We start from the raw sequence: 144,179 nt of genomic DNA on the forward strand, positions 1-144,179 counted from the left end.
GAGTTACTGAGTTGCTGAAGTTACTGAGTTGCTGAAGTTACTGAGTTACCGGAGTTACTGGATTTACTGAGTTACTGGAGTTGCTGGAGTTACTGAGTTACTGGAGTTGCTGGAGTTGCTGGAGTTACTGAGTTACTGAGTTACTGAGTTGCTGGAGTTGCTGGAGTTACTGAGTTACTGAGTTGCTTGAGTTACTGAGTTGCCGGAGTTACTGAGTTACTGAGTTACTGAAGGTGCTGGAGTTGCTGGAGTTACTGAGTTACTGAGTTGCTCGAGTTGCTGGATTTGCTGGAGTTGCTGGAGTTACTGAGATACTGAGTTGCTGAAGTTACTGAGTTACTGAGTTACTGAGTTACTGGAGTTACTGAGTTACTGAGTTGCTGAAGTTACATAGTTACTGGAATTACTGGAGTTACTGAGTTACCGGAGATATTGGAGTTACTGAGTTGCTGAAATTACTGAGTTGCTGAAGTTACTGAGTTACCGGAGTTACTGGAGTTACGGGAGTTACTGGAGTTGCTGAGTTACCGGAGTTACTGAGTTGCTGGAGTTACTGAGTTACTGAGTTGCTGGAGTTACTGAGTTACTGGAGTTACTGGAGTTACTGGAGTTACTGAGTTACTGAGTTCCTGGAGTTACTGGAGTTGCTGGAGTTACTGAGTTGCTGGAGTTGCTGGAGTTGCTGGAGTTACAGGAGTTACTGAGTTACTGAGTTGCTGAAGTTACTGAGTTACTGGAGTTACTGAGTTACTGAGTTGCTGGAGTTACTGGAGTAGCTGGAGTTGCTGGAGTTACTGAGTTACTGAGTTACTGAGTTACTGAGTTGCTGGAGTTGCTGGAGTTACTGAGTTACTGAGTTACTGAGTTGCTGAAGTTACTGAGTTGCTGGAGTTGCTGGAGTTACTGAGTTGCTGGAGTTACTGGAGTAGCTGGAGTTGCTGGAGTTACTGAGTTACTGAGTTACTGAGTTGCTGGAGTTGCTGGAGTTACTGAGTTACTGAGTTACTGAGTTGCTGAAGTTACTGAGTTACTGGAGTTACTGAGTTACTGAGTTACCGGAGTTACTGAGTTGCTGGAGTTGCTGAGTTACTGAGATACTGAGTTACTGAGTTACTGGAGTTACTGAGTTACTGGAGTTGCTGGAGTTGCTAGAGTTACTGAGTTACTGAGTTACTGAGTTGCTGGAGTTGCTGGAGTTACTGAGTTACTGAGTTGCTTGAGTAACTGAGTTGCCGGATTTACTGAGTTACTGAGTTACTGAAGGTGCTGGGGTTGCTGGAGTTACTGAGTTACTGAGTTGCTGGAGTTGCTGGAGTTTCTGGAGTTACTGAGATACTGAGTTGCTGAAGTTACTGAGTTACTGAGTTACTCAGTTACTGGAGCTACTGAGTTACTGAGTTGCTGAAGTTACTGAGTTACTGGAATTACTGGAGTTACTGAGTTATCGGAGTTATTGGAGTTACTGAGTTGCTGAAATTACTGAGTTGCTGAAGTTACTGAGTTACCGGAGTTACTGGAGTTACTGTAGTTACTGGAGTTGCTGAGTTGATGAGTTACCGGAGTTACTGAGTTGCTGGAGTTACTGAGTTACTGAGTTGCTGGAGTTACTGAGTTACTGGAGTTACTGGAGTTACTGGAGTTACTGAGTTACTGAGTTCCTGGAGTTACTGGAGTTGCTGGAGTTACTGAGTTGCTGGAGTTGCTGGAGTTGCTGGAGTTACAGGAGTTACTGAGTTACTGAGTTGCTGAAGTTACTGAGTTACTGGAGTTACTGAGTTACTGAGTTGCTGGAGTTACTGGAGTAGCTGGAGTTACTGAGTTACTGAGTTACTGAGTTACTGAGTTGCTGGAGTTGCTGGAGTTACTGAGTTACTGAGTTACTGAGTTGCTGAAGTTACTGAGTTGCTGGAGTTGCTGGAGTTACTGAGTTGCTGGAGTTACTGGAGTAGCTGGAGTTGCTGGAGTTACTGAGTTACTGAGTTACTGAGTTACTGAGTTGCTGGAGTTGCTGGAGTTACTGAGTTACTGAGTTACTGAGTTGCTGAAGTTACTGAGTTACTGGAGTTACTGAGTTACTGAGTTACCGGAGTTACTGAGTTGCTGGAGTTGCTGAGTTACTGAGATACTGAGTTGCTGAAGTTACTGAGTTACTGAGTTACTGAGTTACTGAGTTACCAGAGTTACTGAGTTACTGGAGTTACTGAGTTACTGAGTTGCTGAAGTTACTGAGTTACTGGAATTACTGGAGTTACTGAGTTACCGGAGATATTGGAGTTACTGAGTTGCTGAAGTTACTGAGTTACCGGAGTTACTGGAGTTACTGAGTTACTGGAGTTGCTGGAGTTACTGAGTTACTGAGTTACTGGAGTTGCTGGAGTTGCTGGAGTTGCTGGAGTTACTGAGTTACTGAGTTGCTGGAGTTGCTGGAGATACTGAGTTACTGAGTTGCTGAGTTGCTGAGTTACCGGAGTTACTGAGTTGCTGGAGTTACTGAGTTACTGAGTTGCTGGAGTTACTGAGTTACTGGAGTTACTGGAGTTACTGGAGTTACTGAGTTCCTGGAGTTACTGGAGTTGCTGGAGTTACTGAGTTGCTGGAGTTGCTGGAATTGCTGGAGTTACAGGAGTTACTGAGTTACTGAGTTGCTGAAGTTACTGAGTTGCTGAAGTTGCTGAGTTACTGGAGTTACTGAGTTACTGAGTTGCTGGAGTTACTGGAGTAGCTGGAGTTGCTGGAGTTACTGAGTTACTGAGTTACTGAGTTACTGAGTTGCTGGAGTTGCTGGAGTTAATGAGTTGCTGAGTTACTGAGTTGCTGAAGTTACTGAGTTGCTGGAGTTGCTGGAGTTACTGAGTTGCTGGAGTTACTGGAGTAGCTGGAGTTGCTGGAATTACTGAGTTACTGAGTTACTGAGTTACTGAGTTGCTGGAGTTGCTGAGTTACCGGAGTTACTGAGTTACTGAGTTACCGGAGTTACTGAGTTGCTGGAGTTGCTGAGTTACTGAGATACTGAGTTGCTGAAGTTACTGAGTTACTGAGTTACTGAGTTACTGGAGTTACTGAGTTACTGAGTTACCAGAGTTACTGAGTTACTGGAGTTACTGAGTTACTGAGTTGCTGAAGTTACTGAGTTACTGGAATTACTGGAGTTACTGAGTTACCGGAGTTATTGGAGTTACTGAGTTGCTGAAGTTACTGAGTTACCGGAGTTACTGGAGTTACTGAGTTACTGGAGTTGCTGGAGTTACTGAGTTACTGGAGTTACTGGAGTTGCTGGAGTTGCTGGAGTTACTGAGTTACTGAGTTGCTGGAGTTGCTGGAGATACTGAGTTACTGAGTTGCTGAAGTTACTGAGTTACTGGAGTTACTGAGTTACTGAGTTACCGGAGTTACTGAGTTGCTGGAGTTGCTGAGTTACTGAGTTGCTGAAGTTACTGAGTTACTGAGTTACTGAGTTACTGGAGTTACTGAGTTATTGAGTTACCAGAGTTGCTGAGTTACTGGAGTTACTGAGTTGCTGAGTTGCTGAAGTTACTGAGTTACTGGAATTACTGGAGTTACTGAGTTACCGGAGTTATTGGAGTTACTGAGTTGCTGAAGTTACTGAGTTGCTGAAGTTACTGAGTTACCGGAGTTAGTGGAGTTACTGAGTTACTGGAGTTGCTGAGTTGCTGAGTTACCGGAGTTACTGAGTTACTGGAGTTGCTGGAGTTACTGAGTTACTGAGTTGCTGGAGTTACTGAGTTGCTGGAGTTACTGGAGTTACTGAGTTACTGGAGTTACTGAGTTCCTGGAGTTACTGGAGTTGCTGGAGTTACTGAGTTGCTGGAGTTGCTGGGGTTACTGAGTTACTGAGTTACTGGAGTTACTGGAGTTACTGAGTTGCTGGAGTTACTGAGTTACTGGAGTTACTGGAGTTACTGGAGTTGCTGGAGTTACTGGCTGAGTTAGTGAGTTACTGGAGTTACTGAGTTACTGAGTTACTGGAGTTACTGGAGTTGCTGAGTTACTGAGTTACTGAGTTACTGGAGTTACTGAGTTCGTGAGTTGCTGGAGTATCTGGAATTACTGGAGTTACTGATTTGCTGGAGTTACTGAGTTACTGAGTTACTGGAGTTACTGGAGTTGCTGAGTTACTGAGTTACTGAGTTACCGGAGTTACTGAGTTACTGGAGTTGCTGGAGTTACTGAGTTACTGACTTGCTTGAGTTACTGAGTTGCCGGAGTTACTGAGTTACTGAGTTGCTGGAGTTGCTGGAGTTGCTGGAGTTACTGAGTTACTGGAATTACTGGAGTTACTGAGTTACCGGAGTTATTGGAGCTACTGAGTTACTGAGTTGCTGAAGTTACTGAGTTACTGGAATTACTGGGAATTACTGAGTTACCGGAGTTATTGGAGTTACTGAGTTGCTGAAATTACTGAGTTGCTGAAGTTACTGAGTTACCGGAGTTACTGGAGTTACTGGAGTTGCTGAGTTGCTGAGTTACCGGAGTTACTGAGTTGCTGGAGTTACTGAGTTACTGAGTTGCTGGAGGTACTGAGTTACTGGAGTTACTGGAGTTACTGAGTTACTGAGTTCCTGGAGTTACTGGAGTTGCTGGAGTTACTGAGTTGCTGGAGTTGCTGGAGTTGCTGGAGTTACAGGAGTTACTGAGTTACTGAGTTGCTGAAGTTACTGAGTTACAGGAGTTACTGAGTTACTGAGTTGCTGGAGTTACTGGAGTAGCTGGAGTTGCTGGAGTTACTGAGTTATTGAGTTACTGAGTTACTGAGTTGCTGGAGTTGCTGGAGTTACTGAGTTACTGAGTTACTGAGTTGCTGAAGTTACTGAGTTGCTGGAGTTGCTGGAGTTACTGAGTTGCTGGAGTTACTGGAGTAGCTGGAGTTGCTGGAGTTACTGAGTTACTGAGTTCCTGAGTTACTGAGTTGCTGGAGTTGCTGGAGTTACTGAGTTACTGAGTTACTGAGTTGCTGAAGTTACTGAGTTACTGGAGTTACTGAGTTACTGAGTTAGTGAGTTGCTGGAGTTGCTGGAGTTACTGAGTTACTGAGTTACTGAGTTGCTGAAGTTACTGAGTTACTGGAGTTACTGAGTTGCTGAGTTACCGGAGTTACTGAGTTGCTGGAGTTGCTGAGTTACTGAGATACTGAGTTGCTGAAGTTACTGAGTTACTGAGTTACTGAGTTACTGGAGTTACTGAGTTACTGAGTTACCAGAGTTACTGAGTTACTGGAGTTACTGAGTTACTGAGTTGCTGAAGTTACTGAGTTACTGGAATTACTGGAGTTACTGAGTTGCCGGAGTTATTGGAGTTACAGAGTTGCTGAAGTTACTGAGTTACCGGAGTTACTGGAGTTACTGAGTTACTGGAATTGCTGGAGTTACTGAGTTACTGAGTTACTGGAGTTACTGGAGTTGCTGGAGTTGCTGGAGTTACTGAGTTACTGAGTTGCTGGAGTTGCTGGAGATACTGAGTTACTGAGTTGCTGAAGTTACTGAGTTACTGGAGTTACTGAGTTACTGAGTTACCGGAGTTACTGAGTTGCTGGAGTTGCTGAGTTACTGAGATACTGAGTTGCTGAAGTTACTGAGTTACTGAGTTACTGAGTTACTGGAGTTACTGAGTTATTGAGTTACCAGAGTTGCTGAGTTACTGGAGTTACTGAGTTACTGAGTTGCTGAAGTTACTGAGTTGCTGAAGTTACTGGAGTTACTGAGTTACTGGAGTTGCTGAGTTGCTGAGTTACCGGAGTTACTGAGTTACTGGAGTTGCTGGAGTTACTGAGTTACTGAGTTGCTGGAGTTACTGAGTTACTGAGTTACTGAGTTGCTGGAGTTACTGGAGTTACTGGAGTTACTGAGTTACTGGAGTTACTGAGTTCCTGGAGTTACTGGAGTTGCTGGAGTTACTGAGTTGCTGGAGTTGCTGGGGTTACTGAGTTACTAAGTTACTGGAGTTACTGGAGTTACTGAGTTGCTGGAGTTACTGAGTTACTGGAGTTACTGGAGTTACTGGAGTTGCTGGAGTTACTGAGTTACTGGAGTTACTGGCTGAGTTAGTGAGTTACTGGAGTTACTGAGTTACTGAGTTACTGGAGTTACTGGAGTTGCTGAGTTACTAAGTTACTGAGTTACTGGGGTTACTGAGTTCGTGAGTTGCTGGAGTATCTGGAGTTACTGGAGTTACTGAGTTGCTGGAGTTACTGAGTTACTGAGTTACTGAGTTACTGGAGTTGCTGGAGTTACTGGAGGTACTGAGTTACTGAGTTGCTGAAGTTACTGAGTTACTGGAGTTGCTGGAGTTGCTGAGTTACTGGAGTTGCTGGAGTTACTGGAGTTACTGAGTTACCGGAGTTACCGGAGTTACTGAGTTACTGAGTTGCTGGAGTTGCTGGAGTTCCTGAGTTACCGAGTTGCTGGAGTTACTGAGTTGCTAGAGTTGCTGAGTTACTGAGATACTGAGTTGCTGAAGTTACTGAGTTACTGAGTTACTGATTTACGGAGTTACTGAGTTGCTGGAGTTGCTGAGTTACTGAGTTGCTGAAATTACTGAGTTTCTGAGTTACTGGCGTTACCGGAGTTAGTGGAGTTACTGGAGTTACCGGAGTTACTGAGTTACTGAGTTGCTGGAATTATTGGAGTTACTGAGTTACTGAGTTACTGGAGTTACCGGAGTTGCTGAGTTACTGAGTTACTGGAATTATTGGAGTTACTGAGTTGCTGGAGTTATTGGAGTCGGCGGCAGTCGGGAGCAGCGTCGAGGAGGTCCGTGGAGAGGCCTATAAAAGGCGTGACTTGTGCAGCTACAGGGAGAAGGCAAAAAAGAAGTAGAAAGAAATCAAAAGGTGACGTCACAGCCAAGAGGGTAAGTGACTGGCTGGTGATTGGTGAGTAGTTTTTCTTTTTTCTCTTCTATATCAGTGAGTAACTTTTAACACTGTTGTTGCCAATTTAAGTGTATATAAGGGTTAAGTCATGGCAGGAGGGCTCGATCAAGGTGTTATGCTCCTCCTGTACCATGTGGGAACTCAGGGACACTTCCGGTGTCCCTGACGATTACGTGTGCAGGAAGTGTATCCGCCTCCAGCTCCTGACAGACCGCAATGCGGAGTTGGAGCTGAGGGTGGATTCACTCTGGAGCATCCACGATGCTGAGAATGACGTGAGTATCACGTGTAGCGAGTTGGTCGTACCACAGGGAAAGGGTCCACAGCCAGATACGGAATGGAAGACCAACAGGAAGAGCAGTGCAAGAAAGGTAGTGCAGGAGTCCCCTGTGGTAATCCCCCTGCAAAACAGATACACCGCTTTGGGTACTGTTGAGGGGGATGACTCATCAGGGCAGGGCAGCAGCAGCCAAGTTCATGGCACCGTGGCTGGCTCTGCTGCACAGGAGGGCAGGAAAAAGAGTGGGAGAGCGATAGTGATTGGGGATTCAATGGTGAGGGGAATAGATAGGCGTTTCTGCGGCCGCAACCGAGACTCCAGGATGGTATGTTGCCTCCCTGGTGCAAGGGTCAAGGATGTCTCGGAGCGGGTGCAGGACATTCTAAAAAGGGAGGGAGAACAGCCAGTTGTCGTGGTGCACATTGGTACCAACGACATAGGTAAAAAGAGGGATGAGGTCCTACGAAACGAATTTAAGGAGCTAGGAGCTAAATTAAAAAGTAGGACCTCAAAAGTAGTAATCTCTGGATTGCTACCAGTGCCACGTGATAGTCAGAGTAGGAATCGCAGGATAGCGCAGATGAATACGTGGCTTGAGCAGTGGTGCAACAGGGAGGGATTCAAATTCCTGGGGCATTGGAACCGGTTCTGGGGGAGGTGGGACCAGTACAAACCAGACGGTCTGCACCTGGGCAGGACCGGAACCAATGTCCTAGGGGGAGTGTTTGCTAGTGCTGTTGGGGAGGATTTAAACTGATATGGCAGGGGGATGGGAACCAATGCAGGGAGACAGAGGGAAACAAAAAGGAGGCAAAAGCAAAAGACAGAAAGGAGATGAGGAAAAGTGGAGGGCAGAGAAACCCAAGGCAAAGAACAAAAAGGGCCACTGTACAGCAAAATTCTAAAAGGACAAAGGGTGTTAAAAGAACAAGCCTGAAGGCTTTGTGTCTTAATGCAAGGAGTATCCGCAATAAAGTGGATGAATTAACTGTGCAAATAGATGTTAACAAATATGATGTGATTGGGATTACGGAGACGTGGCTCCAGGATGATCAGGGCTGGGAACTCAACATCCAGGGGTATTCAACATTCAGGAAGGATAGAATAAAAGGAAAAGGAGGTGGGGTAACATTGCTGGTTAAGGAGCAAATTAAGGCAATAGTTCGGAAGGACATTAGCTTGGATGATGTGGAATCTATATGGGTAGAGCTGCAGAATACCAAAGGACAAAAAACATTAGTGGGAGTTGTGTACAGACCTCCAAACAGTAGTAGTGATGTTGGGGAGGGTATCAAACATGAAATTAGGGGTGCGTGCAATAAAGGTGCAGCAGTTATAATGGATGACTTTAATATGCACATAGATTGGGTTAACCAAACTGGAAGCAATACGGTAGAGGAGGATTTCCTGGAGTGCATAAGGGATGGTTTTTTAGACCAATATGTCGAGGAACCAACTAGGGGGGAGGCCATCTTAGACTGGGTGTTGTGTAATGAGAGAGGATTAATTAGCAATCTCGTTGTTCGAGGCCCCTTGGGGAAGAGTGACCAGAATATGGTGGAATTCTGCATTAGGATGGAGAATGAAACAGTTAATTCAGAGACCATGGTCCAGAACTTAAAGAAGGGTAACTTTGAAGGTATGAGGCGTGAATTGGCTAGGATAGATTGGCGAATGATACTGAAGGGGTTGACTGTGGATGGGCAATGGCAGACATTTAGAGACCGCATGGATGAACTACAACAATTGTACATTCCTGTCTGGCGTAAAAATAAAAAAGGGAAGGTGGCTCAACCGTGGCTATCAAGGGAAATCAGGGATAGCATTAAAGCCAAGGAAGTGGCATACAAATTGGCCAGAAATAGCAGAGAACCCGGGGACTGGGAGAAATTTAGAACTCAGCAGAGGAGGACAAAGGGTTTGATTAGGGCAGGGAAAATGGAGTACGAGAAGAAGCTTGCAGGGAACATTAAGACGGATTGCAAAAGTTTCTATAGATATGTAAAGAGAAAAAGGTTAGTAAAGACAAACGTAGGTCCCCTGCAGTCAGAATCAGGGGAAGTCATAACGGGGAACAAAGAAATGGCGGACCAATTGAACAAGTACTTTGGTTCGGTATTCACTGAGGAGGACACAAACAACCTTCCGGATATAAAAGGGGTCGGAGGGTCTAGTAAGGAGGAGGAACTGAGGGAAATCCTTATTAGTCGGGAAATTGTGTTGGGGAAATTGATGGGATTGAAGGCCGATAAATCCCCAGGGCCTGATGGACTGCATCCCAGAGTACTTAAGGAGGTGGCCTTGGAAATAGCGGATGCATTGACAGTCATTTTCCAACATTCCATTGACTCTGGATCAGTTCCTATGGAGTGGAGGGTAGCCAATGTAACCCCACTTTTTAAAAAAGGAGGGAGAGAGAAAACAGGGAATTACAGACCGGTCAGCCTGACATCGGTAGTGGGTAAAATGATGGAATCAATTATTAGGGATGTCATCGCAGTGCATTTGGAAAGAGGTAATATGATAGGTCCAAGTCAGCATGGATTTGTGAAAGGGAAATCATGCTTGACAAATCTTCTGGAATTTTTTGAGGATGTTTCCAGTAGAGTGGACAAGGGAGAACCAGTTGATGTGGTATATTTGGACTTTCAGAAGGCTTTCGACAAGGTCCCACACAAGAGATTAATGTGCAAAGTTAAAGCACATGGGATTGGGGGTAGTGTGCTGACATGGATTGAGAACTGGTTGTCAGACAGGAAGCAAAGAGTAGGAGTAAATGGGTATTTTTCAGAATGGCAGGCAGTGACTAGTGGGGTACCGCAAGGTTCTGTGCTGGGGCACCAGCTGTTTACACTGTACATTAATGATTTAGACGAGGGGATTAAATGTAGTATCTCCAAATTTGAGGATGACACTAAGTTGGGTGGCAGTGTGAGCTGCAAGGAGGATTCTATGAGGCTGCAGAGCGACTTGGATAGATTAGGTGAGTGGGCAAATGCATAGCAGATGAAGTATAATGTGGATAAATGTGAGGTTATCCACTTTGGTGGTAAAAACAGAGAGACAGACTATTATCTGAATGGTGACAGATTAGGAAAAGGGCAGGTGCAAAGAGACCTGGGTGTCATGGTACATCAGTCATTGAAGGTTGGCATGCAGGTACAGCAGGCGGTTAAGAAAGCAAATGGCATGTTGGCCTTCATAGCGAGGGAATTTGAGTACAAGACCAGGGAGGTGTTGCTACAATTGTACAGGGCCTTGGTGAGGCCACACCTGTAGTATTGTGTACAGTTTTGGTCTCCTAACCTGAGGAAGGACATTCTTGCTATTGAGGGAGTGCAGCGAAGGTTCACCAGACTGATTCCCGGGATGGCGGGACTGACCTATCAAGAAAGACTGGATCAACTGGGATTGTATTCACTGGAGTTCAGAAGAATGAGAGGGGACCTCATAGAAACGTTTAAAATTCTGACGGGGTTAGACAGGTTAGATGCAGGAAGAATGTTCCCAATGTTGGGGAAGTCCAGAACCAGGGGACACAGTCTAAGGATAAGGGGGGAGCCATTTAGGACCGAGATGAGGAGGAATTTCTTCACCCAGAGAGTGGTGAACCTGTGGAATTCTCTACCACAGAAAGTTGTTGAGGCCAATTCACTAAATATATTCAAAAAGGAGTTAGATGAAGTCCTTACTACTAGGGGAATCAAGGGGTATGGTGAGAAAGCAGGAAGGGGGTACTGAAGTTGCATGTTCAGCCATGAACTCATTGAATGGCGGTGCAGGCTAGAAGGGCCGAATGGCCTACTCCTGCACCTATTTTCTATGTTTCTATGTTTCTATGTTTCTACTGAGTTACTGGAGTTTCCGGAATTACTGAGTTACTGGAGTTACTGGAGTTACCGGAGTTACTGGAGTTACTGGAGTTACCGGAGTTACTGAGTTACTGAGTTGCTGGAGTTACCGGAGTTACTGAGTTACTGAGTTGCTGGAGTTACCGGAGTTGCTGAGTTACTGAGTTACTGGAATTACTGGAGTTACTGAGTTGCTGGAGTTGCTGGATTTACCGGAGTTACTGAGTTACTGAGTTACCAGAGTTACTGAGTTACTGGAGTTACTGAGTTGCTGAAGTTACGGAGTTACTGGAGTTACTGAGTTACCGGAGTTATTGGATTTACTGAGTTGCTGAAGTTACTGAGTTGCTGAAGTTACTGAGTTACCGGAGTTACTGGAGTTACTGGAGTTACTGAGTTACTGAATTACTGGAGTTACTGGAGTTGCTGGAGTTACTGAGTTACTGGAGTTACTGGAGTTACCGGAGTTACTGAGTTACTGAGTTACTGGAGTTACCGGAGTTACTGAGTTACTGAGTTGCTGGAATTACTGGAGTTACTGAGTTGCTGGAGTTGCTGGATTTACCGGAGTTACTGAGTTACTGAGTTACCAGAGTTACTGAGTTACTGGAGTTACTGAGTTGCTGAAGTTACGGAGTTACTGGAGTTACTGAGTTACTGGAGTTATTGGATTTACTGAGTTGCTGAAGTTACTGAGTTGCTGAAGTTACTGAGTTACCGGAGTTACTGGAGTTACTGAGTTGCTGGAGTTACTGAGTTACTGAGTTACTGAGTTACTGGAGTTACTGGAGTTGCTGGAGTTACTGAGTTACTGGAGTTACTGAGTTGCTGGAGTTACTGGAGTTGTTGAGTTACTGAGTTACTGGAGTTACTGGAGTTACTGGAGTTGCTGAGTTACTGGAGTTACTGGAGTTGCTGGAGTTACTGAGTTACTGAGTTGCTGGAGTAACTGGAGTTACTGAGTTGCTGGAGTTACTGAGTTACTGAGTTACTGAGTTACTGGAATTACTGGAGTTACTGAGTTACCGGAGTTATTGGAGTTAGTGAGTTGCTGAAGTTAGTGAGTTGCTGAAGTTACTGAGTTACCGGAGTTACTGGAGTTACTGGAGTTACTGAGTTACTGGAGTTACTGAGTTACTGAGTTGCTGGAGTTACTGAGTTGCTGGAGTTACTGGAGTTACTGAGTTACTGAGTTACTGAGTTCCTGGAGTTACTGGAGTTGCTGGAGTTACTGAGTTTCTGGAGTTACTGGAGTTTCTGGAGTTACTGAGTTACTGAGTTGCTGGAGTTACTGAGTTGCTGGAGTTACTGGAGTTACTGGAGTTGCTGGAGTTACTGAGTTACTGGAGTTACTGGCTGAGTTAGTGAGTTACTGGAGTTACTGAGTTACTGGAGTTACTGGAGTTGCTGTGTTACTGAGTTACTGAGTTACTGGAGTTACTGAGTTCGTGAGTTGCTGGAGTTGCTGGAGTTACTGGAGTTGCTGAGTTGCTGGAGTTACTGAGTTACTGGAGTTACTGGAGTTGCTGAGTTACTGAGTTACTGAGTTACCGGAGTTACTGGAGTTACTGGAGTTACTGGAGTTACTGAGTTGCTGAAGTTACTGAGTTACTGGAGTTGCTGGAGTTGCTGAGTTACTGAGTTACCGGAGTTACCGGAGTTACTGAGTTACTGAGTTACTGGAGTTGCTAAGTTACTGAGTTGCTGAAGTTACTGAGTTACTGGAGTTGCTGGAGTTGCTGGAGTTACTGGAGTTACAGAGTTACCGGAGTTACCGGAGTTACTGAGTTACTGAGTTGCTGGAGTTGCTGGAGTTACTGAGTTACTGAGTTGCTGGGGTTACTGAGTTGCTGGAGTTGCTGAGTTACTGAGATACTGAGTTGCTGAAGTTACTGAGTTGCTGAGTTATGAGTTACGGAGTTACTGAGTTGCTGGAGTTGCTGAGTTACTGAGATACTGAGTTGCTGAAGTTACTGAGTTACTGAGTTACTGAGTTACTGGCGTTACCGGAGTTAGTGGAGTTACTGGAGTTACCGGAGTTACTGAGTTACTGAGTTGCTGGAGTTTCCGGAGTTGCTGAGTTACTGAGTTACTGGAATTATTGGAGTTGCTGGAGTTGCTGGAGTTGCTGGAGTTACTGGAGTTACTGAGTTACTGGAGTTTCCGGAATTACTGAGTTACTGGAGTTACTGGAGTTACTGGAGTTACCGGAGTTACTGAGTTACTGAGTTGCTGGAGTTACCGGAGTTACTGAGTTACTGAGTTGCTGGAGTTACCGGAGTTGCTGAGTTACTGAGTTACTGGAATTACTGGAGTTACTGAGTTGCTGGAGTTGCTGGATTTACCGGAGTTACTGAGTTACTGAGTTACCAGAGTTACTGAGTTACTGGAGTTACTGAGTTGCTGAAGTTACGGAGTTACTGGAGTTACTGGAGTTACTGAGTTGCTGGAGTTGCTGGATTTACCGGAGTTACTGAGTTACTGAGTTACCAGAGTTACTGAGTTACTGGAGTTACTGAGTTGCTGAAGTTACGGAGTTACTGGAGTTACTGGAGTTACTGAGTTACCGGAGTTATTGGATTTACTGAGTTGCTGAAGTTACTGAGTTACCGGAGTTACTGGAGTTACTGAGTTACTGGAGTTGCTGGAGTTGCTGAGTTACCGGAGTTACGAGTTACTGAAGTTACGGAGTTACTGAGTTGCTGGAGTTACTTGAGTTACTGAGTTGCTGGAGTTACTTGAGTTACTGAGTTGCTGGAGTTACTGAGTTACTGGAGTTACTGGAGTTACTGAGTTACTGAGTTACTGGAGTTACTGGAGTTGCTGGAGTTACTGAGTTACTGGAGTTACTGAGTTGCTGGAGTTACTGGAGTTGCTGAGTTACTGAGTTACTGGAGTTACTGGAGTTGCTGAGTTACTGGAGTTACTGGAGTTGCTGGAGTTACTGAGTTACTGAGTTGCTGGAGTTACTGGAGTTACTGAGTTGCTGGAGTTACTGAGTTACCAGAGTTACTGAGTTACTGGAGTTACTGAGTTACTGAGTTGCTGAAGTTACTGAGTTACTGGAATTACTGGAGTTACTGAGTTACCGGAGTTATTGGAGTTAGTGAGTTGCTGAAGTTAGTGAGTTGCTGAAGTTACTGAGTTACTGGAGTTACTGAGTTACTGGAGTTACTGAGTTACTGAGTTGCTGGAGGTACTGAGTTGCTGGAGTTACTGGAGTTACTGAGTTACTGAATTACTGAGTTCCTGGAGTTACTGGAGTTGCTGGAGTTACTGAGTTACTGAGTTGCTGGAGTTACTGAGTTGCTGGAGTTACTGGAGTTACTGAGTTACTGAGTTACTGAGTTACCAGAGTTACTGAGTTACTGGAGTTACTGAGTTGCTGAAGTTACGGAGTTACTGGAGTTACTGAGTTACCGGAGTTATTGGATTTACTGAGTTGCTGAAGTTACTGAGTTGCTGAAGTTACTGAGTTACCGGAGTTACTGGAGTTACTGAGTTGCTGGAGTTACTGAGTTACTGAGTTACTGAGTTACTGGAGTTACTGGAGTTGCTGGAGTTACTGAGTTACTGGAGTTACTGCGTTGCTGGAGTTACTGGAGTTGTTGAGTTACTGAGTTACTGGAGTTACTGGAGTTACTGGAGTTGCTGAGTTACTGGAGTTACTGGAGTTGCTGGAGTTACTGAGTTACTGAGTTGCTGGAGTAACTGGAGTTACTGAGTTGCTGGAGTTACTGAGTTACTGAGTTACTGAGTTACTGGAATTACTGGAGTTACTGAGTTACCGGAGTTATTGGAGTTAGTGAGTTGCTGAAGTTAGTGAGTTGCTGAAGTTACTGAGTTACCGGAGTTACTGGAGTTACTGGAGTTACTGAGTTACTGGAGTTACTGAGTTACTGAGTTGCTGGAGTTACTGGAGTTACTGAGTTACTGAGTTACTGAGTTCCTGGAGTTACTGGAGTTGCTGGAGTTACTGAGTTTCTGGAGTTACTGGAGTTGCTGGAGTTACTGAGTTACTGAGTTGCTGGAGTTACTGAGTTGCTGGAGTTACTGGAGTTACTGGAGTTGCTGGAGTTACTGAGTTACTGGAGTTACTGGCTGAGTTAGTGAGTTACTGGAGTTACTGAGTTACTGGAGTTACTGGAGTTGCTGTGTTACTGAGTTACTGAGTTACTGGAGTTACTGAGTTCGTGAGTTGCTGGAGTTGCTGGAGTTACTGGAGTTGCTGAGTTGCTGGAGTTACTGAGTTACTGGAGTTACTGGAGTTGCTGAGTTACTGAGTTACTGAGTTACCGGAGTTACTGGAGTTACTGGAGTTACTGGAGTTACTGAGTTGCTGAAGTTACTGAGTTACTGGAGTTGCTGGAGTTGCTGAGTTACTGAGTTACCGGAGTTACCGGAGTTACTGAGTTACTGAGTTACTGGAGTTGCTAAGTTACTGAGTTGCTGAAGTTACTGAGTTACTGGAGTTGCTGGAGTTGCTGGAGTTACTGGAGTTACAGAGTTACCGGAGTTACCGGAGTTACTGAGTTACTGAGTTGCTGGAGTTGCTGGAGTTACTGAGTTACTGAGTTGCTGGGGTTACTGAGTTGCTGGAGTTGCTGAGTTACTGAGATACTGAGTTGCTGAAGTTACTGAGTTGCTGAGTTATGAGTTACGGAGTTACTGAGTTGCTGGAGTTGCTGAGTTACTGAGATACTGAGTTGCTGAAGTTACTGAGTTACTGAGTTACTGAGTTACTGGCGTTACCGGAGTTAGTGGAGTTACTGGAGTTACCGGAGTTACTGAGTTACTGAGTTGCTGGAGTTTCCGGAGTTGCTGAGTTACTGAGTTACTGGAATTATTGGAGTTGCTGGAGTTGCTGGAGTTGCTGGAGTTACTGGAGTTACTGAGTTACTGGAGTTTCCGGAATTACTGAGTTACTGGAGTTACTGGAGTTACTGGAGTTACCGGAGTTACTGAGTTACTGAGTTGCTGGAGTTACCGGAGTTACTGAGTTACTGAGTTGCTGGAGTTACCGGAGTTGCTGAGTTACTGAGTTACTGGAATTACTGGAGTTACTGAGTTGCTGGAGTTGCTGGATTTACCGGAGTTACTGAGTTACTGAGTTACCAGAGTTACTGAGTTACTGGAGTTACTGAGTTGCTGAAGTTACGGAGTTACTGGAGTTACTGGAGTTACTGAGTTGCTGGAGTTGCTGGATTTACCGGAGTTACTGAGTTACTGAGTTACCAGAGTTACTGAGTTACTGTAGTTACTGAGTTGCTGAAGTTACGGAGTTACTGGAGTTACTGGAGTTACTGAGTTACCGGAGTTATTGGATTTACTGAGTTGCTGAAGTTACTGAGTTACCGGAGTTACTGGAGTTACTGAGTTACTGGAGTTGCTGGAGTTGCTGAGTTACCGGAGTTACGAGTTACTGAAGTTACGGAATTACTGAGTTGCTGGAGTTACTTGAGTTACTGAGTTGCTGGAGTTACTTGAGTTACTGAGTTGCTGGAGTTACTGAGTTACTGGAGTTACTGGAGTTACTGAGTTACTGAGTTACTGGAGTTACTGGAGTTGCTGGAGTTACTGAGTTACTGGAGTTACTGAGTTGCTGGAGTTACTGGAGTTACTGGAGTTGCTGAGTTACTGGAGTTACTGGAGTTGCTGGAGTTACTGAGTTACTGAGTTGCTGGAGTTACTGAGTTACTGAGTTGCTGGAGTTACTGAGTTACCAGAGTTACTGAATTACTGGAGTTACTGAGTTACTGAGTTGCTGAAGTTACTGAGTTACTGGAATTACTGGAGTTACTGAATTACCGGAGTTATTGGAGTTAGTGAGTTGCTGAAGTTAGTGAGTTGCTGAAGTTACTGAGTTACTGGAGTTACTGAGTTACTGGAGTTACTGAGTTACTGAGTTGCTGGAGTTACTGAGTTGCTGGAGTTACTGGAGTTACTGAGTTACTGAATTACTGAGTTCCTGGAGTTACTGGAGTTGCTGGAGTTACTGAGTTACTGAGTTGCTGGAGTTACTGAGTTGCTGGAGTTACTGGAGTTACTGAGTTACTGAGTTACTGAGTTCCTGGAGTTACTGGAGTTGCTGGAGTTACTGAGTTGCTGGAGTTGCTGGGGTTACTGAGTTACTGAGTTACTGGAGTTACTGGAGTTACTGAGTTGCTGGAGTTACTGAGTTACTGGAGTTACTGGCTGAGTTAGTGAGTTACTGGAGTTACTGAGTTACTGAGTTACTGGAGTTACTGGAGTTGCTGAGTTACTGAGTTACTGAGTTACTGGGGTTACTGAGTTCGTGAGTTGCTGGAGTTGCTGGAGTTACTGAGTTGCTGGAGTTACTGAGTTACTGAGTTACTGGAGTTACTGGAGTTGCTGAGTTAGAGTTACTGAGTTAGCGAAGTTACTGAGTTACTGGAGTTGCTGGAGTTACTGGAGTTACTGAGTTGCTGAAGTTACTGAGTTACTGGAGTTGCTGGAGTTGCTGAGTTACTGAGTTACCGGAGTTACCGGAGTTACTGAGTTACTGAGTTACTGGAGTTGCTAAGTTACTGAGTTGCTGAAGTTACTGAGTTACTGGAGTTGCTGGAGTTACTGGAGTTACTGAGTTACCAGAGTTACCGGAGTTACTGAGTTACTGAGTTGCTGGAGCTGCTGGAGTTACTGAGTTACTGAGTTGCTGGAGCTACTGAGTTGCTGGAGTTGCTGAGTTACTGAGATACTGAGTTACGGAGTTATTGAGTTGCTGGTGTTGCTGAGTTACTGAGATACTGAGTTGCTGAAGTTACTGAGTTACTGAGTTACTGAGTTACTGGCGTTACCGGAGTTCGTGGAGTTACTGGAGTTACCGGAGTTACTGAGTTACTGAGTTGCTGGAGTTACCGGAGTTGCTGAGTTACTGAGTTACTGGAATTATTGGAGTTACTGAGTTGCTGGAGTTGCTGGAGTTACTGGAGTTACTGAGTTACTGGAGTTTCCGGAATTACTGAGTTACTGGAGTTACCGGAGTTACTGGAGTTACTGGAGTTATCGGAGTTACTGGAGTTACTGAGTTGCTGGAGTTGCTGGATTTACCGGAGTTACTGAGTTACTGAGTTACCAGAGTTACTGAGTTACTGGAGTTACTGAGTTGCTGAAGTTACGGAGTTACTGGAGTTACTGGAGTTACTGAGTTACCGGAGTTATTGGATTTACTGAGTTGCTGAAGTTACTGAGTTGCTGAAGTTACTGAGTTACCGGAGTTACTGGAGTTACTGAGTTACTGGAGTTGCTGGAGTTGCTGAGTTACCGGAGTTACGAGTTACTGAAGTTACGGAGTTACTGAGTTGCTGGAGTTACTTGAGTTACTGAGTTGCTGGAGTTACTGAGTTACTGGAGTTACTGGAGTTACTGAGTTACTGAGTTACTGGAGTTACTGGAGTTGCTGGAGTTACTGAGTTACTGGAGTTACTGAGTTGCTGGAGTTACTGGAGTTGCTGAGTTACTGAGTTACTGGAGTTACTGGAGTTGCTGAGTTACTGGAGTTACTGGAGTTGCTGGAGTTACTGAGTTACTGAGTTGCTGGAGTTACTGGAGTTACTGAGTTGCTGGAGTTACTGAGTTACCAGAGTTACTGAGTTATTGGAGTTACTGAGTTACTGAGTTGCTGAAGTTACTGAGTTACTGGAATTACTGGAGTTACTGAGTTACTGGAGTTATTGGAGTTAGTGAGTTGCTGAAGTTAGTGAGTTGCTGAAGTTACTGAGTTACCGGAGTTACTGGAGTTACTGGAGTTACTGAGTTACTGGAGTTACTGAGTTACTGAGTTGCTGGAGTTACTGAGTTGCTGGAGTTACTGGAGTTACTGAGTTACTGAATTACTGAGTTCCTGGAGTTACTGGAGTTGCTGGAGTTACTGAGTTACTGGAGTTGCTGGAGTTACTGAGTTACTGAGTTGCTGGAGTTACTGAGTTGCTGGAGTTACTGGAGTTACTGAGTTACTGAGTTACTGAGTTCCTGGAGTTACTGGAGTTGCTGGAGTTACTGAGTTGCTGGAGTTCCTGGGGTTACTGAGTTACTGAGTTACTGGAGTTACTGGAGTTACTGAGTTGCTGGAGTTACTGAGTTACTGGAGTTACTGGAGTTACTGGAGTTGCTGGAGTTACTGAGTTACTGGAATTACTGGCTGAGTTAGTGAGTTACTGGAGTTACTGAGTTACTGAGTTACTGGAGTTACTGGAGTTGCTGAGTTACTGAGTTACTGAGGTTACTGAGTTCGTGAGTTGCTGGAGTTGCTGGAGTTACTGGAGTTACTGAGTTACTGGAGTGACTGAGTTATTGAGTTACCAGAGTTGCTGAGTTACTGGAGTTACTGAGTTACTGGAGTTGCTGGAGTTACTGAGTTGCTGGAGTCACTGAGTTCCGGAGTTGCTGGAGTTACTGAGTTACTGGAATTACTAGAGTTACTGAGTTACTGAGTTACTGAGTTCCTGGAGTTACTGGAGTTGCTGGAGTTACTGAGTTACTGGAGTAACTGAGTTCCTGGAGTTACTGGAGTTGCTGGAGTTACTGAGTTACTGGAGTTACTGAGTTACTGGAGTTATTGGAATTGCTGGAGTTACTGAGTTACTGGAGTTACTGGTTGAGTTACTGAGTTACTGGAGTTACTGGAGTTGCTGAGTTACTGAGTTACTGAGTTACTGGGGTTACTGAGTTTGTGAGTTGCTGGAGTTGCTGTAGTTACTGGAGTTACTGAGTTGCTGGAGTTACTGAGTTACTGAGTTACTGGAGTTACTGGAGTTGCTGAGTTACTGAGTTACTGAGTTACCGGAGTTACTGAGTTACTGGAGTTGCTGGACTTACTGGAATTACTGAGTTACTGAGTTACTGAGTTGCTGAAGTTACTGAGTTACTGGAGTTGCTGAAGTTGCTGAGTTACTGAGTTACCGGAGTTACCGGAGTTACTGAGTTACTGAGTTACTGGAGTTGCTAAGTTACTGAGTTGCTGAAGTTACTGAGTTACTGGAGTTGCTGGAGTTACTGGAGTTACTGAGTTACCAGAGTTACCGGAGTTACTGAGCTACTGAGTTGCTGGAGTTGCTGGAGTTGCTGGACTTACTGAGTTGCTGGAGTTGCTGAGTTACTGAGTTACTGAGTTACTGAGTTACTGGTGTTACCGGAGTTACTGAGTTACTGAGTTGCTGGAGTTACCGGAGTTGCTGAGTTACTGAGTTACTGGAATTATTGGAGATACTGAGTTGCTGGAGTTGCTGGAGTTGCTGGAGTTACTCGAGTTTCTGGAATTACTGAGTTACTGGAGTTACCGGAGTTACTGGAGTTACTGGAGTTACCGGAGTTACTGAGTTACTGAGTTGCTGGAGTTACTGGAGTTGCTGAGTTACTGAGTTACTGGAATTATTGGAGTTACTGAGTTGCTGTAGTCGCTGGAGTTACCGGAGTTACTGAGTTACTGAGTTACCAGAGTTACTGAGTTACTGGAGTTACTGAGTTGCTGAAGTTACGGAGTTATTGGAGTTACTGGAGTTACTGAATTACCGGAGTTATTGGATTTACTGAGATGCTGAAGTTACTGAGTTGCTGAAGTTACTGAGTTACCGGAGTTACTGGAGTTACTGATTTACCGGAGTTACCGGAGTTACTGAGTTACTGAGTTACTGAGTTGCTGAAGTTACTGAGTTACTGGAGTTGCTGCAGTTACTGAGTTACCGGAGTTACCGGAGTTACTGGAGTTACTGTAGTTGCTGGAGCTGCTGGAGTTACTGAGTTACTGAGTTACCGGAGTTACCGGAGTTACTGAGTTACTGGAATTGCTGGAGTTGCTGGAGTTACTGAGTTACTGAGTCACTGAGTTGCTAGAGTTGCTGGAGTTACTGAGTTACTGAGTTGCTGAAGTTACTGAGTTACTGGAGTTACTGAGTTTCTGAGTTACCGGAGTTACTGAGTTGCTGGAGTTGCTGAGTTACTGAGATACTGAGTTGCTGAAGTTACTGAGTTACTGAGTTACTGAAGTTACCGGAGCTACTGGAGTTACTGGAGTTACCGGAGTTGCTGAGTTACTGAGTTGCTGAGTTACTGAGTTAGTGGAATTACTGGAGTTACTGAGTTGCTGGAGTTGCTGTAGTTGCTGGAGTTACTGGAGTTACTGAGTTACTGGAGTTTCCGGAGTTACTGAGTTACTGGAGTTACCGGAGTTACTGGAGTTACTGGAGTTACCGGAGTTACTGAGTTACTGAGTTGCTGGAGTTGCTGGAGTTACCGGAGTTGCTGAGTTACTGAGTTACTGGAATTACTGTAGTTACTGAGTTGCTGGAGTTGCTGGAGTTACCGGAGTTACTGAGTTACTGAGTTACCAGTGTTACTGAGTTACTGGAGTTACTGGGTTACTGAGTTGCTGAAGTTACGGTGTTACTGGAGTTACTGGAGTTACTGAGTTACCGGAGTTATTGGATTTGCTGAGTTGCTGAAGTTACTGAGTTACCGGAGTTACTGGAGTTACTGAGTTACTGGAGTTGCTGAGTTGCTGAGTTACCGGAGTTACTGAGTTGCTGGAGTTACTGAGTTGCTGGAGTTACTTGAGTTACTGAGTTGCTGGAGTTACTGAGTTACTGGAGTTACTGGAGTTACTGAGTTACTGAGTTACTGAGTTACTGGAGTTGCTGGAGTTACCAGAGTTACTGAGTTACTGAGTTACTGGAGTTTCTGGAGTTGCTGGAGTTGCTGAGTTACTGAGTTACTGAGTTACTGGAGTTACTGAGTTACTGAGTTGCTGGAGTTGCTGGAGTTACCGGAGTTGCTGAGTTACTGAGTTACTGGAATTACTGGAGTTACTGAGTTGCTGGAGTTGCTGGAGTTACTGGAGTTACTGGAGTTTCCGGAGTTACTGAGTTACTGGAGTTACCGGAGTTACTGAGTTACTGAGTTGCTGGAGTTGCTGGGGTTACCGGAGTTACTAAGTTACTGAGTTGCTGGAGTTGCTGGAGTTAACGGAGTTACTGAGTTACTGAGTTGCTGAAGTTACGTAGTTACTGGAGTTACTGGAGTTACTGAGTTACCGGAGTTATTGGATTTACTGAGTTGCTGAAGTTACTGAGTTACTGGAGTTACTGGAGTTACTGAGTTACTGGAGTTGCTGAGTTGCTGAGTTACCGGAGTTACTGAGTTGCTGGAGTTACTGAGTTGCTGGAGTTACTTGAGTTACTGAGTTGCTGGAGTTACTGAGTTACTGGAGTTACTGGAGTTACTGAGTTACTGAGTTACTGAGTTACTGGAGTTACTGGAGTTGCTGAAGTTACCGGAGTTACTGAGTTACTGGAGTTACTGGAGTTACTGAGTTGCTAGAGTTGCTGAGTTACTGAGTTACTGAGTTACTGGAGTTACTGAGTTACTGAGTTGCTGGAGTTTCTGGAGTTACTGGAGTTACTGAGTTGCTGGAGTTACTAAGTTACTGAGTTACTGGAGTTACTGGAGTTGCTGAGTTAATGAATTACTGAGTTACCGGAGTTACTGAGTTACTGGAGTTGCTGGAGTTACTGGAGTTACTGGAGTTGCTGAGTTACTGAGTTGCTGAAGTTACTGAGTTACTGGAGTTGCTGGAGTTACTGGAGTTACTGAGTTACCGGAGTTACCGGAGTTACTGAGTTACTGGAGTTACCGGAGTTACTGGATTTACTGTAGTTACTGGAGTTACTGGAGTTACTGAGTTACTGAGTTGCTGGAGTTGCTGGAGTTACCGGAGTTACTGAGTTACTGAGTTACTGGAGTTACTGGAGTTACTGAGTTGCTGGAGTTGCTGGAGTTACCGGAGTTACTGAGTTACTGGAGTTACTGAGTTACTGAGTTACTGGCGTTGCTGAGTTGCTGGAGTTGCTGGAGTTACCAGAGTTACTGAGTTACTGAGTTACTGGAGTTACTGAGTTACTGAGTTACTGAGTTCCCGGAGTTACTGGAGTTACTGGAGTTACTGAGTTACTGAGTTGCCGAGTTACTGAGTTACCGGAGTTACTGGAGTTACTGGAGTTACTGAGTTACCGGAGTTACTGAGTTACTGGAGTTACTGGAGTTGCTGGAGTTACTGAGTTACCGGAGTTGCTGGAGTTACTGGAGTTACTGAGTTACTGGAGTTACTGAAGTTACTGAGTTACTGGAGTTACTGGAGTTACTGGAGTTGCTGGAGTTACTGGAGTTACCGGAGTTACTGAGTTACTGGAGTTACTGGAGTTGCTGGAGTTACTGAGTTACCGGAGTTGCTGGAGTTACTGAGTTACTGGAGTTGCTGGAGTTACTGGAGTTACTGAGTTACCGGAGTTACTGGAGTTACCGGAGTTACTGAGTTACTGGAGTTGCTGGAGTTACTGGAGTTACTGAGTTACTGGAGTTGCTGGAGTTACTGTGTTACCAGAGTTGCTGGAATTACTGATTTACTGAGTTACTGGAGTTACTGAGTTACTGGAGTTCCTGGAGTTGCTGGAGTTACTGAGTTACTGAGTTACCGGAGTTACTGAGTTACTGGAGTTGCTGGAGTTACCGAGTTACTGAATTACCGGAGTTACTGGAGTTGCTGGAGTTACTGAGTTACTGGAGTTACTGGAGTTACTGAGTTACTGGAGTTCCTGGAGTTGCTGGAGTTACTGAGTTACTGAGTTACCGGAGTTACTGGAGTTACTGAGTTACTGGAGTTGCTGGAGTTACCGAGTTACTGAATTACCGGAGTTACTGGAGTTGCCAAGCTTGCAGTGCGGCCTGCTGCACATTTCATCAATGCGGCACTCCTCATCAGCTCTGACATTGAATTTTGAGAAGAACAAGCAGCGTGCTTTAAACAGATCATTTCTAAATTATCCATGGAGATGTTAAACTTTCTCTATACCAAGGGGCTATAGAGTGGGGGGAGGAACTAAACACAATCACAATCACTCAGGAGATGATACTTTTCATGTATTTATGCTTGGGGTTACATAGAAACATAGAAACATAGAAAATAGGTGCAGGAGTAGGCCATTCGGCCCTTCGAGCCTGCACCGCCATTCAATAAGATTGTGGCTGATCATTCCCTCAGTACCCCTTTCCTACTTTCTCTCCATACCCCTTGATCCCTTTAGCTGTAAGGACCATATCTAACATGCTCTTGAATATATCCAATGAACTGACATCAACAACTCTCTGCGGCAGGTAATTCCACAGGTTAACAACTCTCTGAGTGAAGAAGTTTCTCCTCATCTCAGTCCTAAATGACCTACCCCTTATCCTAAGACTATGTACCCTGGTTCTGGACTTCCCCAACATCGGGAACATTCTACCCGCATCTAACCTGTCCCGTCCCATCAGAATCTTATATGTTTTGATGAGATCCCCTCTCATCCTTCTAAACTCCAATGTATAAAGGCCCAGTTGATCCAGTCTCTCCTCATATGTCAGTCCCGCCATCCCGGGAATCAGACTGGTGAACCTTCACTGCACTCCCTCAATAGCAAGAATGACCTTCCTCAGATTAGGAGACCAAAACTGAACACAATATTCCAGGTGAGGCCTCACTAAGGCCCTGTACAACTGCAGTAAGACCTCCCTGCTCCTATACTCAAATCCCCTAGCTATGAAGGCCAACATACCATTTGCCTTCTTCACCGCCTGCTGTACCTGCATGCCAACTTTCAATGACTGATGAACCATGACACCCAGATCTCGTTGCACCTTCCCTTTTCCTAATCTGCCACCGTTCAGATAATATTCTGTCTTCGCGTTTTTGCCCCAAAGTGGATAACCTCACATTTATCCACATTATACTGCATCTGCCATACATTTGCCCACTCACCTAACCTGTCCAAGTCACCCTGCAGCCTCTTAGCATCCTCCTCACAGCTCACACCACCACCCAGCTTAGTGTCATCTGCAAATTTAGAGATATTATACTCAATTCCTTCATCTAATTCATTGATGTATATTGTAAATAGCTGGGGTCCCAGCACTGAGCCCTGCGGCACTCCACTAGTCACTGCCTATCATTCTGAAAAAGACCCGTTTATCCCGACTCTCTGCTTCCTGTCTGCCAACCAGTTCTCTATCCACGTCAGTATATTACCCCCAATACCATGTGCTTTGATTTGCACACCAATCTCTTGCGTGGGACCTTGTCGAAAGCCTTTTGAAAGTCCAAATACACCACATCCACTGGTTCTCCCTTGTCCACTCTGCTAGTTACATCCTCAAAAAATTCCAGAAGTTTTGTCAAGCATGATTTCCCTTTCATAAATCCATGCTGACTTGGACCGATCCTGTCACTGCTTTTAAAATGCGCTGCTATTTCATCCTCAATAATTGATTCCAACATTTTCCCACTACTGATGTCAGGCTAACCAGTCTATAATTACCCGTTTTCTCTCTCATTCCCTTTTTAAAAAGTGGTGTTACATTAGCAACCCTCCAGTCCATAGGAACTGATCCAGAGTCGATAGACTGTTGGAAAATTATCACCAATGCATCCACTATTTCTCAGGCCACTTCCTTAAGTACTCTGGGGTGCAGACTATCAGGCCCCAGGGATTTATCGGTCTTCAATCCCACCAATTTCCCTAACACAATTTCCCGCCTAATAAGGATATCCTTCAGTTCCTTCTTCTCACTAGACCCTCGGTCCCCTAGTACTTCCGGAAGGTTATTTGTGTCTTCCTTCATGAAGACAGAACCAAAGTATTTGTTCAATTGGTCTGCCATTTCTTTGTTCCCCATCATAAATTCACCTGACTCCGACAGCAAGGGACCTACGTTTGTCTTCACTAATCTTTTTCTCTTCACCTATCTATAGAAGCTTTTGCAGTCAGTTTTTATGTTCCCAGCAAGCTACTTCTCGTACTCTGTTTTCCCCCTCTTAATTAAACCCTTTGTCCTCCTCTGCTGAATTCTAAATTTCTCCCAGTCCTCAGGTTTGCTGCTTTTTCTGGCCAATTTATATGCCTCTTCCTTGGATTTCCTTCCATTATCCTTAATTTCCCTTATTAGCCACGGTTGAGCCACCTTCCCCGTTTTATTTTTATTGCAGACAGGGATGTACAATTGTTGAAGTTCATCCATGTGATCTTTAAATTTTTACCATTGCCTATCCACCGTCAACCCTTTAAGTATCATTTGCCAGTCTACTCAAGCCAATTCACGCCTCAAACCATCGAAGTTACCTTTCCTTAAGTTCAGGACCCCAGTTTCTGAATTAACTGTGTCACTTTCCATCTTAATAAAGAATTCTACCATATTATGGTCACTCTTCCCCAAGGGGCCTCGCACAACAAGATTGCTAATTAGTCCTTTCTCATTACACATCACCCAGTCTAGGATGGCCAGCCCTCTAGTTGGTTCATCGACATATTGGTCGAGAAAACCATCCCTAATACACTCCAGGAAATTCTCCTCCACCATATTGCTACCAGTTTGGTTAGCCCAATCAATATGTAGATTAAATTAACCCATGATAACTGCTGTACCTTTCCTGCATGTATCCCTAATTTCTTGTTTAATGCTGTCCCCAACCTCACTACTACTGTTTGGTGGTCTGTACACAACTCCCACTAGCGTTTTAGAAACATAGAAAATAGGTGCAGGAGTAGGCCATTCGGCCCTTCTAGCCTGCACCGCCATTCAATGAGTTCATGGCTGAACATTCAACTTCAGTACCCCATTCCTGCTTTCTCGCCATACCCCTTGATCCCCTTGGTATTCCATAGCTCCACCAATACCGATTCCACATCATCCAAGCTAATGTCCTTTCTTACTATTGCATTAATTTCCTCTTTAACCAGCAATGCCACTCTGCCTCCTTTTCCTTTCTGTCTATCCTTCCTAAATGTTGAATACCCCTGGATGTTGAGTTCCCAGCCTTGGTCACCCTAGAGCCATGTCTCCGTAATGCCAATTACATCATATTCGTTAACTGTATTCTGCGCAGTTAATTCTTCCACCTTATCCGAATACTCCTCGCATTGAGGCACAGAACCTTGAGGCTTGTCTTTATACCACACTTTGCCCCTTTAGAATTTTTACTAGCCACCAGGTGGTGCTGAATTTGAGCAAGGCCATCACGATTGCCCAGGCATGCATGACGACGGACAAAAACTTAAAGCAAATATCATCGAAAAATCAGAACTCAGCAAATACTGTAAACACGATTGTATCATCGTTTGGCAGAGCTGCATATGGTAGGGCCTACTAGACTGCATATGCAAAACCTGTGGCTGCCCAAAGTCTGCCAACAGGAATGAATCTGATTTCACCCTGTTGGCATTGTGGGGGCAATCATCGGCTTCATCAGTGTCGGTTTAAACAGTTCATTTGTAAAGGCTGGGGCATCTCCAGCGCAACTGAGCAAGCGTGTTGCAACACACCACGTGGAGGATGATGACCAGTATAGCGCGGATCCGGATATGCAATCCGAGATACCAGAGGAGGAAGTGTATGGACTGTATTCGTTTCTAACAAAGAGCCAACCGATAATGATTAATGTGAAACTTAACGGTGTGTCGGTACCGATGGAATTGGACACGGGTGCGAGTCAATCAATAATGAGCCAGAGGACATTCGACAAGCTGTGGGATACTAAGGCTGTCCAGTCAATGCCAAGTCACATACGTACACTAAAGAACTCATAACGGTGATTGGCAGTGCAGTAGTCAAGGTGTCGTATGAGGGTGCGGTTCATGATTTACCATTATGGATTGTTCCAGGCAATGGTCCAATGCTGTTCGGCAGGAATTGGTAGAAAAAATCACATGGAATTGAACGATATCAAAGCGTTGTTGTCGGAGGAGGATACTCCATGTACTCAAGTGCTGAGCAAGTTCCCCTCGCTGTTTGAACCAGGCATCGGCGATTTCACAGGAGCCAAGGTGCAGATCCACGTGGACTCAGATGCAAGACCCGTCCTTCATAAAGTTCAGGCGGTTTTATATATGATGAGGGAGAAGGTCAAAATCGAACTGGACAGCCTCCAGCGTGAAGGGGTCATATCACCGGTCGAATTTAACGAATGGGCCAGCCCCATTGTTCCTGTGTTGAAGAGTGATGGAACTGTCAGGATTTGTGGAGACTACAAGGTTACAATCAACCAAAATTCGAAACCGGATCAATGCCCGTTACCGAAGGCTGATGACCTGTTTGCAATGCTAGCCGGGGGGGAAGTCGTTCACTAAACAGGATCTGACATCGGCCTACATGACGCAGGAGTTGGTCGAGACGTCTAAGAAACTTACGTGCATCAATACTCATAAAGGACTGTTTATCTACAACAGGTGTCCTTTCAGAATTCGCTCAGCTGCAGCCATATTTCAGAGGAACATGGAGAATCTACTGAAGTCCATCCCTTGAACCGTCATGTTCCAAGATGACATCCTGGTCACAGGTCGTGACACTGCCGAACATCTGAACAACCTGGAAGAAGTTTTACATCGTCTGGACAATGTGGGACTCAGACTGAAACGTTCGAAGTGCGTCTTCATGGCACCAGAAGTCGAATTCCTGGGAAGAAAGTTGCTGCTGACAGTATCAGGCCTACGGACTCGAAAACCATGGCCATCAAAAATGCACCCAAGCCTCAGAATGTGGCGGAGATACGTTCGTTCCTTGGTCTACTCAACTACTTCGGTAATTTCCTACCTAGATTGAGCATTTTACTAGAGCCACTGCACATGCTGCTCAGAAAAGGTGACAACTGGGTTTGGGGTGCGTCTCAAGATAGAGCTTTTGAGAAAGCTACTAATCTGCTTTGCTCTAACAAACTGCTGGTACATTATGATCCGTGTAAGCGTCTAGTATTGGCCTGTGATGCTTCGTCATATGGAGTTGTTTGCGTGCTCCAACAAGCTAATGAATTGGGTAAACTACAACCTGTTGCGTATGCTTCTAAAAGTTTGTCAAAGGCGGAAAGAGCCTACAGTATGGTAGAGAAAGAAGCACTAGCCTGTGTGTGTGGGATTAAAAAGATGCATCAGTACCTGTTTGGTCTTTGGTTTGAACTGGAAACAGATCACAAGCCACTTATTTCATTGTTTTCGGAAAACAAAGGCATCAACACCAATGCATCGCCCTGCATCCAGAGGTGGGCGCTGATATTATCCGCCTATGATTATGTCATTTGCCATAAACCTGGCACCGAGAATTGTGCCGATGCACTGAGCCATTTGCAGTTGCCCACACCGGAGGTGGAGATGCCACAACCTGCAGATCTACTGTTAGTTATGGATGCTTTTGAAAGTGAAGGAACCCCTGTCACGGCTCAACAAGTTAAGACCTGGACCAGCCAGGACCCAATATTATCGGTTGTGAAACATTGTGTCCTTAGTGGTGATTGGTCTGCCATACCCAAGCAAATGTGTGATGAGACCAAACCTTACAACCGTCGCAAAGACAAACTATCCATTCAGTCAGATTGCATACTGTGGGGTAATCGTGTTGTTATGCCTAAGAAAGGCAGAGAGAAATTTGTACATGATCTACATAGCACTCATCCCGGTATTGTCATGATGAAAGCCATTGTCAAGTCTCATGTATGGTGGCCTGGAATTGACTCTGGTCTGGAATCATGTGTGCATCAGTGCAACACTTGCATGCAGCTAAGTAAAGCACCAGCGGAATCTCCGCTGAGTCTGTGGTCATGGCCATCCAAACCATGGTCCAGGATCCACATCGACTTTGCGGGTCCCTTCCTGGGAAAGATGTTTTTAGTTGTGGTGGATACATATTCCAAGTGGATAGAGTGTATAATCATGTCATCCAGTACATCTACAGCTACCATTGAGAGCCTTCGTGTCATGTTTGACACTCATGGTCTGCCCAACATCGTTGTAAGAGACAACGGACCTTGTTTCACTAGTCTGGAGTTTCAAGAGTTCATGAAACTCAATGGTATTAAACATGTGAGGTCAGCCCCATTCAAACCTGCATCTAATGGTCAAGCAGAGCGTGCTGTCCAAACCATCAAGCAGAGTATGAAACGTGTAAGTCAAGGTTCACTGCGGACTCGCTTGTCGTGCATATTGCTTAGTTACAGGACAAGACCCCACAAGCTTACCGGGGTCCCCTCTGCTAAACTATTGATAAAGAGAGGTCTCAAGACCAAGCTCTCTCTTGTCCACCCTGACTTGAACGATCATGTTGAAAACAGACGTCAAAGTCACAGTGATCCTGATCGCGCTGCCGTGTCACGGGACATTTCTGTTAACGATCCTGTGTATGTACTGAATTATGGTCAAGTGGATCACCGGTACTGTTACGGCCAGGGAGTGTAACAGAGTGTTTATCGTCAAGCTCATGAATGGGCAAACATGCAGGAAACATGTTGATCAGATAAAGCTGCGGTACACGGATGAACCGAAACAGTCTGAGGAAGACACAATCAGTGACCAACCAACCTACCCTCTGGACTTTCAATCCCTGACATGGTCATTGCCACTCCCATCAGATCGGTTACCCAGCCCCCAGTCATAACAGACTCAGAACACTCGCCCAAGGCTGGAGTTGAACTGAGACGATCAACTCGGGAGCGCAAAGCCCCAGACCGTCTCAATTTGTAAAAAGATTGTTACTAATATCTTAAAGGGGGATATTGTCATGTATCTATGCTTGGGGTTACTAGCCACCAGGTGGCGCCACTGTCGGAGGCCATTGGGCTGTACGCACGTCACCATGGCAAGGACAAGCCATCATGTAATGTAATCACATTGGGCCCTAATAAAGCAGAGCCAGGTTTGTGCCTGTGTTAGTTTACAGTGTTCAGTCTATCGAGTTATTACAAACATAACAATACTCAGTAAGATAATGGGACTAAAGGCAGATAAATCCCCTGGACCTGATGGCTTGCATTCTAGGGTCTTAAGAGAAGTAGCGGCAGGGATTATGGATGCATTGGTTGTAATTTACCAAAATTCCCTGGATTCTGGGGAGGTCCCAGCAGATTGGAAAACTGCAAATGTAACGCCTCTATTTAAAAAAGGAGGCAGATAAAAAGCAGGAAACTATAGACCAGTTAGCCTAACGTCTGTGGTTGGGAAAATGTTGGAGTCTATGATTAAAGAAGCAGTAGCAGGACATTTGGAAAAGCAAAATTCGGTCAGGGAGAGTCAGCATGGATTATGAAGGGGAAGTCATGTTTGACAAATTTGCTGGAGTTCTTCGAGGATGTAACGAATAGGGTGGATAAAGGGGAACCAGTGGATGTGGTGTATTTGGATTTCCAGAAGGCATTTGACAAGGTGCCACATAAAAGGTTACTGCACACGATAAAAGTTCACGAGATTGGGGGTAATATATTAGCATGGATAGAGGATTGGCTAACTAACAGAAAATAGAGAGTCGAGATAAATGGTTCATTCTCTGGGTGGCAACCAGTAACTAGTGGGGTGCCGCAGGGATCAGTGCTGGGACCCCAACTATTTACAATCTGTAATAACGACTTGGAAGAAGGGACTGAGTGTAACGTAGCCAAGTTTGCTGACGATACAAAGATGGGAGGAACAGCAATGTGTGAGGAGGACACAAAAAATCTGCAAAAGGACAGAGACAGGCTAAGTGAGTGGGCAAAAATTTGGCAGATGGAGTATAATGTTGCAAAGTGTGAGGTCATGCACTTTGGCCAAAAAAAATCAAAGAGCAAGTTATTATTTAAATGGAGAAAGATTGCAAAGTGCTGCAGTACAGCGGGACCTGGGGGTACTTGTGCATGAAACACAAAAGGATAGTATGCAGGTACAGCAAGTGATCAGGAAGGCCAATGAAATCTTGGCCTTTATTGCAAAGGGGATGGAATATAAAAGCAGGGAAGTCTTGCTACAGCTGTACAGGGTATTGGTGAGGCCACACCTGGAGTACTGTGTGCAGTTTTGGTTTCCATATTCACGAAAGGATATACTTGCTTTGGAGGCAGTTCAGAGAAGGTTCACTAGGTTGATTCTGGAGATGAGGGGGTTGACTTATGAGGAAAGGTTGAGTAGGTTGGGCCTCTACTCAGTGGAATTAAGAAGAATGAGAGGTGATCTTATCGAAATATATAAGATTATGAGGGGGCTTGACAAGGTGGATGCAGAGAGGATGTTTCCACTGATGGGGGAGACTAGAACTAGGGGGCATAATCTTAGAATAAGGGGCCGCCCATTTAAAACAGAGATGAGGAGAAATTTCTTCTCTCAGAGGGTTGTAAATCTGTGGAATTCGCTGCCTCAGAGAGCTGTGGAAGCTGGGACATTAAATAAATTTAAGACTGAAATAGACAGTTTCTTAAACGATAAGGGGATAAAGGGTTATGGGGAGCAGGCGGGGAAGTGGAGCTGAGTCCATGATCAGATCAGTCATGATCTTAATGAATGGTGGAGCAGGCTCGAGGGGCTGTATGGCCGACTCCTGTTCCTATTTCTTATGTTCTTATGAATCTAGTATACACAGTGTCAGTTGTGCTCAGTAGGCAGCACCCTCACCTCGTGAGTCAGAAGGTTGTGGGTTCAAGTCCCACTTCAGAGACCTGAGCACAAAATCTAGGCTGATACTCCCAGTTCAATGCTGAGGGAGTGCTGCACTGTCGGAGGTGCCGTTTCTCAGATGAGATGTTAAACCGAGGCCCTGTCTGCTCTCTCAGGTGGATGTATTTCAAAGGAGAGCAAGGGAGTTATCCCCGGTGTCCTGGGGCCAATATTTATCCCTCAATCAATATCACTAAAACAGATTATCTGGTCATTATCACATTGCTGTGTGTGGGAGCTTGCTGTGCGCAAATTACCTGCCGCATTTCCCACATTACAACAGTGACTGCACTCCAAAAGTACTTCATTGGCTGTAAAGCGCTTTGGGATGTCTGGTGGTCATGAAAGGTGCTATATAAATGCAAGTCTTTCTATTTTCTTTTACTTGAGCATTTATTGTCCCCAATTATTAGAAAGAATTTGCATTGATATAGTGCCTTTTATGACTCAAATCACTTTACAGAAAATGAAGTACTATTGTTGAAGAACAGTCACTGTAATGTAGGAAATGCAGCATTGCACACAGCAAGGTCCCAAAGAACAAAGTGATAATGACCAGATAATCTGGGGTTTTTTTAAGTGATGTTGGTTGAGGGATAAATATTGGCCAGGACATCAGGCAGAATGTTGAAATGGCACCATGGAACATTTTAACATCCACCGAGAGAGCAGATGGAGCCTCGGTTTAACGTTTCATCTGAAAGACAGCACCTCCGACAGTGCAGCACTCCCTCAGCACTGCACTGGGAGTGTCAGCTTAGAGTTATATGTTCAGGTCCCTGGAGTGGGACTTGAACCCACGACCTTCTGACTCAGAGGCGAGAGTGCTGCCCACTGAGCCCCAGAGTTTGAAAACAAGAGCGCTTTACTTCACTTCCACCCGTGCCATGTAATTAGAGCGCATTTCTTCCGTCGTTGTCGTCAGTATACGTCGTGCTTGAGCCGAACGTTCCAACGCACCATCTCACCCAGCGCGCCTCACGCTGTCCAAACTGCGGCCCTGTGACATGCCGTGCCTGTGGCCTGGCAATCCGTGCCGTGAAGTGCAGGCAGCATGGCCCCTGTTTGCTGGTGTTTCCCCGGCAATGCTTCACCCTCTCGGAATCCTGTGGGCCGGCAGTTTGGAAAACACTGCTGGTCTCATTGGCGGATAAATCCTCGATCGGAACAAGATTGGCTAGCCTCAACTGCTCCCACCACCAACTCCGTTCCCCAGCCACTGATTCCATCCCCCTCCCTGGCCAACGTCTCAGGTGGAACCTCGGCAACCTCGCAAAGGCGCTATATAAATACAAGTTGCTGTTCTTGTGGGAATGTGGATTAAACTGGCCCCAAGACTCCATGTGACCCAAGAAGATTAAAGATTGGACATTGTATTGGACATAACGACAGTGACTGTATTTCAACAAAAGTTTTCCATTGGATTTGAAACCTGTTGGATCACCCTGCAGACATAAAAAGACGCACTATATAAAAGAAAGACTTGCATTTCTATAGCGCCTTTCACAATCTCAGGACGTCCCAAAGCATTTTACTGCCAGCAAAGTACTTTTTGGAGTGTAGTCACTGATGTAATGTAGCAAACACGGCAGCCATTTTGTGCACAGCAAGCTCCCACAGACAGCAATGACCAGATAATCTGTTGTTTTTTGTGATGTTGGTTGAGGGATAAATATTGGCCAGGAAAACCAGGTAGAACTTCGAAATATTGCCACGGGATCTTTTACATCCACTCAAGAGGGAAGACAGGGCCTCGGTTTAACGTCCTATCTGAAAGACGGCACCTCCGACAGTGCAGCACTCCCTCAGCACTGCACTGGGAGCGTCAGAGACGGAATAAATGGAAGTTCTTTCTTGTTGCATATCTGCTGAAATCTTGAAGTGGTTAAGTGACTCTCTCGGGGCATGCAAACATGATAAATGAACATTTTGTCTTGTTATTAACTACTGTGCAGGGTCCCTCAGGAAAATCCTTGGTCTCTGGCTCCCATGTTCATCAATGTCTGGTGAATATTATTAACAAGGATTTTATGCTCAATCATGCCATTATTTAAAGAACAATACATTCCTTATCCGAAAGGTAAGTGACAACCAAATCACTCCAGAACAGTATGGTGCACAGATAAGTGGAATGTTATCCTGAGTCAATAACTCACTTAAGAAAGACTGATTGATGATGCCAACAGCTAAAGGGTAGCTAATTCTCTTCACTTACATAACTCAGCTCTTTGACGCACTCGGATCTGATCCACGGTGGAGCAGGTAATGGCAATGATGGAGGTTGTGAAGCTCCGCCCTACTTGTCACCATCAGTCTGCACATGTCCAGTGGTGGGATCTTTGTTGGGTTAATAGGCAGAGCTCCAGAGAGAATCCAGCCCAGCCATTCCTGAGTTCAGTATATCCCAAAGATGGAAACTTCAGGGGGAAATGAGGAAGGAGAAATGTTTTCATGCAGAGGGCTGTTAAGATCTGGAATGCACGATCTGAAAGGGTGATGGAATCAGGTTCCAGAGGAGCTTTCAAAATCGCAATTGGACGTGTCCTTGTAGAGTAAAAATTTGCAGGGTAATGGGGAAAAGCTGAGGTGTGGAACTAATACTGGGCAGCTCTTTCAAAGAGCCGGCACAGGCTCGACGGGCCGAATAGCCTCCTTCTGAGCTGTAAGGCTCTCGGATTCTATCAATGGCCTTGTAATCGATAGGCTGCTCTGCACTGGCCCTTTACAACATGGACTGCTGGTCCTACACAAGACTGGGATTGGAACAGTGCCACGAGAACAGCAGTAACACCAGGATTGTCTCTTTATGCAGCAAATGTATCTCAGTGGATCATCGAAGATAAAGTTTGCCCAGAATGATCACCGCTGTAGCTGCCTGTCAATCCATCCCTCGGGCTGTGTGTCACCTGAAAATGTGCTGAATTGGGGCTGACTGGAGCCTGCAATGTCACAGCAGGAACCCTGCGACCTTTAGGAAAGATAAGAATAACACTTGCATTCTGTTGTGACACATTCTCAAACATGCTAGCCCGCAAGGTGCTACTTAAGAACATCAGAAATAGGAGCAGGAGTCGGCCATTCGGCCCCTCGAGCCTGCTCCGCCATTTAATAAGATCATGGCTGATCTGATCATAGACTCAGCTCCGCTTCCCCACCCGCTCCCCATAACCCTTTACTCCTTTATCGCTCAAAAATCTATCTATCTCCACCTTAAATATTTTCAATGACCCAGCCTCCACAGCTCTCTGGGGCAGAGAATTCCATAGATTTACAACCCTCTGAGAGAAGAAATTCCTCCTCATCTCAGTTTTAAATGGGCGACCCCTTATTCTGAGACTATGTCCCCTAGTGTTAATTTCCCCTATGAGTGGAAATATCCTCTCTGCATCTATCTTGTCAAGCCCCCTCAGTATATTTTTCTCTAAGATCACCACTCACTTAGCCTGTCTATATCCCTTTGCAGATTTTCTGTGTCCTCCTCACACATTGCTTTTCCTCCCATCTTTGTGACATCAGCAAACTTGGCTACATTACACTCGGTCCCTTCATCCAAGTCATTAATATAGATTGTAAATAGTTGGGGTCTCAGCACTGATCCCTGCGGCACCCCACTAGTTACTGATTACCAACCAGAGAATGAACCATTTATCCTGACTCTCTGTTTTCTGTTAGTGAGCCAATCCTCTATCCATGCTAATATATTACCCCAACCCCGTGAACTTTTATCTTGTGCAGTAACCTCTTATGTGGCACCTTATCAAGTGCCTTCTGGAAATCCAAATACACCACATCCACTGGTTCTGGATCCACTGGATCCACTGGATCTAATGATGCAAGTCACACAATTCATGAAAGCAGAAAGTTAGGGCCCAACATCCAGTTAGATATAACACTTTCTAAACAAATGTTAAAAATATATCATTATACTTTGCATTTCAGTGCAAAAACACTATTGTTTATCTCAAAGGGTTCGGCATTAGAATGTATTACACAGTATTTACAGCACAGAAACAGGCCATTGGGCCCACCGCTCCATGCCGGGGTTTATGCGCCACACCAGCCCCCTCCCACCCCTCTCCATCTCACCCCATCACCATATCCCTCTATTCCCTTTCTCCCTCATGTGTTTATCCAGCTTCCCCTTAAATGCATCGATACTATTCGCCTCAACCCCTCCCTGTGGCAGCGAGTTCCACATTCTCACCGCTCTCTGGGTAAAGAGGTTTCTCCTGAATTCCCCGTTGGATTTATTAGTGACGATCTTATGTTTCTGGCTCTTCGTTTTTGGATCCCCTACAAATGGAAACATCTTCTCTGTGCCTAGCCTACAGGTCAGTGTGAACTGTACAACCCAGCTGCATCCCAGATATATACAATCTACAAATACTATAGGCATCACAGATCAGAACAAACTAAAATTAACTTTTGTTGTTTTTTGTAATCCATAGATCACGTCTATTTTTTGTATTAAGTTGAAATGTCCAAAGTTGCTGATGTCTAATCAGACAACAGAGAAAAAAACATGATCAAAACCGTTGTTAGAATATAATTTGCTGTCTCATTTTAATGAAGATTTGTTTTGTTACAAAAGCACCATTTGTAATACGCAGGCAACGTGAAATTGCAATAACTTCCCCCCATCTCTCGGCAGCAAAGAAATCTAATTTCTCCATAGCAGAGAATGCATCAATGCATAATCAGGGATCTCAATGGAATACACCAAAAACTTCACTGGTGATGATAGAGCTATTTCTCTTGGCAGGGACAAAATGTTACATTTCAAAGAAATCAGTGAGTGATTTATAACATATCCCTGGCAGAGCTAAGTGCAACTTTTGGGTTTGAGCACAAATACATTCATGTGACACTTCCGTCAGAGTTTTCATTTTAAAGGAATTGTCATGTATTCAACTATCATTGTAACCCATGGATAAGCTGACCTAAGTTGTACACCTTGAGAACATTGACCACAAGGGGGCGAACTTGTGGGAGACACTCTTAACCTGGACTTTCAGGTATAAAAGGGGAAGCTCTACTCACCTTCATCACGTGAGGTCTTGGTAATAAAGGTAACTGGTCACAGAGTGACCTTCTCTCAAGTATGGGCCTCGTGTGTATTTATACTGTATAGTAAGGACATATCAGGGATGATTACTATTTAACGATTTTGAAACTGTGGAACGAAAGAGTTTGTTCCTTATATAGGCCTGGTAATTTAAGCAAAGGTTGCTGACGTCCTGTCCCAAGTTCATTGCTTTGCGGCACATGTAAAGACTGTTCAGTATTTATCATTTCAAGCACATTTACCTCTGCATATGAAGTAAGAGGTAACTGTTTCTTGTGAGCAAAAGAACATAAGAATTAGGAGCAGGAGTCGGCCATTCGGCCCCTCGAGCCTGCTCCGCCATTCAATAAGATCATGGCTGATCTTCGACCTCAACTCCACTTTCCTGCATTGTCCCCATATCCCTCGATTCCTTTAATATTCAAAAATCTATCGATCTCTGACTTGAATATACTCAAAGACTGAGCCTCCACAGCCCTCTGGGGCAGAGAATTCCAAAGATTCACCACCCTCTGAGTGAAGAAATTTCTCCTCATCTCAGTCCTAAATGGCCGACCCCTTATCCTGATACTGTGACCCCTGGTTCTAGACTCCCCAGCCCGGGGGAAACATCCTCCCTGGTTGTGGAAGGAGTGTTGCTAAGATACAGTTGTCTGTGAAGAATCTTATTGATAGAGCAAAAGTGGACATATTAGGAAGGTGTGGTTAGGGCTTTTAATGCAAATAAAATAATGTTAATAACAAATCATGAACTTTTGTTGCTTTTTGCAATCCATAGATCAGAGAACTGACTGAAAAGTTATTTCACGGACCTTTGCATATTCTGTAGTTAGAAAATTACTGCATAAGTTTGGAGTAAGGTCCATTTACAGCCATTTTAATTTTAGATCAGTTTCGGGCTTATTTGAAAAATCCTTCCCTTTCAGAAATGGACAAAGGTCAATTAATGGACAAAGGTTGGAGAGGCGAGCGGCCTACAAAAGGCCCATCAGTGAGCAGTCCGGGGAGTTCAAGGAGGTGGGAGTTCGGAGAGGTGGGAGTTTGGAGAGGCGGGAGTTCGGAGAGGAGAGCGGTCTACAAAAGGCCCGTCAGTGAGCAGTCTGGGGAGTTCGAGGAGGCGGGAGTTCGGAGGTCGGAGGTCGGAGGCGGGAGGTCGGAGGCGGAAGGTCGGAGGTCGGAGGTGAGGCGGAGCGGGAGTTCGAGGAGGCGGGAGGTCGGAGGTCGGAGGTGAGGCGAGCTGGTGCAGATGCAGCAGGGAGGCAAAAAGAAGTAGAAAGAAATCGAAAGGTGACGTCACAGCCAAGGGGGTAAGTGATTGGCTGGTGATTGGTAAGTAGTTTTTCTTTTTCTTTTCTTTATCAGTAAGTAACCTTTAGCTTTGTTGTTGCCAATTTAAGTTTATCTAGCGGTTAAGTCATGGCAGGAGCGCTCGGACACGTGTTATGCTCCTCCTGTACTATGTGGGAAGTCAGGGATGCCTCCGGTGTCCCTGACAACTACGTGTGCAGGAAGTGTATCCATCTGCAGCTCCTGACAGACCACATTGCAGCCCTGGAGCTGTGGGTGGATTCACTCTGGAGCATCCACGATGCTGAGAATGATGTGAATAACACGTTTAGCGAGTTGGTCTTACCGCAGGTAAAGGGTACACAGCCAGATAGTAAATGGGTGACCAGCAGGAAGAGCAGTGCAAGGAAGGTCCCCTGCGGTCATCCCCCTGCAAAACAGATACACTGCTTTGAGTACTGTTGAGGAGGATGACTCATCAGGGGAGAGCAGCAGCAGCCAAGTTCTGCTGGCTCTGCTGCACAGGAGGGCAGGAAAAAGAGTAGGAGAGCTATAGTGATAGGGGATTCAATTGTAAGGGGAATAGATAGGTGTTTCTGCGGCTGCAACCGAGCTCAAGGATGGTATCTTGCCTCCCTGGTGCAAGGGTTAAGGATGTCTCGGAGCGGGTGCAGGGTATTCTGAAAAGGGAGGGAGAACAGCCAGTTGTCGTGGTGCATATAGGTACCAACGATATAGGTAAAAAATGGGATGAGGTCCTACAAGACGAATTTAGGGAGCTAGGAGCTAAATGAAAAAGTAGGACCTCAAAAGTAGTAATCTCGGGATTGCTACCAGTGCCACGTGCTAGTCAGAGTAGGAATCGCAGGATAGCTCAGATGAATACGTGGCTTGAGGAGTGGTGCAGAAGGGAGGGATTCAAATTCCTGGGACATTGGAACCGGTTCTGGGGGAGGTGGGACCAGTACAAACCGGACGGTCTGCACCTGGGCAGGACCGGAACCAATGCCCTAGGGGGAGTGTTTGCTAGTGCTGTTGGGGAGGAGTTAAACTAATATGGCAAGGGAGATGGGAACCTCTGCAGGGAGAAAGAGGGAAATAAAATGGAGGCAGAAGCAAAAGATAGAAAGGAGAATAGTAAAAGTGGAGGGCAGAGAAACCCAATGCAAAAAAACAAAAAGGGCCACTGTACAGCAAAATTCTAAAGGGGCAAATTGTGTTAAAAAGACAAGCCTGAAGGCTCTGTGCCTCAATGCGAGGGGTATTCGGAATAAGGTGGACAAATTAACTGCACAGACAGGAGTTAACGGGTATGATGTAATTGGCATCACAGAGACATGGCTCCAGGGTGACCAAGGCTGGGAACTCAACATCCAGGGGTATTCAACATTTAGGAAGGATAGGAGAGCGTAAAAGGAGGCGGGGTGGCGTTGCTAGTTAAAGAGGAAATTAATGCAATAGTAAGGAGGGACATTAGCCTGGATGATGTGGAATCGGTTTGGGTGGAGCTGTGGAATACCAAAGGGCAGAAAACGCTGGTGGGAGTTGTGTACAGACCACCAAACAGTAGTAGTGAGGTTGGGGACAGCATCAAACAAGAAATAAGGGATGTGTGCAATAAAGGTACAGCAGTTATCATGGGCGACTTTAATCTACATATTGATTGGGCTAACCAAACTGGTAGCAATGCGGTGGAGGAGGATTTCCTGGAGTGTATTAGGGATGGTTTTCTAGACCAATATGTCGAGGAACCAACTAGACAGCGAGCCATCCTAGACTGGGTGATGTGTAATGAGAAGGGACTAATTAGCAATCTTGTTGTGCGAGGCCCCTTGGGGAAGAGTGACCATAATATGGTAGAATTCTTTATTAAGATGGAGAGTGACACAGTTAATTCGGAAACTAGGGTCCTGAGCTTAAGGAAAGGTAACTTCGCCGGTACGAGGCGTGAATTGGCTAGAATAGACTGGCAAATGATACTTAAAGGGTTGACGGTGGATAGGCAATGGCAAACATTTAAAGATCACATGGATGAACTTCAGCAATTGTACATCTCTGCCCAGAGTAAAAATAAAACGGGGAAGGTGGCTCAACCGTGGCTAACAAGGGAAATTAAGGATAGTGTTAAATCCAAGGAAGAGGCATATAAATTGGCCAGAAAAAGCAACAAACCTGAGGACTGGGAGAAATTTAGAATTCAACAGAGGAGGACTAAGGGTTTAATTAAGAGGGGGAAGATAGAGTATGAGAGGAAGTTTGAAGCGAACATAAAAACTGACTGCAAAAGCTTCTATAGATATGTGAAGAGAAAAAGATTAGTGAAGACAAACGTAGGTCCCTTGCAGTCGGATTCAGGTGAATTTATAATGGGGAATAAAGAAATGGCAGACCAATTGAACAAATACTTTGGTTCTGTCTTCAAGAGGGAAGACACAAATAACCTTCCGAATGTACGAGGGGACAGTGGGTCTAGTGAGAAAGAGGAACTGAAGGATATCCTTATTAGGCGAGAAATTGTGTTAGTGAAATTGGTGGGATTGAAGGTCGATAAATCCCCGGGGCCTGATAGTCTGCATCCCAGAGTACTTAAGGAAGTGGCCCTAGAAATAGTGGATGCATTGGTGATCATTTTGCAACAGTCGATCGACTCTGGATCAGTTCCTGTGGACTGGAGGGTAGCTAATGTAACACTACTTTTTAAAAAAGGAGCGAGAGATAAAATGGGTAATTATAGACCGGTTAGCCTGACATCAGTAGTGGGGAAAATGTTGGAATCAATCATTAAGGATGAAATAGCAGCGCATTTGGAAAGCAGTGACAGGATCGGTCCAAGTCAGCATGGATTTATGAAAGGGAAATCATGCTTGACAAATCTTCTGGAATTTTTTGAGGATGTAACTAGTAGAGTGGACAAGGGAGAACCAGTGGATGTGGTGTATTTGGACTTTCAAATGGCTTTTGACAAGGTCCCGCATAGAGATTGGTGTGCAAAATCAAAGCGCATGGTATTGGGGGTAATGTACTGACGTGGATAGAGAACTGGTTGGCAGACAGGAAGCAGAGAGTCAGGATAAACGGGTCCTTTTCAGAATGGCAGGCAGTGACTAGTGAAGTGCCGCAGGGCTCAGTGCTGGGACCACAGCTCTTTACAATATACATTAATGATTTAGATGAAGGAATTGAGTGTAATCGCTCCAAGAATGCAGATGACACTAAACTGGGTGGTGGTGTGAGCTGTGAGGAGGACGCTAAGAGGCTGCAGGGTGACTTGGACAGGATAGGTGAGTGGGCAAATGCATGACAGATGCAGTATAATGTAGATAAATGTGAAGTTATCCACTTTGGGGGCAAAAACACGAAGGCAGAATATTATCTGAATGGCGGCAGATTAGGAAAAGGGGAGGTGCAACGAGACCTGGGTGTCATGGTACATCAGGCATTGAAAGTTGGCATGCAGGTACAGCAGGTGGTGAAGAAGGCAAATGGTATATTGGCCTTCATAGCTAGGGGATTTGAGTATAGGAGCAGGGAGGTCTTACTGCAGTTGTACAGGGCCTTGGTAAGGCCTCACCTGGAATATTGTGTTCAGTTTTGGTCTCATAATCTGAGGAAGGACATTCTTGTTATTGAGGGAGTGCAGCAAAGGTTCACCAGACTGATTCCAGGGATGGCTGGACTGTCATTTGAGGAGAGACTGGATCGAAAGGGCCTTTATTCACTGGAGTTTCGAAGGATGAGAGGGGATCTCATAGAAAGGTATAAGATTCTGACGGGACTGGACAGGTTAGATGTGGGAAGAATGTTCCCGATGTTGGGGAAGTCCAGAACCAGGGGACACAGTCTAAGGATAAGGGGTAGGCTATTTCGGACTGAGATGAGGAGAAACTTCTTCACTCAGAGAGTTGTTAACCTGTGGAATTCCCTACCGCAGAGAGTTATTGATGCCAATTCATTGGATATATTCAAGAGGGAGTTAGATATGACCCTTACGGCTAAAGGGATCAAGGGGTATGGAGAGAAAGCAGGAAAAGGGTACTGAGGGAATGATCAGCCATGATCTTATTGAATGGTGGTGCAGGCTCGAAGGGCCGAATGGCCTACTCCTGCACCTATATCCTATGTTTCTATGTAATGGGCCAGAATTTGCTGGAGCGGGGTATCTTGGGGTAAGCGCCTTGGGACGTTTCACTTCGTTAAAGGCGCTATATAAATACAAGTTGTTGCTGTTGTTGAGTGCCTGAGTTGGGTTTTTTTCTTCACCCTCCAGCTCCAATGAATCTTTGCTGGAAATACGAGTGGATAGCAAGAGCACGGGAACCTTGGCGAACAATAAGACGAACAATGTATCTTCTTAACCAATGGCATTTGAAGATTTCATAGAATCATAGGGCTCAATTTTTCGCAATGCTGTGTTTTGGTGTATCGCCAGAGTTATGCCTGTTTTTTTTGGGCTCCGACTACTCAAAAGTAACTAGCAAGTTTCCCCGTTCTATTGTTTGAAATTGGCGCCGTGCAGCCCGTCCTTTGGCTTCAGGGGGTGGAGCCTAATGTCTGCACCGAACAAACGATGCCCCGCCCACCCCCCGCCAGCCTCTGCGAGTGCGCGAAAAATATACAAAGTTTTTGCCGTGACTGCTGTGGGCGGGCGTGCGCAGTACAGCTCCCGGTCTGCAGTCGGCCATTGTTAAAGAGCCAGTTGTGTGTGAGAACTTTAATTCTCAGTGGAAATGTCGGAGCTGCAATACAAGAGGAAACGCGGCTCAGGGACCAAGAATTTCTCCCAGGATGAAGTGGAGGCACCAGTTACTGTGATTGAGGCCAGGTGGCACGAGCTGGACACCAGCAGAGGTCACATAATAGTTCCACCTAAAGAAATGAAGAAATGCTGGAACCAACTTGCAGAAGATTACTGAGCAATGGTGACCACCCTGAGGTCTGGAGGCCAGGCAAAAAGAAGTGTCAGGACCTTGGTCAAGTAGTTAGTGTAAGTTATATTTTCATTTATTCATGGGTATTGCAATTGTAAATGTGACCAGCTGTATATGTCCCACCAGCAGAAAGACACCCTCTCTAAAAAGTTATACTTTCATCTTTGCAGAGAAAGGTGGCACATGACAAAAGGGAAAGAACTCGAACAGGAGGAGACCCGGCAAATCTGCACCCACTGACATCCTTGGAAGAGAGGGTCGCTGCTTTGATGTGTCCTGTCTGGAGAAAAGCAACCACCACTGCACAAGCTGGGCCCACACTCGAGGGAGAGGGTCAGTCCTGCAAATTCCACAGTCTGGCTTTGCTAAATGTTAAGTACTGCGCGAGCTAGCCATGCTTCAGTTCATGGGAATGTCTCCCTCAACTACACTTCAGTTGATGCAATGTGCTATCATTCATCGTGGTCCTTCAAATCAGCCCACTGCCTGCACTGTGTCAGCCTACTCATGCCACCCACCCTGGCCCCTCCTCTGATGCTAACCATTTGTCTGTTCCGTTATATTTTGCAGAACTTGAGGCCAACCCTGACGAGGCTGAAGCCAATGCAGAAGAAGATTCAGACGCGGATGAGCCTGAAATCTTCCAATCCCACCTTCCAGACCAAGAGCATAGGCGGGGAAGGGGAGGGGCAGGGGGAGTGGCAGGATGAAGCCCGCACTGTTATACTCACTCCGGAGAAGGTGCAGGTGCCGCCCATTGAGGTGCCAGCCCCTTTCCTGAGTGCTGGGACATTCCATGGATTCTCACGGTCCGAGGCTGCGGGTCCCAGTGGGGTACAACGAGGCACACCCAGGGCCCTACCGTCCGAGGCTGCGTGTCATAACAACATAAAACATAAGAATTAGGAACAGGAGTAGGCCATCGAGCCCCTCGTGCCTGCTCCGCCATTCAATAAGATCGTGACTGATCTGGCCGTGGACTCAGCTCCACTTACCCGCCCGCTCCTCGTAAACCTTAATTCCCTTATTGGTTAAAAATCTATCTATCTGTGACTTGAATACATTCAATGAGCTAGCCTCAACTGCTTCCTTGGGCAGAGAATTCCACAGATTCACAACCCTCTGGGAGAAGAAATTCCTTCTCAACTCGGTTTTAAATTGGCTCCCCCGTATTTTGAGGCTGTGCCCCCTAGTTCTAGTCTCCCCGACCAGTGGAAACAACCTCTCCGCCTCTATCTTGTCTATCCCTTTCATTATTTTAAATGTTTCTATAAGATCACCCCTCATCCTTCTGAACTCCAACGAATAAAGACCCAGTCTACTCAATCTATCATCATAAGGTAACCCCCTCATCTCCAGAATCAGCCTAGTGAATCGTCTCTGTACCCCCTCCAAAGCCAGTATATCTTTCCTTAAGTAAGGTGACCAAAACTGCACGCAGTACTCCAGGTGCGGCCTCACCAATACCCTATAGAGTTGCAGCAGGACCTCCCTGCTTTTGTACTCCATCCCTCTCGCAATGAAGGCCAACATTCCATTCGCCTTCCTGATTACCTGCTGCACCTGAAAACTAACTTTTTGGGATTCATGCACAAGGACCCCCAGGTCCCTCTGCACCGCAGCATGTTGTAATTTCTCCCCTTTCAAATAATATTCCCTTTTACTGTTTTTTTTCCCAAGGTGGATGACCTCACATTTTCCGACATTGTATTCCATCTGCCAAACCTTAGCCCATTCGCTTAACCTATCTAAATCTCTTTGCAGCCTTTCTGTGTCCGCTACACAACCCGCTTTCCCACTAATCTTTGTGTCATCTGCAAATTTTGTTATACTGCACTCTGTCCCCTCTTCCAGGTCATCTATGTATATTGTAAACAGTTGTGATCCCAGCACCGATCCCTGTGGCACACTACTAACCACCGATTTCCAACCTGAAAAGGACCCATTTATCCTGACTCTCTGCTTTCTGTTAGCCAACCATTTCTCGATCCATGCTAATACATTTCCTCTGACGCCGCGTACCTTTATCTTCTGCAGTAACCTTTTGTGTGGAACCTTATCGAATGCCTTTTGGAAATCTAAATACACCACATCCATCGGTACACCTCTATCCACCATGCTTGCTATATCCTCAAAGAATTACAGTAAATTAGTTAAACATGATTTCCCCTTCATGAATCCATGTTGCGTCTGCTTGATTGCACTATTCCTATCTAGATGTCCCGCTATTTCTTCCTTGATGATAGCTTCAAGCATTTTCCCCACTATAGATGTTAAACTAACTGGCCTATAGTTACCTGCCTTTTGTCTGCCCCCTTTTTTAAACAGAGGCATTACATTAGCTGCTCTCCAATCCGCTGGTACCTCCCCAGAGTCCAGAGAATTTTGGTAGATTATAACGAATGCATCTGCTATAACTTCCGCCATCTCTTTTAATACCCTGGGATGCATTTCATCAGGACCAGGGGACTTGTCTACCTTGAGTCCCATTAGCCTGTCCAGCACTACCTCCCTAGTGATAGTGATTGTCTCAAGGTCCTCCCTTCCAACATTCCCGTGACCAGCAATTTTTGGCATGGTTTTTGTGTCTTCCACTGTGAAGACCGAAGCAAAATAATTGTTTAAGGTCTCAGCCATTTCCACATTTCCCATTATTAAATCCCCTTTCTCATCTTCTAAAGGACCAACATTTACTTTAGTCACTCTTTTCTGTTTTATATATCGGTAAAAGCTTTTACCATCTGTTTTTATGTTTTACTTTCATAATCTATCTTTCCTTTCTTTATTGCTTTCTTAGTCATTCTTTGCTGTCGTTTAAAATTTTCCCAATCTTCTAGTTTCCCACTAACCTTGGCCACCTTATACGCATTGGTTTTTAATTTGATACTCTCCTTTATTTCCTTGGTTATCCATGGCTGGTTATCCCTTCTCTTACCGCCCTTCTTTTTCATTGGAATATATTTTTGTTGAGCACTATGAAAGAGCTCCTTAAAAGTCCTCCCCTGTTCCTCAATTGTGCCACCGTTTAGTCTGTGTTCCCAGTCTACTTTAGCCAACTCTGCCCTCATCCCACTGTAGTCCCCTTTGTTTAAGCATAGTACGCTCGTTTGAGACACTACTTCCTCAATCTCAATCTGTATTACAAATTCAACCATATTGTGATCACTCATTCCGAGAGGATCTTTTACTAGGAGATCGTTTATTATTCCTGTCTCATTACACAGGACCAGATCTAAGATAGCTTGCTCCCTTGTAGGTTCTGTAACATACTGTTCTAAGAAACAATCCCATATGCATTCTATGAATTCCTCCTCAAGGCTTCCCCGTGCGATTTGATTTGACCAATCGATATGTAGGTTAAAATCCCCCATGATTACTGCCGTTCCTTTTTCACATGCCTCCATTATTCCCTTGATTATTTTCCGCCCCACCATGAAGTTATTATTTGGGGTCCTATAAACTACGCCCACCAGTGACTTTTTCCCCTTACTATCTCTAATCTCCACCCACAATGATTCAACATTTTGTTCATTGGAGCCAATATCGTCTCTCACAACTGCCCTGATATCATCCTTTATTAATAGAGCTACCCCACCTCCTTTTCCGTCTTGTCTATCTTTCCGAATTGTCAGATACCCCTGTATGTTTAATTCCCAGTCTTGGCCACCCTGCAACCACGTTTCTGTAATGGCCACCAAATCATACCCATTTGTAATGATTTGTGCCATCAACTCATTTACTTTGTTTCGAATGCTGCGTGCATTTCGGTAGAGTGTTTTAATCCTAGTTTATTGGGTCCCAGTGGGATGCAGCGAAGCGCACCCTGAACCCCACCGTCTGAGGCTGCAGGTCCCAAGTGAGCAACTCCCAGGGTGAGGAGGGGAAGGAGAGCTCGATCGCGCTCTCCTGAGGTGCAGGATCTAACAGATGTGGTTCAGATGATGTCAATGAGTGCGGAGAGCATTGACCTTACCCGATCACTCCTGGACACCATCAGTGGCGTGGGTAATGAGGCATCGGGACTGTTGGGAGAAGTAACAACACTCTCACGAGAAATGGGAACACTGTCCGGGCACATGACGGGGGGAATGTCACAGGCAGCTGATACATTGTCAGTGAACATGAGGGAGGGAATGTTTCAGGTAATTGACACACTGTCGGTGAACATGAGGGAGGGTATGTTGCAGGTAGTTAACACATTGTTGGTGAACATGAGGGAGGGAATGTCGCAAGTAGTTGAGACACTGTCAGGGCACATGAGGGAGGGAATGTCAGAGTTATAAGTGAACACACCCAGACCCCTCGTCCATTGACAGAATCAACTGCCATTCCCACTCCAATCCCCAGACCAGCCTCTGAAGAGACCCAAGCCGGGCCTTCCACATTACCGCCTGCCACCCCCCCCCCCCCCCACACCCCCACCCCCCATCAAGAAGTGCGCATTACCCAAGATGCTCAAAAGAATAAGCTTGGTACCAACCCGAGAAACGCTGTGTCATTGCCTGCGGGCAGGGGTAGAGTCAACAAGACCAAGCGCAGCGGGCGGTCTTAGAATGTGGAGGAGAGATGGGTGCAGCCTTTCTTTGCTGCCGCTGTTGTTGTTATTGTTGTTACTGTTCTCAAATTAAACGTTTTTTGTAAGTTATGTAAATTTATAAGTTTAAAAGTTTGTAAGTGTTCTTAAAGTTTGTAAGTGATCTTAACTGAAAACTTTAAAGTTTGATACAAGAATATTTTTATTAAAGTTAAGTAAGTACAGTACAAACAAGTGTTAAACTTTTGAATAAAATATATTTTAAATTATAACTGAATCATGTCCATTATTTGTTCCATTAACACAATACAACATTACAGAACTATTCCAAACAGTAAACATTTGTAATAGTTGCCACTGAGCCTTCAGGCAGAAAACCGTTGACGGATGAGCTGCTGGCACAAGGTTCGAGCAATCATTAAAGGGGCACGACGGCCTGCCCTCCTCCGCTGTCGTGCTCCGGGTTCAGGTAGTTGCATGGCTTCCTCGTCCTCCTCCTCCTCATCATCTGCATCGTCCTCATCATTATCATCAGCCACTCTCACCTCAGGTGGGTCTTCCACTACCAGCTGCTGCTGCCTCATGATGGCTAAGTTATGCAGCATGCAGCACAAAACAGTGAACTGACCGACAATCTCAGGGGAGTATTACAAGTAGCCTCCGGAATGGTCCAGGCATCGGAAACACTGTTTCAAGATGCCAATGGTCCTCTCTATTATGCTGTACATCGCAATGTGTGACATGTTGTCTTCCAGTTATGAGTAGGGGCATCTGAAGCCAGGTGGTCAGGCCGTACCCTTTGTCTCCCAGCAGTCAGCTCTGCCCTTCTGGCTGCTGCTGAAACATGGCAGATATAACGCTGTCGCTTAGGATGAACGCATCATGGGTGCTCCCAGGGCATCTCGCATCAACTGCCATGATGCAATGCATGTCATCACAGACGAGCTGCACATTCCCCAGAGGGGGTGGTGAGTCTGTCAGCTTGCCTTCCTGACCAGAGCGGTTTCGAGTCACTCCCACTCCCTGGTTCTCGAGCCTGGATTTATTAATCAGGGTGTGATAAAGTGCAGCAGACAACTGTTTTGTACAAAGAAGGTTTGGGTTTTATTCAAGAAAGCAAATAACACAAATACACTCTAATAAAACTGTAAAATCTTACAAAAAAGTTCTATACAATGGAAATACTTTATTACAGGTAATAAATGCAACAGAAATACCTCCCACCTCCTACTCACTCTCTAACTAGGTCAAACTCTAGGGCTCCAGGGAGTCATGCTCATCAGATCCTTCCTTTGACAGCTCGGGCGGTTTCGCGGTTTTGGGGTTCCTTGGTTGTAGCCGGTTTGCCTTGCCGTACCCCGGATGTGGTAGAAGACCTCGGCTGCGTATTGAAGCCAGTTGGGTTGAGTCCACTGGTGCGGTTAGATGCGTTTTGGATTTTTCTCTGGTGAGTACCCAATTTCCTTTGTTAGCAACAGGGTTTTAAGTTCTTTAGGTAATTTTTACCCACTAGATAGTCTAGGCCTACCAAATCAGTTGGTATTGATGTTTCACTGATTGGTTTTTGACGTTCTTTTCTCCGAGGTCGTGATGTTTCTTCCTGTGGTTTCTCGTCATGTGCTCTCGATCTTGATCTTGTTGTTCCGAAGTGCTTGGTCAGAAAAGTTTTCCTGTGATGGTCAGAATAGAGATAGTTCTCTTGGTACGATAGGCCCTCAATTATACTCTGAGAGGCTGCTTAATCTTTGCACCAAATCTAACGTTTCTTTTAGAAACATAGAAACATAGAAAATAAGTGCAGGAGTAGGCCATTCGGCCCTTCTAGCCTGCACCACCATTAAATGAGTTCATGGCTGAACATGCAACTTCAGTACCCCATTCCTGCTTTCTCACCATACCCCTTGATCCCCCTAGTAGTAAGGACTTCATCTAACTCCTTTTTGAATATATTTAGTGAATTGTCCTCAACAACTTTCTGTGGTAGAGAATTCCACAGGTTCACCACTCTCTGGGTGAAGAAGTTTCTCCTCATCTCGGTCCTAAATGGCTTACCCCTTATCCTTAGACTGTGACCCCTGGTTCTGGACTTCCCCAACATTGGGAACATTCTTCCTGCATCTAACCTGTCTGAACCCATCAGAATTTTAAACGTTTCTATGAGGTCCCCTCTCATTCTTCTGAACTCCAGTGAATACAAGTCCAGTTGATCCAGTCTTTCTTGATAGGTCAGTCCCGCCATCCCGGGAATCAGTCCGGTGAACCTTCGCTGTACTCCCTCAATAGCAAGAATGTGCTTCCTCAAGTTAGAAGACCAAAACTGTACACAATACTCCAGGTGTGGCCTCACCAAGGCCCTGTACAACTGTAGCAACACCTCCCTGCCCCTGTACTCAAATCCCCTCGCTATGAAGGCCAACATGCCATTTGCTTTCTTAACCGCCTGCTGTACCTGCATGCCAACCTTCAATGACTGATGTACCATGACACCCAGGTCTCGTTGCACCTCCCCTTTTCCTAATCTGTCACCATTCAGATAATAGTCTGTCTCTCTGTTTTTACCACCAAAGTGGATAACCTCACATTTATCCACATTATACTTCATCTGCCATGCATTTGCCCACTCACCTAACCTATCCAAGTCACTCTGCAGCCTCATAGCATCCTCCTCGCAGCTCACATTGCCACCCAACTTAGTGTCATCCGCAAATTTGGAGATACTACATTTAATCCCCTTGTCTAAATCATTAATGTACAATGTAAACAGCTGGGGCCCCAGCACAGAACATTGCGGTACCCCACTAGTCACTGCCTGCCATTCTGAAAAGTACCCATTTACTCCTACTCTTTGCTTTGCTTTGTTTGAGTTTTGCTACCCAATTGATTTTAAGTGGTCTTCTTTGTATAAGTTTTGGCGGGCTAGCTAACTGAAACTTGATTAAATGTTTTAATCTGGCGTTGATAGACCTTGGGATTGCGATACCTCTTATTTATGAGCTGATGAACTCTTGTCCATTGTACTTTCACTGCTTTGGCTTCGGGAAGTCTGGGCTGAGCCAGATATTTCAATGCATGTTGAAAAAGGTGTTGGAATATGTGTGTGACATTTGGGTCCTGTGGGTGGGGTGGATAATGGTTTTTCCGTGGTCGATTGTTTAAATGCTAATGTTTTCTGGGAGCCTGACTACGGTTAAACAGCTCCTTCAGACAAACTGATTGGCTACAATATCCAAATTCTAAAGGTATAGGTTGATCCCGCCCCTCTGTCTCTGCAGCTTTCCCCACAGGCCCAAAAATGCCTTTTAAAATCCCAAACTTGGTTAAAACTTGTAGATTTCCTCCATATGCATTTTAGGATCCCAAACTTTCTGTTTAATAGGCCCAAATCGAATTTCCTTTTCAGTGAGTCCAAGCACTGGGGCGGTTTCCACGAATTTTAGAATCTTACATCATGGAGTGGAAGCCTTTTCAGTTCCTGTACATCTCGGAATCTTCCAAAGGTGCTCGCCAGGCGATGTGGGTACAATCAATGTAGCATTGGGAAGCCAGCAATCCTGGAGAAGCCCATAGCCCTATCATGGATTGCCTGGGCAGTCATGGGGATCTTTATGTAACTAGTAGAGTGGACAAGGGAGAACCAGTGGATGTGATGTATTTGGACTTTCAAAAGGTTTTCGACAAGGTCCCACATAAGAGATTGGTGTGCAAAATTAAAGCACATGTTATTTGGGGTAGTGTACTGACGTGGATAGAGAACTGGTTGGCAGACAGAAAGCAGAGAGTCGGGATAAATGGGTCCTTTTCAGAATGGCAGGCAGTGACTAGTGGGGTGCCGCAGGGCCCAGTGCTGGGACCCCAGCTATTTACAATATACATCAATGATTTGGATGAGGGAATTGAGTGTAATATCTCCAAGTTTGCAGATGACACTAAGCTGGGTGGCGGTGTGAGCTGTGAGGAGGATGCTAAGAGGCTGCAGGGTGACTTGGACAGGTTAGGTGAGTGGGCAAATACATGGCAGATGCAGTATAATGTGGATAAATGTGAGGTTATCCATTTTGGTGCCAAAAACACAAAGGCAGAATATTATCTGAATGGCAGCAGATTAGGAAAAGGGGAGGTGCAACGAGACCTGGGTGTCATGGTACATCAGTCATTGAAAGTTGGCATGCAGGTACAGCAGGCGGTGAAGAAGGAAAATGGCATGTTGGCCTTCATAACGAGGGGATTTGAGTATAGGAGCAGGGAGGTCTTACTGCAGTTGTACAGGGCCTTCGTGAGGCCTCATCTGGAATATTGTGTTCAGTTTTGGTCTCCTAATCTGAGGAAAGACGTTCTTGCTATTGAGGGAGTGCAGCGAAGGTTCACCAGACTGATTCCCGGGATGGCTGGACTGACATATGAGGAGAGACTGGATCAACTGGGCCTTTATTCACTGGAGTTTAGAAGGATGAGAGGGGATCCCATAGAAACATATAAAATTCTGACGGGACTGGACAGGTTAGATGCAGGAAGAATGTTCCCGATGTTGGGGAAGTCCAGAACCAGGGGACACAGTCTTAGGATAAGGGTAAGCCATTTAGGACTGAGATGAGGAGAAACTTTTTCACTCAGAGAGTTGTTAACCTGTGGAGTTCCCTGCCGCAGAGAGTTGTTGATGTCAGTTCATTGGATATATTCAAGTGGGAGTTACATATGGCCCTTATGGCTAAAGGGATCCAAGGGATAGGGAGAGAAAGCAGGAAAGGGGTACTGAGGTGAATGATCAGCCATGATCTTATTGAATGGCGGTGCAAGCTCGAAGGGCCGAATGGCCTACTCCTGCATCTATTTTTCTATGTTTCTATGTTTCCTCCGGGCATATAGTGCAGCAGTCACCTGCCGAATACAGACATGTGTTGCATGTTGAGAAATGGCGCACACATCCCAGTTGTGGCCTGGAATGATCAGATGCATAGAATGAAAGTGCAGCTGTAACCTTCACTTCAACTGAGAAAGCAGTCCTTCTGATGCTTCTAGGATGCAGGTCTGCTTTTATTAACTCACAGATATCTGTTACAACTTATTTGTGGAAACGCAGCCTTCTCACAGTCTGCATCACTTAGGTGCAGGTATGAACACCTGTCTTGATATACCCGATATGGGTAAGGCCTCCCACGGGCTCTGAGGTTCCTCAGGTGATGATGCCTAATCAATCGTCTCCTCCGCGGCACCATCATGCAGAAGGCTTACACAAGGCATGGCATTGTCAGTATTGCCCCCATAATTAAATTGTAGCTTTGCAAGAAGCTCAAAACAGTCAGACAAAGCACTTACACCTTCTTTCCCTTCCCTCTCTCCAAGGTGCACACCCTAGTATGGACCACATCCTGGTCTGCACATGCGCAATAGGCTTGCTTAGACCGGGAAGCTAAGCATTCAATGAAGAAACAAAGTCTAATTTTTGATGGTTTTCGAAGTGCCATGCCACCACCGAACGTCTCCTCAGTGGGCTCGAGGGTCGGAGTGTCAGCCGGCAGAATCGTTCCCTCGCCAGTCAACGCTCCGAGCCCGGTGAGGAGGCGCGGTACTTTGAAAAAAATCCAAAATTAAAGAATTGGATTAGACATCCATTTTCTCCCTTTTGACTTTGGAAAAATTAAGCTTTGTGATGAATATTCTTTGCCTTCGTGACTTCCTCCAAAACTTCGCCAAAAAACAATGGCGTCTTTCTGCGCCAAGTTTTTAATGTGCGCTGGTTTTTCTTAAATGCCCAGAAGGTTTTTTGGGAGTGGTTCTAGGAAAAATGTAAGTTGGCCAAAATTGCTTAAATGTGAAAAACTGACGCAGACATCAGGTTACACACGATGACGCAAAATTCGTAACCTAAAAAATTGTAGCTAACTGAGTTCCACTGGCGCAGAAACTTGGGGAAACTTGGAGATTTTAATTTACTCCAAAAAAAAGGGCACAGATAATTGGGGAAAATTGAGCCAATGGTTACAGAGCAGGAGGAGGCCATTGGGCCCATCGAGCCTGTGCCGGCTCTCTGCAAGAGCCCCTCAGCCAGTCCCACTCCCCCACCCTTTCCCCATAGTCCAGCAAATGTATTTTCTCAAGGTACTTATCCGATTCCCTTTTGAAAGCCTCGATTGAGTCTGCCTCCACCACCCTCTCAGGCAGCGCATTCCAGATCCTAACCACTCGCTGCGTAAAAATGTTTCTCCTCATGTCGCCTTTGGTTCTTCTGCCAATCGCCTTAAATCTGTGTCCTCTGGTTGTCGACCCTTCCACCAATGGGAACCGTTTCTCTCTATCTACTCTGTCCAGACCCCTTATGATTATGAACCTCGATCAAATCTCCTCTCAACCTTCTCTGCTCCAAGGAGAACAACCCCAGCTTCTCCAGTCTCTCCACGTCACTGAAGTCCCTCATCCCTGGAACCATTCTCGGAAATCTTTTCTGCACCCTCTCTAAGGCCTTCACATCCTTCCTAAAGTGTGGTGCCCAGAATTGGACACAATACTCCAGTTGAGGCCGAACCAGAGTTTTATGACGGTTCATCATAACCTCCTTGCTTTTGTACTCTATACCTCTATTTATGAAGCCCAGGATCCTGTAAGCTTTTTTAACCACTTTCTCAACCTGCCCTGCCACCTTCAACGATTTGTGTCCATATACCCCCAGGTCTCTCTGTTCATGCACCCCCTTTATGATTGTACCCTTTAGTTTATATTTCGCTCCTCATTCTTCCTACCAAAATGTATCACTTCACTTTTCTGCGTTAAACTGCATCTGCCTCGTGCCCGCCCATTCCACTAGCCTGTCTGTGTCTTCCTGAAGTCTATCCCTATCCTCCTCACTGCTCACTATACTTCCAGGTTTTGTGACATCTGCAAATTTTGAAATAGTGCCCTGTACACCCAAGTCCAAGTCATTAATATACATCAAGAAAAGCAGTGGTCCCAGTACCGGCCCCTGGGGAACATCACTGTATACCTTCCTCCAGTCCCAGAAACAACCGTTACCACTACTCTCTGTTTCCTGTCACTGAGCCAATTCCGTATCCATGCTGTCACCATACTTTTTATTCCATGGGCTTCAACTTTGCTGGAAAGCCTATTATGTGGCACTTTATCAAATGCTTTTGGAAGTCCATGGATACCACGTCAACCGCATTACCCTCATCAACCTGCTGTTACCTCATCAAAAAAAATCAATTAAGTTATTTAAACATGATTTGCCATTAACAAATCCGTGCTGGCTTCTCTTAATTAATCCACACTTGTTCAAGTGACTGTTAATTTTGTCCCGGAGTATTGTTTCTAAAAGCTTCCCCACGACGAGGTTAAACTGACTGGCCTGTAGTTGTTGCGTTTATCCTTACACCTTTTTTTGAACAAGGATTTAACATTTGCAATTCTCCAGTCCTCTGACACTCCCCCGTAGCTATGGAGGATTGGAAGATTATGACCAGTACCTCCGCGATTTCCTCCTTAACTTCCCTCAGTATCCTAGGATGCATCCCATCTGGTCCTGGTGACTTATCAACTTTAAATACAGCCAGCCTTTCTAGTACCTCCTCTATCCATTTTTATCCCATCCAGTATCTAACTATGTCCTTTCACTATGACTTTGGCAGCATCTTCTTCCTCGGTAAAGACAGATGCAAAGTACTCATTTAGTTCCTCAGCCATGCCCTCTGCCTCCATGTGTAGGTCTCCATTTTGGTCCCAATCGACCCCCCCCCTCTTCCATTTATTATTTATATGCCTGTAGAAGACTTTTGGATTCCTTTTTATGTTAGCTGCCAATCTATTCTCATATCCTCTCTTTGCCCGTCTTATTTCTTTTTTCACTTCCCCTCTGAACTTTCTATATTCAGCCTGGTTCTCAGTTGCCTTGTCAACCTGACACCATACCTTTATCTTACTCCCTATCTCTTTCGTCAAACAGGGAGCTCTGACCTGCCTTTCCCCCTCGACTATACCCCAACCAGCAACTCTTTAAAGGCAGCCCATTGTTCCATGACAGTTTTGCCTGCCAATCCTTGATTCAAGTTTACCCAGGCCAGATCCATTCTCAACCCACTGAAATTAGCCTTCCTCCAATTAAGTATTGGAGATTTTGAACGATTAGCAAAGTTCTGAAGTAGACTCTTGGACATATGATTATTTAAACGTATTTTGTTAAAACATCACAGAATTACAGGCAGAAAAATGTCTCGTTTTAGGTTTTTTACCTATAGAACATAATGTATAACCACATGAACAAGACCGCTTCCTGCCCAGGGTTTAGATTGTTTTTTAATTCATCAAATTCAGGAACCGAAGGCAGCTATTGCCGACACACAAAAGCTATATATTTTACAGCAATTCACAACAAAATCCAATTTGATGATAATTTTAAGATTATGCCTCCCTTGTTCGGGACGTCCCCATCAGAGAAAACAGTTTTTCTCTATCTACCCTATCATACCCTTTAATCATCTCAATTAAATCACCCCTTAACCTTCTACACTCGAGAGAACACAGCCCAGTCTGCAACTTGTCCTCGTCATTTAACCCCTTTAGTCCCAGTGACGTTCTTTGAGTGTACACCACTGGATGTTTCACAATACATTGGGGGTTAATGAGATAACCCCCGAAAACGGGCATAGGGATAAACCCGCGCCCGCTCATTGTGATGCAGGCAGCACGTTAAATTTGTGCTGCCTTTGGTTTTAAATGATTGCTGCATTCAAACAGTGTTGCTGATTGGCAGGGGGCCCGAAATCGTGAGTGGCTAAGCGCTACTTAAGGGAAGCCTGCGCCTCTTAAAGGGGAGGAGCATTGAGGCTGCAAGAAATGATGGGAGTTTTCTGAAAAATGAATCCGTGCTGTGATACTTTGAGGAGAGTGAACATCAGGGTTTGCTGACAAGGTACTGGAGGTCTTGGTGCCAGGTGTGGAGAGAAGGAGAGCTGTCCTGTATCTGTGTGGGGGAGGGGGGGAGGGGCTCCAGACATGCTCAAGAGGCAGTGGGAACACGAAGCGACAGAGGACAATGCCAGGAGTGTTGCTCCAAGAACATGGATGCAGTGCAGGAAGAAGTTTAATGACCCGACACGAGTTATCAAGGTGAGTAAATTTACTCTTTAAATGGCAGATCGTATCGACTGCACCACTAGCCACCCCACTTCTCAATTCACTATACCCCGTTACCCAGCAATCTCCATCAAGACTCAACCCTACAATTCATATGCTTTACCTCACCCTTACACACTTAGCACCTTTGAAAGCCTCACACCCACAGCTCACAGCCCGCAGACACTGGCAGCTATTCAACTTGGCAGCCAAACACATTGCAGGACACTCACTGATGCACCTCCCTCTTTCTTGCAGGTGAAGGTGGGGCGTATCAGTTGGCAGCAGCAAAGAACTGGAGGATGACAAGCGCGCCCGCATGGTTTAACTCCCATGAAGGGGATAGTGCTGGCCAACATGGGAAAGGGCATCACTGATCTCTGGCAAGAGGGAATGAGACGCAAGTGTTTCTCTCTGTGTATAGAGAGCCTCAGTGATCATCCTTGTGCACTGCAGACTACGAGATGTTGCTTATATCTCCAGCAGCAGCCTGCAAGGAGCCAGAGGTATAAAATATGCAGCAGTTGGCAGATTACAATCACAACCTCTTGTGTGAAGCGAAGACATCTCGAACATAGGTCCTTGCTGAAGTTGCGATAAGAGAATTGTTTGCTTCTTGAACCGCTGCAGTCTGTGTGGTGAAGGTGCTCCCACATTGCTGACTTTGTTGTAGTGGTTTGGCACAACTGAGTGTCTCGCTGGGCCAGTTCAGAGGGCAGTTAAGAGTCAACCACATTGCTGTGGGTCTGGAGTCACATATTGGCCAGACAGGGTAAGGGCGGCAGATTTCCTAAAAGGAAATTCTTACAACAATCCGGTAGTTTTGTGGTCATTATTACAGATACTGGCTTTTAATTTCCAGATTTATTTAATTAACTGAATTTAAATTCCCCAGCTGCTGTGGTGGGATTTTGAACTCACTATTAGTCTGAGCCTCTGGATCACTAGTGAAGTAACATAACCACGATACTACCATACCCAGTACTTCCTGAAGACCCTTGGCTGATATACCTCCTGCTGAGGGCCCTTCTCCCCCCTCCTTCTCTCTCTTCTAGCAGCTTGCCCTGCCCTGGGTGGCCTCTCTTCATTCTCCCAGTCACGCTCGATTCCCAGGGGAAGCTCTACCAGGCCATCCATGTCTGGAAGCAAATTGTTTCAGCACAGTATTTTAAATTACCAAAAAAGTACTTCCTGTAGAGTACTTAAACTTTAGCCAAGTACAGGAAGACTCCAAACATACGTGCAATTGCACCAGCAATCAGCAGAAATAATCCAGCTACTAACCTGTAAGCAGTTCATCATCCCTGTAAATAGCACTAGTTTGAAGTCCGTCATGCCATTTAATATCATGTTCCGCTGTGCGAGGTTAAGACAGAGCATTGGCTGGAGTGTGCGCTTCATAATTGGCATCAAACCTGCTCTCTACGCTGCTTTGTGTCATAATCCACCTGCTCTGCACGCTGCCGGCGGTCGCAAACCCCTTTACCAAGATGGCATCCACCACACTTTCCCGTTGGAAGCAACGTTCCATTTAAGCTGTGCGGCTGCGCAGGGCTCTGTCATCCCTGCTCTGTCGCTCATCGGCTGTTAAATTGGGAAAAATCTGCATATGGGGTATTCTGAAGGGGCGCGCAGCCCCTTAAAGGGACCACATCCCCCCCAAAATTAAAGGGAACACAGGAATTGTGGGTGCGCATCTTGAACCTCATTTTCAATCATAGAAACATAGAAAATAGATGCAGGAGTAGACCATTCGGCCCTTCGAGCCTGCACCACCATTCAATATGATCATGGCTGATCATGAAACTTTAGTACCCCACTCCTGCTTTCTCTCCATACCCCCTTGATCCCTTTAGCCGTAAGGGCCATATCTAACTCCCTCGAATATATCTAATGAACTGGCCTCAACAACTCTCCGTGGTAGAGAATTCCACAGGTTCACAATTCTCTGAGTGAAGAAGTTTCTCCTCATCTCGGTCCTAAATGGTTTACCCCTTATCCTTAGACTGTGACCCCTGGTTCTGGACTTCCCCAACATTGGGAACATTGTTCCTGCATCTAACCTGTCCAATCCTTCCAGAATTTTATGTTTCTATGAGATCCCCTCTCATTCTTCTAAATTCTAGTGAATATAAGCCTAGTCGATCCAGTCTTTCTTCATATGTCAGTCCTGTCATCCCGGGAATCAGTCTGGTGAACCTTCGCTGCACTCTCTCAATAGCAAGAACGCCCTTCCTCAGATTAAGAGACCAAAACTGAACACAATATTCAAGGTGTGGTCTCACCAAGACCCTGTGCAACTGCAGTAAGACCTCCCTGCTCCTATACTCAAATCCCCTCGCTATGAAGACCAACATACCATTTGCCTTCTTCACCGCCTGCTGTACCTGTATGCCAACTTTCAATGACTGATTAACCATGACACCCAGGTCTCTTTGCACCTCCCCTTTTCCTAATCTGTCACCATTCAAGGAATATTCTGCCTTCCTGTTTATGCCCCCAAAGTGGATAACCTCACATTTATCCACATTATACTGCATCTGCCATGCATTTGTCCACTCACCTAACCTGTCCAAGTCACCCTGCAGCCTCTTAGCATCCTCCTCACAGCTCACACTGCCATCCAGCTTAGTGTCATCTGCAAACTTGGAGATATTATATTCAATTCCTTCGTCTAAATCATTAATGTATATTGTAAAGAGCTGGGGACCCAGCACTGAACCTTGCGGTACCCCACTAATCACTGCCGGCCATTCTGAAAAGGACCCGTTTATCCCGACTCTCTGCTTCCTGTCTGCCAACCAGTTCTCTATCCACTTTAATACATCACCCCCAATACTATGTGCTTTAATTTTGCACACCAATCTCTTATGTGGGACCTTGTCAAAAGTCTTTTGAAAGTCCAAATACACCACATCCACTGGTTCTCCCTTGTCCACTCTACTAGTTACATCCTCAAAAAATTCTAGAAGATTTGTCAAGCAGGATTTCCCTTTCATAAATCCATGCTGACTGGGACCGATCCTGTCACTGCTTTCCAAATGTGCTGCTATTTCATCTTTAATAATTGATTCCAGCATTTACCCACTACTGATGTCAGGCTAACCGGTCTATAATTCCGTTTTCTCGCTCCCTCCTTTTTTAAAAAGTGGGGTTACATTAGCTACCCTCCAGTCCATAGGAACTGATCCAGAGTCCATGGAATGTTGGAAAATGACCATCAATGCATCCACTATTTCTAGGGCCACTTCCTTAAGTACTCTGGGATGCAGACTATCAGGCCCTGGGAATTTATCGGCCTTCAATTCCATCAATTTCCCAAACACAATTTCCCGCCTAATAAGGATTTCCTTCAGTTCCTCCTTCTCGCTAGACCCTCGATCCCCTAGTATTTCCGGAAGGTTATTTGTGTCTTCCTTCGTGAAGACAAAACCAAAGTATTTGTTCAATTTCTTTTATCCCCTATTATAAATTCACCTGTTTCTGACTGCAAGGGACCTACGTTTGTCTTCAACGTGGCCGCATAGCGCTTAAAAAGACAGGCACTATACAGCCCAATTTAGCCCCCATAGATTTCAATGTTGATGTGACAAATAATTACGCTGCAATACTTCTACACTGTGGTTCCTATTTTCAACAAATGCAACATTGAGCACTCGAGAGCTGAAATGGTCGCACTTCATTTGAAATCAGTGTATTTCTTCCTCCAATGATTGCGGCTTTGGGGCTGATTACTGAAGGCTGGCCTTTCGCATCCACTTCACATGGTGAAGCACAGTTCCAGGCGGAAAAACGAGAAGAGCCTAGGCTGCCTCATTATTGGCTTGCTGCTCCCGATGTAGTCTCCTCTACATTGGGGAGACCAAGAGTAGATTGGGTGAGCGCTTTGTGGAGCCCCTCCGTTCAGTCCCGTAAGTGTGACCCTGAGCTTCCCGTCGCCTGTCACTTTAATTTCCCGCTCCACTCCCACTCCGACCTCAGCCTCCTATACTGTTCCAATGAAGCTCAACGCAAGCTCGAGGAACAGCACCTCATCTTTCAATTAGGCACTTTACAGCCTTCGGCACTCAACATCGAGTTCAACAATTTCAGACTATAGCCGCTGCCAATCGCTCCCTTTCCCCACCTCTCTCTCTCTCTCTTCCCTCCCCGCTCCCTTTCACCACCTCTCTCTCTACCCACCCCCCACCCATAGCCTGTTTCTTTCTTTTTTTCTCTGTGTCTCTAATGGCAGCTGGTCATTATCCTGCCATTCACACCTGATCTTGACTAATGTTTTTCTAACTGCTGGCATTACCATTTGAATTTGGCCCATCATCCCTCTTGTCTCTCTAATCTCTCCTGTCTTCCACCCTATCACAGACCTTCCCCTCCCCCTTTCAGTGCTGGTTAAGAATCCGTTCTTTCCGAACACTCTCCAGTTCTGACAAAGGGTCATCGACCCGAAACGTTAACTCTGCTTCCTCTCCACAGACGCTGCCTGACCCGCTGAGATTTCCAGCATTTTCTGTTTTAATTCATTATTGGCTTGATTTGAATAGTGCTTACCTACTTAATGGAGCTCTTGAACATTCTGAGTAAGAGAGAGCGAGAGGCTATAAGATCAGGAATATTGCATGCTTGTTCCATAATTTACAGCCTTGGCTTATCGCAGTCTCCCCAATGAAAGCATTCGCTGTTTCTTTAAAGCCATGGCTTTTACTTTAACTTACACTTACCTGTCAGAAATAAAATGCATTGAGCATATGAAACTCAACACAATACGACAGTTCATTTTGCACTAATAATGTTCATATCTTTGGTCTTTTTTGAGGGGTAAGGGATGGGATATAAGAACCTTAGAACTAGGAGCAGGAGTCCACCATTCGGCCCCTCGAGCCTGCTCCGCTATGCAATAAGATCACGGCTGATCTTTGACTTCAACTCCACTTTCCCGCCCAATCCCCATATCCCTTAATATTCAAATATTTATCGATCTTGGTCTTGATATTTTCATTTGGCAAACTGCCACAAGGACATCAAATGCATGTCCAATTTCAATATATTAATTTATTGAAATATGCATGGCGTTTTCCATTCTGCTGCATTTACTCTATTCAAATACATTTTTCAATTGAGACTAATTCAATTATTATATAAATAAGCAAACTAAGTCTTTCTATTGCTTTTGATAACTATTCGCATAATCTTTCTTCATTTGTTAATATTCATAACTGAAGCACCTTTCCTTCAGTAATTCTTTCAGCTCAATGGACACAGTCATGTTTCTAAAATCAGCAGATGTCGAATGAGTAATCTTTGTTAACCTTGCTCACTAAATATTCAGTAGCTGTCTCAGCCTATTTTGGCCTCAGGTGCAGGAAGTTTTAGAATAAATGTGAAATCTTTATTGTTAAATTGGGCAACTGTGTCTAGGTACTGTATATTTATATTAATATATTGAAACTCTTGCATATAGCTCACACTTCTTGAAGATGTTGTATATGCAGAGATAAAAACTCACTGACCCTACTACTGACCCTCACTGGGGGTCTTACTCACCGACCCCAATACTGACCCTCATGGGGGGTCTCACTCACTGACCCCAGGGGAGAATGGGGGGGGTCTCACTCACTGATCCCAGGGGAGAATCTCACTCACTAACCCCAGGGGAGAATGGGGGGTCTCACTCACTGATCCCAGGGGAGAATAGGGGGATCTCACTCACTGATCCCAGGGGAGAATGGGGGTGGGTCTCACTCACTGATCCCAGGGGAGAATGGGGGGGTCTCACTCACTGATCCCAGGGGAGAATGGGGGGGGTCTCACTCACTGATCCCAGGGGAGAATGGGGGGAGGTCTCACTCACTGATCCCAGGGGAGAATGGGGGGGGTCTCACTCACTGATCCCAGGGGAGAAACTAATTTTGCAGAAAATGATGCACACTTAATTCCAGTCCATTGCTGATTGCACGTTACATTTGACATCTTTCTTCAGAACGTATGCACACAGCCTCCGGGAGGCTCAATGGCTGGTTCATGGCCTAGATATCGTCCACACCCTTGCAGCATCTCAGCATGGTGTATAAATCCAAAAACTCAACACACTGCCAACACAAGCATCATTATCTACATTTTACAAATGAAAGGACGGTTTCACTTTGGGATCCAGTGGATCCAGTTTGAGATTACTGGTCACTATCTGATAGATTTCCATTTCTCTCCACAGAAATGCACTCTGGGAGATACAAGTATTACTTTTTGCAGGAACATTTTCAAATGCATTAAATCAAAGCGCCTGAAAATGTCAATGCGGGGGTGGGGGAAGGACCATAATTTGGGGTGGAATCGGAATCTGTCGGGTTTGCAGGTAGGCTAAGGAACTATGTTTGTGACTTTCACAAATACAGATTATTTGGTCATTATCACATTGCTGTGTGTGGGAGCTTGCTGTGCACAAATTGGCTGCTGTGTTTCCCACATTACAACAGTGACTATACTCCAAAAAGTACTTCATTGGCTGTAAAGCGCTTTGAGACATCCAGTGGTCATGACAAGGCGCTATATAAATGCAAGTCTTTAATTAGGTCTTACTCTTTCAATGCACATGATAGGAAGATGGCTCTAACCATCTCTTTTCCTTGTTAAGCACCATTTAAAGATGAATGCGAAAAGTTATTTATGCCTTCCTTCAATCACACTCCAATGACATCCAATATAAAAGGAGGCATTTATGTAGGACAGCTGGCAGAGGAACAGCAGTGTGGAGCAAGAGAGATTGTATACAGCAACTGCGAGAAGAACTTGCATTTATATAGCACCTTTCACAATCTCAGGACGTCTCAGCGCTTTACAGCCAGTGAAGTACTTTTGAAAAGTGGTCACTGTTGTAATGTGGGAAACGCGGCAGGCAATTTACACACGGCAAGCTCCCACACACAGCGATGTGGTAATGAACAGATAATCTGTCTGGTGATGTTGGCCAGGGCCACTGGGAAGATCTCCTCTGCACATCTTCCAGCTGGTGTTATGAGACCTTTTACATCCATCCGAGACGGGATCTAGGTTTAAGGTTTCATCCGAAAGACTGCACTTTCAACAGTGCGGCGCTCCCTCAGTACCGCCCCTCCGACAGTGCGGCGCTCCCTCAGTATTGCCCCTCCGACAGTGCGGCACTCCCTCAGTACCGCCCCTCCGGCACTCCCTCAGTACCGTCCCTCCGACGCTCCCTCAGTACCGCCCCTCCGACAGTGCGGCGCTCCCTCAGTACCGCCCTGAAGTGCTCTGCTTGTATTGTGGACGACTGCTCACTGGAACATGTGGTGGGTGAAGTGGTTCTGCCAATCTCCTGGAAACACCCTGTTTCGGATATGGGAGTGTGCTTGTGGGGTTTTTTGGGAGTGGGAAAAGGAGTTTGCTGTAATTTGTTCAGAGAAAGCAGACAACTATTTAAAACCAAAGGCCCGAGATCAGTTTGAAATCTGGCACAGTAATACTGCGGGGTGTAAAATTTAACATCACCAGAGGCATAAAATAGACTGCAGCTGATTGGCTGCCCATTATACCCTCCCGCCGTCTCATTAATAAAATACGCACGTGCTTACATCACTGAGCTTTTAATATGAGAGACAATTACAGCATGAGGAACAATATATAGAAGATCGAGACACGTATAAAATAAACAAACCAATTCTTGAAGCAAAAAAAACAAATGCAATTTTCGACACGGACATCAATTACACTCCTCAGAAATACTTCCACCCACAGAAGTACAACTGAGTAACAACACTTCTACCTTGTCTAATCTCATGATAGTGAATCGTGTCTTAAATATACACCAACACTCTGGCACCACCATTCAAGTATGCAAGTCCTGTAAACTCATGATTGCTGCAGCCAGGAGCAAGGTAACAATGAAACTGCAACCCACACTCCCCTTATTGGGTTGAAGATTTGTGTGCTTCTGGAACAGTTAAATGACAGGGTACTAAGGCTGATCAGTGCCAGAAACCATAACATTCCCAACGAGTGCAATAATCTAGAGAAGGAACGGTTTGTGCAGTCCACGAGAGGAGAGCATTCATGATTCTCACGGGGGGGGGGGGGGGGGTCAACTGAGAATTGTTCTTGTCTCATGGTTTCCCCATTATGCTACGGCAAAACAGTTTACATTGAGCCCAAACCCAGGCTGCACTTGCACTACAACAGATACATCAGAGCCAAGTGGTTTGGGAGCAAGGCATCTCATTGTTCACTGCTGGGCTCGAAGTCAGGCCCAAAGTACGTTTAAAAAAAAATGTAGTCACTGTTGTAATGTGGGAAACACAGCAGCCAATTTGCACACAGTAAGCTCCCACACACAGCAATGTGATGGTGACCAGATCAGTGTTTATTTTTAAAGTGATGTTGGTTGAGGGATAAATATTGGCCCAGGACATGGGATAAATTTCACTTTCTCTCCCCCCGCGCACTCTTCAAAATATAGTGCCACCCGAGGGGACAAATGGGGCCTCGGTTTAACACCTCATCCAAAAGAGTCCTCCCTCAGCACTGCACTGGGGTGTCAGCCTAGATTTGTGTGCTCAAGTCCCTGGAGTGGGACTTGAACCCACGACCGGCTGAGGAGAGAGTGTGTTGCCCAGAGCCACAATCTGAACCAAAACTAACTTGCGGCAAAATTATCGAGACGGTAATTGCAGCAGCAGGACCCACTCATGAACTGGAAAATCTTTTATCCATCCCCAGAGCTCTGCATTCGGGGTGAACCCTAACCACCGATCTAAACAACCTGTATTCTGGAGAAAAGGATGATCAGACTGGTATATAAAAAAACCAACTCGTACAAACATAAACGGCATTGTGGAGTCCTCATCCAAAGGTTCCTATAATAAGAATGTTGGAGGGAAGTGGTGCCGTTAACGTTTGTTGCTGAGTGAACTAGCTGGCTGTGAACCATTAATGCCCAAAGACTAAAGATACTGGTATTGGTGAGTAGCGCAAAACACGCTAGCATTTCACTCGCGGCCCGATTGTCAGGGGCGGGCGTAATACAGGCTGCTGATTCGCTATCCCTCATTGCGAGCTTTAATTTCACCCCCAACGTTCCCCGTGAACCGATTAACCCCAGGGATCCCGCGCAGTATTCTGATTAAGGGGCTGACTGGACCATGTAAGGACAGGGAGCACTGACCATCCTATTACACACAACGTTGGAGAACCAGAGTAAATACATTCATTCAGCTTCAATGTTAAACACCACACCCAAAAGTCCACTCATGGACCTAAACAGAGGTGAAGAAAATGTTCAGGAATATTACGTAAAGGAAATTTCAGTGTCCGCAGAGTGGAAAGCACCTGAAATGCGGTCAGAAGTACAAGGGTTTTTTGGTCCGCTATTAAAGGAGTTCGAGTGATATTGGAAGCCCTTGTTGAGAACTGCTCACAGTTGTTCCATCGCAGCCCTCCAGGTGAAACTGGTTCCAGGCTGGGACTTCATGAAAAGCACCGCAGACGATGCTCCTGCTGAGTAGCAGTTCGCTGGAGAACGGGTCATAACCCCGCCGTTGTACTGGTTGCCAATGGTAACACATCATCTCACACTGCTGCAGATCCCTCAACGACCAAGATTGCTGGCCTGGAGGACTAGGCCCAAGGTTGTTGGGGGGGAAAGTTGTTTCTTCTTCCGATCGGACAGCGCTGCTCACAGGAGATGAAGTGGGCCATTACAGCAACAGCGACAACAGCAGGGTCTAACCTCAGCAGCCAGTCTGTTGAACGCTTCTACCAGACTGCTTGGTGACCGATAATGTGGTGAACACCTGAAACGAGAAAGAATTTTCATTTATAGTTTATTGCAAATGAGCACAATATCTGCAGCACAAAAGGAAAAAAATTCGGCCTAATTTTAGGATGCAATTTGAGGTGAGCTTCCAACCTGAATCATTTAACAGATCATTGTAACGGTCCTTACATCGAACGTACAGCATAGAAAGACCATTCTGGTCCTTGCTGGTCCTTGCTACACACGAGCCTCCACCCATGGTTACATGTACCACCCACAGTTAAAGGGATAAACACACAGGGCCAATCAAAATGGAGAGCTGGGCTATTTTTAGAGCGAGATACAGAGGGAAACATTTTTTATATAAAAAAGTGCAGGTCTTTTGAAGTTACAGACTGAAAGAAAAATACCGAAAAGATTCTTCAAAGTAAAACTCCTTACAAAAGTAAAACCCAAGAAATAATGATTCAAAGCAAAGGATGAATCAATACAGATAATTAGCTGGAACAGTTTATCTTAATACACAACACAAGAAGAAAGGTCTAACTACCTCACAGCATGAATCTAATTTCAAGTGGTGGAGACATAAATTATCTGTTAATTGAATCATTATAATTTTCTCAAATAGCGTATGCAAATCTGCTTTGCGAAACACACGTGTAAATATCCATCCAAGTTGGTTAATTACCGTGTCACAGCGAACAGCATCGAGGTGCTCGATGGAGTGTTACACAAACAGCTTTATAAAGCACAAGGATCTTGGAATGATCATATCGATCACGTGAACCTCGGGGACAATATTTAATTTTTTACCTCACCACTAAAACCTGCACTTGATGCCCGGCAGTTACAACAGTCCAACTGCGCATTAAAAATAGCACCGTACAACACAACGGTAAAATGTCTGCCCATCGTGGTAAACAGTTAACATATATATTCAATGGGATCTTGTACAACTAGAATGACAAATCAGTAATATTGCATTATATCAGAACTGCAAATGCTCAATGTTTTGTCAGTTTTATGAACTGCTGATGGACACATTCACAGATTGAAGAATTACTCAATTCTAGATTTTATAAATGCAAATATTGCTGGGATTGTTCATAATGTGTAACTGTGGGGCAGCCCGCCCCCAGGCCCCCGTGACCGAGCCCAGAGCCTCAATGTCTCCATGCGGCTCGGGGTCACATGGTGCTCAGGGATCACTCCAGGATGTTTACGAGGTTAGAGGCGCTATAAAGACAAGTTGCTGATGGGCAGCATACAACCACCACCACGGCGCAGGGTCACCGTACAACCACCACCACGGCGCAGGGTCACCGTACAACCACCACCACGGCGCAGGGTCACCGTACAACCACCACCACGGCGCAGGGTCACCGTACAACCACCACCACGGCGCGGGGTCACCGTACAACCACCACCACGGCGCGGGGTCACCGTACAACAACCACCACGGCGCGGGGTCATTACCTCGGCACAGACCGGGTGGATGCCGATCGTGTTGTCCAGCTGTTCCTTGGTCAGTCCGCATTTCATCGCAGCCCCAAATCCCTGGGTGATTTCCCCGGCATTCGGGCCCAACACGTGGAAACCCATCACCCGATTCTGAAAAGGAAAATGCACGCGGGTTTACTCACCAACACAGCGGCAAAATTAATTCAAAGATAAAAACCACCAAAACGCCAAGGTACTTCGCTCCTCACTGCCCTTCCTCCCATCACCCCCCTCTCAGCTGCCCTTCCTCCCATCAGCCCCTCCCCCGATGACAGACAATCGACCTCCAATGACCTCTGCCAATGCTCTGGGAACCACGAGCTGTGGGGGATACTCTCCACCCGATTACTGTGGTCAGTGCATTCGCAAACCACATGGCCAGCCGGCCGGCTGTATCATTGCCCCCAGCCTTGCCCCAAACACAAATGCCCTTCACCCAGGAGCTGTAATGCTACCTCAGTTTGAGGCAGAAACAGCCTCCTTGGTTGTTAAGGGCTGAAATTACAAATGATAAGACAACAAGTTCTTTATTTTTTTTTTCTAGTCATTCACAGAATGTGGGCATCACAGCGGTTTGGAACAACGCAGTGTCTCGCTGGGCCATTGCAGAGGGCTGTTCAGGGCCAATCACATGGCTGTGGGTCTGGAGTCACATATAGGCCCAGACTGGGTAAGGACAGCAGATTTCCTTCCCAGAGGGACATCAGTGAACCCAAAGGGTTTTTATGACAGTCGTTACATGGTCACCATCAATGATACCAGCTTTATAATTGCACATTAATTTAATCTACTGAATTTAAATTGCCCAGCTACCATGGTGAGATTTGAACTCACATCCCCCAATAAATAGTCCAGGCCTCTGGATTACTAGTCAAATAACATAACCACTATGCTACCATTCCTTTCCTGTCTACCTACTGCAGATCCACATGTGGGGTTAACTTTAAATCGAACTCATGGTGCAGGGAACCCACAGAATCAGGTCGAAAGTTGGTTTTAATTGGGCCTCTTGGGCGGGGTGCAAAACCAATGTTGCACCCAATCTCATCAAGTGTCCCAACGGGCGGGTTAGGTTGAAATTGTCCGCGTTCAACCAAAACCTCAATGGTTTTCCTGGATTGCTAGCCTTGTGTGTCGGCCATTAATTTAACGGTGCAGGACTTTATCAGATCAATGTCACCCAACCAGCAATGGAAAATGTCCCACAAATTAGCGGTTTGAAAATACGTACATGGTCTTGCTTGTTACAGATAACCTTAGCATAACACTTGTTGTTATCCCTTGATGGAAGGGTCCACTCCAATGGCCAGAAGTAACTGTGATAGACCTAAAAAAAAAAGTCAAAGATTGGAACCGTAAGAGTTACTGGATAAATAACAACCAACATTTTCTGCTCCAACAATCTGGTGACTCACCTCCACATTCTCCGCCCCATGCACTTCCAGAGCAGCCTCTTCTGAAAAACCGCAGGCTCCATATTCCAAGGGAGTGAAGACAGTGGTTGGCACATTCACATAGTCACACTGTCGGTGTTGCCATCACAAAGAGATAGTTAATACCAGCAGAGCATTCCAACTCCAAACATATAGATGTATTTCTTATAGATGTTTGTTTCTTTACAGTGACAACTTGCATTTAGATAGCACCTTAACAAGGAGTTTGACAGGAGTGTTGGGCAGGAAAGAAGGAGGGGCACTATCACTAGTGTTTGAGATCACATTCTGCGATTCCATCCAGTTTCCTGTGAAAACCGCAGGCAAGTGATTGCACTCCCCTATTTCTAAGTGAGCTTTATAGATAATGTGGAGTTGAATTAAGCCTTTAGCCACCAAAACCAGGAACAGTAAAACAAATAATATTTGAAGAAAACTTCACCAAAACACTTGACAATTCACCTGCAAAAGTCTAACTAGACGCTTATATAACATGGACTAGAATCCAATGATTGTAAAGTGCTTTGGGAGTTCTTAAGGATGTGATTAGGTGCCACATAAAATGAAAGTTATTTTTTTCTTTAAAAAGATGAAGCGAGGTTAACATTAGCTTTCTAGATTAAAGAACTGTGGAACTTTGGGGTAAAAATTCTTAACAGGCTTCGAGACTGCTTTTAACACAAACTCGAGTTTTCCTGATCCATGAACAGATGATCTGGGTCATTATCACATTGCTATGTGTGGGAGCTTGCTGTGCGCAAACTGGCTGCTGCGTTTCCTACACAGTGACTACACTTCAAAAGTACTTCATTGGCTTTGAGATGTCCGCTGGTCGTGAAAGGCGCTATATAAATGCAAGTCTTTTTCCAAACAGATGGAAATTGGCAGGTCGCGAGTCTGCAATTTTGTGATGTGCGCAGGGAGCAGCCCATTGGAATTTAACCCCAACAACACTTACTGGAAAAGAAACAAGAATTTTTCATTCGTTATATACTTTTAAGCAGCTTTGGCATTTGCGATGTGATTATAATTTGGGTTTGTACCTTCACTGTAGACCCTCCATAGAGCCTCCTAGCAAGTAGGCGCCCAGCCTGAATCGCCACCGGTGTCAGCTGCAACTTTCCGGCCAATATGTCTCCAACGGCATAAATGTGGGGCACATTGGTTTGTTCAAATTCATTGACTGGAATCCTACCAGACCTGAAACAAAACACATGGTTTTTACAAATACTTGAAATAAAAACAGAAAATGCTGGAACAGAAACATTCAGTGGATCAAGCAGTCGAGAGAGAACTTTTATGTATATAGCATCTTTAACAGTGAAACGTCCCAAGGAATGTTATGAGATTTTAAAAATTTGACAAGCCACATAAGTAGAAATTAGCCCAGATGACCAAAAGCTCAGTCAGTGAGGGAGGTTTTAAGGAGCGTCTTAAAGGAGGAAAGAGAGGGTGGAGGGGTTTAGGGAGGGAGTTCCAGAGCTTGGGGCGCAGGCAGCTGAAGGCACGGCCACCGATGGTGGAGCGATTATAATCAGAGATGCTCAGGAGGGCAGAATTAGAGGAGTGCAGACATCTCGGGGTGGGGGGGGGCTGGAGGTTGTGGGGCTGAAGGAGATGAGAGATAGGGAGGGGGCGAGGCCATGGAGTTGATTTGAAAACAAGGATGAGAATTTTGAAATCAAGGTGTTGCTTAACCAGGAGCCAATGTAGGTCAGTGAGCACAGGGTGATGGGTGAGCGGGACTTGGTGCGAGTTAGGACACGGGTCAGTGAGCACAGGGTGATGGGTGAGCGGGACTTGGTGTGAGGTAGGACACGGGTCAGTGAGCACAGGGTGATGGGTGAGCGGGACTTGGTGTGAGTTAGGACACGGGTCAGTGAGCACAGGGGGTGATGGGTGAGCGGGACTTGGTGCAAGGTAGGACACGGATAGCCGAGTTTTGGATCACCTTTAGTTTACGTAGGAGGCCAGCCAGGAGTGTGTTGGAATAGTCAAGTCTAGAAGTAACGGCATGGATGAGGGCTTCAGCAGCGGATGAGCTGAGGTAAGGGTGGAGACGGGCAATGTTACGGAGGTGGATATGGGTGGTCTTAGTTACACTGTGGATATGTTGTCGAAAGCTAAATTCAGAGTTAAATATGACACTAAGGTTGCGAACTGTCTGGTTCAGCCAGGAGTTGGAGAGGGATGAAGTCCAAAAACAAAGGCTTCGGTCTTCCCAATATTCAATTGGAGAAAATTTCTGCTCATATTTGCAATAAAAACAGTAAATGCTGGAAGAAAAACATTCAGCGGGTCAGGCAGTGGAGACAGACGCAAGAGTTAACATTAGACGAAGGAGCAAAGGTTCACCAGACTGATACCTGGGATGGCAGGACTGATAAAGACTGGATCGACTAGGCTTATATTCACTGGAATTTAAAAGGATGAGAGGGGATCTCATAGAAACATAAAATACTGACGGGACTGGACAGGTTAGATGCAGGAAGAATGTTCCCAATGTTGGGGAAGTCCAGAACCAGGGGTCACAGTCTAAGGATAAGGGGTAAGCCATTTAGGACTGAGATGAGGAGAAACTTCTTCACCCAGAGAGTGGTGAACCTGTGGAATTCTCTACCACAGAAAGATGTTGAGGCCAATTTGTTGGATATATTCAAAAAGGGAGTTAGAGGTGGCCCTTATAGCTAAAGGGATCAGGGGGTATGGAGAGAAGGCAGGAATGGGGTACTAAAGTTGAATGATCATCCATGATCATATTGAATGGTTGTGCAGGTTCGAAGGGCCGAATGGCCTACTCCTGCACCTACTCTATGTTTCAGCATGATGACCTTTCCTCAGAACTGAACAGTCAGCCACCTGAAACACAGTTTCTCTTTCTACAAATGCTGCTTGACCTGCTGAATGTTTGCCAGCGTTTTTCAAGAGGGATAGAGTATAAAAGCAGGGAAGTTCTGCTACAACTGTACAGGGTATTGGTGAGGCCACACCTGGAGTACTGCGTACAGTTTTGGTCTCCATATTTAAGGAAGGATATACTTTCATTGGAGGCTGTTCAGAGAAGGTTCACTCAGTTGATTCCAGAGATGAGGGGGTTGACTTGAGGAAAGGTTGGGCCTATATTCATTGGAGTTCAGAAGAATGAGGGGATCTTATTGAAACATAAGATAATGAGGGGGCTCGACAAGGTGGATGCAGAGAGGATATTTCAATTCATAGGGGAAACTAAAACTAGGGGACATAGTCTCAGAATAAGGGGTCGCCCATTTAAAACTGAGATGAGGAGGAATTTCTTCTCAGAGGGTTGTAAATCTGTGAAATTCTCTGCCCCAGAGAGCTGTGGAGGCTGGGTCATTGACTATATTTAAGGTGGAGATAGACAGATTTGTGAGCGATAAGGGAGTAAAGGGTTATGGGGAGCGGGCAGGGAAGTGGAGCTGGGTCCATGATCGGATCAGCCATGATCGTATTGAATGGTGGAGCAGGTTCGAGGGGCCGAATGGCCGACTCCTGCTCCTATTTCTTATGTTCTTATGTTCTGTGTTTGGATCGTCACATTTAATGGCATGTGCAGTATTTTTGCTTTAGTCTGTCCTCACTGCCGCACTGAAACTTCCCGCTTCAGATGGGAAAGTTGGTCTCTGTTGGGAGAATGGAGGCCATGGTTGCTGCACTGGCAGTTGCTGTCCGGTAACAGCACACATCTGCCAGTTAAGGCTGGCACTGCCAGCACCTTCTCCCCACTGAGCCGAGCTCTCCATCAACCTGGCTAGCCAGTCAGAGAGGAAAACCCGCCCAATGAAAACACAACACTGAGCGAGAATCAAGGCCAGGATTCAGACAGGTGTCTGCTCGAGTCAGGAACCAAAGGGCATCGCCACAAAAGGATGCCCAGCCACGAGAAACAAAGCATGCACTTGAGTAGCCTCACCCTGCTCAGTAACACACTCCATGCCAAATTCACCTGGCATCTGCTGCTGAATATTGAACAGTGGTGGGAACATTTTGTTTTGGCCTGAGCAGCGTTCTCGGGACCAGCTTTTCCTCGATTAAAATCTGCGACCTGTGAATGGGCCACGCACCCCAAAAAACATTTACGGGGAGTACTGAACCAGAGGTGAATCACATTCTGACAATTTAATTTTTTGGTTTAATTAACAGAACTGCTCATTGACCTTTACAAGGATTAAATTTGCCTCGTTTTCCCTCCTGCAGAAAAATACATTTCTAATTATGCTTACTTTATTTAAAAAAACAAAATGTAGGGGTAAGCTCTCAGTTTGGCATTGAAGCAAGGGAGGTGGGGGGGAATTCAGCCTCCGAGGGGTCAGTAAATTAAAAATGATCCCTTTGTCATTAAGGTTTTGGGCACTGACACGTTAACTCTTAATGGTTAAACCTAGGAGTGTGCAACTTTTTAAAAATCAATTGGTATCTGAGCACTTCAAATCTTGTATAACACACTACAGGGGTCATTTTAACGTAACCCACCCAGTGAGAGTCTGATGAACAGGTCACACGACACCAGATTTTATTTTCCATTGCGTCAATAGAAAGGGCAATCGGGTGGGGGAAATCTGAAACTGTTGAGACTATGGGATCAATTGAAAATGTAAAAACTAAGCTTGCTAGGTTTTTGTTCGGCAAGATTATGAAGGGTTACAGAATCAAGGTGGGTTGATGGAGTTAAGATACAGATCAGCCCGGATCTCAATGAATGGCAGAACAAGCTCTAAGGGCTGAATGGCCTCTAGTTCCTATATTCCCATGTTTCTAAAGACAGAGTTCAGAGAGGGACCAGAGCCACCTAGTAGTTGAAGCCTATAAGTGCACCGTGACAGTTCACAACAAAATTGAATGGAAAACATCGAGAAAGAGAGAGATCAAAAAACTGACAGCAGCAAGTAAGGTTTGTGCACAGGAAGTGCAGGACCTCTGCAAAATAATATTTTGGTTGTGGTGTGAATGGGGGTTCAAGAGACAGCAGCAGCTTACTTTTCATTGACTGTTACGCCCACCTCCGACAAGCCGATGTTTTTAGTACAGGCGTCTCTTCCGACAGCCAGCAGCACCTGGAGAAAGAGCGAGCTGATAGAACATTGCACGGCAAGTGACATTTCCCGAGGACGTGGCATTTACCCGGCCAAACATTATGGAAGCCTTCCGCTAAAGTTTCAAGTTCCTTCAAGAATCTCAAGGGCATATTTCATGAAGGTTCACCCAACAGAGGCCGCGATCGGATATCTGGGCATTAATTTTAATGGACAGCCAGCCGGTGGGGCCCCACTGCAGACCACACTTGTTCGTAGATTTATGGGGTGGGGGGGGGGCTCATCTGCAGCATAAACACCAGCACAGACTAGTTGGGCCCAATGGTGATTCTATACTGAACATTCAATGTAATTCACACAATGCAATCCCAGCAGGCAAAGCTCAGTGCCGAGAGCATAATTCCTCAACTCCCTTCCAGTGATGGTTGGTTCTCACTCACTGTGTTATATTTCCCCTCCACTGTCTCCGAGCTGCTGGTAGATTGAGCCGTTACTTTCAGCTTCCCTGGAGTTCCAGGTTCAACTTGCTCGATCTGTAAAGGGGAGAAGGCAAGTGGTGTGTTACAACAGACAACTGCAGCAGCTATTTTACTGCACTATAAATAAAAATCGCAATCATTTGGCTGGTGCGATTAATTTAAGAATTGAATCCCAACAGTCGCCACTTAGCAGCAGGATTTAGGCGTGATCAGATTTTATTCAGCTCAAGAGAGCGCGAGGAAAAAAAAAGACAGGACTTGCATTTATATAGCACCTTTCACGACCTCAGGACATCCCGAAGCGTATTGCATCCAGGAGATATTTTATGTCCATCTGAGGGGGCAGATGGGGCCTCGGTTTAACGTCTCATCTGAAAGACGGCACCTCCGACAGTGCAGCACTCCCTCAGCACTGCACTGGGAGTGTCAGCCTAGATTTTTGTGCTCAAGTCCCTGGAGTGGGACTTGATCCCACGACCTTGTGACTCTGAGGTGAGAGTGCTGCCCACTGAGCCACGGCTGGGACAACGTGAAGTAATTCGAGGTACCTGTTCAGTTAAACACACTTGGGGGTAAATTTTAACCATTTAAACACAACTCAGACACTTGACCAGCATTCCTGTTTTCGTGGCTTGCACATTTGTCACAAATTTAGCCCCAAAATATTAAGCAGGAAACACGTGGGGATACAAAGAAGACATTGCTTAACACACGCTCCGCACCACTGCCCCAGCACGCACGTTGGATGATTACAGTGCTCACCTTGGACGGTACAAACTGTCGAATGAATTTGACCCCGTGGGACTCCATGTAGTCCCCAATCTGGTTGGCCATTTGCTGATCAAACCCCCGGAGCAAGATGGAGCGTACCATCACGGTCACGTCCAGCCCGAGTCCCGCGAGAAAACCAGCACACTCCAGCGCAACGTAGGAAGCTCCAACCACCAGGGTCTTCCCAGGACAGTAGGGCAGCGAGAACAGGTCGTCACTAGAATTAGCATAAGAACAGAACGAGGGGAAGTATGAACATCATTTATCTTGGAGATTTAAAGAAAGACAGACATGCAAGAAAGCCTTTCACAGCCTCCGGACGTCCCAAAGCGCTTTACAACCAAATACTTTGAGTGTAGTCACTGATGTAAAGTAGGAAACACGGCAGCCAATTTGCACACAGCAAACTCCCAAAAACAGCCATGTGATAATGACCAGATAATCTGTTTTAGTGATGTTGATTGAGGGATAAATATTGGCCAAGACACCGGGGATAACTCCCTGCTCTTCTTCAAAATAGTGCCATGGGATCTTTTACGTCCACCTGAGAGCAGACGGGGCCTCGGTTTAACGTCTCATCCGAAAGACACACCTCCGACAATGCAGCACTCCCTCAGCACTGCACTGGGAGTGTCAGCCTAAATTTTTGTGCTCACATCCCTGGAGTGGGACTTGAACCCACGACCTTCTGACTCAGGTGAGGGTGCTGCCCACTTAACCATAGCAGACAACATAAACCCTTACATCTTTCACAAGTCATTAACTTCAGTCAATAATACGGTAGATGGATACAAGGGCATCCTTCTGCATCGATCTTGCATCAGAGAACAAGTTTTATGGGGTGAGTCACATCCAGGCTCAATTTACTCAATGCCTCCCAAGTTCCATCCCATAAACTCTACAGCTAGTTTCCCTATATCCCTTCCCTCCCATTCCCTCCCCCAATGAACATAAGAAAACTGAGCAGGAGTAGGCCACCTGGCCCCTCGAGCCTGCTCCGCCATTTAATAAGACCATGGCGGATCTGATCATGGATCAGTTTAAATTTATATTAAAAATACTTCTCCTGGAGTTAAGTCCCCACAGCCACACCCCACTCCACCTCTGCAACCTGCACCAACCCTACCCAAACATGGGCTCTCTCTCAAGCCTCAATACTCGCTCTATCGGTAGCAGAGCTGCCTTGGCCCCACACACTGCAAAGCTCGCCAACCTCTGCAACTGGCTCCATCTCCCTTCATTCAATTACCTCCTCAAAACCTCGCTCCGAGACATGCCTTGGTCAAAAAGCTCTCCTTTGCTACACAATGATCTAGGTTTACGGTCCTGCCCATCTCTGTGATCATCAATCACGCTAGAGTTCTGGTGAAAGGTCACCGACCAGAAAGGTTAACCTGACCTGCCGAGTGTTTCCTGGGTTTTTTTGTTATATTTTGGGAACAGGCACAGAACTGGACCATTTGCGAAGAGTTTACAGCCAGTGGTCGGAAAATGTAGCCAGCATTCTGGAAGATGAGTGAATCGTCACATTGGAAATAAAAGATAATTTTGAAACATCCATTTGTTTAAACTATGCAAGATTGGGAATAAATTGGATGTTAGCCAGTCCTTCTCTGCCCAGAGAGTAGTGAGCCTCTGGAATACATTGCTGAATCCCTGCATTGCCTTAAAGAGGGAGCTGGACCGGTTCCTGACTGAGGCAGAGGTCACCTCATGTGGAAGGCAATTGTCTTTAGAGGCAACACTTGGTCCAGTGTGATCTCCAGAACTGGCTTCGATCACCTGAGGCGGGGAGAGAAGGAGCCAGAGAGGAATCTTTCAGAGTAGTTTCTCCCCCCACCCCTGAGATTTCTCTCTGGTGGTTTGATTCTCCCAGGCGATTACATGGCTGCAGAGTGTTGGGGGGGCAGGGGAGGACAGAGTTGGAACAAGTGTTCAGTCAGGACGGTCGCCTGTCACTTTAATTCCCCGCTCCACTCCCATTCCGACCTCGGCCTCCTACACTTCCAACGATGCTCAACGCAAGCTCGAGGAACAGCACCTCATCTTTCGTTTAGGTAATTTACAGCCTTCTGGACTCAACATAGAGTTCAATAATTTCAGACCGTAACCTATATTATTTTTCTTTTTTCCCCCTGTTGATGATTCTGCCATCTCCATTTTCACCCTTTTTGTTTAACTTGTCCCATTACCATCTTTTGCACCATCATCCCTTTTGTCTCTTAATCTCCTGCCTTCCATCCTATCAGATCTTTTTTGTTCTTTCCTGCCCTCCCAACACCCCCCCTCCCCTGCTCCTAAACTTGCTTAAAAACCAGTTACATCTCTAACTTTTCCCAGTTCTGACGACGGGTCATCGACCTGAAACAGTAATTCGGTTTCTCTCCAGATGCTGCCTGACCCACTGAGATTTCCAGCATTTGGGTTAAGTCAGGATACTCTGACCACCATGTGCTGGGCAGCTTGATGCACCAGCCGGTCTTTGCCTGTATTAGGTTTGTAAATGCTCAGAATAAGCAGCATGTAAGTGAGGTGATTATCGAGTACCTGGTGATGCAATGCTCCTTGTCACCTGGGACTCCCAGGTACCGAGGCCTCTCCCCAGTGGCGATGATGAAGGTTTCTGAAGTGTAAAATGTTTCTTTTCCTTTTTTATTTGTTGCCTAAAAACAAAGGGAACAGGATCAATGAAACCGCTCATCTACACACTAAATACCTTCAGTCAGTCAATCACCCCATTCTCCCCGATGACAACAGTAAAATTCCCGTTAGGTTAAGAGTTTCTGCTTTGGGCTCAATTGGCAAACTGGGTGCACGTTTCAACAAATATTTATATATCGCCTTTAACATAGTGAAACGTTCCAAGCCACTTCACAGGAGCGTTAGGAGACAAAACATTTGACACCGAGCCATACAAGGAGAAATTAGGGCAGCTGACCAAAAGCTTGGTCAAAGAAGTAGGTTTTAAAGGAGCCTCTTGAAGGAGGAGAGAGGTAGAGAGGCAGAGAGGTTTAGGGAGGGAGTTCCAGAGCTTGGGGCCCAGGCAGCTGAAGGCACGGCCACCGATGGTGGAGCGATTATAATCAGGGATGCTCAAGAGGCCAGAATTAGAGGAGCGCAGATATCGGGTGGGGGAAATTATGAGGCTGGGGGTGATTAGAGATAGCGAGGAACTTGCGTTAGTTTTCCAAAGTGAAGTTATGGTTCAAGTCTCCGCCTAAACTTATTTGTATAAAATCACAAATGTAAAATCTTCTGTGAACCAGCACAGAGTAGAATGCAATTGTTTCATTTTTTTCTTTCCATTAAAAAATATTCCTTGATGTGTTTAAGAGCGATGACCCGGTGCAGTTTTATTAACAGCTGAAAATGGGTTATCAGCAAAAAAAACATTTTAAATACAAGTCTCCACTCCTCAACCAGTAACTGGATTTAAAAATCACAAAGTGACAGTGAAATATGTTGAGTTGGTGTGCACTAGTCAGTTTTAGTAAATTAATGTGTTTTTTAAATTTTAAAACATGCCCTTCAAAAAAACAATTTAATTTGAAGAGCCTCCGAGGGGTTGCACCGGTGAAACTCGCCATGCTAGTTATTGCGATCTGGGAGTGTTGGAGAACTACTGAGTGAGGTGCAATAGGGATCGGTGTTGGAATTTGTCCGTGTGGTGAAGGTGCTCCCACAGTGCTGTTAGGGAGGGAGTTCCAGGATTGTGACCCAGCGACGATGAAGGAACGGCCGATATATTTCCAAGTCAGGATGGTGTGTGACTGGGAGGGGAACGTGGAGGTGGTGGTGTTCCCATGCGCCTGCTGCCCTTGTCCTTCTAGGGCAGAGAGGTCGTGGGTTTGGGAGGTGCTGTGAAGAAGCCTTGGCGAGTTGCTGCAGTGCATCTTGTAGATGGTGCACACTGCAGCCAGGGGGCGCCGGTGGTGGAGGGAGTGAGTGTTTAAGACACGTCGCTTGATTTAAAGTTTCAAGCTGGCTTCATTAGTTAGTTACTTTCTTAGGCGCTGCCCCAGAAATAACTCTGGGTACATTTACAATTCATGGAGTTGGCACCTTGATCTTGTGAGGTCCGACAAATTCTCCGTAAGCATTCACATACGTCACAGCGTTGTCCTTCAAAGAAACTCGATAACCCCAGTTCAGAGAGCCAATGTAATTCTGAATAGCTTCTTTCATCGTTCCCCAGTCATGCCGCACTGTAGAGAAAACAATGTTACTTGGTGGGTGAACCTTACTTGGTCTGGAAACCTGTGTACAAGGGGAACAAAGAATGCCAAATGTTGTTAAAAAACAGAATAATTTCCAAATACACGGAAGTGTAAATTTAACAAGGCAGGGAGGCTTGCTCAGAGTGTGTGGGTCAGAGGTCACCGACAGAGGTCACATTCAAGGATCTCCCAAACATTAAACTTCATGACCACCAAATTGGGAGCAGCACCCGGCACTCTGACTTGGCACCCAATATTCAGACAGGCGCTCCTCATGAGCAAGGCTCTCTGCTGGAAGCCCTGCAAACACGGATGGAGCCATCCGCCTCGTACGTACTTACTGGAGCAGATTTTCCTCCAACACTTGGACATAAAGTTTCTGCCTCTAGCACCCTTTCAGGCCGTGAGTTCTATACCCCCACCACCCTCTGGGTGAAAGAAATTCTCAAATCCCCTCTAAACCCGTTACCAATTACTTTAAATCTATGCCCCCTGGTTGTTGATCCCTCTGCTAAGAAAAATAGGTCCTTTCTATCCACTATATCTAGGTCCCTCAATTTTATACACTTCAATCAGGTCTCCCCTCAGCCTCCTCTGTTCTAAAGAAAACAACCCCAGCCGATCCAATCTTTCCTCATCACTAACATTCCCCAGTCCTGACAACATCCTCATAAATCTCCAGTACTCTCTAGTGCAATCACATTTTTCCTGTAATGCGGTGACCAGAACTGCACGCAGTACTCTAGCTGTGGCCTAACTAGCAATCTTCCTCGCTGCCATGCTCCACCTCAGTCAACAAGCTCCCCGCTGGAGTGAAACTAAATTACAGAACCAGTGGAAACCTGTTCAACCTTTGTCCTCTCCAGGCCCAGTCCAAGATCACCCCAACCTCTGTCATCGAGCTAGAGTATGCGGACAACGCCTGCGTCTGCACAGAGGTTGAACTCCAAGTGAGTCAACATATTTACTGAGGCATATGAAAGCATGGGCCTTACACTAAAATCTGTAAGACAAAGGTCCTCCACCAGCCTGTCCACATCACACAGCACTGCCCTCCAATCATCAAGATCCACGGCACGGCCAATATGGACCACTTCCCATATCTCGGGAGCCTCCTATCAACAAGAGCAGGCATTAACGACGAGATTCAACACCGCCTCCAGTGCGCCAGTGCAGCCTTCGGCCGCCTGAGAAAATGTGTGTTTGAAGACCAGGCCCTCAAATCTGCCACCAAGCTCATGGTCTACAGGGCTGTGGTAATACCCGCCCTCCTGTATGGTTCAGAAACACGGACCGTGTACAGTCGACACCTCAAGTCGCTGGAGAAATACCACCAACGATGTCTCCGCAAGATCCTACAAATCCCCTGGGAGGACAGATGCACCAACGTTCGTGTCCTTGACCAGGCCAACATCCCCAGCATCGAAGCACTGACCACACTTGATCAGCTCCGCTGCGCAGGCCACATTTGTCAGGCATGCCAGACAGACTCCCAAAGCAAGCGCTCTACTCTGAACTCCTTCACGGCAAACGAGCCAAAAGGTGGGCAAGGAAACGTTACAAGGACACCCTCAAAGCCTCCCTGAGAGTGCAACATCCCCACTGACACCTGGGAGTCCCTGGCCAAAGACCGCCCTAAGTGGAGGAAGTGCATCTGGGAGGGCGCTGAGCACCTCGAGTCTCATCGCCAAGAGCATGCAGAAATCAAGCGCAGGCAGCGGAAGGAGCGTGCGGCAAACCAGTCCCACCCTCCCTTTCCTTCAACCACTGTCTGTCCCACGTGTGACAGAGACTAAATTCACATATTGGACTGTTCAGCCACCTAAAGACTCATTTTTTTTTATAAAGAGTGGAAGCAAGTCTTCCTTGATTCCAAGGGACTGCCTATGATATGATATGGCGATCCTATTAAAGATTTGACTGCATTATAGTCGGACAACTATGTAGCAGTAACAAGCAATGGACTGTGTAACGGGTTCTCTGTCCCTCTACCCTCTGCACTGGTTGTAAGTTTGCAGAATCACTGTTGCAATGCCAGTTACTTCAGAATACAGAGCAACATTTAAAGCTCAGTGAAGCAGAACCACAGGCACACAGTGCAGCCTATGGTCTTCGCTGCGACAGAGGTTCACAAGGTAATTATGGAGGAGCTATTTGTCCCATTTTAGCTCATCCATGCAGGATGGCCCTATAGTTCTCCCACCCCCCACAATCACAGTATCCAATCGTTTCGTAAATAATTCCAGGGGTTTTTTGCCTCCATTCCTCTACCCTGAAGTCCATTCCACATGTTGAGCATTTTTGGTGCGAATTAGTTTGAACCCAAGTTCCTTTGTCCTATTCTTACAACTCAAGCCATTTTCTGGAGTTACCCATCTTCTACCTCAATAAGAACAGAAGAATATAAGAATTAGGAGCAGGAACAGGCCAGACGACCCCTAGAGCCTGCTCCATTGTTAGTTGATCGTCTAACAACATAACTTTCCCTCCCTAGATTCCCTTGGTGTCCAAAAATCTCTCAGCCTTGAATATACTCTAATTCAGCACCCAGAGTCCTCTTGGGTGGAGAATTCCAAAGATTCACAGCCCACCGAGTGAAGAAATTTCTCCTAGTCAGTCCTAAATGGCCGACCCCTTATTCTGAGACTGTGACCCTGGTTTCTAGATTCCCCAGCTAGGGGGAACATTCTCTCAGCATCTACCCTGTCAATTCCCCTCAGAATCTTGTATATTTCAATAAGATAACCTCTCCTAAACTTGAGACTATAGGCTCATTCTACACAATCTCTCATCATATGAAAACACTGATCCCAGGAATCAGTCTGGTGAATCTCCATTGCACCACCTCTAAGGCAAGTATGTCCTTCCTCAGATACAGAGACCAAAATGGTGTACAGTACTCTAGGCGTGGTACAATTTGATGAAGACTTTTAAGAGGAAGTGACATTGCAAGAGATTATCACAATAAGATCATCTCAGACAAGTTTCTCCAGTCCTTCCTTCCTTATAACTCAAGTCAGCCAGTGCTGGGGGAACAGCCCCCTCACACAGCCAGCGCTGGGGGAACAGCCCCCTCACACAGCCAGCGCTGGGGGGGGAACAGCCCCCTCACACAGCCAGCGCTGGGGGGAACAGCCCCCTCACACAGCCAGCGCTGGGGGGGGGGGGGGGGAACAGCCCCCTCACACAGCCAGCGCTGGGGGAACAGCCCCCTCACACAGCCAGCGCTGGGGGGGGGGGGGGGGGGGAACAGCCCCCTCACACAGCCAGCGCTGGGGGAACAGCCCCCTCACACAGCCAGCGCTGGGGGGGGAACAGCCCCCTCACACAGCCAGCGAAGGGGGGAACAGCCCCCTCACACAGCCAGCGCTGGGGGGGGGGGAACAGCCCCCTCACACAGCCAGCGCTGGGGGAACAGCCCCCTCACACAGCCAGCGCTGGGGGGGGGGGGGGGGAACAGCCCCCTCACACAGCCAGCGCTGGGGGAACAGCCCCCTCACACAGCCAGCGCTGGGGGGGGGGGGGAACAGCCCCCTCACACAGCCAGCGCTGGGGGAACAGCCCCCTCACACAGCCAGCGCTGGGGGAACAGCCCCCTCACACAGCCAGCGCTGGGGGGGGGGGGGGGGGGGAACAGCCCCCTCACACAGCCAGCGCTGGGGGGGGGAACAGCCCCCTCACACAGCCAGCGCTGGGGGGGGGGGGAACAGCCCCCTCACACAGCCAGCGCTGGGGGGGGGGGGGGAACAGCCCCCTCACACAGCCAGCGCTGGGGGGGGGGGGGGGGGAACAGCCCCCTCACACAGCCAGCGCTGGGGGGGGGGGGGGGGGAACAGCCCCCTCACACAGCCAGCGCTGGGGGGAACAGCCCCCTCACACATCCCTGCACTTCTTCCAGAGCTCAAGGTACGGTGTGACTCGGGCACGAGACAGTTTGAGTGCCATCTAGTCCAGCATCCCATTTGCATTGTTGGTTGCTGCTCCAGTGATTGCAGAGGTAGAACACCATGGTCTACAAAGACCTGGATCTCAGTGCCCCTCAAATCACATTACGGTGTACGTGTGCTGTCCATTGTCTTCCTCTATGCAGTATTTATTCATTTACCATTTATCCAATTTAAATTGTGTCTACCATTCTTTCACCCACTTACACATACTGTTCAATCATTTTCAATTCCTGAATTTCCCCCCCATCTCAGATTCAATTGCTCCTAGTTTAGGATCAAAGGTGACCAATTTGCTTTCAGTTTTTGAATCCTAGACTTCGGTGTAAACTTGAAACATTAAGAATTCCAAGCCCGATCCTTGGTGAACCTCACTCAGCAATTCTCCCCAGCCCAATAGACATCTAACCAGTAACTTTTTTTCCTACACTTCACTCCAGTCCTTATCCATTACCAAAATTTACTCTGAATCCCCAACACGGAGCTTAACCAATATCTTTTCAAGTAGCTCTTTGGAAATCCAAGTACGTGACATTATAGCTTTCCAGTCAACTTGCGATGTCACTTCCTCTTAAAAGTCTTCATCGAATCAAAATCATGCAGCACAGGAGTCCATTCGGCCCATCGAACCTGTGCCAGCTCTTTGATCCAATCAGTCCCTCACCCCTGCTCTCGCCCCGAGGCCCTACAAATGTTCCCTTTTCAAGTATATATCCAATTCTCTCTGGTCCTTTTGCCAATTATCTTAGATGTGTCCTTGGTTACCAACCCTCCTGCCAGCTGAAACAGTCGCTGTTTACTCGATCAAAACTCTTCATAATTATGAACACCTCTTAAGTTTTCCCTTAACCTTCTCTGCTCCAAGGAGAACAATCCCAGCTTCTGCACATAACTGAAGTCGCTCATCCCTGGCATCACTCCAGTAAATCCCCTCTGCACTCACTGAATCATAGTCCTAGCACTTTGCAAATACTGTCTCAATGAAACTGAAAGGGATTATTGTATTCAGTAAGGCTTAGGCACAATGAGAATGTTAACAGTGATTTACTTCTCCAGAAATCAGAGAAATGATCACCGGCGTGTGATTTAAAGGTCTGAAGGAGAAGCATTCTATCATCAGTAACTAGCAGTAACCACTGGATTGGGCCATTAAAATGTTCAGTTAGAAATACTACCCAACAGTGAGATAGAACAGCAACTTGCATTTATATAGCACCTTTAACCGTGCAAAACATCCCACGGCGCTTCACAGGAGCGAGTAACATACAAAATGTGACACCGAGCCACACAAGGAGATATTAGGGCAGGCGACTGAAAGCTTGGTCAAAGAGGGAGGTTTTCAGGAGCATCAGGAGTGGGGATGGGGAGGGGGAAAAAAAGAGCAGTTTAGGGAGGGAGTTCCAGAGTTTAGGGCCTTGGCAACAGAAGGCACAGCCACCGATGGTGGAGCGATTATAATCACACTAGAACTGGAGGAGCAGAGATCTCAGAGGGTTATAGATCTGGAGGAGGTTCGAGATAGGGAGGGGCGAGCCCACGGAGCGATTTGAAAACAAAGATGAGGATTTTAAAATCAAGGCCTTGCCGGACCAGGAGACGATGTAGGTCCGCGAGCACAGGGGCAACGCGTGAACGGGACTTGGTGCGAGTTAGGACACGTAGAGCAGAGTTTTAGATGAGCTGAAGTTTATGGAGGGTGGGAGGTGGGAGGCCGGCCAGGAGGGCGTTAGAATAGCAGATGAGTTGAGGCAGAGGCAATATTAAGGAGCTGGAATATGATTGGATGCATAACTATAGCAAATGTGAAATACCATCCTACTGCAATCTCTAGCTCACATCTCCTGTGTTACAAGTTTTCATTCACAAACCTTGCTCATCAAACATCCAGCCGAACTTCCTGGCATCGTCCAGACTTTGGTGCAGGAGTGCAGCTTGGTGCATTAACTTCTTTGGGATACAGCCCACATTGACACATGTCCCTCCGAGACCTGACGGTGAAAAAGACACACATATCAGGTCATACACTGATAAGCTTTTCTTTTTCTATAAAATCTAGATATCACAATCTTTCCATCAATTTGTTTAAATTTAAAACTAGATAAATTACAACCCGGGGGCATAGATTTAAAATAACAGAGGTTTAGAGGGGATTTGAGGGGAAATGTTTTCACCCAGAGGGTGGTGGGGGTCTGGAACTCACTGCCTGAAACCCTCACCACATTTAAACAGTACCTGGATGTGTACCTGAAGTGCCATAACCTACAGGGCTACGGACCGAGAGCTGGGAAGTGGGATTAGGCTGGGTAGCTCGTTGTTGGCCAGTGGGACACGATGCTGTAAATGTCGATGATTCTATGAACTGCAGGTGAAAGACTGGGTGAAATATTTGGGCTGATTCAGCCTTGCCAAGTGGAAGCGCAAACAAACAGAGGGTAGTTTTATGGGATTGTTGCTGGCCTTATCCTCTAGCAGTGAGAATCAGAAATGGCACACACTGCCCGCCATTTTAGAATCACAGTGCTAGGAGACCATTCGGCCCCTCCCACCCATGCTGCTCTTTGGAAGAGCGATCCAGTCAGTCCCACTCCCCCCCACTCTTCCCCCGTAGCTCTGCAACTTTTTTGTCCCCCTTTAAAAGTTTCTATCGATTCGGCTTCCACCGACCCTTCAGGTAGAACATTCCCGATCGGAACAACTCGCGGCGTAAAATAGATTTCTACCCATCTCTTGTTCTAATGATCTTAAACCTGCGTCCGCTGGTTACCAGCTCCTGTCGATGGCAGCAGTTCCAACCCCCTCCAACAATAATTCAGTGCGTGCTTGAAGGGCCGACAACCGGAGGAATGTCTGCCAGCAGCCTGGATTCAGACAATCAGCCCACGTATTGCCAGAGTGAGGCACTGCTCCTGGAACGCATTCCTGCCCCGCCAAATCTGCCCGAAATCAGACATTCAGGTTTTCAATTCATTTTCCGGGCAAATATCGTGCTGCCCAACTTCTAATGTAGGGCAGCTTTCTGCACCTATTGGGAAGTCCCACACATTCCATTTTAACAGGGACTCTGGCCCACCCACATCATAGTCCCTATCCCCCCCCCCCCCCACCACACTCCAGTCAGTGGCCTCGTAGGGGTCAAGAGCTTCTGTCCCCCCACAAGGTCAGAAACAAAGTGCGCACTGAAGGCGTATTCGGGTCACGGCTGTCCTGGCGACACCCTCCCCTGAGATTGGACTGAAATGAAAAAGGAAAAAGGGGAGGGAGAGAAACCTGTGGAGAAGATAGTTCACCGAGTGAGTGGTTGATCGATGGAACAGGCTCCCAGGGAGATGGTGGAAGCAGTCAGTATCGATTCATTTAAAATTAGATAGGTTTCTTTCAGAAAATAAGATTTTGGGATACGGTATATGAATCATTTGAGATAGAATGTGTGGCGGTGTAACGGGGGACTCTAGACCTCTGGTACCCAAAGCTCTCCATCACTGGGGTTCATTGCCTCATGTCTGGATCAACTGTAGACTAACCAAGCGAGACTGGATTAGTGAACAGCTCCATTCTCGTTATATCATGACACTGTCAGAAGGCGAACGAGATAGACCGCAGGATTTATTCACCCAGCAGTTTCTAATCAGAGAGGGTGCACTAGTTGAATGACCTGCAAAATGTTAAAGAAACATTGTGAAAGAGATTGTCGCCAAGTTCCTGGAAATCCATTAAAAAAAAACTTAACAGAATGCACAAAGTGTTTATGGGGTGAAGATACAGGAGCACATCATTAAACATTTACCCCATGTGGTTCCAAGAGGTGTGGGAGTGACGTAATCCAAGACCAGCACTTTCTTCCCATAACTGGCAGCTTCCTGTGAAATAATGAGAGTGATGTGAGTGAGACATAGCCAAGTATCAGAAGGAAAGTCCTCTTTTTGGCTCATGATTTCCATTTCATTTAGTTTTTAAAAGTGGCTCGACCCTGAACAAGTCCCATGTGACTCGTTCCATCGCTGCGATGTGGGGATCGGTTAGAAAACGGCTCATGTCCTCGTATTACAATGAACACGATAAATCGGAGATTGATAGATTTTTATTAACCGAAAAGGTATTGCGGGATATGGACCAACGGCGGGTATATGGAGTTAGGTCGCATATCAGCCATGATCTCATTGAATGGTGGAGCAGGCTCGAGGGGCTCAATGGCTTCCTGTTCACACGACAGCTTATGGCTTCATTCGGACTCCTTGATTAAAAAAGAAGAGCTTGGTCCCAACATTCCTCGTCTCTTCAGGGAGGTACACAGAACTGTTTTCCGTGAGTCAGAATGTTGTGGATTCGAGTCCCACTCCAGAGACCCGAGCACAAAACTCAGGAGGTACACAAACTGTATCATGTCTTGTTGGGAGACTGTCATTTAGTTATAGTTCCCATTTATAGAGCTCCTTTCACGACCCCAGAGCATCCCAAAGCACTTACTGCCAATGAAGTCATTTTTGCAGTGTTGTAATTTACAAAACGCGGCAGCAAATTTGCATAGCAAGCTCGCAGTGACCAGATAATCTGGTTTTAGTGATGTTAATTGAGGGAAAAATTTTGCTAGGGCACCGGGGGAACTCTACTACATGGGATCTTTTACATCTATCCAAGAGGTTTGGTTTAACGTTTCATCCTAAAGACAGCACACCCGGCAGTGCAGCACTCCGAGTACTGCACTAGAGGGTCAGCCTAGATTTTGTGATCCAAGTCCCTGGAGTGGAACTTGAACCCACAACCTTTTGATCCAGAGGCGAGTGTGCTGCCCACTGAACTGCGGTCAGACACCCGTTAAAATGTTTTCAGATTTGTTGGAGATCATAGAATCAAAGCGCTTGGGGCCTTAGAGAGGGAACAGGAAAGATTTACGAGAATGGTTCCAGGGATGAGGGACTTCAGTGACGTGGATAGACTGGAGAAGCTGGGGTTGGAGCAGATTTGATAGAGGTTCAAAATCATGAGGGGTCTGGACAGAGTAGATCGAGAAATTGTTCCCATTGGTGGAAGGGTCAAGAACCAGAGGACACAGATTTAAGGCGATTGGTAGAAGAACCAAAGGCGGCATGAGGAAAAATGTTTTTTTTTAATAAATGCAGCGTGTGGTTAGGATCTGGAATGCGCTGCCTGAGAGGGTGGTGGAGGCAGAATCAATCGGGACTTTCCATAGTGAATTGGATAAGTACCTGGAGGAAAATAAATTACAGGGCTCCGGGGAAAGGGTGGGGGAGTGGGACTGGCTGAGGTGCTCTGGCAGAGAGCCGGCACGGTCTCGACCAGCCGAATGGCCTCCTGCTGTGCTGTAACCGTTCTGTGATTCTACTTTTTAAAAAAAAAAAGAAAAAATTTGCAGGAATATGAGAGGGAAAAAAAAAGGGTAGGACTAATTTTTTGCTCCAAGTGCTGACACAATGGGCTGAATGGCCACCTTCTGCATGGTGCAATTCTAGGTGTAGGTCGATCAGTAACTTGTTCTGTTCTACCACAAAGGTCACTTGAATCATAGTACCAACATGGTACAGGGCACCAACCTGGGCAGCGATTCTGGGATCCTGGCCGAGGCCATCGTGCATGGTGTGAGTCCCACACCAGCAGAGTAAGGAGCTGGTTCCCACCAGGAGCAGAAACACCAGCATCATCGTACACTACTGGTGCAGCTCCAGTGTCGGACAGGATGGGGACATGGAACAGGAACCCGCTGGGTGTCGACAGCTCACAGCTCTGCTCTCGCAGGACACAGGACCTCCTCCCGAGCATCAGGTGCTGGTTTGATGCTATATTCTCAGGAGGTGCTGGTTTCTAAGTTCACAGCCCTGGGCAATACTGAGCACATGCATCATCAAAAAACACAATTTGGGGAAAATGAGGCCTAATATTTGTGTTGCTCCAAAATGCATGGTGGAGGGGAGGGAGGTGTGGAGAGTGGGGGGCGTGGAGAGGGGGGCCCTTCCGAGCCCCTGGAAGGATTTGAACACAAGAATGTAAATTTTAAACCTGCGGCATAGTCAGACTGGGAGTCAATGTAGGTCAGCGAGCACAGGGGGTGATGGGTGAACGGGACTCGGTGCGAGTTAGGACATGGGGCAGTGAGCACAGGGGGTGATGGGTGAGTGGGACTTGGTGCGAGTTAGGACATGGGGCAGTGAGCACAGGGGGTGATGGGTGAGTGGGAGTCTGTGCGAGTTAGGACACAGACTGCAGAGTTTTGGATGAGCTCTAGTGAAAGCTGGGAGGCTGGTCAGGTGGGCCTTGGAATAGTTACATCTAGAGGCGTATCTGCCGCCAGTTATATGCCCCGTCTGATAGTACTGAATATTGGAGAGTGTCAGATGCAATACCCAGTTTGCCTCCTAGCCCAAGTTAAATTTCACCCCATGAAGTCCTAAAAATTCTGAGTAAAAACAGTTTGCTTTGATGAAAAATAATTGAGCAAAAAAGGAAATAAAAAAATATATTTTAGCAACATTTAGTTGTCCTGAACAATTGGTTTCACATGAAGAAACCAGTGCTGTGATGGCCCATGAATTACTCATCATAGAATCAGAAGTTCACAGCACAGACACCATTCGGCCCATCATGCCTGTGCCAACTGAAAGGAGCAATCCCACCTAATCCCATTTTACTAACACTCGGTCCGTAGCCCTGCAGGTTACAGCACTTCAAGTGCACATCCAAGTACTTTCTAAATGTGATGAGGGCTTCTGCCTCTACCACCCTTTCAGGCCGTGAGTTTCAGACCCCCACCACCCTCTGGGTGAAGAAAAGTTCTCAACTCCCCTCAACCAATGACTTTAAATCTATGCCCCCTGGTTATTGACCCCTCTGCCAAGGGAAATTGGTCCTTCCTATCCACTCTGTCCAGGCCCCTCAATTTAATCTCCCCTCAACCTCCTCTGTTCCAAAGAAAACCCCAGCCTATCCAATTTTTCCTCAGCTAAAATTCTCCAGTCCAGGCAACATCCTCGTAAATCTCCTCTGTACCTGCTCTAGTGCATCACATCTTTCCTGTAATGTGGTGACCAGAACTGCACGCAGTACTCCAGCTGTGCCCTAACTAGTATTTTATACAGTTCAAACATAACCTCCATGCTCTTATATTCTATGCCTCAGCTAATAAAAGGAAAGTATACTATATGCCTTCTTAACCACCTATCTACCCGTCCTGCTACCTTCAGAGATCTGTGGACATGCACTCCAAGGTCCCTCCACACTTCTTAAAAGTGGCTGCAGGGATTGTGGATGCATTGGTTGTAATCTACCAAAATTCCATGGATTCTGGGGAGGTCCCAGCAGATTGGAAAACCACAAATGTAACGCCCCCATTTTAAAAAAGGCAGACAAAGCAGGAAACTATAGACCAGTTAGCCCAATATCTATCGTTGGGAAAATGCTGGAGTCAATTATTAAGGAAACAGTAACAGGATATTTGGAAAAGTATAATTCAATCAAGCAGAGTCAGCATGGTTTTATGAAAGGGAAATCATTTTTGACAAATTTGCTGGAGTTCTTTGAGGATGTAATGAGCAGGATGGATAAGGGGGAACCAGTGGATGTGGTGTATTTGGATTTCCAGAAGGCTTTCTATAAAAAAGGTGCCACATAAAAGGTTACTGCACAAGATAAAAGTTCACAGGGTTGTGGGTGATATAGTAACATGGATAGAGAATTGGCTAACTAACAGAGAACAGAGAGTCGGGATAAATGGGTCATTTTCCAATTGGCAAACAGTAACTATTGGGATGCCGCAGGGATCGGTGCTGGGTCCTCAACTATTTACAATCTATATTAATGACTTGGATGAAGGGACCGAGTGTAATGTAGCCAAGTTTGCTGATGATACAAAGATGGGTGGGAAAGCAAATTGTGATGAGGACAAAATAAATCTGCAAAGGGTATAGACAGGCTAAGTGAGTGGGCAAACATTTGGCAGATGGAGTATAATGTGGTAAAATATGAGGTTATCCACTTTGGCAGAAAAAAAATAGAAAAACTAATTTTTTTTTTTAAAAAGGAGAAAAATTGCAAAGTGCAGCAGTACAGAGGGACCTGGGGGCCCTTGTGCATGAAACACAAAGTTAGTCAGTACAGCAAGTAATCAGGAAGGCAAATGGAATGTTGCCATTTATTGCAAGGCGGATAGAGTGTAAAAGCCAAGAAGTTCTGCTGCAACTGTACAGGGTATTGGTGAGGCCACACCTGGAGTACTGCGTACAGTTTTGGTCTCTGTATTTAAGGAAGGATATACTTGCATTGGAGGCAGTTCAGAGAAGGTTCACGCGGTTGATTCTGGAGATGAGGGTGTTGACTTACGAAGATAGGCTGAGCCTATACTCATGGAGCTCAGAAGAATGAGAGGTGATCTTATCAAAACATACAAGATAATGAGGGGGCTCGACAAGGTGGATGCAGGGAAGATATTTCCACTCATAGGGGAAACTAAAACTAGGAGACATAGTCTCAGAATAAGGCGCCACCCATTTAAAACTGAGATGGGGAGAAATTTCTTCTTTGAGGGTTGTAAATCTGTGGCATTCTCTGTCCCAGAGCTGTGGAGACTGGGTCATTGAATATATTTAAGGCAGAGATACAGATGTGTGTGATAAGGGAGCAAAGGGTTATGGGGAGTGGGCAGGGAAGTGGAGCTGAGTCCATGATCAGATCAGCCATGATCTTATTAAATGGTGGAGCAGGCTCAAGGGACCAAATGGCTGACTCCTGCTCCCATTTCATATGTTCTTATCTTCTCAGTATCCTACCATTTATTGTGTATTGCCCTGCCAAATGCTTCCTTCCAATTATTTCTGCATTTTTCACGGGCCCAGTGATCCTTATTGTGAATGTATATGATGCACAACTTAGTTCCATACCCTTTGTATATTCAGGCGTTTTACACTCACTTTCACAAGAAGCCGTTCTTAGCCTCTTTATATAAAACTACAGGCCACATCAACAGTGCGATCAATCTTTGCTGCATTACTACTGCACAGAACTGTACCTTGGAAGCAGCCAGGCCCCCAGAGCCTCCTCCAATCACAATCACATCATAGTCATAAGGTCCCTCCGTTTCATTGGCTTCAGTCATTGCCAGCAGATTTTGAAGCTTGCCCTTTTTTTGAGAGCCTGTAAAAGAGATGAAAGGAAAGCTAAATACAACATTGCTCTCTGCCCATCGGCATTCTAACAAACGGGAGTAGAGGGATAGGGCACCTTTTGAATTCAGATTCCTGTTTGAGTGCGAGTATCTCAGATTAGATATGAAGGATAGTCAATGTTTCCAGTAACTTTAATTCTCCCCCCACTCCAACCTCTCCTACACTGTTCCAATGAAGCTTGACGTAAGCTCGAGGAACAGCACCTCATCTTTCGATTAGGCTCTTTACAGCCTTCTGGACTCAACATCGAGTTCAACAATTTCAGACCAGAACCTCTGCCCATATTTGGCTTCTGTTTTTTTTTATAAAAAAAACCTTCACCGAACCTATATAATTTTCTCTGTTTCCCATGGCAGCCGGTAATTACTCTGCCATTCACACCCTATCTAAAACTAATCTTTTTCTAACTCCTGCCATTACCATCTCAAGTCGACCCATCATCCCTCTAATCTCTCCTGTCCTCCACAGACCTTCCTTTTTGTTCTTTCCTCCCCTCCCCCCTTCAGTGCTCTGCAAGAATCGGTTACATTTTGAACACCCCAGTTCTGACGAAGGGTCACCAACCTGAAACATTAATTCTGTTTCTCTCTCCACAGATGCTGCCTGACCCGCTGAGATTTACAGCATTCGGTTTTTATTTCAGATTCCAGCAGCTGCAGTATTTTGCTTTTGTATTAATGTTGCCTGTAATGTTGGTTGGCGGTGCGCAGCCCGTTTAAAGGCATGGGGGATCCCTGAAGCACTGTGCAGCCGCTCAGCTTACAGGGAACATGAGTGGCCCCCCCTTTCCCTCCCCACCCCCTGCAGTTGTGTGATCTTTGACCCCGTTCGAGGTACTTTTAGGGCCGAAAACTCACGAATTTTGTGTGTGTGTGTCTGTCTTAAACGCACTTATCTACAAAACCATACCTCCTGTTGTGTTTTGGGTCAACAGTTTCCCCATTATAAAATTCCCAAGTCCCCATTTATAATGGGGAGTCCCCGTGCTCACACTGTAATCCCACCCGTGGTGGCACTGCAGTACCTCACTGATGGATCTCCCAGACACTCAGCCTGCTGAAAGTAGTGTTTGAACCCACTCTACTTCTCAGCTTCCAAAATAACCAAAAGTTTTGCTATTTAACTTTAAAAAAAATACAAAATTCAAAGTATTATTTAAAAATAAGAACAGGATGTATACTTTCACAATACATCAGTGCGCCCAGGTCCAATTATCCCCCTACCCGTTAACCTTACTTGGTCTTGACTCTTGTGTACAATACCCCAGGAAGCTAACTGCTATATATCATACTTCTGCCAGCTCTCAGCTATGCAAATTTTTGCTTTCGACTATTTATCCAAGTCCCTTTAGAAAGTCACTATCGAATCTGCCTGTCAGGCAGTCCGTTCCTGATCACAGCAACTCGCTGCTTAAGAAAAATTCTCATTCTCCTCCGGTTTTTTTGTCTGTGTCCTCTGGTTACCGACCCTCCTGTCAGTGGAAACAGTAAATAACGAGAAACGATCAAGCCCCTTCATAACTTTTGTAAAATAATGTAAAAATATCAATAAAATTAAGAGTGCATTCCTCAAGGAAGGATTTTCTCCTTCCCACCAATGCTAAAACCACTGTACAGAACAAATTTAAAGTTAAGGCCCACCCCAACTCCAGACCGAGGGCCTCCAATTTGATTGAGCCAGGTCAGGCCTGATTGTGGCGTTGTCGGCAACATTCCCGTGAAGCTGTGCGGCCGACAGCTGTCTGAAGGTCCCACACAGCCCAGCCCGGGACCGGCTCCTCAAACGGGCAATTTCGCGCATGCTCAAAATTTTGACTGGGCCGCGCAGCCTGTTAAAGGGACCATGCACCTCAAGAAACATTAGTGGGAACATTCGTTGTAGGGTGCCTGTTCTGCTTCACACCCCTTGTGGTGATAACAGCTTCAAATACTTTATTTTTAAATCAGAGTATTTCTAACAATTATAATACAGAAGAGAGAAGATGCAGAAGGATGGAGAGGAGCAGATAAAAAGTAGGAAAAAAAAAAAGAGGGGAGGAGGAGGGAGGAGGGAAAAAAAAAATCACTTTTTTCTGAATTTTTCAAAGCAACTCAGAACAAAAGCAAGAGATAAATTCTTTGTTGGTCTATTCTGAAAATATATAGTCAGTTCAGTCTTTTACCAATAAAAACAAAATCCACCCAAGGCCACTTTTGAACAGACAGTGGCTCAGCATTAGTAATTCAGTCCAAGTCTGTTCCTGTTCCACAAAGCAAAGGTGTATCGGGATCTGTGGCCCATTATAGGAACTGCCCCTCATTCCTTTACCAATTGTGTGTCATGCCTGGTTTCCTCATCAATGATCTGTAATTCTGCATCGTCACTGCCCTTCCCAATTAGAACTATTGCAGAAACCACCACTTGCAAAACCAGGAGTTCTAAATGCAACACTTCTCTTTTTGTAAAACAAAAAAGTTAACTTTGCAGCTATATAAATGCAGCATTTAAAAGCAAAAAACATGAAAGTATTTTAAAAGTACCCTGAATTTATCAGCTAAATCCTTCACAAAAATATCTCAAAACATCCTTTAAAAAAAGTTTAAGCACTCTCTATTGACTGCCCTTTGCACCACCCATGGGCTTCCTCACTGTGTCAGAGCTTCTGCCCTCAAGTCATAATCCACACTGTGATCTGGTGCTTGTTGTGCAACCATACGCACAAAAGCAATTGTCAAATTCCAATGACCAAATTAAGGAGACATCCTCCTCCTCAGCACACCCAACATCTCACTCTCACGTAGCTATTTTCTCTCAACTTTTGGACATTTTCTGTTATAATTTTTTCACTCTAAATGGTGGACATTTTGTTCACACGTTACACCTGGAGAAACCTTCCTTAAACTATGTCCATGTCTGAAATAACCGTTGGGTAGACAAGCCGAGTCTGTTCAGAGTGAGAAACCGAGGCTGACCCCAATGGCATTTCTATTAAATTTGGGGCAAATGACCCTTCCCAGTGCCCTGCTCTACCAGTGGAGGTGGTCTTAGCCCTCTGTCAATCCCACCTCAGACCCAGCTCCATCAAGTGCAAGACAGCATGATCCAGATGGAAATTTTGCAATGGTGAGAACTTTGACTGGATGGGAAGGACCTATTTCCCCCAGCAGAGCAGTCTATAACCAAGGGGAATAGATGTAATGCAATTGGTAGAAGGTTTAGAGGGGATTTGAGAACCTTTTTCACCCACCCAGAGGGTGGTGGGGGTCTGGAACTCACTGCCTGAAAGGGTGGTAGAGGCAGAAACCCTCACCACATTTAAAAAGTACTTGGATGTGCACCTGAAGTGCCGTAACCTGCAGGGCTACGGACCCAGAGCTGGAAAGTGGGATTAGGTTGAATAGCTCTTTGTCGGCCGGCACGGACACAATGGGATGAATGGCCTCCTTCTGTGCTGTAAATGTTTGATTCCATCACGCTGTAAAACTAGTTTCCTGGGACATCTCAACATTAAACCAGTCAAATCCTACGGAATTAATGTCAATATTTCAATTTGTCACTTCAAGTCAGTCATTCAGGGGCATTTTGACACAGGTAGCATAGGGCTGGTGTTAGGGAGTCAGTCCTGTTTTATATCACTCCCGATTTTTATTTCCATTGAAGTCAATAAAGGGAGAGATGTGAACCGGGCCTGCCTACTCAATATCACCCATTTCACACCATAACACAAAGGCCAGGATCCACCCCCACATGTGGAAGACAAAAATTGGGATTTAAACTCCGACTCAAGGTGGGGCTCCGTCCACCCAACATCTACCTGTAACTACAAAGGCAAATTCTGGTCAATATAATCTCACTACGTGCCTGAGTGACAGTTTGCTTTATACATCTCAATCAGCACCCCATCTACCACCTTCAACATTCACTCCCTCCTTCTTCAGCAACATCTCCCAATCCCACAAACTCTACCACCTAGAAGGACAGGGGCAGCAGACACTTGGGAACACCACCATCTCCATGTTCCCGAGTCACACACCATCCTGACTTAGAAATATATCACCGTTCCGTCAAAATCCTGGAACTCGGTCCCTAACAACACCTTCACCACACGGAATGCAGCGGTTCAAGAAGACAGCTCACCATCACCTTAAGGGACAACTAGGGACAGGCAATAAATGCCAGCCTTGCCAGCGATACCCACATTCAGTGAACGAATGTTAAAAAGGTGGAAGTTACTTTTACATTCAGCTTGCCCTTCACTTTGCTTCTAAATACTTCCTCAAACTCGCTCACCCTGGGCTTTCAAATAACATCAACTTTCAGCGGGCGATGAAGGGGCTTCTTGAACCCTGGTTGTGTATCAGGGTGGTTACTCGGCCATTGAAGGAATGGCCCCAGGAAGCACACATACACACACTCTATAACCCAAGCCAATCCTGGAAGCAAAACGGTGAGGTCCGAATGAGCAGCCTGCCCAGAGAGAGCGACAAAGATAGGCTTCCGGACGATCTGAGCAAGGCAAGGAAATAGAGAACAGTAATTTCAGCAGCACAACACACGAGCCCTCCCTCTCCCTCTCCCTCTCCCCAGCACAGACTCCGTCCTCTGCAAACGAGAAGTGTTGAAAATCAGTGTGCACCACTAGAGGAACATTGATCTCAATGATTGGGTTCCAACCCCCGTGCATTTTCAAATCGGATTAATCCGTTCTCAAATCTCAGTCTACGCTTCGAGTCCGCATAAAAAGTGTTTAATTTCACTTTTCTCTAAAAGTGTTTTTCCCGGGGAAGGAGAGTTTCTCCTGGGACAAACTCCGAGTTAACAATGAATGTAAAATGTTATTTGACCCCAGCAGTATTCATTCAGTTCCAGAGATCCGTCGCCAATCTGCTCCTACAAGGGTTGACCATCCAGAGACACCGGCTCCTACATACAACCGGCTCACACCCCGCTCCCTGGTCCGGTCCGGCTCACACCCCGCTCCCTGGTCCGGTCCAGCCCGGCTCACACCCCGCTCCCTGGTCCGGTCCAGCTCACACCCCGCTCCCTGGTCCGGTCCAGCCCGGCTCACACCCCGCTCCCTGGTCCGGCTCACACCCCTCTCCTACAAGGGTTGAGCATCCAGAGACACCGGCTCCTACATACAACCGGCTCACACCCCGCTCCCTGGTCTGGCTCACACTCCGCTCCCTGGTCCGGTCCGGCTCACATGACGCTCCCTGGTCCGGTCCAGCCCGGCTCCCTGGTCCGGCTCGGCTCACACCCCGCTCCCTGGTCCGGTCCGGATCACACCCCGCTCCCTGGTCCGGTCCGGCCCGGCTCGGCTCACACCCCGCTCCCTGGTCCGGTCCGGCTCAGACCCCGCTCCCTGGTCCGGCCCGGATCACACCCCGCTCCCTGGTCCGGTCCGGCCCGGCTCGGCTCACACCCCGCTCCCTGGTCCGGTCCGGCTCAGACCCCGCTCCCTGGTCCGGCCCGGCTCACACCCCGCTCCCTGGTCCGGCCCGGCTCAGACCCCGCTCCCTGGTCCGGCCCGGCTCAGACCCCGCTCCTACAAGGGTTGCCTATGCAGAGACGCCGGCTCCTACCTGTAACCTGCTCCCTAGCCGCACAGTCCCTGCCCTTGGACAATTGCCGCGCCCGTCAACACTCACCGACTGTCAGCACCAAGCTTTACCGCTTTCAAACAGGATGTAGAAAGCACACGGAGGCGGAGTCTCCAGCGCCGAGTCATTAAGTTCCAACCCTTCACAAAGACTGCTTAGTCATCCCGTGCTCATTAACTCAGACTGACAGGGCTCAGGTCGTGTTTCACTCCTGCAATGAATTGACAGATTTGCAGCTGAGATAATGAAGGTGCAAAGGTTTTTTACATCAGAAATAGGAGCAGGAGTCGACCATTCGGCCCCTCGAGCCTGCACCACCATTTAATAAGATCATGTCTGATCTGATCATGGACTCAGCTCCACTTCCCTGCCCACTCCCCATAACCCTTCACTCTCTTATCGCTCAAAAATCTGTCTATCTCCGCCTTAAATATATTCAATGACCCAGCCTCCACAGCTCTCTGGGGCAGAGAATTCCACAGATTTACAACCCTCTGAGAGAAGAAATTCCTCCTCATCTCAGTTTTAAATGGGCGGCCCCGTATTCTGAGACTATGTCCCCTAGTTTTAGTTTTCCCTATGAGTGGAAATATCCTCTCAGCATCCACCTTGGTGAGACCCCTCATTATCTTACACGTTTTGATAAAATCACCTTTCATTCTTTATGGATGGGCAGAATCCCTCAGCTAACCCAAGTGTACTGGTGAAGCTGGCTCTGTCAGCTGTGGCTCAGTGGTTCGCCTCTGGGTCACAAGGTCGTGGGTTCCAGTCCCACTCCAGGGACTTGAGCGCAAAAGGAATTCTACACTGTCACTCCGAGCTCCTGTATTAAAGCTGTGACGGGCCTAAGGCTAATAGGGAAGGGCTATATGTACTATATATTACATACAATGCATATAATCATCAAACAATTATAATTGTATATTCAAATTTAACAACTAACAAAAATCAAAGCTCTGTAAATTAAAAACCAGCATACAATTCAAGCAACGATTGGTTTTCTCCTCGCTTAAACTGCGATATCAAATAAAACATTCTCTGAATATGTCTCTTCAAACAAAGACTGGGTTCTTCTTGGCCTTAGCTGTGACAAAGTCATGAATAATATCATCAACATTTAAAGTCCTGACAATTTCACTCCCAATGCTCAAAAGAGACAAAGCAGCGAGATGCTCCTGATCCACGGTGGGTCGTAAGACATCTTTATCCGTTTGAGAAGAGAGAACGAATGTTCTACACTACATATTGGAATTGTGAACTTGTTTTTGGGGGAAGGGCAGCTTCCATAAGCCCTTCCAATATAGTCGTTCAGACCTAATTTGGAATAATCCTGTTTTACCCCTAGTAGTTTCTAGTAAGAGATAATAAGAACATATATAAGAGGATAAGAAATAGGAGCAGGAGTCGGCCATTCGGCCCCTCAAGCCTGCTCCACCATTTAATAAGATCGTGGCTGATCCGATCATGGACTCAGCTCCACTTCCCTGCCCACCCTCCATAACCCCTTCCGTTATCGTTCAAGAAACTGTCTATCTCTGGCTTAAATTTATTCAATGTCCCAACTTCCACAGCTCTCTGAGGCAGCGAATTCCACAGATTTATAACCCTCTGAGAGAAGAAATTTCTCCTCATCTCAGTTTTAAATGGGCGGCCCCTTATTCTAAGATCATGCCCTCTCATTCTAGTCTCCCCCCATCAGTGGAAACATCCTCTCTGCATCCACCTTGTCAAGCCCCCTCATAATCTTATAGGATTCGATAAGATCACCTCTCATTCTTCTTAATTCCAATGAGTAGAGGCCCAACCTACTCAACCTTTCCTCATAAGTCAACCCCCTCATCTCTGGAATCAACCTAGTGAACCTTCTTTGAACTGCCTCCAAAGCAAGTATATCCTTTCGTAAATATGGAAACCAAAACTGCACGCAGTATTCCAGCTGTGGCCACCTGGGGCTATCGATGAGGGATATCGAGGGGTATCTATGGGGGATATCTCGGGGTATCTATGAGGGATATCGAGGGGTATCTATGGGGGATATCGAGGGGTATCTATGGGGGACATCGAGGGGTATCTATGAGGGATATCGAGGGGTATCTATGGGGGACATCGACGGGTATCTATGGGGGATATCGAGGGCTATCTTTGGGGGATATCGAGGGGTATCTATGGGGCATATCAAGAGGTATCTATGGGGGATATCTCGGGGTATCTATGAGGGATATCGAGGGGTAACTATGGGGGATAGCGAGGGGTATCTATGGGGGACATCGAGGGGTATCTATGAGGGATATTGAGGGGTATCTATGGGGGACATCGAGGGGCATCTATGAGGACATACATACTCTACTAAATACTTTTGACGTTTGACCTTTATATCTACATTTCCACTTTCAAAAGATAAATGAAAATACTTCATCCTTTTGTAAACATTCACAATGATCAGACCTGATATTATTTTTGCGTTGATTCTATGAACAGCGTACATAACTCTCCGGGGTAATTTATTTTGGATATTTCTACATGTTTCAAGATTGTCACAGAATTTCATACACACTTTGAGCCACAAGGACGCAGTATTTTGCACCTCTGAAGATATAATTCTGCAGTTATATGTGATATTGCTTAACCAACATTGTGACAAAAATTTCAGGTTAATGATATAAAAATTAGGGCCTAAAGAAACATGAGGGCCTAAGGCTGCAGCCTTATTAGCCTATGGGTTAATCTGGCCCTGAGTGCAGTACTGAGGGAGTGCTGCACTGTCAGAGGGGCAGTACTGAGGGAGTGCTGCACTGTCAGAGGGGCAGTACTGAGGGAGTGCTGCACTGTCGGAGGGGCAGTACTGAGGGAGTGCTGCACTGTCAGAGGGGCAGTACTGAGGGAGTGCTGCACTGTCGGAGGGGCAGTACTGAGGGAGTGCTGCACTGTCGGAGAGGCAGTACTGAGGGAGTGCTGCACTGCCGGAGGGGCAGTACTGAGGGAGTGCTGCACTGTCGGAGGGGCAGTGCTGAGAGAGTGCTGCACTGTTGGAAGTGCCGTCTTTCGGATGAGATGTTAAACCGAGGCCCCGTCTGCTCTCTCAGGTGGATGTAAAAGATCCCTTGGCACTATTTCAAAAAAGAGCAGGGGAGTTATCCCCAGTGTCCTGGGGCCAATATTTATCCCTCAATTAAGATAACAAAATAAAACAGATTATCTGGTCATTATCACGTTGCTATGGGGGGGAGGAATTAACACAATCACTAATGATTGTGGTACTCAGTAAGATAATGGGACTAAAGGCAGATAAATCCCCTGGACCTGATGGCTTGCATCCTAGGGTCTTGAGAGAAGTAGCGGCAGGGATTGTGGATGCATTGGTTGTAATTTACCAAAATTCCCTGGATTCTGAGGAGGTCCCAGCAGATTGGAAAACTGCAAATGTAACTCACCTATTTAAAAATGAGGCAGACAAAAAGCAGGAAACTATAGATCAGTTAGCCTAACATCTGTGGTTGGGAAAATGTTGGAGTCCATTATTAAAGAAGCAGTAGCAGGACATTTGGAAAAGCAAAATTCAGTCAGGCAGAGTCAGCATGGATTTATGAAGGGGAAGTCATGGTGACAAATTTTCTGGAATTCTTTGAGGATGTAACGAACAGAGTGCAAAAGGGGAACCAGTGGATGTGATGTATTTGGATTTCCAGAAGGCATTTGACAAGGTGCCACATAAAAGGTTTCTGCACAACATAAAAGTTTACGGGGTTGGGGGTAATATATTAGCATGGATAGAGGGTTAGCATTAACTAACAGAAAACAGAGAGTCAGGATAAATGGTTCATTCTCTGGTTGGCAACCAGTAACTAGTGGGGTGCCGCAGGGATCAGTGCTGGGACTCCAACTATTTACAATCTATATTAACGACTTAGAAGAAGGGACTGAGTGTAATGTAGCCAAGTTTGCTGATGATACAAAGATGCGAGGAAAAGCAATGTGTGAGGAGGACACAAAAAATCTGCAAAAGGACATAGACAGGCTAAGTGAGTGGGCAAAAATTTGGCAGATGGAGTATAATGTTGGAAAGTGTGGGGTCATGCAGTCGGAAGCAGCCAGCAGAAGTGGGAGACTCGAGGCCTATAAAAGGCCAGTGACAGTCGGAGGAGCTAGCTGGTGCAGGGACAAAAGGCAAAATAGAAGTAAAAATAAATCGAAGTGTGACGTCACAGCCAAGTGGGTAAGTGATTGGTTGGTTGATTGGTGAGTCTTTTTCTTTTTCTTTTTCTTCTCTTATCAGTATGAAACCTTTGCCATTGCCAAAATACGGGGGAGCCAATTTAAAACCGAGTTGAGAAGGAATTTCTTCTCCCAGAGGGTTGTGAATCTGTGGAATTCTCTGCCCAAGGAAGCAGTTGAGGCTAGCTCATTGGATGTATTCAAATCACAGATAGATAGATTTTTAACCAATAAGGGAATTAAGGTTACGGGGAGCGGGCGGGTAAGTGGAGCTGAGTCCACGGCCAGATCAGCCATGATCTTGTTGAATGGCGGAGCAGGCTCAAGGGGCTAGATAGCCTACTCCTGTTTCTAATTCTTATGTTCTTATGTTCTTATGTTGCCAAATTAAGTTAATCTAAGGGGTTAAGTCATGGCAGGAGAGCCCAGAGCCGTGTTATGCTCCTCCTGTGTATGTGGGAAATCAGGGACACTTCCAGTGTACCTGACTACTAGGTGTGCAAGAAGTGTGTCCGGCTGCAGCTCCTGACAGACCGCATTGCGGCACTAAAGCTGCGCATGGATTCACTCTGGAGCATCCGCGATGCTGAGGACATCACGGATAGTATGTTTAGTGAGTTGGTCACATCGCAGGTAAAGGTTACACAGGCAGATAGGGAATGGGTGACCATCAGGAAGAGTAAGGGAAGGAAGGTAGTGCAGGGGTCCACTGCAGTCATCTCCCTCCAAAACAGATACACCATTTTCGGTACTGTTGAGGGAGGTGGCTCATCAGGGGAGGGCAGCAGCAGCCAAGTTCATGGCACCGTGGGTGGCTCTGCTGCACAGGAGGGCAGGAAAAAGAGTGGGAGAGCGATAGTGATAGGGGATTCAATTGTAAGGGGAATAGATAGGCGTTTCTGCGGCCGCAACCGAGACTCCAGAATGATATGTTGCCTCCCTGGTGCAAGGGTCAAGGATGTCTCGGAGCAGCTGCAGGGCATTCTGGAAGGGGAGGGTGAACAGCCAGTTGTCGTGGTGCATATAGGTACCAACGATATAGGTAAAAAACGGGATGAAGTCCTACAAGCAGAATTTAGGGAGCTAGGAGTTAAATTAAGAAGTAGGACGTCAAAAGTAGTAATCTCGGGATTGCTACCAGTGCCACGTGCTAGTCAGAGTAGGAATCGCAGGATAGCTCAGATGAATACGTGGCTGCAGAAGGGAGGGATTGAAATTCCTGGGACATTGGAACGGGTTCTGGGGGAGGTGGGACCAGTACAAACCGGACGGTCTGCACCTGGGCAGGACCGGAACCAATGTCCTCAGGGGAGTGTTTGCTAGTGCTGTTGGGGAGGAGTTAAACTAACATGGCAGGGGGATGGGAATCTGTGCAGGGAGACAGAGGGAAATAAAAAGAGGGCAGAAGCAAAAGGTAGGAAGGAGAAAAGTAAGAGTGGAGGGCAGAGAAACCCAAAGCAAAAATCAAAAAGGGCCACATTACAGCAAAATTCTAAAAGGACAAAAAGTGTTAAAAAAAACAAGCCTGAAGGCTCTGTGCCTCAATGCGAGGAGAATTCGTAATAAGGTGGATGAATTAACTGCGCAGATTGCTGTTAACGGATATGATGTAATTGGCATCACGGAGACATGGCTCCAGGGTGACCAAGGCTGGGAACTCAACACCCAAGGGTATTCAACATTCAGGAAGGATAGACAGAAAGGAAAAAGAGGTGGGGTGGCGTTACTAGTTAGTGGAGCTGAGTCCACGGCCAGATCAGCCATAATTTTGTTGAGTGGCGGAGCAGGCTCGAGGGGCTAGATGGCCTACTCCTGTTCCTAATTCTTATGTTCTTATGTTCTTATGTTGGTTAAAGAGGAAATTAACGCATTAGTAAGAAAGGACATTAGCTTGGATGATGTGGAATCTGTATGGGCGGAGCTGTGAAACACCAATGGGCAGAAAAAGTTAGTGGGAGTTGTGTACAGACCACCAAACAGTAGTAGTGAGGCTGGGGATCAAACAGGAAATTAGGGATGTGTGCAATAAAGGTACAGCAGTTATCATGGGTGACTTTAAGCTACACATAGATTGGGTTAACCAAACTGGTAGCAATACTGTGGAGGATTTCCTGGAGTGTATAAGGGACGGTTTTCTAGACCAATATGTCGAGGAACCAACTAGAGAGCAGGCCATCCTAGACTGGGTCTTGTGTAATGAGAGAGGATTAATTAGAAATCTTGTTGTGCGAGGCCCCTTGGGGAAGAGTGACCATAATATGGTAGAATTCTTTATTAAGATGGAGAGTGACACAGTCAATTCAGAAACCAGGGTCCTGAACTTAAGGAAAGGTAACTTAGATGGTATGAGAATTGGCTAGGATAGACTGGCGAATGATACTTAAAGGGTTGACAGTGGATAGGCAATTGCAAACATTTAAAGATCACATGGATGAACTACAACAATTGTACATCCCTGTGTGGCATAAAAATAAAATGGGGAAGGTGGCTCAACCGTGGCTAACAAGGGAAATTAGGGATAGTGTTAAATTCAAGGAAGAGGCATATAAATTGGCCAGAAAAAGCAGCAAACCTGAGGACTGGGAGAAATTTAGAATTCAGCAGAGGAGGACAAAGGGTTTAATTAGGAGGGGGAAACTAGAGTATGAGAGGAAGCTTGCCGGAAACATAAAAACTGACTGCAAAAGCTTCTATAGATATGTAAAGAGAAAAAGATTAGTTATACTGTTGGTTGCACTTCACGGTATCGCGCATTTGAGTTTAGTGACAGCTAGCTCACCATTCCCCAAGTAGCTCATTTTTTATGTTATCAGAGGAGTGTTAGCTTTGGATTTACATTAAGAAAAGACGATGAAAAGTAAGTTTATAAAGACTTGCAAGAGACTACAGAGGTCTACGTGTACAGTTCTGGTCTCCTTACCTAAGGAAAGACATACTTGCCTTAGAGGGAGTGCAGCGAAGGTTCACCAGACTGATTCCTGGGATGGGGGGCTTGTCCTATGAGGAGAGATTGAGTAGACTAGGCCAATATTCCCGAGAGTTTAGAAGAATGAGAGGTGATCTAATTGAAACATATAAATTCTTAAGGGGCTTGACAGAGTTAATGCTGAGAAAATGTTTCCCTGACTGGGGAATCTAGAACATGGGGTCACAGTCTCAGAATATGGTCATTTAGGACTGAGATGAGGAGAAATTTCTTCACTCAAAGAATCTTTAGAATTCTCTGCCCCAGAGGGCTGTGGAGGCTCAGTCGTTGAGTATATTCAAGACAGAGATTGATAGATTTTTGGGAACTAAGGGGATAGTGCGGGAAAGTGGAATTGAGGTAGAAGATCAGCCATGATTTTGTTGAATGACGGAGCAGGCTCGAAGAACATAAGAACATCAGAAATAGGAGCAGGAGTCGGCCATTTGGCCCCTCGAGCCTGCTCCGCCATTTAATAAGATCATGGCTGATCCGATCATGGACTCAGTTCCACTTCCCCGCCCGCTCCCCGTAGCCCCTTATCCCCTTATCGTTTAAGAAACTGTCTATTTCTGTCTTAAATTTATTCAATGTCCCAGCTTCCACAGCTCTCTGAGGCAGCAAATTCCACAGATTTACAACCCTCTGAGAGAAGAAATTTCTCCTCATTTCAGTTTTAAATGGGCGGCCCCTTATTCTAAGATCATGCCCTCTAGTTCTAGTCTCCCCCATCAGTGGAAACATCCTCTCTGCATCCACCTTGTCAAGCAATGTTCTTATGAGGTACAATTAAAATGTGGCTGAGATACACTACAGCCAATGTTCCCCCTAATTTTAAATGTTGGTGCTTAGTCTCTTTAGCGGGTTGCGTGGTGCATTCTAAGTTTCGCGCATGCACAGATTTACATTGGAAAAGCCAGTCATGAGCTGTGTGGGACCGGCAGGCGAGAGGGGACGTTGAGTACAAAAACTTGTATTTATATAGCGCCTTTAACATAGTAAACCGTCCCAAGGCACGTCACAGGTGCATTATAAAACAAAACTTGACCCCGAGCCACATAAGGAGAAAGTAGGGCCGATGATTAAAAGCTTGGTCAAAGAGATAGGTTTAAAGGAACATCTTAAAGGATGAAAGAGAGGTGGAGTGGTGTACCTCAGACTGTACACCACCTTCCCTACTGTTACACATCCAACTCCTCCAGAAACTCCCTGTCCCACATTGACTTCAAAATCCTCATGCTTGACTACAGGTTACTCATGGCCTTGCCCCTCCCTAAACCCCTGTGCTCGCTCATCTACATTGGCTCCGTGCCCACCAGCACCTCGATTTCAAAATTCTCGTCCTCATGTTCAAATCCCTCCATGGCCTCGCCACACCCATCTCTGGAACATTGTCCAGCCCTACAGCTCTCCGACATCTCTGTGCTCCTCCATCTCTGGAACATTGTCCAGCCCTACAGCTCTCCAACATCTCTGCGCTCCTCCATCTCTGGAACCTCATCCAGCCTCACAACTCTCCGACATCTCTGGAACCTCATCCAGCCCTACAGCTCTCCGACATCTCTGCGCTCCTCCATCTCTGGAACATTGTCCAGCCCTACAGCTCTCCGACATCTCTGCGCTCCTCCATCTCTGGAACCTCATCCAGCCCTACAGCTCTCCGACATCTCTGCGCTCCTCCATCTCTGGAACCTCATCCAGTCCTACAGCTCTCCGACATTTCTGCGCTCCTCCATCTCTGGAACCTCATCCAGCCCTACAGCTCTCCGACATCTCTGCGCTCCTCCATCTCTGGAACCTCATCCAGTCCTACAGCTCTCCGACATTTCTGCGCTCCTCCATCTCTGGAACCTCATCCAGCCCTACAGCTCTCCGACATCTCTGCGCTCCTCCATCTCTGGAACCTCGTCCAGCCCTACAGCTCTCCGACATCTCTGCGCTCCTCCATCTCTGGAATATCGTCCAGCCCTACAACTCTCCGACATCTCTGCGCTCCTCCATCTCTGGAATATCGTCCAGCCCTACAACTCTCCAACATCTCTGCACTCCTCCAACTCTGGAACCTCATCCAGCCCTACAGCTCTCCGACATCTCTGTGATCCTCCATCTCTGGAACCTCATCCAGCCCTACAACTCTCCAACATCTCTGCGATCCTCCAACTCTGGAATATCGTCCAGCCCTACAATTCTCCGACATCTCTGCGATCCTCCATCTCTGGAATATCGTCCAGCCCTACAATTCTCCGACATCTCTGCGATCCTCCATCTCTGGAATATCGTCCAGCCCTACAACTCTCCGAGATCTCTGCGCTCCTCCATCTCTGCTCCCTTGTGCACGGCCTTGCTTCCTTTGCTGGTATCTGTGCTTTCGGTGTCTCAGCCCTAAGCTCTGGAATTCCCTCCTTAAACCTCTCTGTCTCTCCATCTCCCTTTAAGACCCACCTTAAAATTTACCTCTTTGAACAAGTTTTTAGTCACCTGACCTTCTTTGGCTCGGTGTCAATTCCTGTCTGATTATGCTCCTGTGAAGTGCCCTGGACAGTTTCCCATGTTAAAGGCGACTTGTTGTTGTTGTAAAGCCTTTGCAAACTCCTTCAGCCCTAAGTTGCTGCTCACACCCCCCACTCTTCCAACTGAGTTCCGCTCTCTCCTCACACTACCATCGGTGCTAGTGTCTTCAGCTCTCTGAAACTCCATTCCCAAATGCACCTGGCAACTTGCTCCAACTTCCTACCTTAAAAAACTTCTTTAAAACCTACCTGTTCTGCAATTGTTGCCACCTCCCCCGAGTTTCCTTCCTTGAAGGAGACGTGCCTCGGAGCGTTTTATGTTCATACAGCACCTACAGTGCACAAGATTTTTACTATTGAAACCTCTTGGCATCAACACCAGGCTATTAGCATAAGTGCGTCCTTAAACACCTCTTTTAGTCGCTGTTTTTCAGTTGCACGCGTACCTTGGTATTCGAGCTTTGAACCCTCTGAACTGCATTATCAAAATGTGTATAGGTTTCAGCTATTCCGCTGCAGAAGTCACAGTTTCATCATCTAACATCAAAATGTGTGTTATGTGCCGGTGAAGGGGTGAGACTCTAGGCTCTGAAATTCCTTCCTTAAACCTCTCCGCCTCTCTACCTCTCCTCCTTTAAGACACGCCTTAAAACTCACCTCTTCACCTCTCCTAATATCTCTTTATGTGGTTCAACTTGTTTGATAATCGCTCTTGTGAAGCACCTTAGGACATAAGAAAACATAAAAATTCGGAGCAGGAGTCGGCCATTCGGCCCCTCGAGCCTGCTCCGCCATTCAATGAGATCATGGCTGATCTTCTACCTCAACTCCACTTTCCTGCACTATCCCCATATCCCTTAATATCCAAACATTTATCGATCTCAGCCTTGAATATACTCAAAGACTGAGCCTCCACAGCACTCTGGGCAGAAAATTCCAAAGATTCACCACCCTCTGAGTGAAGAAATTCCTCCTCATCTCAGTCCTAAATGGCCGACCCCTTATCCTGAGACTGTGACCCCTGGTTCTAGACTCTCCAGCCCGGGGGAAACATCCTCCCTGCATCTACCCTGTCAAGCCCTGTAACAATGTTGTATGTTTCAATTCGATCACCTCTCATTCTTCTAATCTCTAGAGAACATGGGTCCAGTCTGCTCAATCTCTCCTCATAGGACAATCCCCCCATCCCAGGAATCAGTCTGGTGAACCTTCATTGCACTCTCTCAACAGCAAGTATATCCTTTCTTAGGTAAGGAGACCCAAAGTGTACACAATACTCCAGGTGTGGTCTCACCAGGGCCCTATATAATTGCAGTTAGATGTCTTTACTCTGATACTCAAATCCACTTGTAATAACGGCCAACAGGACGTTTTATGATATTAAGGGCACTTTGTAAATGCAAGTTGTTGAGTGTTCACCTATTTTGATAATCTCACTGAAATATAGGCCCTGATTTTAAGAGGGGTTGGGGGGGGATGGAAATGGTATGTGCTAGCCCCAAAGTGGACGGCATGCCCAGAGAGTCCACAGATGCCAAGGCAAGTTCAGTCATAACATAATCCACCCGACATCCGGCCAGTTTCACAACCTGGTCGGCGGGTGTGAGCGGGAACTTGGTTGCAGGAGGCCGCAGCCAAGGACCAATTCCCGACGGTTAACGGCAAGAGGGCTCTGGAGACAATGGGGGATGGGTGGGTGGAAGAAGGGGGTGGGTTTAAAATCCCGGACATATTTTTAGAATCTTTGCTTGAGCAACGCCTCGATTTTAACATTCTCATTCTTGTTTTCAAATCCCTCCATGGCCTCGCCCCTCCCTATCTCTGTAATCCCCTCCAGCCCCACAACCCCCCGAGATGTCTGCGTTCCTCCAATTATTGAGCATCCCTGATTTCCATTTCTTCAACACTGGTGGCCGTGCCTTCAGCTGCCTGGGCCCCAAGCTCTGGAACTCCCTCCCTAAACCTCTCCGCCTCTCCACCTCTCTCTCCTTCTTTAAGACACTACCTCTTATCTGTCCTAATATCACTTTATATGGCTCGGAGTCAAATTTTGTTTGATAATGCTCCTATGAAGCACTTTGGGTCGTTTTGCTATGTTAAAGGCGCTATATAAATGCCAGTTGCTGTTGTCGTTGTTCTATAATGCACAAAAGATGACAACAAACCTCTTAAAATGAAGCAGGTTTTACACAGTAGGCTTGAGGCTTGTTTTGTTTATCAGTGTTGATGCCAACGACACAGCTCCTTTGCATCGGTACTAGCTACACCAACAGGTCAAACGTATCAGCAGCTGCTCTCCGCAGGATTAGGCTGACTGCCAGCATCATGATGACTGTGCAAAAATCCACGGTGAATTCCTGCTCCAGCAAGCAAACACTACCACTTCTGCATGGTTGGATACTGAGACCATTGTCTCCAGAACTGAAACAGTCCTAATTAGATATCAAAAAAGCTCAAGCATTTTCTTTATCCACTCAGAAATAATAATAAGAAAAAAGAAAGACTTGCATTTATATAGCGCCTTTCATGACCACCGGACGTCTCCAAGCGCTTTACAGCCAATGAAGTACTTTTGGAGTGTAGTCACTGTTGTAATGTGGGAAATGCAGCAGCCAACTTGTGCACAGCAAGCTCCCACACACAACAATGTGATAATGACCAGATAATCTGTTTTAGTGATGTTAATTGAGGGATAAATATTGGCCCCAGGACACCGGGGATAACTCCCTGCTCTTCTTCGAAATAGTGTCATGGGATCTTTTACATCCACCTGAGAGAGCAGACGGGGCCTCGGTTTAATATCTCATCCAAAAGACGGCACCTCCGACAGTGCGGCACTCCCTCAGCACTGCACTGGAGTGTCAGCCTAGATTTATGTGTTCAAGTCTCTGGAGTGGGACTTGAACCCTCGACCATAATGGCCTTTATGTTAAGGGGAGGGCAGGAAGCGTGCATGATGGTCAGTGGTAGGAGGGTCACTCGAGAGGCTTTATTGGCACCTGTTTGCCACATGCAACAGGAAACTTTAAAAAACTTCATTCATTCATCCGATCTGGGTGTCGCTGCCAAGGCCGACATTTATTGCCCATCCCTAATTGCCCCTTGAGAAGGTGGTGGTGAGCCGCCTTCTTGAACTGCTGCAGTCTTTGCGATGAAAGAACTCCCACAGTGTTGTTAGGGAGGGAGGTACAGGATTTTAACCCAGCGGCGATGAAGGAACGGCCGATATATTTCCAAATCAGTATGGTGCGTGACATTTGAGGGGGACTTGGAGGTGGTAGTGTTCCCAAACTGGGCCGGTCTCTTCTGTGGTCCAGGCACCTCGCCAGGCTCAGAGCCCACCAGTAGAGCCCACACGTGCCCTCGGAACTGTCAGTAAACATAGAAACATAGAAATTTACAGCGCAGGAGGAGGCCATTTCGGCCCAGCGTGTCCGCGCCGGCCGACAAAGAGCCACACGGCCCTCGGTCAGTGGCCCTGAAGGTTACATATAAACCTATGAACAATGAACAATGACGGAAAGGTAAAGAGCACCCAGCCCAACCAGTCCGCCTCACACAACTGCGACACCCCTTATACTGAAACATTCTACACTCCACCCCAACCAGAGCCATGTGATCTCCTGGGAGAGGCAAAAACCAGATAAAAACCCGGGCCAATTTAGGGAGGAAAAATCTGGGAAAATTCCTCTTCGATCTATCCAGGAGATCACCCTGGCCGTACTCGATTCCCTGCAGTACTTACCATTATATCTGCTCCGTCCAACAAAAGGTCATCCAGTCTAATCCCAATTACCAGCTCTAGGTCTGTAACCCTGCAGGTTACTGCACTTTAAATGCCCATCCAACCATCTCTTAAAAGTGGTGAGGGTTTCTGCATCCATCACTCTCCCAGGCAGCGAGTTCCAGATCCCCACAACCCTCTGCGTAAAGAAGCCCCCCCTCAAATCCCATCTAAACCTTCTACCAACCACCTTAAAACTATGCCCCCTCGTACTAGACCCCTCCACCAATGGAAATAGACCCTTACTATCCACTATGTCCAGGCCCCTCAATATTTTGTACACCTCAATGAGGTCTCCTCTCAACCTCCTCTGTTCCAATGAGAACAAATCCAGCCTATTCAATCTGACCTCATAACTTAGATTCTCCATTCCAGGCAGCATCCTAGTAAATCTCCTCTGCACCCTCTCTAGTGCAATCACGTCCTTCCTATAATACGGCGACCAGAACTGCATGCAATACTCCAGCTGTGGCCTAACCAAAGTATTATACAATTTAAACATAACCTCCCTGCTCTTATATTCTATGCCTTGGCCAATAAAGGCAAGCATTCCGTATGCCTTCTTAACCATCTTATCCACCTGGTCTGCTACTTTCAGGGATCTGTGGACAAGCACAATCCCTATATTCAAATCTAAATCGTTGATATATACCACAAAAAGCAAGGGACCCAGTACTGAGCCCTGCGGAACCCCACTGGAAACATCCTTCCAGTCACAAAAACATCCATCAATTATTACCCTTTGCTTCCTACCTCCAAGCCAATTTTGGATCCAACTTGCCACTTTGCCCTGTATCCCATGGGCTTTAACCTTCATGATCAGTCTACCATGTGGGACCTTATCAAAAGCCTTGCTAAAATCCATATATACTACATCGTACGCACTACCCTCATCGACCCTCTTGGTTACCTCCTCAAAAAATTCAATCAGGTTAGTCAAACACGATCGTCCCTTAACAAATCCATGCTGACAGTCCCTAATTTATCCTTGCCTTTCCAAATGCAGATTTATCCTGTCTTTCAGGATTTTTTCCAATAATTTTTCCAAAGATTCATCCATACTTTGTTCGTAGGAATGAATTATCAGTGGATAAAGATTAAATCATGTGGGGTGCAAGAGTAGTTATTCCAAATAAGTTCAGGTCCAAATTGTTAGGAGATCTTCATGACCAGCACCTAGGAATGTGCTTGACCAAGAGCATGCAGTTACTTATGGTGGCCAGGTCTAGATAAAGATAGAGTATATCGTTAGTCAGTGTACGACATGTCAATCGGTAAGCAAGAAACCACCGTCAGTACTGTAAGGTTTACACATTTTCACAAAAGGCACAGGAAGAGGCCACAAACTAAAAATGGTTTAAAGAAGCCTTTGGGTGTTGGGTGGGAGAAACAGGGCACCAGCCTGGGGCAGGTGGTGACTCTTCACTAATTAATGCAATTTCTGCCGTCAGGAGCTAGACCTGATCAAACATCGAGACAAAGGGTTTGATACAATCAAGCTGCGGAGCCCCTGGATTGATTGGCCAGAGGGGGAAAACAAGTTCCCTGTGGAGACTACAAGTCTACAAAAAACCAGGACAACAAAGGATCCCACAAGGCGTGCATTTTTGGATAACGGGGCACTAAAGATAAGGAGTTGTCGACTCTGTGTGCAAACTGTGGCCATTCAAAGCCATCATCACAGCCATCCAAATAGATCACCAAAACATCGAGACCGATCCAGACGGAGTAACGGAGAAGCAGCCCAACAGGAGATATATTCATCAAATGGGTATATAGGTAAGGGCCGGAAACAACAGCTCAGAGAACACGAGAAGGAAAAAGATCAAGCAGACCAAGAAGGAAGACTACGGTCGACCAGCAGGACGAGAAGGAGGGAACATTGGAGAGGAACAACCGATCTAGGAACAACGACCACGAGCTTACAATCGACAAACAGCAGCAACTGGCTGGATGGGAAACATAGAAACATAGAAAATAGGTGCAGGAGTAGGCCATTCGGCCCTTCGAGCCTGCACCGCCATTCAATGAGTTCATGGCTGAACATGCAACTTCAGTACCCCATTCCTGCTTTCTCGCCATACCCCTTGATCTCCCGAGTAGTAAGGACTACATCTAACTCCTTTTTGAATATATTTATTGAATTGGCCTCAACAACTTTCTGTGGTAGAGAATTCCACAGGTTCACCACTCTCTGGGTGAAGAAGTTTCTCCTCATCTCGGTCCTAAATGGCTTACTCCTTATCCTTAGATTGTGACCCCTGGTTCTGGACTTCCCCAACATTGGGAACATTCTTCCTGCATCTAACCTGTCTAAACCCGTCAGAATTTTAAACGTTTCTATGAGATCCCCTCTCATTCTTCTGAACTCCAGTGAATACAAGCCCAGTTGATCTAGTCTTTCTTGATATGTCAGTCCCGCCATCCCGGGAATCAGTCTGGTGAACCTTCGCTGCACTCCCTCAATAGCAAGAATGTCCTTCCTCAAGTTAGGAGACCAAAACTGTACACAATACTCCAGGTGTGGCCTCACCAAGGCCCTGTACTCAAATCCCCTCGCTATGAAGGCCAACATGCCATTTGCTTTCTTAACCGCCTGCTGTACCTGCATGCCAACCTTCAATGACTGATGTACCATGACACCCAGGTCTCGTTGCACCTCCCCTTTTCCTAATCTGTCACCATTCAGATAATAGTCTGTCTCTCTGTTTTTACCACCAAAGTGGATAACCTCACATTTATCCACATTATACTTCATCTGCCATGCATTTGCCCACTCACCTAACCTATCCAAGTCACTCTGCAGCCTCATAGCATCCTCCTCGCAGCTCACACTGCCACCCAACTTAGTGCCATCCGCAAATTTGGGGATACTACATTTAATCCCCTCGTCTAAATCATTAATGTACAATGTAAACAGCTGGGGTCCCAGCACAGAACCTTGCGGTACCCCATTAGTCACTGCCTGCCATTCTGAAAAGTACCCATTTACTCCTACTCTTTGCTTCCTGTCTGCCAACCAGTTCTCAATCCACGTCAGCACACTACCCCCAATCCCATGTGCTTTAACTTTGCACATTAATCTCTTGTGTGGGACCTTGTCGAAAGCCTTCTGAAAGTCCAAATACACCACATCAACTGGTTCTCCCTTGTCCACTCTACTGGAAACATCCTCAAAAAATTCCAGAAGATTTGTCAAGCATGATTTCCCTTTCACAAATCCATGCTGACTTGGACCTATCATGTCACCTCTTTCCAAATTTCATTTGCATACATAAAAGGCCCAATGTTTGCTTTGGGCGATGCCTGTAATGCATGTGCAAATTAGGCACGAGCGTTTACGGCCCAAAATTGGTCCTTTTTGCCAGGTGACACAAGAAAACATTTTTAGTCCCAAATATTTCCTCACAATGAGAGAACAACAGGTTGTACCTCCCGTATCTCTAGCAGTTGGCTACATAATTACATTAGTTGAATCTCTCCCTACCTCTTGGTCAGGCAAAGTATATGAAGCCCATAAAGCTGTCACTATCATGGAAGGGTGAGAAGTGAGACTTATGATGACAAAATCATGATGCTGATTAAAAACCTAATTAAACACTCCATTCATGCACATAGTATGGAGTTCTCAGAGTGCGACACATAAAAATAGGTTTTAATAAAACAATTTAATTTTACACCTATACCCAGCAGACAACTTGTAATTTGCCCAATTATGAAACAGGAAAGTAACAAAAAAAGTAACTTTAAAAAATACACCACATCAATGTGCAAAACTGTACAATAGTACATGATGCCCATTTGCACCCACGGGAGATTGTATGTCTTCGGTCAATTCTCTCAGAAGTCTTGTTCTGTCATTTTTAGTTGGTTTTGTGCAATAAAACAAACAGTTAGGTTAAGCCTAAACTTTGTGTTACGTGGAGTCCTTTCCTGTAATTCCCGAGGCCTAGGAATCAAAGTAGAGTGGAAAACGAACACCCTATAGTACCATTACAGCCAAGGAAATGGCCTCCCAGGGTACAGCAAAGATTACGTGTAGATTTTGCTGAGCTAGAAGGGCAACAATTGTTCATTGTGATTGATAGCCATTCGAAGTGGGTATAGAGGTGTTTCTGATGCGAAAAATAACAAGTGAAACACTAGACAATCAGCGAAGATTATTTTCTTCATATGGCCTCCAAGAAGAAATTGTGTCTAATAATGGGCTGCAATTTTGTTCAGAAGAATTTGCTCAGTTCATGAACAGAAATGGTGTGAAACATACTAAGGTTCCACCGTACCACCCTGCTTCAAATTGTGCAGCAGGGCACACAGTACAAATTGTAAAACGTGCCCTCATCAAGCAAATGTTCAATCCAAATCCAAAGAAATGGCAGTTGTCATTGGACCACAAACTAGCAAATTTTCTAATAACGTATCGGAATACTCTTCATACAACTACTGGTAGAACACCAGCAGAGTTGTTTCTCAAACGACAGCCATGAACCAGGTTCTCGTTGTTAAAGCCAAACTTGGCACAGTCAGTAGAAGAGAAACAATTAAGGCAGAAAGAGAATCATGATAGAGGTAGAGTAAAAGAGAGAAGTGTGACATTGAATCAGAAGGTTTGAGTGAAGAACCATAAATGGTTAAAGTGGTTACCAGGAAAAGTAGTGAAGATATGTGGTCATCGCACATATTTGGTCAAGATGTTTGGTCATGGACTGGTTAGGTTTGTTCACATTGATCATATTTTACCTACAGATGTGGAAAGAGTTGAAAGTTGGAATGATTCGATTATTTCTGATGAGTCATTTCTGTAGAGTACCAGTAGCAAATCCTACATCAGATATATTAGAAACAAGTCCAAGGGAAAGTCAGAATTTAAGTCTGAATCCAAGTCAGGCAGACAAACAGTATGAAGTTGTAGAGAGTCCAAACGTAAATCCAAGGGTTGCCCTTGGAGGAAAACTCGCCACAGGATCAGCTTAGATTGAATCTAAGTTCAACACCATATTTGAAAAGTTCTGTTCGAGAGCGAAGGTATCCTCTTCGAAACAGTAAACTAGTGGTTAAGTTTGATTTGTAGATATGGCAAAATAAGTCCATACCTTCTGTTATGTATAACCATGCAAGTTATGTATGATGATTATTTTGTTATAATTACTTCTTCATTAAGGAGAGAGAAGTGTAATATAGAGCTCCACCTAGTGGACTACTCTGGTAATGCAACTGCTGATGTACAATAATAAAAGAATCATGTGGCCAGGTCACCTGACAAGTTTTCGGTAGCCATCTTGTAGTCTGTGTGTTTATGATGTCGTAAAGAAGATATCACAAGTTTCTCTGTATCTAACCTATCAAATCCCCTAATTATTTTATCCTATCTGTTCTTGATAGGCCCCGATTTTAACTCCAGACAGATTCCCCAGTCAGGCCTGAGGTAAAATTATGGTCGGGTCTCCATGATGTCATCGGGCCACAACATGCACAGTAAAGAAGGACCCTGTTGGCTCTGGGTATGCCTCCTTGTTGCCTGCTCAGGAGGGCAGGTTAAAATTGTAAATGTTGCGATCATGGAGGCTTTCAGACAGATAAGAACCGGGGTGATTTTAACTGTCCCGCCAGGTTTCCACAGAGCAACCAGGGTTAAAATCACCCCCAGGCCTCACACACACGTACAATTCCAGCATAGATCACTAGACGTCAATGGAAAGCGATAGCACTGGGCAATTTTTCTTTCCATAGACCAGGAACACAAACCAATCATTATAACTGCCATGGCTACCAGGCATTGACGTTTGCCTGACTCAACACAAACCCCAAATCATTCCTGGTCTATTGGGTTCACTATGTTGGTCCACCAAGCTATTCAGAAAGAAAAAAAGACTTGGATTTATTTCACGACCACCGGACGTCTCAAAGCACTTTACAGCCAATTAAGTCCTTTTGGAGTGCAGTCACTGTTGTAATGTGGGAAACAAGGCAGCCAATTTGCGCACAGCAAGCTCCCACAAACAGCAACCTCCCACAAACATATTTACAAGATAAACTGTATTTGTTATGTTGATTGAGGGATAAATATTGGCCCCAGGGATAACTCCCCTGCAAAATAGCACCATGGGATCTTTTACATCCACCTGAGAGCAGAACATAAGAACATAAGAACATCAGAACATCAGAATTAGGAATAGGAGTAGGCCATCTAGCCCCTTGAGCCTGCTCCGCCATTCAAAAAGATCATGGCTGATCTGGCCGTGGACTCAGCTCCACTTACCCGCCCGCTCCCCGTAACCCTTAATTCCCTTATTGGTTAAAAATCTATCTATCTGTGACTTGAATACATTCAATGAGCTAGCCTCAACTGCTTCCTTGGGCAGAGAATTCCACAGATTCACAACCCTCTGGGAGAAGAAATTCCTTCTCAACTCGGTTTTAAATTGGCTCCCCCGTATTTTGAGGCTGTGCCCCCTAGTTCTAGTCTCCCCGACCAGTGGAAACAACCTCTCTGCCTCTATCTTGTCTATCCCTTTCATTATTTTAAATGTTTCTATAAGATCACCCCTCATCCTTCTGAACTCCAACGACCCAGTCTACTTAATCTATCATCATAAGGTAACCCCCTCATCTCCGGAATCAGCCGAGTGAATCGTCTCTGTACCCTCTTCAAAGCTAGTATATCCTTCCTTAAGTAAGGTGACCAAAACTGCATGCAGTACTCCAGGTGCGGCCTCACTAATACCCTGTACAGTTGCAGAAGGACCTCCCTGCTTTTGTACTCCATCCCTCTCGCAATGAAGGCCAACATTCCATTTGCCTTCCTGATTACCTGCTGCACCTGCAAAGTAACTTTTTGGGATTCATGCACAAGGACCCCCAGGTCCCTCTGTACCTCAGCATGTTGTAATTTCTCCCCATTCAAATAATATTCCCTTTTACTGTTTTTTTTCCCAAGCTGGATGACCTCACACTTTCCGACATTGTATTCCATCTGCCAAACCTTAGCCCATTCGCTTAACCTATCTAAATCTCTTTGCAGCCTCTCTGTGTCCTCTACACAACCCGCTTTCCCACTAATCTTTGTGTCATCTGCAAATTTTGTTACACTACACTCTGTCCCCTCTTCCAGGTCATCTATGTATATTGTAAACAGTTGTGGTCCCAGCACCAATCCCTGTGGCACACCACTAACCACCGATTTCCAACCCGAAAAGGACCCATTTATCCCGACTCTCTGCTTTCTGTTAGCCAGCCAATTCTCGATCCATGCTAATACATTTCCTCTGACTCCACGTACCTTTATCTTCTGCAGTAACCTTTTGTGTGGCACCTTATCGAATGCCTTTTGGAAATCTAAATACACCACATCCATCGGTACACCTCTATCCACCATGCTCATTATATCCTCAAAGAATTCCAGTAAATTAGTTAAACATGATTTCCCCTTCATGAATCCATGTTGCGTCTGCTTGATTGCACTATTCCTATCTAGATGTCCCGCTATTTCTTCCTTAATGATAGTTTCAAGCATTTTCCCCACTACAGATGTTAAACTAACCGGCCTATAGTTACCTGCCTTTTGTCTGCCCCCTTTTTTAAACAGAGGCGTTACATTAGCTGCTTTCCAATCCGATGGTACCTCCCCAGAGTCCAGAGAATTTTGGTAGATTATAACGAATGCATCTGCTATAACTTCCGTCAATACTTTTAATACCCTGGGATGCATTTCATCAGGACCAGGGGACTTGTCTACCTCGAGTCCCATTAGCCTGTCCAGCACTACCCCCCTAGTGATAGTGATTGTCTCAAGGTCCTCCCTTCCCACATTCCCGTGACCAGCAATTTTTGGCATGGTTTTTGTGTCTTCCACTGTGAAGACCAAAGCAAAATAATTGTTTAAGGTCTCAGCCATTTCCACATTTCCCATTATTAAATCCCTCTTCTCATCTTCTAAGAGACCAACATTTACTTTAGTCACTCTTTTCCATTTTATATATCTGTAAAAGCTTTTACTATCTGTTTTTATGTTTTGCGCAAGTTTACTTTCGTAATCTATCTTTCCTTTCTTTATTGCTTTCTTAGTCATTCTTTGCTGTCGTTTAAAATTTTCCCAATCTTCTAGTATCCCAGTAACCTTGGCCACCTTATACGCATTGGTTTTTAATTTGATACTCTCCTTTATTTCCTTGGTTATCCACGGCTGGTTATCCCTTCTCTTACCGCCCTTCTTTTTCACTGGAATATATTTTTATTGAGCACTATGAAAGAGCTCCTTAAAAGTCCTCCACTGTTCCTCAATTGTGCCACCGTTTAGTCTGTGTTTCCAGTCTACTTTAGCCAACTCTGCCCTCATCCCACTGTCGTCCCCTTTGTTTAAGCATAGTACGCTCGTTTGAGACACTACTTCCTCACCCTCAATCTGTATTACAAATTCAACCATACTGTGATCACTTATTCCGAGAGGATCTTTTACTAGGAGATCGTTTATTATTCCTGTCTCATTACACAGGACCAGATCTATGATAGCTTGCTCCCTTGTAGGTTGTGTAACATACTGTTCTCAGAAACAATCCCGTATACATTCTATAAAGTGCCTCATCAAATCTTTTAAGAATGTTTCAAAGCACTTCACAGACAGCAAATTACTCTGAAAGACCAGGACCAGATCTAAGATCGCTTGCTCCCTTGTAGGTTCTGTCTCTGATTTGTCACGCTGCTTGTCCAACATTCAGTACTGGATGAGCAGAAATTTCCTTCAGCTAAATATTGGGAAGACTGAAGCCATTGTCTTTGGTCCTTGCCACAAACCCCGTTCGCGGGCCACCGACTCCACCCCTCTCCCTGATAACTGTCTATGTCTGAGTCAGAATGTTCGCAACCTTGGTGTTGTGTTTGACCCTGAGATGACCTTCTGATCACATACCCGCTCTATCACCAAGACCGCCTACTTCCACCTCTGCAACATCGCCTGACTCTGCCCCTGCTTCAACTCATCTGCTGCTGAAACCCTCATCCATTGCCTTTGTTACCTCTAGACTTGACTATTCCAATTCTCTCTTGGCCGGCCTCCCATCTTCCCTCCTACATAAACTTGTGCTCATCCAAAACTCTGCTGCCTGTTCCAATTCTTGTTCACCCATCACCCCTGTGCTCGCTGACCTACACTGGCTTCTGATCCAACAACGTCTCAATTTTAAAATCCTCATCCTTGTTTTCAAATCCCTCCATGGCCCCCCCCCCCTCCGTACCTCTGTAACCTCCTCCAGCCCCCCAGCCCCCATCCGAGATATCTGCGCTCCTCTAAGTCTGCCCTCATGTACATCCCCAGTTTAAAATCGCTCCACCATCGGTGGCCGTGCCTTCAGCTGCCTGGGCCCCAAGCTCTGGAACTCCCTCCCTAAACCTCTCCGCCTCTACCTCTCTCCTCCTCCTTTAAGATGCTCCTTAAAACCTCCCTCTTTGGCCACATTGGCCCTGATGTCTCCATCTGTTGCTCTTGTTAAGCACCTTGGGGCGGTTTGCTTCATTAAATACGCTATATAAATGTAGGTTGTTGTTCTTGTGTAAGGTGCTATATAAGTGCAAGTCTTTCTTTCTTTCAGAGTAATTTGCTGTCTGTGAAGTGCTTTGAAACATTCTTAAAAGATTTGATGAGGCACTTCAAATCTTCATTAATGACGGGGTCTGTGCCAGTCAGAAACCTCCAGGTATAGAGGATGATGGCTTCCATGTTTTAGACACAGCCTTTCAATAATTCCCTGGTTCTATGACATCTGTTTCCGAGTTTCTAAAAATGCCAATATTCAGTTAGCAACTAAAGGTATATAAGAATGGTTCAGTAGGGTACAGGTTATGTTACTCGACTAGTAATTCCAAGGTCTGGACTAATAATCCAGCAGACGTAAATTCAAATCCCACCAAGGCATAATTTTATTTAAATTCTGGAATAGAATGCTAGTACATGTCCTGAATCCGAAATTCCGAAAACCAGAATGGTCCAAAAACCGGACATTTTTGAGGCGGCCAAGATTGCAACATCGGGCAGCGAGGGACAAGGAAACGGGTAAAAAACGGTAAAAAATGCAGCACCGAGATCGGAGGGTCAGTGGGCGGCGAGGAACGGAGGGTCAGCTAGAATCGGCGGGCAGCGAGGAGCGGAGGGTCAGTGGGCGGTGAGGAACGGAGGGTCAGCGAGAATCGGCGGGCAGCGAGGAGCGGAGGGTCAGTGGGCGGTGAGGAGCGGAGGGTCAGTGGTGAGGAGCGGAGGGTCAGTGGGCGGTGAGGAGCGGAGGGTCAGTGGGCGGTGAGGAGCGGAGGGTCAGTGGTGAGGAGCGGAGGGTCAGTGGGCGGTGAGGAGCGGAGGGTCAGTGGGTGGTGAGGAGCGGAGGGTCAGTGGGCAGTGAGGAGCGGAGGGTCAGTGGGCGGTGAGGAGCAGAGGGTCAGTGGGCAGTGAGGAGCGGAGGGTCAGTGGTGAGGAGCGGAGGGTCAGTGGGCGGTGAGGAGCGGAGGGTCAGTGGGCAGTGAGGAGCGGAGGGTCAGTGGTGAGGAGCGGGGGGTCAGTGGTGAGGAGCGGAGGGTCAGTGGGCGGTGAGGAGCGGAGGGTCAGTGGTGAGGAGCGGAGGTTCAGTGGTGAGGAGCGGAGGGTCAGTGGTGAGGAGCGGAGTGTCAGTGGTGAGGAGCGGAGGGTCAGTGGGTGGTGAGGAGCGGAGGGTCAGTGGGCGGTGAAGAGCGGAGGGTCAGTGGGCGGCGAGGAGCGGAGGGTCAGTGGGCGGTGAGGAGCGGAGGGTCAGTGGTGAGGAGCGGAGGGTCAGAGGGCGGTGAGGAGCGGAGGGTCAGTGGTGAGGAGCGGAGGGTCAGAGGGCGGTGAGGAGCGGAGGGTCAGTGGTGAGAAGCGGAGGGTGGTGGGCGGCGAGGAGCGGAGGGTCAGTGGTGAGGAGCGGAGGGTCAGTGGGCGGTGAGGAGCGGAGGGTCAGTGGTGAGGAGCGGAGGGTCAGAGGGCGGTGAGGAGCGGAGGGTCAGAGGGCGGTGAGGAGCGGAGGGTCAGTGGTGAGGAGCGGAGGGTCAGAGGGCAGTGAGGAGCGGAGGGTCAGTGGTGAGGAGCGGAGGGTCAGAGGGCGGTGAGGAGCGGAGGGTCAGTGGTGAGGAGCGGAGGGTCAGTGGGCGGTGAGGAGCGGAGGGTCAGTGGGCGGAGAGGAGCGGAGGGTCAGTGGGCGGTGAGGAGCGGAGGGTCAGTGGTGAGGAGCGGAGGTTCAGTGGTGAGGAGCGGAGGGTCAGTGGGTGGTGAGGAGCGGAGGGTCAGTGGTGAGGAGCGGAGTGTCAGTGGGCGGCGAGGAGCGGAGGGTCAGTGGGCGGTGAGGAGCGGAGGGTCAGTGGTGAGGAGCGGAGGGTCAGTGGGCTGTGAGGAGCGGAGGGTCAGTGGTGAAGAGCGGAGGGTCAGTGGGCAGTGAGGAGCGGAGGGTCAGTGGTGAGGAGCGGAGGGTCAGAGGGCGGTGAGGAGCGGAGGGTCAGTGGTGAGGAGCGGAGGGTCAGAGGGCGGTGAGGAGCGGAGGGTCAGTGGTGAGGAGCGGAGGGTCAGAGGGCGGTGAGGAGCGGAGGGTCAGTGGTGAGAAGCGGAGGGTGGTGGGCGGCGAGGAGCGGAGGGTCAGTGGTGAGGAGCGGAGGGTCAGTGGGCGGTGAGGAGCGGAGGGTCAGTGGTGAGGAGCGGAGGGTCAGTGGGCGGTGAGGAGCGGAGGGTCAGTGGTGAGGAGCGGAGGGTCAGTGGGCGGTGAGGCGCGGAGGGTCAGTGGGCGGTGAGGAGCGGAGGGTCAGTGGGCGGTGAGGAGCGGAGGGTCAGAGGGCGGTGAGGAGCGGAGGGTCAGAGGGCGGTGAGGAGCGGAGGATCAGTGGTGAGGAGCGGAGGGTCAGTGGGCGGTGAGGAGCGGAGGGTCAGTGGGCGGTGAGGAGCGGAGGGTCAGTGGGCAGTGAGGAGCGGAGGGTCAGTGGGCAGTGAGGAGCGGAGGGTCAGTCGTGAGGAGCGGAGGGTCAGAGGGCGGTGAGGAGCGGAGGGTCAGTGGGCGGTGAGGAGCGGAAGGTCAGTGGGTGGTGAGGAGCGGAGGGTCAGTGGGTGGTGAGGAGCGGAGGGTCAGTGGGTGGTGAGGAGCGGAGGGTCAGTGGGTGGTGAGGAGCGGAGGGTCAGTGGGTGGTGAGGAGCGGAGGGTCAGTGGGTGGTGAGGAGCGGAGGGTCAGTGGGTGGTGAGGAGCGGAGGGTCAGTGGGTGGTGAGGAGCGGAGGGTCAGTGGGTGGTGAGGAGCGGAGGGTCAATGGGCGGTGAGGAGCGGAAGGTCAGTGGACGGCGAGGAGCGGAGGGTCAGTGGGTGGCGAGAAGCGGAGGGTCAGTGGTGAGGAGCGGAGGGTCAGTGGGTGGTGAGGAGCGGAGGGTCAGTGGACGGCGAGGAGCGGAGGGTCAGTGGGCGGCGAGGAGCGGAGGGTCAGTGGGTGGCGAGAAGCGGAGGGTCAGTGGTGAGGAGCCGAGGGTCAGTGGGCGGTGAGGAGCGGAGGGTCAGCGGTGAGGAGCGGAGGGTCAGTGCGCGGCGAGGAGCGGAGGGTCAGTGGTGAGGAGCGGAGGGTCAGTGGGCGGTGAGGAGCGGAGGGTCAGTGGTGAGGAGCGGAGGGTCAGTGGGCGGTGAGGAGCGGAGGGTCAGTGGGCGGTGAGGAGCGGAGGGTCAGTGGTGAGGAGCGGAGGGTCAGTGGTGAGGAGCGGAGGGTCAGTGGGTGGTGAGGAGTGGAGGGTCAGTGGGTGGTGAGGAGCGGAGGGTCAGTGGTGAGGAGCGGAGGGTCAGTGGGTGGTGAGGAGATGAGGGTCAGTGGGTGGTGAGGAGCGGAGGGTCAGTGGTGAGGAGCGGAGGGTCAGTGGGTGGTGAGGAGTGGAGGGTCAGTGGGCGGTGAGGAGCGGAGGGTCAGTGGGCGGTGAGGAGCGGAGGGTCAGTGGTGAGGAGCGGAGGGTCAGTGGGCGGTGAGGAGCGGAGGGTCAGTGGGCGGTGAGGATCAGAGGGTCAGTGGGCGGCGAAGAGCGGAGGATCAGTGGTGAGGAGCGGAGGGTCAGTGGTGAGGAGCGGAGGGTCAGTGGTGAAGAGCGGAGGGTCAGAGGGCGGTGAGGAGCGGAGGGTCAGTGGGCGGTGAGGAGCGGAGGGTCAGTGGGCGGTGAGGAGCGGAGGGTCAGTGGTGAGGAGCGGAGGGTCAGTGGTGAGGAGCGGAGGGTCAGTGGGCGGTGAGGAGCGGAGGGTCAGTGGGCGGCGAGGAGCGGAGGGTCAGTGGGCGGTGAGGAGCGGAGGGTCAGTGGGCGGTGAGGGGCGGAGGGTCAGTGGGCGGTGAGAAGCGGAGGGTCAGTGGGCGGTGAGGAGCGGAGGGTCAGTGCGCGGCGAGGAGCAGAGGGTCAGTGGGCGGTGAGGAGCGGAGGGTCAGTGGTGAGGAGCGGAGGGTCAGTGGGCGGTGAGGAGCGGAGGGTCAGTGCGCGGCGAGGAGCGGAGGGTCAGTGGGCGGTGAGGAGCGGAGGGTCAGTGGGCGGCGAGGAGCGTAGGGTCAGTGGTGAGGAGCGGAGGGTCAGTGGGCGGTGAGGAGCGGAGGGTCAGTGGGCGGTGAGGAGCGGAGGGTCAGTGGGCGGTGAGGAGCGGAGGGTCAGTGGGCGGCGAGGAGCGGAGGGTCAGTGGTGAGGAGCGGAGGGTCAGTGGGCGGTGAGGAGCGGAGGGTCAGTGGGCGGCGAGGAGCGGAGGGTCAGAGGGCGGTGAGGAGCGGAGGGTCAGTGGTGAGGAGCGGAGGGTCAGTGGGCGGTGAGGAGCGGAGGGTCAGTGGGCGGTGAGGAGCGGAGGGTCAGTGGTGAGGAGCGGAGGGTCAGTGGGCGGTGAGGAGCGGAGGGTCAGTGGGCGGTGAGGAGCGGAGGGTCAGTGGTGAGGAGCGGAGGGTCGGAGGGTCAGTGGGCGGCGAGGAGCGGAGGGTCAGAGGGCGGCGAGGAGCGGAGGGTCAGTGGGCGGTGAGGAGCGGAGGGTCAGTGGGCGGTGAGGAGCGGAGCGTCAGTGGGCGGTGAGGAGCGGAGGGTCAGTGGGCGGCGAGGAGCGGAGGGTCAGTGGGCGGCGAGGAGCGGAGGGTCAGAGGGCGGTGAGGAGCGGAGGGTCAGTGGTGAGGAGCGGAGGGTCAGTGGGCGGTGAGGAGCGGAGGGTCAGTGGGCGGTGAGGAGCGGAGGGTCAGTGGTGAGGAGCGGAGGGTCAGTGGTGAGGAGCGGAGGGTCAGTGGGTGGTGAGGAGCGGAGGGTCAGTGGTGAGGAGCGGAGGGTCAGTGGGCGGTGAGGAGCGGAGGGTCAGTGGTGAGGAGCGGAGGGTCAGTGGGCGGTGAAGAGCGGAGGGTCAGTGGGCGGTGAGGAGCGGAGGGTCAGTGGGTGGTGAGGAGCGGAGGGTCAGTGGTGAGGAGCGGAGGGTCAGTGGGCGGTGAGGAGCGGAGGGTCACTGGGCGGTGAGGAGCGGAGGGTCAGTGGTGAGGAGCGGAGGGTCAGTGGTGAGGAGCGGAGGGTCAGTGGGCGGTGAGGAGCGGAGGGTCAGTGGGCGGTGAAGAGCGGAGGGTCAGTGGGCGGTGAGGAGCGGAGGGTCAGTGGGCGGTGAGGAGCGGAGGGTCAGTGGGCGGCGAGGAGCGGAGGGTCAGTGGTGAGGAGCGGAGGGTCAGTGGGTGGTGAGGAGCGGAGGGTCAGTGGGCGGCGAGGAGCGGTGGGTCAGTGGGCGGTGAGGAGCGGAGGGTTAATGGTGAGGAGCGGAGTGTCAGTGGTGAGGAGCGGAGGGTCAGTGGGCGGTGAAGAGCGGAGGGTCAGTGGACGGCGAGGAGCGGAGGGTCAGTGGGCGGCGAGGAGCGGAGGGTCAGTGGGTGGCGAGGAGCGGAGGGTCAGTGGTGAGGAGCGGAGGGTCAGTGGGCGGTGAGGAGCGGAGGGTCAGCGGTGAGGAGCGGAGGGTCAGTGCGCGGCGAGGAGCGGAGGGTCAGTGGTGAGGAGCGGAGGGTCAGTGGGCGGTGAGGAGCGGAGGGTCAGTGGTGAGGAGCGGAGGGTCAGTGGTGAGGAGCGGAGGGTCAGTGCGCGGCGAGGAGCGGAGGGTCAGTGGTGAGGAGCGGAGGGTCAGTGGGCGGTGAGGAGCGGAGGGTCAGTGGGCGGTGAGGAGCGGAGGGTCAGTGGGCGGTGAAGAGCGGACGGTCAGTGGGCGGTGAGGAGCGGAGGGTCAGTGGTGAGGAGCGGAGGGTCAGTGGGCGGCGAGGAGCGGAGGGTCAGTGGGCGGTGAGGAGCGGAGGGTCAGTGGTGAGGAGCAGAGGGTCAGTGGGCGGTGAGGAGCGGAGGGTCAGTGGGCAGTGAGGAGCGGAGGGTCAGTGGGCGGTGAGGAGCGGAGGGTCAGTGGTGAGGAGCGGAGTGTCAGTGGGCGGTGAGGAGCGGAGGGTCAGTGGTGAGGAGCGGAGGGTCAGTGGTGAAGAGCGGAGGGTCAGTGGGCGGTGAGGAGCGGAGGGTCAGTGGGCGGCGAGGAGCGGAGGGTCAGTGGTGAGGAGCGGAGGGTCAGTGGGCAGTGAGGAGCGGAGGGTCAGTGCGCGGCGAGGAGCGGAGGGTTAGTGGTGAGGAGCGGAGGGTCAGTGGGCGGTGAGGAGCGGAGGGTCAGTGCGCGGCGAGGAGCGGAGGGTTAGTGGTGAGGAGCGGAGGGTCAGTGGGCGGTGAGGAGCGGAGGGTCAGTGCGCGGCGAGGAGCGGAGGGTTAGTGGTGAGGAGCGGAGGGTCAGTGGGCGGTGAGGAGCGGAGGGTCAGTGGTGAGGAGCGGAGGGTCAGTGGGCGGTGAGGAGCGGAGGGTCAGTGGGCGGTGAGGAGCGGAGGGTCAGTGGGCGGCGAGGAGCGGAGGGTCAGTGTTGAGGAGCGGAGGGTCAGTGGTGAAGAGCGGAGCGTCAGTGGGCGGTGAGGAGCGGAGGGTCAGTGCGCGGCGAGGAGCGGAGGGTTAGTGGTGAGGAGCGGAGGGTCAGTGGGCGGTGAGGAGCGGAGGGTCAGTGGGCGGTGAGGAGCGGAGGGTCAGTGGGCGGTGAGGAGCGGAGGGTCAGTGGGCGGTGAGGAGCGGAGGGTCAGTGGTGAGGAGCGGAGGGTCAGTGGGCGGCGAGGAGCGGACTGTCAGTGGGCGGTGAGGAGCGGAGGGTCAGTGGGCGGTGAGGAGCGGAGGGTCAGTGGTGAGGAGCGGAGGGTCAGTGGGCGGTGATTAGTGGAGGGTCAGTGGGCGGTGAAGGGCGGACGGTCAGTGGGCGGTGAGGAGCGGAGGGTCAGTGCGCGGCGAGGAGCGGAGGGTTAGTGGTGAGGAGCGGAGGGTCAGTGGGTGGTGAGGAGCGGAGGGTCAGTGGGCGGTTAAGAGCGGAGGGTCAGTGGCGAGGAGCGGAGGGTCAATGGGCGGTGAGGAGCGGAGTGTCAGTGGTGAGGAGCAGAGGGTCAGTGGGCGGTGAGGAGCGGAGGGTCAGTGGGCGGTGAAGAGCGGAGGGTCAGTGGTGAGGAGCGGAGGGTCAGTGGGCGGCGAGGAGCGGAGGGTCAGTGGGCGGCGAGGAGCGGAGGGTCAGTGGGCGGCGAGGAGCGGAGGGTCAGTGGTGAGGAGCGGAGGGTCAGTGGGCGGTGAGGAGCGGAGGGTCAGTGGTGAGGAGCGGAGGGTCAGTGGGCGGTGAGCAGCGGAGGGTCAGTGGGCGGTGAGGAGCGGAGGGTCAGTGGTGAGGAGCGGAGGGTCAGTGGTGAGGAGCGGAGGGTCAGTGGGCGGTGAGGAGCGGAGGGTCAGTGGGCGGTGAGGAGCGGAGGGTCAGTGGTGAGGAGCGGAGGGTCACTGGGCGGTGAGGAGCGGAGGGTCAGTGGGCGGTGAGGAGCGGAGGGTCAGTGGGCGGCGAGGAGCGGAGGGTCAGTGGTGAGGAGCGGAGGGTCAGTGGGCGGTGAAGAGCGGAGGGTCAGTGGTGAGGAGCGGAGGGTCAGTGGTGAGGAGCGGAGGGTCAGTGGGCGGTGAGGAGTGGAGGGTCAGTGGGCGGTGAAGAGCGGACGGTCAGTGGGCGGTGAGGAGCGGAGGGTCAGTGGGTGGTGAGGAGCGGAGGGTCAGTGGGCGGTGAGGAGCGGAGGGTCAGTGGGTGGTGAGGAGCGGAGGGTTAGTGAGCGGTGAGGAGCGGAGGGTCAGTGGGCGGTGAGGAGTGGAGGGTCAGTGGGCGGTGAGGAGCGGAGGGTCAGTGGTGAGGAGCGGAGGGTCAGTGGGCGGTGAGGAGCGGAGGGTCAGTGGGCGGTGAAGAGCGGAGGGTCAGTGGTGAGGAGCGGAGGGTCAGTGGGCGGTGAGGAGCGGAGGGTCAGTGGTGAGGAGCGGAGGGTCAGTGGGCGGTGAGGAGCGGAGGGTCAGTGGTGAGGAGCGGAGGGTCAGTGGGCGGTGAGGAGCGGAGGGTCAGTGGTGAGGAGCAGAGGGTCAGTGGGCGGTGAGGAGCGGAGGGTCAGTGGGCAGTGAGGAGCGGAGGGTCAGTGGGCGGTGAGGAGCGGAGGGTCAGTGGTGAGGAGCGGAGGGTCAGTGGTGAGGAGCGGAGGGTCAGTGGTGAGGAGCGGAGGGTCAGTGGGCGGTGAGGAGCGGAGGGTCAGTGGGCAGTGAGGAGCGGAGGGTCAGTGGTGAGGAGCGGAGGGTCAGTGGTGAGGAGCGGAGGGTCAGTGGGCGGTGAGGAGCGGAGGGTCAGTGGTGAGGAGCGGAGGGTCAGTGGTGAGGAGCGGAGGGTCAGTGGGCGGTGAGGAGCGGAGGGTCAGTGGTGAGGAGCGGAGGGTCAGTGGGCGGTGAGGAGCGGAGGGTCAGTGGGCGGTGAAGAGCGGAGGGTCAGTGGGCGGTGAGGAGCGGAGGGTCAGTGGGCGGTGAGGAGCGGAGGGTCAGTGGGCGGTGAGGAGCGGAGGGTCAGTGGGTGGTGAGGAGCGGAGGGTCAGTGGGCGGTGAAGAGCGGAGGGTCAGTGGCGAGGAGCGGAGGGTCAGTGGTGAGGAGCGGAGGGTCAGTGGGCGGTGAGGAGCGGAGGGTCAGTGGGCGGTGAAGAGCGGACGGTCAGTGGGCGGTGAGGAGCGGAGGGTCAGTGGTGAGGAGCGGAGGGTCAGTGGGCGGTGAGGAGCGGAGGGTCAGTGGTGAGGAGCAGAGGGTCAGTGGGCGGTGAGGAGCGGAGGGTCAGTGGGCAGTGAGGAGCGGAGGGTCAGAGGGCGGTGAGGAGCGGAGGGTCAGTGGTGAGGAGCGGAGGGTCAGTGGTGAAGAGCGGAGGGTCAGTGGGCGGTGAAGAGCGGAGGGTCAGTGGGCGGTGAGGAGCGGAGGGTCAGTGGTGAGGAGCGGAGGGTCAGTGGGCGGTGAAGAGCGGAGGGTCAGTGGGCGGTGAGGAGCGGAGGGTCAGAGGGCGGTGAGGAGCGGAGGGTCAGTGGGCGGTGAAGAGCGGAGGGTCAGTGGGCGGTGAAGAGCGGAGGGTCAGAGGGCGGTGAGGAGCGGAGGGTCAGTGGTGAAGAGCGGAGGGTCAGTGGGCGGTGAAGAGCGGAGGGTCAGTGGGCGGTGAGGAGCGGAGGGTCAGTGGTGAAGAGCGGAGGGTCAGTGGGCGGTGAAGAGCGGAGGGTCAGTGGGCGGTGAGGAGCGGAGGGTCAGTGGGCGGCGAGGAGCGGAGGGTCAGTGGGCGGCGAGGAGCGGAGGGTCAGTGGTGAGGAGCGGAGGGTCAGTGGGCGGTGAGGAGCGGAGGGTCAGTGGGCAGTGAGGAGCAGAGGGTCAGTGCGCGGCGAGGAGCGGAGGGTCAGAGGGCGGTGAGGAGCGGAGGGTCAGTGGTGAGGAGCGGAGGGTCAGTGGGCGGTGAGGAGCGGAGGGTCAGTGGTGAGGAGCGGAGGGTCAGTGGGCGGTGAGGAGCGGAGGGTCAGTGGTGAGGAGCGGAGGGTCAGTGGGCGGTGAGGAGCGGAGGGTCGGAGGGTCAGTGGGCGGTGAGGAGCGGAGGGTCAGTGGGCGGTGAAGAGCGGAGGGTCAGTGGGCGGTGAGGAGCGGAGGGGCAGTGGGCGGTGAAGAGCGGAGGGTCAGTGGGCGGTGAGGAGCGGAGGGTCAGTGGGCGGTGAAGAGCGGAGGGTCAGTGGGCGGTGAGGAGCGGAGGGTCAGTGGGCGGTGAGGAGCGGAGGGTCAGTGGTGAGGAGCGGTGGGTCAGTGGGCGGTGAGGAGCGGAGGGTCGGAGGGTCAGTGGGCGGTGAGGAGCGGAGGGTCAGTGGGCGGTGAAGAGCGGAGGGTCAGTGGGCGGTGAGGAGCGGAGGGTCAGTGGGCGGTGAGGAGCGGAGGGTCAGTGGGCGGTGAGGAGCGGAGGGTCAGTGGGCGGTGAGGAGCGGAGGGTCAGTGGGCGGTGAAGAGCGGAGGGTCAGTGGGCGGTGAGGAGCGGAGGGTCAGTGGGCGGTGAAGAGCGGAGGGTCAGTGGGCGGTGAGGAGCGGAGGGTCAGTGGTGAGGAGCGGAGGGTCAGTGGGCGGTGAGGAGCGGAGGGTCGGAGGGTCAGTGGGCGGTGAAGAGCGGAGGGTCAGTGGGCGGTGAGGAGCGGAGGGTCAGTGGGCGGTGAAGAGCGGAGGGTCAGTGGGCGGTGAGGAGCGGAGGGTCAGTGGTGAGGAGCGGAGGGTCAGTGGGCGGTGAGGAGCGGAGGGTCAGTGGTGAGGAGCGGAGGGTCAGTGGGCGGTGAGGAGCGGAGGGTCAGTGGGCGGTGAGGAGCGGAGGGTCAGTGGGCGGTGAGGAGTGGAGGGTCAGTGGGCGGTGAGGAGTGGAGGGTCGGAGGGTCAGTGGGCGGTGAGGAGCGGAGGGTCAGTGGGCGGTGAAGAGCGGAGGGTCAGTGGGCGGTGAGGAGCGGAGGGTCAGTGGGCGGTGAGGAGCGGAGGGTCAGTGGTGAGGAGCGGAGGGTCAGTGGGCGGTGAGGAGCGGAGGGTCAGTGGTGAGGAGCGGAGGGTCAGTGGGTGGTGAGGAGCAGAGGGTCAGTGGGTGGTGAGGAGTGGAGGGTCGGAGGGTCGGAGGGTCAGTGGGCGGTGAGGAGCGGAGGGTCAGTGGTGAGGAGCGGAGGGTCAGTGGGTGGTGAGGAGCGGAGGGTCAGTGGGCGGTGAGGAGCGGAGGGTCAATGGGCGGTGAGGAGCGGAGGGTCAGTGGGTGGTGAGGAGCGGAGGGTCAGTGGGCGGTGAGGAGTGGAGGGTCGGAGGGTCGGAGGGTCAGTGGGCGGTGAGGATCGCCAAAAGCGAGGTCTGAAATGCGGAAAAACCGGTAAAGCGGCAAGGTTGCTGGATTTCGGACGCTGTACCTGTATCGGTGACGGTGACCATGAAACTATCGGATTGTGGTAAAACCCATCTGGTTCACTCATGCCCTTTCGGGAAGGAAATCTGCCGCCCTTACCCGGTCTGGCCGATATGTGACTCCAGACCCTCAGCAATGTGGTTGACTCTTAAATGGCCCAGCAAGTCACCCAATTGTATCAGGCGGCTCACCACCACCTTCTCGAGGCTGATTAGGGATGGGCAATAAATGCCGGCCTTGCCAGCGATGCCAGGAATGAAATAAAGAAAACCGACACTACGGCAAGCTGTTTCCTGTCTCCCTGCGAGGAAGCAAACGTTGACTGCTCCAAGTACTCTTCACTTGTCACAGGCAAAGCTTGAAACTCCGTGCAAGGGACAGTAGACGGTGCTAAAATTGAACATACAGGACACAAGAAATTCCTGCTGGCATAAAGGCTTGTACTGATGGCAACATGGAAAATTGATCATTTCTGTCTATCCCAAAGTTCTGTTGTACTGTTGAGCTTGCTGTGTGTTATAGCAGCAATACAGAGCACTTATTTGTAGCATTTTTTTAAAATTAATTCCGGGATCATCATCATCGTAGGCAGTCCCTCGTATCGAGGATGACTTGTTTCCACGCCGAAAAGGGATGAGTTCCCAGGTGTTTCAATGAAGGACCTAATATTCCGGATCCCGAACTGCATCCTGAAGGATGGAAGATGCCTGTGTGTGGATTGTTTTAACGTGGGGTGACCGTTGTACACCAGCCACCACACGGGCTCGACAGAGCGAGGTCTGGGTCCAGGGGCAAGGGTTAACCAGGACGACTGGAGACCAGCTCTGCTGCACGGACCCAGTGTGCCCACATATCGCAGTGTGGGCTGACCCGTGCTGTCCCTGGGCCCTCGTCTCCCCTGGGCCCGTGCTGCCCCCTGACCCGTGCTGCCCATGGGCCCTCGCCTCTCCTGGGCCCGGAACTCACTCCTCACCTGGGCCCCAATCGCATCGCTCTGCAATCTCTCGCCACTCGCCGCTCCTCCGCCCCGACCTCGCCCCTCCTCCGCCCGGACCTCGCCCCTCCTCCGCCCCGACCTCGCCCCTCCTCCGCCCAGATCTCGCCCCTCCTCCGCCCCGACCTCGCCCCTCCTCCGCCCCGACCTCGCCCCTCCTCCGCCCCGACCTCGCCCCTCCTCCGCCCAGACCTCGCCCCTCCTCCGCCCCGACCTCGCCCCTCCTCCGCCCCGACCTCGCCCCTCCTCCGCCCCGACCTCGCCGCTCCTCCGCCCCGACCTCGCCGCTCCTCCGCCCCGACCTCGCCGCTCCTCCGCCCCGACCTCGCCCCTCCTCCGCCCCGACCTCGCCCCTCCTCCGCCCCGACCTCGCCCCTCCTCCGCCCCGACCTCGCCCCTCCTCCGCCCCGACCTCGCCCCTCCTCCGCCCCGACCTCGCCCCTCCTCCGCCCCGACCTCGCCCCTCCTCCGCCCCGACCTCGCCACTCCTCCGCCCCGACCTCGCCCCTCCTGCTGTCCAAGATATGGCGTCACTGGCCAGGCCGGCATTTATTGCCCGTCCCTAGTTGCCCCTTGAGAAGGTGGTGGTGAGCCGCCTTCTTGAACCGCTGCAGTCCGTGTGGTGAAGGTGCTCCCACAGTGCTGTTAGGGAGGGAGTTCCAGGATTGTGACCCAGCGACGATGAAGGAACGGCCGATATATTTCCAAGTCAGGATGGTGTGTGACTGGGAGGGGAACGTGGAGGTGATGGTGTTCCCATGCACCTGCTGCCCTTGTCCTTCTAGGTGGTAGAGGTCGTGGGTTTGGGAGGTGCTGCCAAAGAAGTGAATATTTACAACAACAGCAACTTGAAATTTATATAGCATCTTTAACGTAGTAAAACATCCCAGGGTGCTTCACAGGAGCGTTAGAAGACAAACAAAACAAAAATATTACCCCGAGCCACATAAGTAGAAATTAGGGCAGGTGACCAAAAGTTTGGTCAAAGAGGTCGGTTTTAAGAAGCATCTTAAAGGAGGAAAGAGAGGTAGAGAGGCGGAGAGGTTTAGGGAGGGAGTTCCAGAGCTTGGGGCCCAGGCAGCTGAAGGCACGGCCACCGATGGTGGAGCGATGATAATCAGGGATGCTCAGGAGGGTAGAATTAGAGGAGCGCAGTCATCTCGGGGGGTTGTGGGTCTGGAGGAGATTACAGAGATAGGGAGGGGCGAGGCCATGGAGGGATTTGTAAACAAGAATGAAAATTTTTAAATCGAGGCATTGTTTAACCAGGAGCCAGTGTAGGTCAGCGAGCACAGGGGGTGATGGGTGAGCGGGACTGGGTGCGAGTTAGGACACGGGGCAGTGAGCACAGGGGGTGATGGGTGAGCGGGGCTCGGTGCGAGTTAGGACACGGGGCAGTGAGCACAGAGGGTGATGGGTGAGTGGGACTCGGTGCGAGTTAGGACACGGGGCAGTGAGCACAGGGGGTGATGGGTGAGCGGGACTCGGTGTGAGTTAGGACACGGGGCAGTGAGCACAGGGGGTGATGGGTGAGTGGGACTCGGTGTGAGTTAGGACACAGGGCAGTGAGCACAGTGGGTGATGGGTGAGTGGGACTCGGTGTGAGTTAGGACACGGGGCAGTGAGCACAGAGGGTGATGGGTGAGTGGGACTCGGTGCGAGTTAGGACACGGGACAGCGAGCACAGGGGGTGATGGGTGAGTGGGACTCGGTGCGAGTTAGGACACGGGGCAGTGAGCACAGGGGGTGATGGGTGAGTGGGACTCGGTGCGAGTTAGGACACGGGACAGCGAGCACAGGGGGTGATGGGTGAGTGGGAGTCGATGCGAGTTAGGACACGGGACAGCGAGCACAGAGGGTGATGGGTGAGTGGGAGACGGTGCGAGTTAGGACACGGGACAGCGAGCACAGGGGGTGATGGGTGAGTGGGACTCGGTGTGAGTTAGGACACGGGGCAGTGAGCACAGGGGGTGATGGGTGAGTGGGACTCGGTGTGAGTTAGGACACGGGGCAGTGAGCACAGGGGGTGATGGGTGAGCGGGACTGGGTGTGAGTTAGGACATGGGGCAGTGAGCACAGGGGGTGATGGGTGAGCGGGGCTCGGTGCGAGTTAGGACACGGGGCAGTGAGCACAGGGGGTGATGGGTGAGCGGGACTGGGTGTGAGTTAGGACACGGGGCAGTGAACACAGGGGGTGATGGGTGAGCGGGGCTCGGTGTGAGTTAGGACATGGGGCAGTGAGCACAGGGGGTGATGGGTGAGCGGGACTCGGTGTGAGTTAGGACACGGGGCAGTGAGCACAGGGGGTGATGGGTGTGAGTTAGGACACGGGGCAGTGAGCACAGGGGGTGATGGGTGAGCGGGGCTCGGTGCGAGTTAGGACACTGGCTGCCGAGTTTTGGATCACCTCTCGTTCACGTAGGGTAGGATGTGGAAGGCTGGCCAGGAGTGAGTTGGAGTAGTCAAGCCTGGAGGTAACAGAGGCATGGATGAATGTTTCAACAGCGAATGAGCTGAGGCAAGGGCGGAGATGGGCGATGTTACAGAGGTGGAAATAAGCGGTCTTAGTTATCATGGAATCAGAATCATGCAGTGAGAATCAGGGGAAGTCATAATGGGGAACAAAGAAATGGCGGACTAATTGAACAAGTACTTTGGTTCGGTATTCACGAAGGAGGACACGAACAACCTTCCGGTTATAAAAGGGGTCGGGGGGTCTAGTAAGGAGGAGGAACTGAGGGAAATCCTTATTAGCCGGGAAATTGTGTTGGGGAAATTGATGGGATTGAAGGCCGATAAATCCCCAGGGCCTGATGGACTGCATCCCAGAGTACTTAAGGAGGTGGCCTTGGAAATAGTGGATGCGTTGACAGTCATTTTCCAACATTCCATTGACTCTGGATCAGTTCCTATGGAGTGGAGGGTAGCCAATGTAACCCCACTTTTTAAAAAAGGAGGGAGAGAGAAAACAGGGAATTATAGACCGGTCAGCCTGACATCGGTAGTGGGTAAAATGATGGAATCAATTATTAAGGATGTCATAGCAGTGCATTTGGAAAGAGGTGACATGATAGGTCCAAGTCAGCATGGATTTGTGAAAGGGAAATCATGCTTGACAAATCTTCTGGAATTTTTTGAGGATGTTTCCAGTAGAGTGGACAAGGGAGAACCAGTTGATGTGGTATATTTGGACTTTCAGAAGGCGTTCGACAAGGTCCCACACAAGAGATTGATGTGCAAAGTTAGAGCACATGGGATTGGGGATAGTGTACTGACATGGATTGAGAACTGGTTGTCAGACAGGAAGCAAAGAGTAGGAGTAAATGGGTACTTTTCAGAATGGCAGGCAGTGACTAGTGGGGTACCGCAAGGTTCTGTGCTGGGGCCCCAGCTGTTTACACTGTACATTAATGATTTAGATGAGGGGATTAAATGTAGTATCTCCAAATTTGCGGATGACACTAAGTTGGGTGGCAGTGTGAGCTGCGAGGAGGATGCTGTGAGGCTGCAGAGCGACTTGGATAGGTTAGGTGAGTGGGCAAATACATGGCAGATGAAGTATAATGTGGATAAATGTGAGGTTATCCACTTTGGTGGTAAAAACAGAGAGACAGACTATTATCTGAATGGTGACAGATTAGGAAAAGGGGAGGTGCAACGAGACCTGGGTGTCATGGTACATCAGTCATTGAAGGATGGCATGCAGGTACAGCAGGCGGTTAAGAAAGCAAATGGCATGTTAGCCTTCATAGCAAGGGGATTTGAGTACAGGGGCAGGGAGGTGTTGCTACAGTTGTACAGGGCATTGGTGAGGCCACACCTGGAGTATTGTGTACAGTTTTGGTCTCCTAACCTGAGGAAGGACATTCTTGCTATTGAGGGAGTGCAGCGAAGGTTCACCAGACTGATTCCCGGGATGGCGGGACTGACCTATCAAGAAAGACTGGATCAACTGGGCTTGTATTCACTGGAGTTCAGAAGAATGAGAGGGGACCTCATAGAAACATTTAAAATTCTGACGGGTTTAGACAGGTTAGATGCAGGAAGAATGTTCCCAATGTTGGGGAAGTCCAGAACCAGAGGTCACAGTCTAAGGATAAGGGGTAAGCCATTTAGGACCGAGATGCGGAGGAACTTCTTCACCCAGAGAGTGGTGAACCTGTGGAATTCTCTACCACAGAAAGTTGTTGAGGCCAATTCACTAAATATATTCAAAAAGGAGTTAGATGAGGTCCTTACTACTAGGAGGATCAAGGGGTATGGCGAGAAAGCAGGAATGGGGTACTGAAGTTGAATGTTCAGCCATGAACTCATTGAATGGCGGTGCAGGCTAGAAGGGCCGAATGGCCTACTCCTGCACCTATTTTCTATGTTTCTATGTTTCTATGGAATCATAGAATCATTGAAATTTACAGCACAGAAGGAGGCCATTTCGGCCCATCGTGTCCGCGCCGGCCGACCAAGAGCTATCCAGCCTAATCCCACTTTCCAGCTCTCGGTCCGTAGCCCTGCAGGTTACAGCACTTCAAGTGCACATCCAGATATCTTTTAAATGTGGTGAGGATTTCTGCCTCTACCACTCTTTCAGGCAGTGAGTTCCAGACCCCCACCACCCTCTGGGTGAAGACATTTCCCCACAAATCCCCTCTAAACCACTCCCCATTTACTTTAAATCTATGCCCCCTGGTTGTTGACCCCTCTGCCAAGGGAACAGGTCCTTCCTATCCACTCTATCCAGGCCCCTCATAAGTTTATACACCTCAATCAGGTCTCCCCTCAGCCTCCTCTCCAAAGAAAACAGACCCAGCATCTCCAATCTTTCATCATAGCCAAAATTCTCCAGTCCAGACAATATTCTTGTAAATCTCCTCTGCACCCTCTCCAGAGCAATCACATCCTTCCTGTAATGTGTTGTGGATATGTGGCCAGATGTTCATTTCAGGGTCAAATATAACACCTATGTTGCGAACAGTCGGGTTCAGCCTCCGACAGATGCTAGGGAGAGGGATGGAGTCGGTGGCTAGAGAACGCAGTTTGTGGCAGGGACCAAAGACAATGGCTTCGGTCTTCCCAATATTTAATTGTTTAACATAAACACTGAAGGCCGGCCCTATATTCAAGGTTGTCCGTAAGCGTTCCTGAAGCAGACAGTACACCTTTGTAACTACTGTCCTGCTAAATCGGGGCCTCCTCCAGTCGTTGCAAGATAGCCCTGCGTGGAGCTGTATAATTGATCATTTCAAAGATCAGGCCCTCAAATCTGCCACCAAGCTCATAGTCTACGGGACTGTAGTAATACCCGCCCTCCTGTATGGCTCAGAAACATGGACCATATACAGCAGACACCTCAAATCACTGGAGAAATACCACCAACGATGTCTTCGCAAGATCCTGCAAATCCCCTGGGAGGACAGACGCACCAACGTTAGCGTTCTCACTCAGGCCAACATCCCCAGCATCGAAGCACTGACCACACTCGACCAGCTCCGCTGGGCAGTGCCACATTGTCCGCATGCCCGACACAAGACTCCCAAAGCAAGCACTCTACTCGGAACTCCTACACTGCAAGCGAGCCCCAGGTGGGCAGAGGAAGCGTTTCAAGGACACCCTCAAAGCCTCCCTGATAAAATGCAACATCCCCACCGACACCTGGGAGTCCCTGGCCAAAGACCGCCCTAAGTGGCGGAAGTGCATCCAGGAGAACGCTAAGCACCTCGAGTCTCATCGCCGAGAGCATGCAGAAACCAAGTGCAGATAGCGGAAGGAACATGCGGCAAACCAGCCCCACCCACCCTTTCCTTCAACCACTGTCTGTTCCACCTGTGACAGAGATTGTAATTCCTGTATTGGACTGTTCAGTCACCTAAGAACTAATTTTTAGAGTGGAAGATTTCGAGGGACTGCCTATTGTACTGTATGTAAACCTGTAAATACCATGTCTAACCACCAGAGGGCTTATCCCCTGGCGTCCCAAGGGATCCCACAATCCCTTGGGAGCACCTGTATATAAGGAGGCCTCACAGGCTGGAGAGGCACTCTGAGATCTGTAATAAAGTAGGGTCACACCTTACTTTGAGCTTGCAGTATCCAGTCTGACTCTTTATTCAAGATATAACACCTATGCTGATGGATGGCCTTTCTGGTAGAGCTGAACAGTGTACCTGTGGTGCCCTTGTGCTCTGTGGCTCAGTGGGCAGCACTCTCGTTTCGAGTTAGAAGGTTGTGGGTTCAAGTCCCACAGTTTAAAGCCCTTCCGCCACGATAAACCTAGGGGCTGGAATCAGTATAAAACTCCCCTCGGGCTGTACTTGCAAACTTTTTGTATACATAGAGCACCGTGATCTCAAAAAAACTATGTAGTGCCATGTATAATGCAAGTTCTGTTTAGTAATGTATGTTGCAAAGAAATGTAACTGTACCCTCACCCATTCCGTGTACCGTATAGTGCCACTAGTAAATTAATTTGATGACTGTGTTACAATGTATCCTGGATTGTACTGAAATGTATCTCGAAATGTAAAGCAAGCAAATGTATTGAACGGAACTGCCTTCCAATGTATTGTGCAAATTTTTATATGAATAAAGTATATTTTGAAATTTTTTAAAAATCCCACTCCAGGGACTTGAGCACAAAAATCTAGGCTGACACTCCCAGTGCAGTGCTGAGGGAGAACCACACTGGCAGAGGTGCCGTCTTTCGGATGAGACGGTAAACTGCTCTCTCAAGTAGACTTTAAAGATCCCATGGCACTATTTCGAAGAAGAGCAGGGGAGTTCTCCCCGGTGTCCTGGGGCCAATATTTATCCCTCAATCAACATCACTAAAACAGATTATCTGGTCATTATCACATTGCTGTGTGTGGGAGCTTGCTGTGCGGAAATTGACTGCTGCGTTTCCCACATCACAACAGTGACTACACTTCAAAAGTACTTCATTGGCTGTAAAGCGCTTTGGGATGCCCGGTGATAGTGAAAGGCGCTATATAAATGCACGTCTTTCTTTTCTTGCCACAGGAAAAGACACAGAAAACGTAAAATCCATTCTCCCTATTGCCCCTGCTCCTTCCAACTGTAATCTCCCCAATGTCGTTAATCTCTGGCAAGGGCAATAATCAAAAGCAAAATTTACAAGAAAATAAGACTCCTGTGAATTTTCTCCATGACTTCGCAAAGATAAAAAGAAAGACTTGCATTTATATAGCGCCTTTCATGACCTCTGGATGTCCCAGAGCGCTTTACAGCCAATGAAGTATTTTTGAAGTGTAGTCACTGTTGTAATGTGGGAAAATAATGGAACAATACTCCAGGATAAGAATCTGTTACAATTCACATTATTAACGGTGAACAGCTGCATTCGACAGATACCATGCTCCCAGCATGATTGAAACTATTGTGTTCCTGAGTATTTGTAACTTTCAACCCTTCTTAACCAGATATCCATCAGCTCTTTACTTGAAGAAGTAATTATCACAACATTAACTGCTTTGTTGGCAGTTTACTTCACATACTTAATACTGCAAGAGAGAGAAAAACGTTCAATCTCCCATCTCCCTTGAAAGTGCATAATGCTCGACTTAATTTCTCTCGGTCTGTAATCAGACATATCAGTTCAGTTACACCGGCTCCTGACTGAACCTTGTCAGAACTGATTCAAATATTTGAATTTTGGTTATCCATCAAAGGTCCTAAAATTATAGTTGCCAACTATAACCAGAGTGTCTACTCTGGTTGGCTATCAGTTAGGATGATTAAAACATCAATCGGAATGATTAAACTATCAGTGCCCCTTCGTAAAGGGGCACAAACAAGAAGTTCCAAATTTTGATAAAACTAATAGATAAAACTTATCAAATTATTATTTTGTTTCCTCCTGACACAACCAGAGTGTCTGGCCTGGAGGTGGAGCTCCATACGGAGGCATGGACAGAGAGGGTGCCTGCCCTAGAGGTGCAAGTCAGAGGGCCTCCTCATAGCACTGCTTCTGGGCCTGGCCAAGGTGGTCATTAACAGATCCAGGAAACCAGTGGTCGAGGGGGTCATTCGTCCCGATTGCCTCTCTCTCTTCCGCGGCTATGTTTGCGCCCGGGTGTCTCCGAAGATGGAGCCGCGGTGTCCATCGGCACGTGGGAGGGGTACTGAGGAGCTTCTGTTTTATTGGTTGTGTCCCTTTAAGAAAGGTGGGGGGGAGGGGGGCACATGCTATCTCTTCATTGGTGATGACATCAGTCAGCAATTAAGTTTTAACCAATAAGAAGTAGAAGTACAGCTTCAAACCGAGACATGGAGAACATTTGCCATTGCTGTGAAAATGCTACCTTTCTCGGGGGTCTCGGGCTGGGGGGGCTCGGGTGTACAGGCTCGGGGGGAATGGGGGGGCACGGGCTCGGAGGGGCTCAGGGGCTGGGGCTCAGGGGTACAGGCTCGGGGGGAATGGGGGCCCGGGCTCGGGTGTACAGGCTCAGGGGGAATGGGGGCTCAGGCTCAGGGGTACAGGCTCGGGGGGAATGGGGGGCACGGGCTCGGGTGTACAGGCTCAGGGGGAATGAGGGCTCAGGCTTGGGGGCTCAGAGGGACTCGGGGTTACAGGCTTGGGGGGAATGGGGGGCATGGGCTCAGGTGTACAGGCTCAGGGGGAATGGGGGCTCAGGCTCAGGGGGAATGGGGGGCACGGGCTCGGGGGGGGCTCAAGTGTTCAGGCTCAGGGGGAATGAGGGCTCAGGCTTGGGGGCTCAGAGGGACTTGGGGTTACAGGCTCGGGGGCTCGGGGGGGCACAGGGGCTCGGGGGGGCCTGGGGGGTTCGGGCTCGGGCTCAAGCTCTTTAGATGGCGAGTGAAATAAATTGCAGCAAGGGACACTCAGTGGAAAGTTCCTGTGCCTTGTGACAGAAGTTCCATGCTCCGGATTCGGGGAAAGGGTTTATTGCAAGTGCGTTTCTATGTTTGGAACTCAGACAGTATGTATAACCTGGAATTTCAGCTCCATGTACGGAAATGAGAGGAAGGATATTTATTACTACATGTGTGCAACTTTCAAAATGTTTCCAATTAGATCCCCCTCAAACGTAATCTCTTTCACCTGTGTGTAAATAACAACAACAACGTGCATTTATATAGTGCCTTTAACATAGTGGAACATCCCAAGGTGCTTCACAGGAGCGATATAAAACAACATTTGGCACCGGGCCACATAAGGAGATATTGCGGCAGATGACCAAAAGCTTGGTCAAAGAGATAAGAAGTTTAAAAGAGCGTCTTCAAGGAGGAAAGAGAAGTGGAGGTATAGGGAGAGAGTTCCAGAGCTTGGGGACTTGGCAGCTGATGGTTGAGTGATAATAATCAGGGATGCTCAAGAGGCCAGAATTAGAGGAGCGCAGACATCTCGGGAGGTCGTGGGGTTGGAGGGGATTACACAGATAGGGAGGGGCGAGGGCCATTGAGGGATTTCAAAACAAGGATGAGAATTTTGAAATCCAGGCGTTGCTTATCCGGAAGCCAATGTAGGTCAGCGAGCACAGTGGGTGATGGGTGAGCGGGACTCGGTGCGAGTTAGGACACGGGGCAGCGAGCACAGGGGGTGATGGATGAGCGGGACTCGGTGCGAGTTAGGACACGGGGCAGTGAGCACAGGGGGTGATGGGTGAGCGGGATTCGGTTCGAGTTAGGACACAGGCAGCAGAGTTTTGGATGACCTCAAGTTTCCCAAGGATAGAATGTGGGAGGCCAGCCAGGAGTGTGTTGGAATAGTCAAGTTTGGAGGTAATAAAGGCATGAACGAGGCTTTCAGCAGCGGATGAGCTGAGGCAGGGGTGGAGACGGGCGATGTTACTCTTGTTTTTACATTAGGCCTTTCCTCAAATTGTGTTAGGGAAATTAATGGGATTGAAGGCCGATAAATCCCCGGGGCCTGATAATCTGCATCCCAGAGTACTTAAGGAAGTGGCCCTAGAAATAGTGGATGCATTGGTGATCATTTTCCAACAGTCTATCGACTCTGGATCAGTTCTTAGGGACTGGAGGGTAGCTAATGTAACACCACTTTTTAAAAAGGGAGGGAGAGAGAAAACAGATAATTATAGACCGGTTAGCCTGACATCAGTAGTGGGGAAAATGTTGGAATCAAT

The 144,179-nt window shown here is 48.0% G+C and overlaps 1 protein-coding gene across 2 annotated transcripts; it reads right to left on the reverse strand.

Moving 5' to 3' along the window:
- Positions 1 to 64,997: 64,997 nt before the first annotated feature.
- LOC139280551 (thioredoxin reductase 1, cytoplasmic-like) lies at positions 64,998 to 99,497 on the reverse strand. Of its 2 annotated transcripts, none has more exons than XM_070900038.1 (14): positions 99,374 to 99,497; positions 93,587 to 93,711; positions 88,358 to 88,430; positions 86,442 to 86,561; positions 80,475 to 80,617; positions 78,960 to 79,075; positions 76,404 to 76,629; positions 75,603 to 75,695; positions 75,107 to 75,183; positions 71,155 to 71,311; positions 70,094 to 70,201; positions 69,910 to 70,005; positions 68,655 to 68,789; positions 64,998 to 67,215 (listed from the first exon to the last, which is right to left on the reverse strand). In XM_070900038.1, the coding sequence occupies exons 2-14, from the start codon at positions 93,671 to 93,673 to the stop codon at positions 67,153 to 67,155; spliced, it is 1,494 nt and encodes a 497-aa protein (XP_070756139.1). In that variant the 5' UTR covers positions 93,674 to 93,711; positions 99,374 to 99,497; the 3' UTR covers positions 64,998 to 67,152. The 2 variants fall into 2 exon arrangements, with proteins under 2 accessions (XP_070756139.1, XP_070756138.1); XM_070900037.1 differs by having other exon boundaries at positions 99,308 to 99,391.
- Positions 99,498 to 144,179: the final 44,682 nt, after the last annotated feature.

The sequence above is a fragment of the Pristiophorus japonicus genome, chromosome 15 (assembly GCF_044704955.1).
Source record: "Pristiophorus japonicus isolate sPriJap1 chromosome 15, sPriJap1.hap1, whole genome shotgun sequence".
NCBI classification, from domain to species: Eukaryota; Metazoa; Chordata; class Chondrichthyes; family Pristiophoridae; genus Pristiophorus; species Pristiophorus japonicus.

Coding starts and splice junctions, on each gene's coding strand:
- LOC139280551 (XM_070900038.1), bottom strand. CDS start 93,673: ATGACTGAAGCCAATGAAACGGAGGGACCTTATGACTATGATGTGATT. Junction 76,630..78,959: donor AAGGAGCATTGCATCACCAG/GTACTCGATAAT, acceptor TGCTAATTCTAG/TGACGACCTGTTCTCGCTGC. Junction 67,216..68,654: donor TCCACCCGGTCTGTGCCGAG/GTAATGACCCCG, acceptor TTCTCGTTTCAG/GTGTTCACCACATTATCGGT.